Below are 107,623 nucleotides of genomic sequence, written 5' to 3' on the forward strand. Positions count from 1 at the left end.
CACTGAGGCCATATGTCATATATTTATACTTTTTTCCTCAAGTCAGACGAGAAGCACTCAAATCTCTTTACTTACAGTAATTTAAAGTAATAATATCATAACAAATAAGAAATACTCAATTAAAATACCTGTGTGTAAAATCCCTTTACATACAAATAGGAAATACTCACATTAATATTATTATTAAAACTTACTATATGTAAAAACATTTTACATACAGTAAGTTAAAGTAATAATACCAGAACAAATATTAAATTCTCCATTGGAAGGTTTTTAATTTTTGTTCATTGAGATCCTTCAAGATACATGATTTACACCCAACAGCAGTGATACTGTCTGATGTTAAATATCTATATTATTGTATTAATAAATTATTATTCTACTTACACCCCGTGGTGGAAGAACTATTCAGAGAAGCCTTTTACACACAGCAATTTAAAGTAATAATATCATAACAAATAAATAATATTCCATTGGAAGACATTACATTAAATTATACTATATTACATTATTATTATTTGTGTATTGCATTTTAGAATAAAGGCCTATAATACAGTGTATTACAATACTATTTTACATAAGCATAACATGTTGTATTGATTATATATTTACTGTATAACACTGTTATACTGTCATAGATTTGCACTGTATTCATTAGACATACATATATGTGTAGCAGCTATTTGTTTATTTATCAGTTGCATCATTGTACACTTTATTTTTGCAGGTATATATATGCGTAAATATTGGCACAGTATATTGATATAGTCAAATGTGATATACTGTATATAATGTATATATCTTACGTTTAAATATATTGTTTATTTCTTTTTGTTGTATTGTATTTATATGAGTCAATACGTTTTGTCTTGTCACTTGTCTTCTGCACTCAAATTTTTATTTAAAAGAAAAAACAACTTTGAGCAGGAAGGTTGATCTAAAAGTTAGTATTTGCAAAAAAACAAGTTAAAGCATTAATAATGAAATCCCCCAAAACTGGAGATACAAGGTTTTTCATTTTTGCTCATTGAGATCAGTGAAGATACATGATTTTTACCCGACATCAGTTAAATTTCTCTTGTGTTGAATATTTTTATTATCATACAGTTGTATTATTATTCATATATATATATTTTTTTATTCATAGTCCTTTTTTATTCATGCACACTTTTCTCAAGTAAAAGTATTAATACCATAATTCCAAAAGTAAAAGTTTTGCCATCAAAATCTTGAACAAAACAGAAGTATTATCAGCAAAATGTACTCAAAGTATCAAACGTAAAACTTCTTACTAGCTATGATGCTGTTGTATTATGTATACATTATAAATATGAGTTATTTTCATCAAAAGAGGTTTATATTAAATATTTTATATATTATTATATACTGTATTTATATTATATTACATTACATTACATTACATTACATTACATTATATTATATTATATTATATTATATCATTTGAGAGTGAGTGTCGATAGCTTGAAACAAGAAAGGAACAATAAAAAGAAAACAAGAATAATAAGGCAAGTGCTGCAGTACAATTATATAAAAAAAAAACATTATTGAAAATAAATGTAGTGGAGTAGTACAAAGGATAAAGTAGCACAAAATGTACACAAGTAAAGCTTAAATATTGTGCAGTACTTCAGCGAATGTACTTACCTACTCTCCACCACTGCCTATACCTACAAAGGTGGAAATACTGTCATGACTTATTGGAACACCTGAATACAACGAAGCCATCGTCAACATTATTAGTGACACCTGTTCTCTCATGACAAATCAAAATGCTGTCAGCTGTGAAAAAGCCCTGCAAGTGTACATACTGTGTGTAGGCTATTCACACACAAAATGTGTGGATACATATAGACCAATGTATTACAATGTATATAATGTTTAAAGCTTTTGTTACAATGCCATGTATTTATTTATTTATTTATTTATTTATTTATTTATTTATTTATTTATTTATTTTTGCTTTTTCTGTTTACCACTTTTGTGCTGCAGTAATTAATGTGAATTTCCGTGCTGAGGATAAATTTATCTTATATTATCTTTTAAAATATGGATCTGCAAGCTAAAGTAACTGCAGGTATCTACATCCATCGGATAAAAATGGTGGAGTAAAAAGAAAATGTGGAAATGTATTGAATGGAGGACAAAATAATCGCAAAAAATAGAAATATTGAAACCCCGCAGAAGAATAATATTTATAATATCTGTTTGTCCTGTAGAGATTTTCTTCACTGATCCAGTTGTCTGCTACTTCTTGGATGCGTTCCTGATTGTTTACTGCCTCATTGCCACGGTGCTCTTCTTCAGAGAGAAGGTGAGTTATATCATAAGGAAGTACCGGCCTCAGGGTCACCAGACTGGGCCGAGGTCACGATAATAATTAGTTCATTAATTGTTTAGTTGAGTGACAGAAAGCTACATGATGAGAGTTAAAAATACCTGAAAACTTCAGGCTTCTCAGATGTGCTAACAATTATTTTCTTTATCAATTAATATGACAATTATTTTTTGGATTGTTTGATTAATTGTCTATAAAATGTCATAAAATAGTAAAAAAAAACATAACAATTTCTCAGAGCACAGGAGGACATCTTCAAATTGTTTGCTTTGTCTGACCAAGAGTCCAAAACCCCAATTTATTCAATTTAGAATGATATAAAACAGAGAGAAGCGGCAAATCCTCACATTGACGAAGCTAAACTCCTGAGTCTATTTTACTTTTTTGCTCAATTAAAAGGATTTAAATGATAAATAATATTCTGAAAACATAACTTTGGGCTCTTGTGAACTTTTGCTAATTAATCATGATTAAAGGATTTAAAGAACTGAAAGATTCAGTAAGTAACAGACCCGTTATTCTATGTATTAATTTATAAAATGTTAATTATATTTTTTCTTCCTCCCTGTGTAGTTTGTCAACATGCCGAAAGCGGTTGATGGAGCGTCTGTAAGTCTACATGTTTTCCATTTCTCCACTATTTATTGATTGATATAAACTGTCTATTTATGTGAGTGAGCTTGAATATGTGCATTTCATTTATTTCTCATTGACCAAACAGGGAGATGGAGGCATTTACCAGGTAAGAAGGACTCTCACACCACTCGATGATGTTTAACTGCTGCTCTGCTGTTAAGTGTTTGTTTATAATTTCATATTTCCTCTCCAGGAGCTTGAGAGACCAAAGGATGCTGATCCTTACGAGGTGCTTGAACCATCAAAAGCAAAAGTAAGTAACTGAAGATTTTTTAAAGGTCACATTCTCGCCCGTTCTGGCACCTGAACTGTCAATCATTATGTTGTATTTCATCTCTTCTAGAAGAAGCCTGGCAGGAAAAAGAAATCTGAGGTAAAGTTATTTACTCACTCACACAGTCTCTTACAATCATACATTTTAAACAATATGAACTTCCTACAATTGTGGGATATGGTCAAAATAAAAGGAAAAATGTGAGTGAAACGGACTCTTTTTAGATACAAGGCTTTGTTCCACTCAGTATTTTATAAAAATGTGGTTATAGCTCTGCTCCTGGTGGCACGACCCGTTTATTTTAAGCAAGAGCTCCCTAGTGCCTCTCCAAATACACGCATAGAAAAATGCTAATAACGTCAAACAATTTAAATTGGAACTCATTATAAAACCCCTACAGGCCGTTTTCACAGCAGACGTTTTGTCATAAAATCACAGGTGTCACTAGTAACATTGAGGATGGCTCTGTTGTGATCACGTGTCCCAGTAAGTCGTGACAGTAGGCAGACAATAGGCTGCAGTGAAAATGGCCTATTCAAGGACCCGGAAACTGAAGCAGCTAAATGAAACTTGGTGCCTTCAAAAGAAATTCGTGAGCTCGTGTTTACAACATGGGAAGTCGTGTACACAATATGATTGCCTTTCAAGTGGTTAAATCGTGAGAACACTGCTGCTAAGCAACGGCAATATTAACGTTACTGTCGGTGTCTAGAAGCCACAGAGACTAACAATTTAGAAAGCTAGCAAGTGAGACCTATTATGAGATGACCAAGAAAACAATATAAAATTACAATATATTCACTTATTATGCACCGAAAAATTAACTTCCAAGGCCTCCTCCATTTCTCACAACGTCAACAAACACGTCACAACTCGTGAACTCTGAGCTTTCAGAAAGTTTCCACTTACGAGGTCGTGAATACCACAAGAGGGGGGCGTTCATACTCTTCTCATGAACACGGTAAACATGACCCCATTTGAAGGCACCATTTTTTTTTTACACCTGTGCTTTTCCTACTGTAACATGTCAAAATGTCTTCGGTGAAATGAGGTGCAGCGGGCCTATTAAAGGGAAACACTACAGTTCATTGGCCTGTAGTTATATCAATTTCCAGAAGATGTTATGGCTCGATTTTTTTGAGATTCTCCTGAAGCTGATCAGCAGAAACACAGACTGTAATGATGTTATTTAGAGACAAATCCTGAAGCTGCTGCACGGAGAGGGAATAACAGACCAAACGGTAGTATGCTATGACTGCACCAATGATGAATTTACAGGGATATGGAGAGGTATTTAGATGTAATATTCCAAAAATCAAAATATCCAAGTGAGATTTTCTTGTCTTTTATATTATAAAGCAGGGTTAAGTGATATATAAATACTGTTAAACTGTCAAAAAGCTCAATATACGGAGAAATACACACAGCACGTATTCAGAAATTGTGCGTTTGAAACAAGCCGTTTGGATTTCTGTCCATCTGTGATGTCACAAATATACAATATTTAGATCATTACAGTTTTAAACATAAACATTCTAAATGTGTCCCAGTTTATTTCCTGTTGCAGTGGATGTGAATAACATCAGCTGACAGGAAGTAAACATGGACCCAAACATAGCAACGCAATTCCATTGCAATTCCGTTGAAATGCACCAAAACGGAGCGTTTCATTCAGAAGATAAATACAGGTATATTCATGCTGACAGTATGAGGAAAATAAAGTTTTTTTTTAACATTACAGCATGTAAACATGTTCTAATAGAAACACAAAATACAAGTATGAACCTGAAAATGAGCACGATATGGGACCTTTAAAACATTTTTTTGGAGTGGGACAATATGATCATCTTTACAAATCCCTGTAAAAACAACAACATTGGTATCATTGTGCTTTTAAACTCAAAACACTCTTTAAAACGCTTGATAAAGTGTTACCACTTTGTGATCCACAATGGTCTAATGAACCTAAATTAAAGTGATAATGAGATATGTCTTTTGGCACGTTTTATAAACAGGATCTGGGTGGTTTATCACCTCTGCTTTAAAGTTTCCTCTGTGAAACTGATCAGTAGTCAGCGGGATAGAAAACACGCACTCTTTTCCCCCTGACGTCACCAGATAGAGAACTGTTGATCTAATCAATACAGATGTTTAATTTATTCTCTCTCCTCTACAGTCGACCCGTGAAGCTGAGGAGGGAAATAAAGAACCCAGTGAGTCTTTGATCCCCAACGGCTCCGATCCTACTCCTCCGGCTCCCCGTTGAAGTCCTGCATGGTCAAGACACAGTATTGCTGATTGCCATTTGTTTTTAGTTATAAATAAAAAACGTATGCTTTATAGTGGCACTTTAAGAAAAGCTTCTAGCACAGTTAACAATTGTGGCCTCTGGCTGCTGTATATTATCACACCATTATGCTTTATCGTGTAACTGAATGCCAATAAAAGACAAAGCACATGTCAAAACACTTGGAAAATGGTTTAATGATGTTTACAACAAAAGAGAACTGTACATTTACAGTAAAAGATTATCTTTATATGTGTATAAAAACAAAACAAAACAAAAATACAGCAGACAAATGCATCAAAATCTACTATGAATCCTGATTCACATACTTAAAACTCCTACACAACCTTTCAGTTCTACGCCGCCATGACTGGAGGCAGTTTTTTAGTTGTCTTTTTTCCTTGTAGTCAAATCGGAGCAGTGTCCCTCAGTGTTGTTGTCCGTGACAGAAACCAGGACTCTTTACGTTAAGAGTCCTGGAAAGACTATTATTATTATCAGAATGCAGAATAAGAAAAAGGGAAATAAATCGGGGACACCTTCCTTTAGATGAGCCCAAGCTTTCCACGCGATTAGTAAATGTTTTACAGAATGCAGTTCTTGAGATACACAGACATAATATGTACACGGTTGGCGATTTCTTTCTTTTTTTTGGTTTTGTTTTTCTCATTTTTCCTCTCTTGTTGAAAGCCATGGTCACTTGGGCTGTGAACTGATAATCACACACATGACACACCCAAAAACATACAAAAATACTATATCTTTAACCTACCAAGAGTAAGACAGTTCTGCAATTAGTTCCATGCTGTGACAGAAAAAAGAGATTACAACAAACAAACGAGAAACAGACGCTTTTCACGCAAGTTTTTCTCAGAAATATACCAAAATATACATCTAAGCTTTGGAATTACTGAGGCTAGGACTAAAGCCAGTGCTGGGTTTGTCTCTTAATACACATGCTGCAGGGTGGAAGGGAGAGAAAAAACAGAGAGAGAGACACAGGACAGAGAGATATCTTTGGTATCTGCATTTGTCAAAAGTTAAATATTTGGATTTTTGCTTTGGGATAGCGCTTGTGAGGTCCTACAACCTCACTTGGAGTAAAGCATTTAAACAAAGTGTCACTGAAGCCCGTCGAAGCCCAGAGGTCTGAGCCGGAGGGACACAGTCCATGCAGAGTGAAGGACCATGATGCATAGTGTCACAGCTGATCAGAGTCTGTAGTGAAGAGACGATGTCAAAGGAGAGAGCAGAAGAGGAAAGGGAAGAGGGAGGAGGAAGAGGAGGGACACAGCAGTGAGTTTTAGCGACCGCAGGATGTGTATTCCTGGAGACAACAGGGTAAAATGTCCTGGGACTATACAGTGTACAGATGATGAGGAAGAGACAGACGCACTGTGAGAGGCAGGAACAGCATTTTCACCACAGTCCTTGAGAGAGAGAAAGAGTGGAGGGGGGGGTGGAAACATCCTAGCAACAGCGCTCAAGACAGACAAAACATACAGAGTCCTGAGCATGTACAGTGTGCACAGGATTAACCCTCAGTGTGTATTAACAAACATCACCCAGCTACCACCAGATTGATTCGTGTCGGTCGGAGAAGCCCGCTCAGCCCCTGTTCAAACCCCCCCCTCCCCTTCGATCCCCGCCCACAGGCACTGAAACCGCCGCGCCGACAGGACGCCGGAGTGTCTCCGGGGCGGATACACATTCGCATGCAATAAAAAGCAAAACTACAGATGAATCGAGGGGAACTCGGATGAGAGCGTGCAGCGGGGATTTGATGCTGAGCAGTGAGGGCGGGGACGGGCCGAGGCGGGTGTCGTTCATATACAATCAAGTTAGAAGTCTTTGGTTAACGTTGGTACCGCGGGAAAGCGAGAGCGGGCTGTGTGTTTGCGCACCGTCATGTGGGGAAGACATGTACATACCTGAACTTTGTTATAGAGTGAAAATAAAAAATAAAAACAGGATTGTCAAACTTAAAGTGTTCAAACATGGAGGGGTCGTCTATTCATTTAACAAAGAGTAACTTGTAACTGACAGTAAAGGAATATACACTAAAATAAATCTCAAGTTACAACAAAATCATTTCCATCCAATGCTGAAAAAATACATCAGTGTGCAGCATAAATACACCAAATTGTGAAAGAAAAACAGCAGACATTCATAAGCACTGGTATGTACTCTGTCTCCCCCATGTGGTGGCGTTTTCCACAACCCTTCACTAAGTACAGGTCTGAACGGGCTTCTCCAATGACACAAGTTTGTGTATTTTTCATCTTTTTTTGTGTGATTTTTTTTATATTTTTTTATTTCTTAAGTAGATTAAAGCAGGTTTCACTCAGTCTTGAGTTAGAAATGAGGTATACAACAGCTCCTTTTGCCTTAACTGGTGCTCCACACTTCCTTTTGTCAATGTTCAAAACCAGCAAACCAGTGTAGGTGGGTCGACAAACTACAACTCGATGCACGGCTGATCCACAAGAGCATCTTGAAATCTCAGGATCACGTAATGAAACTAAAGCATTAAAGCAATGCCAGTGGCAAAAAGACTAATAAGATCATTAGTAGAGATTAAACAGTCAAACTATGACCACAAACTGTGGTTTAAACCATAACCTGGCTTTGCTTTAAGGCTTCAGTTAATCAGTAGAGACCCTCCTCTGGACAAAAACTAAAATAAGTACTCTCATGTCTCACCGTTTTTTTAAAAATCACTCTCAAACACCTGGTGGAAGATGGAAAAAATGCACCATAATGGTTTGCAGACTGCCCTCCCTATTCTCTCTTTGTAAGACGTTCACACACGCACACACACACACACACACAAACACACACATCCACCTGCTGGAATTATTAGTAAAGCTTTTCTCACAGGTATCCTCAACCTGTCGGAGTCGCACCTAAAAAACATAGGTAGCAACATAATCATCCCACGCTCCAAAATGCCCAAAGTACACCGTTTTGTTTCAGTGAAAAACAATGCACCAGGTGAGCTCCACGCTCAAGCTCTCTCTCACACACACACACTCACACACACAATGCTACAATGCTCATGTCTTCTACGTAACAATAAGGCATAAATGATAATGTTAATCTTTGTCAAACTAAGAAAGCCAGTGATCTTGCCCTCTCACACTATACAAAACAATTAAAGGCATAAAGTAATATTTCAAAAAAGAAAAAGAAAAAAATCAAATGATTGTTAAAGACAGCACAACAAATCAAGTCCACAACGACTCAACCAAAACAAAAACAAAAATATTAAAAGATTAAGATCAGATGCTTCAGTCAGGAGCGCCTGAACAAACACTTCCTGTTGAAAAGACCTTGCAGATGCACGACAGACGCAGGTGTCAGCGACTCACGCACCAACGAGGCGTGGTCTCACATTTCTTCTCTTATTTTTTGGTCTTGTCAGTTTTCAAAAAAAAAAAAAAATTTGCTATTTTGCAATAATAAAAAAAAGGAAGATTTAGGGGAGTTTTTTTTTTTTCGAGTAAGCATGATAAACACTACATTCAGTCTTGATAACATACTGGTTCAAATATAAAATATGAATATCTTACACGTGTTTATATATATATTTATATGTATAGAATTAAGAAGAGATCGTTTCTCTAATTCTTAAGTCTTTCCTCAGATAAATATTTCAGTAACATCCTATGGTGCCGATGGCAACGGGTTCATCTTGCTAGCACATGTTCAACTCTTTAGTAACTACAAACAGCACGGGAGCAGGACTGAGTCCTTTAGGCCCGCTGAGGCCTTAAAAGACGGGAGAACCAGCGACGTGAGCAGCCAGACACCCGCCTAGCTGCAAAGAGAAAGGCTTTTACTTTGGCAAGAAGGATCTCAAAATAATATTTAAACCTGGAAATACCCCATAAATAGTAGTACTAGAAAATAGCAGTAGTAGGTTGTCCTTTTTATGTATGGTTCATCAGTATAAACTTTGAATGGCGAGCCAGACAGTACTTATACATTCTACACTGTTCTATGCACAGAAATGCCTAAAGGTGAACCTTATGTTTAAGTGCTGCTGAGGTATATTCAGTCAAAATTATTCAACAACAGAAAAGAAGTACACAAGAGGATAACGTGGACAGACTTCACTGCTTTCAGTCTCAGTGATTTTGCTATTTGGAAGCAGCAGAACAACGCTACTGTTTAACGTGGGGTTTAGTTGAATGTGTAGCACATAACAGTACTTAGACCAACACTGTGTTGACTAAGATCATTTGGCAGCTTTTTAAAACTAGTCCACAGACAGATTTAGGGAGCAGCATGTTGTTTCGTAGCATGCTGGTTCAAAAATGGCGGTGCTGAGAGGAGGAGCGGTATGTTATCTGATGATCCGATCTATGCATTTACATAAGTGAGCCCTCCAGACGGGAGGGACTAAACCACAAAACCTGATTTTCACAGGTTGTAGTCATAAAGCTATAGGAAAGCATGCAGGCCTCTCAACAGCTCGACTCCACCGGGAGGTTCAGCAGCAAGTTGTTAAAGCTAGGTTTCTGTGATCTTTATCAGCAGCACCAAGTCAGGAATATATATACGGTATCTGCCGAGGTGGGAGAAGAGGGAAATAATTTGTCAGCAGTGTGGAGAGTAGCGATCGGCGTGAACGGCAACTTGCGTGCTCGGACAGGCACGGCAACTACTGAGGAAAACCACTTTGGTTCAAGCTGTTGTTTTATGGCTGAATATTAGTACAAAACCAAAAAACAGAACCTTTCCATTATGCTTCAGAAAAAGTCCAAAACTGCTACCAAAATGGCCAAAACAGATGAAAAGGAAAACAAAGCCATCAAATGGCTGAGAGATAACCAGGATCAGGCGTTAGAGGCGAGGCCCCGCTGATAAAAAAAAAAACTATTTTAAAAGAGTAAAAGGAAACTACTTTCTCGTGCCCCAACCCGCCAATCCCTCTCTTTTTGGTCAGTTGTGCTGCCAATTAAAAAATTGAGCGATGAGACACTTTATCAAATCAAAAAAAAAAAGTCATCTTTGGAAAATGATCATCAAAATATTGCATTTCTATAATCTGTTGACAATGAAGAGAGATTCTGTACTCATAAATATATTGACTAGACTAAGCTACACCGACTACACACAGCAATTATTTTAACAAATATTTTTGGTATATCTTAAAGTACGTAAGCCAGTCGAATGACTGCAGACAAAAAAAAAGAAAGACAGAATTTCATTCCTCCCAAAACAGGCAGACTGCAGCTCATCAATCCAGTTTTTTGGTACAGATACTGTGCACAAGTAGATACGACGGTACTACCATTAAAAAAATAAAACAAAAACACAATACAATAACCCCATCTAGCCGATGCCCCCATACATTTGGTATGACAACCATGCCCCCTGACTAGTCCCCCCCAAAACAGACCAGTCAGCCGCAGAGCCTTGTGGATCATGCAGTCACTGAACTCTCAGCATCTGCCTGAGCTGTAGACAACACATGCAGACTTCTATTTTCTACCTCTGAATCCAAACACAATGTACAGATTTCCAATGGACCACCATCCAAAACAAATCACCCTTAATCAGACATGGGACTGCATGTCTGCAGCTCTTTATAAAGCTCTCAACGCAACATCAGTCATTTTCTATCAGTGTCTATAATCCGCACCGAGACCGTCATTTACAAAAAGCTCGGGGGCTACTTCGCCACCGCGGCAAAATGTAAAACTCAGTGTTTCCAGAAAGAGAGACTCAGAGAGACACACCTTGTCCCTCTGACCCTTAAAGCAATGATAACCTTTATATCGGCCACTTATTACTTGTTTTTAAAGCCTTATAACCACGATTAAAAATTGATAGTTAATTCTTAACTTAATATTAGACTTACAAAGTTCTGAAAATGTTCAAAAAATAAAATAAAAATAGGCCGCAAAGATAAAGAAAAAGCAAATCTCTACAATATAACTTTGATATGATTTACGTCAAGGCCTGTCCAAAAAACCCAAAAGAGATAATTAAAGATGGGGTGACACACAAATCCCCATTAGTGAAGATGAATATTGTGAAATTAGTAGTAAATCAGTTTAGTTTGAATGTTAAAAGAGAAAAATCCTAAAGTTTTTGGTTAGAAGTGTTTCAGAGAAAATTCTGACCTGGAAATAGGAGGATATATACTGCATATATATATATATATATATATATATATACAAAATGTGAACAGCTTGATGGTGCCGAGGATATTTTTCATCTTGGACACTTTTCAAGGTTCATGAGGAGCGGCAGGCCAACAACAGTGTCCGTCTGGCTACTGTTTGTGAGAAAATAAACATCCAAGAATCATAAAAGGAAAAAACAGGAAACAAACTCAAAATAAAATAAAAAGTCAACCTCAACCTCATTTGAGGTTGTTTTCTTTTTGGTGGCAGCAAAAGGATTAAATAATGATAGATACAGTGGAAAGAATGTGGGGTGGTTAGTGAAGCGCAGAGCCTATATCAAACGACCTCCCTATTCCCTACATGGTGTGAAAGGAGTAGTGCACGACATAAGAAATAGGGCGTTAATTCAGGATGCAGCCTGACTGGCTTCACTGAGCCTTGGAGGCAGTGGTAATGGTCGAGGCTTGCACAGGCACGGCAGCCGTGGTGGCTTGATGATGAGCATCGGCAGTGACCTGCAGCCCCCCCGCCCCGGCCGACATCAGGCTGACGGGGTTGCTGGTGAGCAGCGACAGGTTCTGGGGGTTCAGGAAGAGCGGCGTGGTCACCAGGTTGTGCCCGTTGCCAGCAGAAGTGTTGGCGAACAGCAGGTTGCTGCCGTCCAGAGAAGTGATGGGGATGGCGCCGCTTGATGCCAGAGCTGTGGAGGAGATGGAAAAAAAGGTTGGTGTGTTTAGACAGATGGCGAGGGGACGAGATGGTTGAAAGTGAGGATCAGTTTTTAATGTGTGGAGGACCAAACCTGCCTTGAGTAAGAAAGGAGAATAATGAAAAGATTTAAATTGGTTTAACCCTTTAAAAACGGACGTCCCGCGGTCGGCCGTGGGAAATCGTTGTTTGCATGATCCTGTTTAAATCCATCTAAAATAAAAAACAATAGCTAGAGCATTCATTGCAGTGGAGAGCTAAGGCAAAACTATCAAAAGGCCTTTACACTCATCAAAATGAGCATATCTAAAAAAAAAATTTAAAAAATGTGCATGGTTCAATTAACTTATGGAGTGTTAAGAAATATTTTGTTCAAATTTCTACATTTAGAAATCTTTTGGATCCATATGTTTTGCGTGTTTATTCATGTTTATTTTATGAAAAAATGTCAGATTATTTAAATTTTTAATTTATGCCATAGTGTCAATACTTTTATCAATTATTATGGTTTATTGATTTACATAACCTTTTAGCTTAGGTTGTATAGATTTTAGGGATATGAAGCATTTTAAGATACTCCAAGAAATGACATCACAATAAGCAAAAACACCGATGTGGGCACTGACGGACCATTTCTATTGCAGTTAAAAATAATCTAATAGACTTTTTACTGTCACTGCAGGATTCCTTTTTCATCATCAAACTGTATTATCTCTCAGCAGGAAGACATTTCTTTTCACTGAAGTAATTTTCTCTCAGCACGATTAACCTTGTGGGCGTGGCCTGAATTACTTTGCTCTGAATATGCAAATGCATTGTTGCCTCATTACATTTTATGCTTTAATTATACGAACAATGTGTTATCTTCATAAACCCTTAACGAATTTTCTTTTTTACATCTTATACATATTCATTCATAAACTCAATTTCTTTGGCCATTTTATTTATTGGTTTATTAATTAATTTGTTTCCCAATGAGTCAGGTTTGTTCCTGCATACCAAAGGTTTCCAAACCCGGCCGCAGACCAGTAGGAAATTATATGATTTTTCAAAAAGAGCAAAATAATTACATATATATTTAGTGTTATTATCGGCTATTTTTGTGGTAAAGTGGTAAAAAAAAAAGGTTTTTAATGTTTAAATTAAAATACCCTTGAACTTGTTACAGTTTGTACTGCATTTTTCCTCATCACTGGCTGTCGCGCTACCAACAATTATACTGGTTTTCAATTAAAGTAGGTCATCAGTACATCATGTAGCCACCTTTCAGAATTCAGCGGTACATACCAGCTGATTTGAGGACGCTACCTGGGTGTTGCTGAGAGGACCATCTGCATTCTTTAATCTCAGTAAGTAACCATAAAGCCATAATCTGCAGTGCAAACAATGTTAGTTTGGGCTTCTAGTTCGTTTTTTATGCTTGCCCGCTCTCTCACTGTTGTCTTTTCTGTTTCTGTGAAGACAAACCACCCCAACCCCAGTCAGCCGACCTGCAACGCAACTGTTAATACAAAAAGGTTTGGGTCCAGGTACCAGGTCATGAAACTGCATTGGGTGTGAACCTTGGGTGTGTATTGTACGTGTTATGCATCGTCTCAGATGAGGAAATATTTGTAAGGGAAGAAATGAATATACATACATTGATACACACCTTGAATCGTAGCCAAGGTGTTATTGCTCATGAGAGCAGGACCAAGGCCACCAGAAGTCAGACTGAGCAGGGCCCCCCTGGACACACAGACAAGCACAACATCATTTTGATTAATAGAGACGACACCTGAACACTTGAGTAAACTCCACACAAGTAATAATCAGAGGCCTTTGAACATAACCTATACTAACCCTTGAGCAAACTGGGAGTTCATCAGTCCTGGGTTGAGCCCAGCAGCGGCAGCAGCCATAGCAGCAAAGCTGCTGGGTAACTGGGCATTCTGCAGCGCTGCCTGCAGCCCTGACGCCGACACCATCACCTGACCCGTCCCTAAAGCGGTGGCTAAGGATGTCGGGGCCTGGGTAACGATGGTGTGCGCCTTGCCCTCTGTGGTCGAGGAATGAATAGACGTTGGCGACGGGCTTAAAGATGGAGAGCTGACTGTAGTAAAAATAGGTGCAGTGGAGATGACGGATGCAGTGTTTGTGCCTTAAGGGAGGATGGGGAGAAAACATAAGTTAACCTTAAATTCTATCATTATTTGTGATCATTAAGGCAGATACACATGTCTATCACACCGGTACACACCTGTGAACAAACTGGAGACGCTGGTGCTGGTGAGAGGCATCACTGGGTTTACAGTCAGAGTGGTGGGTGTGTTAATAGTTGAACTGCTCACAAGGCTTGCTGTGCTGGCCACCTGGGCAACAGAATAGAAGAGAGGATTGAAGGAGCCATTATGTTAAGACTGTCATTTAGCAACAAACAAACATAATGAATCTTTTGGCATTGCAGCTAATTCCAGAGAACAAATAACAAAATCCACGTCATGATAAACCCCCAAATAAAAGTAGCTGATCCTCAAATTGATCCAGGGACAGAACAGAGACTCAGAAAATCTAGAAAACAGTCCTTGAAGAATCACGTCAATCTGCGTGTATCCTTACCAAAGGGCTACTGGGGGTAAAGATGGTTTTGATGGGGGTGCCGCATCCAAGGTTGCCGCTGCTGGGGGGGTTAATCCTCTTCTCTTTCTGCCGGCGATTGCAGAACCAGACCCGAATCACCTCCTTCTCCATGTTGAGCTGGTCAGCGATCATGGTGATCTCTTCAGAGGTAGGTTTTTGGTTCTGCTTGAAGGGGGCAAAAAAGCCAGAGAAGCCCTGTGAGCACTGAGGAGCCTATTGTCTTTATTTTAACGTGATCATTTTACATATTTTACTAATTAAACACTTAATGATTTTTCTGCTTAGATCAATATTGTCAACTTCAGGAATACGAGTTTCTAACCTCCAGAAAGCTCTTTTCTAAGGCCACTCGAATGTTGGTCTCAATACTGGTCCTCTTCTTCCGTCTGCGGTTGATCCCCTCGATGCCCATGCCCGGGGAGCCCAGGGCGCTGGGGCTGGACAGGGCCTGGTCAGATGTCAGATTCTCTGCACAGACAGCACCGACACAAAGGAAGAGAAGAGAGGTAAAGACGAGGCACGGGAAAGCTATACACAACCCACGCTGTCCTTTGCCCATTACAGATGTGAGGGCAACAAAGAATCCAAATTCAGAGCAATCGAAGCCCTTCGTTCAGGTGGGTTCAGGGACAAACCTGCATCGTTGAGCCACTTCTCCAGCAATGGCTTGAGTTTGCACATGTTCTTAAAGCTCAGATTCAAGGCCTCAAAGCGAGAGATGGTAGTTTGGCTGAAGTCGTTTCCGTACAGCTTCCCCATGGCCAGGCCAACATCCCCCTGGTGAGAAGGAGGCAGAGACAGGAAGACAAGAAAATGTAAGCATTTAGCAAAGACTCACCTATAACATGAGTTAATTATTACTATATCCACTATGGATTTGAGTATGAGAATATCCACAGGAAAAAATAACAATCACTGAACCTGTGAGGATCAACCAATCTATTCAGTCTAACACACACCTGTGTGAATCCCAGTTTGATGCGCCGCTGTTTGAAGGTCTTGGCAAACTGTTCCAGTTCCTCCAGATCGCTAGGCTCCTCCATAGTGGGGGTATCCAACCGTTTGGGTGGTGTCGGACTGTGGGGCAGGGACTGAATAGGTGTGGATGCTGTTGTGCGGGTTGGAGTGGCAGGCTGCAGCAAAATATTAAATGTGATTGTTATTGGGGTTAAGAAGAGTCTGCAAAGGGGAAATGTAGAAGAATACAAAAGTGCACCAAGCAAATATATAAACGTTGGCTTTGTGATGTAATTTTTAACACCTGGATTACAGCTGGAAAAGTGTAAGCACCGCTTAAGTATTAACTGAAACAGATTTTTTAGAGTTTGCATGCATCATTACCAACCTGAGGTGCGAGGGTGATGCTTGGTTGAGTCGGCAGGAGGTTAGCTTGGCATTGAGGTAGTTGAGTTAGAAGACTCTGGGCTTGCAATATGCCTAGAGAGTGAAAGACTTGGGAGTTAAGATGCCAAAAAAGAATGTTTCAATAACAATCAAATATGTGGAATATATGTCTTTTCTTAATTCTGCATGCAAATCAAACACTGAGAGTGTTTTACTCACCCTGTTGGGTATGCGGTGTCTGTGAGATGATGAACTGAGTGGGCTGCAGTTGTGTGGTGATCGGGTGGCCCGGCTGCAGCAGGACAAACTGAGGCATACTTAAATTCTGCGGCTGGAACTGCTGCGAGAAAAAAATTGAGTTGTCACTCCATTCATGTCAAGAAATTAGCCGTTTATAACACGGCATTGTGACCATGAACACACACATCCCAAGTCTTGCTGTGGCACCACAACAACTGGAAAACACGCATACTAATTTTGGTTTTTGTCAGACTATGCCATCAACTACAATATTGCCTTTCTTATCAATTTATTCTAATGAACACGTTATATCAATTAAGCAAATAAATTATATATACCAACCGAGGTTGAATTTGTCTTTAGTTATTTGCAGCTGCTGTTTACATTCATGTGGAGGAGTTCTTGAATTAAAAGCTACTCAGAGCCATTACCACAGATGGTCAGCACTATTATTGTTGTAATGGTTTGTCTAGTCTGAAACCAAACAAGGCTTATTTATTATTATTTTCATAATATCTACATTTCAGTTAGGGAACAACTGCCTCATTTGCTTCCAAAAACACGGTCATTCAAGTAATAATAATAATTAGGGCTGGACAATCGATTCAAATATTTATCCGCGATTAATCGCATTGATTTTCATGATTAATCGCAAAATAATCATAAAATTTTTTATGTGTTCAAAATGCACCTTAAAAGGGAGATTGGTCAAGTATTTAATACTCTTATCAACATGGGAGTGGGCAAATATGCTTGCTTTATGCACATGTATATATTTATTATTGGAAATCAATTAACACAAAACAATGACAAATACCGTCCAGAAACCCTCACAGGTACTACATTTAGCATTAAAAATATGCTCAAATCATAACATGGCAAACTGCAGCCCAACAGGCAACAACAGCTGTCAGTGTGTCAGTGTGCTGACTTGACTATGACTTGCCCCAAACTGTATGTGATTATCATAAAGTGGGCATGTCTGTAAAGGGGAGACTCGTGGGTACCCATAGAACCCATTTTCATTCACATATCTTGAGGTCAGAGGTCAAGGAACCCCTTTGAAAATGGCCATGACTGTTTTTCCTCACCAAAATTTTGTGTAATTTTGGGGCGTTATTTAGCCTCCTTCGCGACAAACTAGTATGCATCTTCCCTCTAGTTTTAAAACTGAGCCCGCTACAACATCCAAAAGATCGATTGGGTTAATGCGTTATTATCGCGTTAGCTTTGACAGCCTTACTATGAACATATGTATTCTCTGTTTGGAACATTTGTTCAAATAATATACAGTATGTTCATAAACACAGAAACTAACCTAACTCAGGAGGTTTGCTACACTGCAAATCATTTTCACAACATAAAATAAATACTAGTGGTGCAACGGTTCAACAAGCCCACAGTTCGGTTTGTATTGCAGTTTTTGGGTCACGGTTTCGGTTCGGTTTGTTTTACACATTAGGGAGAAGAAAAACATAACCATTTCCAAATTGTTTGAGATTGATTGATTAATAGTAATAAATAATATTTCGACATCATATGAAGCTATAACACTGATTTTACAGATGAAATAAGGCAGGGTACTTAATGGTTAAGTAAATGGTTCAGATAATTGTCTTTTTTATGTCACTGGCACCTCATCAAATAATTAGCAGGCCTGTATTTAGTAGTGTAGCAACGGTCTGGTTTTTACAGTCATTGAATGGTTCGGTTTTGTATCCCCAATAAATACTAATTCAAATCCCTTACTTGACATTTATACAGCCAGATGTAAACTGTCTCGATTTAGGTTTGAACACAGAGTGAAAACTTGGCAAAACCAAGCATTTATTTATTACTATAATACACAGTGTTTTCAGCTTTAATCTTCTCATGGGGCTTTTTAATCAAGTTGAAATTACATATACAGTAAGTCATGTAAACCATTCCACTGAAACAGAATGTAAGTATCTAAATTAGACAGTCAGCTTCATTCAAAACCTTTTAGGGCTGCAGAGTTCAGTTAAATATTCTTGTTATTTGCAGAAACAGAAATATTGGTGAGGGTGTCTTACAGAGGCGATCTGGATGGGCTGTGACATGGGCATCTGGGTGATGGGTGTGGCTGCGGAGGCCGAGATGCTGGCCCCGTTGGTGCCATTCTGCTGGTTGGCTGAATGCTGCACGGCTGCAGCCAGGAGTTGAGCTTGGGCCTGCTGGATCAACATCTGCTGCTGCGCTGGGGTCAGGGTCAACTGAAGAGCCAAGAGAGAGAGAGAGAGAGAGACATGGAGAGAGGTGGGCAGACAGACGGATGAGACAGAGGGATGCAGTAGTGATAGGAGGTCAAAGAGAAAGAGAGAGAGAGAGGGGAAACAGAAAGATGAGAGACAGTAAGTAGCGTTTAGGGCAAATCCGTTTGATGTTATATATCATAGAGATCGGATGAGTTAGTGTTGACACGATACTTGAGTTTTGGCTTTGATACCCATGAAAAGTTTAATATCTGAAGATAAGTACAATTCCACAGCAGGATATTACAAAAACGTGTGGTGTATAAAAGGTTTGTTACCCATTTTACACACTTGTCCTAAGATATTGGCTAGGAATCTGCTTCATTAAGGGCAGTAAGATATATTATTAATTTATCCCTGCAACAGTTGTTTAAATGGCTGCTCCAGTTCACTGTCACGAACTAAACTGCAGCTCTGTCTTATCCCATTTCTCCTTTATTTTTATTATTTTGTATGAACATACCGTTAAAGACGATACTGAAGTGGATTCATCATCATGCTATGACTGTTTAGTTACATTTTTCTTTTGAATTTAACTTTCCACAAAAGGTATCAAAGCAGTATTAAAACTGTTGTTATCGTGGCAACAATAATATGAGCCCAAATGGAGAGTCATGCAGCTGAGCAAAAGCACAAGTGCAAATGAGCATGTTGATGTCATGTTCAAACTCCACATGCACGGTAAACATTCACTCCCGCATAGCAGCCACATTCAACCCGGCCGGTCTTCTCAACTACAGTGCGGCCTCCAGGAGAACATGAATATGGATATGAAATGTGTCATGTGGTTGGCCTGACCGTGAGCGTACAGACACATCAAGGCTATGTCCAAACTCGTCCCTCCATTTTCTGTAATGGAAGAATTTGGACATAGCCCAACAACCACTGGGATGAACAGGCAGACGCAAAAGCCACACTATCAGGGCAAGCGATCTTTTCATCACCCGATCTTTCAGCCAGGGTTGATCATGTTGAGGTGTCGCCCCAGATGCATGGCTACGACTAGGTTTAAACTCAAAGCAATGAGGCAACAGGCCACTTACTCCTGCAATCTGTCCCCCGGCCAACATTAGCTGGGTTTGAGGCAATACGCTCTGCTGGACGGAGGTCGGAAGAGCACTCGAGTCTTCCGACTTAGACTAGTGGAGGTGAAGCAAAGAGGGAGGCTTAGAGGAAATCTTATTAAAAGGTGTAACTGAGCATTGTTGACAGCATGAGGTAGGCCTGGTCAAATAAGTATCTTAATTTCATGTCATGGTTGTTATCATAAAAACAACAAGATCCAAAATGTTAAGCAATTTGAAAGGATGTTTAATTCAGACTAAAAGGTACAGTCTAAATAAAATAAGCACAACACCAAAAAGACAATGAAACATGAAATCTCTGAGCTACCTGGGCGGCTTTCTGACAATGAGCTTTTAGTCTTTGAGCAGGGCGAGGAATTTGAATTAAAAAGGAAGTGAGAAAGTGGGTATTTAAATGTGCTGCAGCCTTCAGAGACAAGGAAAGTGAATGGGAAGGGAGGGGAGATAGTTGAGATGCTAATTAAAATAACTGTTATGCAGTGCATGTAAATTCTGCATAGATTTGCATATTCTTGGCCATCTGTTTCCGAGCAACCGCAGAGCAGCTAATTAGCATACAGGGTTGATTAATCTGCCGTGTTGCCAGGCGACACAAGGGGAGCCTTGCTCATTTAAATGAGCTCTTTCTGCTTGCGCATGTGTGAGTGCAGATGAGCATACCTCTGTTCAAACTTCAGACATTATTTCATTGCAAAACTACAATCAAGATGCGTCAAAAAATTATCTGTTAAACGTTATCTCCTTCCACTAAAACAGGACAAAAAAGTTACTCAAGGTAAAGTGTGTGATGGCGTGCGTCATGTTTTACCTGTTGGAGGAGGGCTTGTGCATGTGCATTAGTGAGTGCACTTGTGGTTGGCACCATCTGTCTCTGAAAGTCAAACCCATTGATTTGGATTCCTGAGAACAGAAATACAGTTAATGAAACGTGCTGTCAGAGGAAAAGGGAAGATGTTTTTTATTGTGGTTTAACCAGCAACACAATATATACTATTATTGGTTTAACACAAAAATGAGGAACACGGTACTAGAAACCCACAGTGAACCTGTAGAAACATACTTAAGGACAACAGGTGCAAGGAAAACATATTTTTTTTAAAGTGACAGCATATGTAACTGTGACAGTGATCAAAAGTTGTTACACAGCTGCATACATTTGTTTGAATGCAGGCTGGTGAATCATTACAGAATTAAATATTAACAACATTATGGGCATACACAAAAATGTTCACTCTGAGTCCGATAATTCGTATCACAGAATCACTGAGCAAATTAGTGTGATATCCAATAGAGCAAGTGAGGGAAGCTGCTCTGTGAGGTAAACACTTCATTTGACAAAGAGGACTGCTATCAAGGATTTGGGAAAGCTGCCATGTCTTTTTCTTTAATGAGTCAATAATACAAAAAGGTGGACAGTAGTGAGCTTTTTCTGCAAAAAATGTCAATTTTGGCCGTGAATTTGAAACCTGTTGAATGAGGGGGTAAAACTCTGCACAGCCTGATTTCAGTCCACTAAACAAAACAGCAAAAAAAACAAAAAAAACAAGCTGAAGGTCACTCACCGGTGTTCCCGTCACCACTTTCCATTGCACATTTAGTAGTTTCTGACTGATTATTCACTTTAGCATCTGGAAGAGCCAGACAGAGACAGATAGTGAGACAAACTCACACCCACTGCCGGTAAAAACACAACAACATTGTCTCAATGGTTTGAGGATCTCTCCCTTTTGAGTATATCCCATAATTGCATGATATTCCTATTCTGCAGCTACATTTCTGTCACATTCACCTCTCAAAGTGGCCAACTGAGCAAAATCACCAACACAAGCCAACTGCGTTTACAGTAAGAATGACATAATAACTGATAATACGATGAACTGACATTTTAATGCAAAGTGTCAACCTTTCCCCGTTTCACAGAAGGACACCAAGCAACAACAAAACCCAGCTGAGCTCCATCACAACCTGGTCGAAAGAACTCACCCGCTCTTGCGCCGCCTGTGTTTTCCAGCATGGTTGCAGAACCTATCATGGAAAATCGCCTCTGCCTGGGCAAACCCACCGACAGGGCGTCCGGCTCTCTGTTCCTCCTCCCACTCTTCACTCTCCACTGGTCAGCAGCGAGCAGAGTTCAATACAACCAGAGCTACACGCAGACACAGTGGCACTGTCCACCGCACGGTTCGCTGAGCAACACTGGGATACGCACACTGGGAAAGCCAACAGGGTTTAGGCAAACAGCTCTCCTTCCCTCTCTCTCTCTCTCTCTCTCTCTCTCTGCACTCTTTTCTTTTTTTATAGCTCTGCCCCTCTCTCTCTTACAGTGCCTACTTTGCTCTCACTCTCCCTCTCTCTCTTTCTCTCCTGTGTGCCAAGATTGTCTGTACTTCTGAAAAAGTTCAACCTCTCCCTCTCTTGCTGGAATGAAACAAACGACAAGTGCAGCTGGCGGCCTCCTCCAACTCCCCTCCCGCCCCCTCCTCTCCAACTCTATAATGAAGCATAATCAGTATTCAGCTGATTAAAGTCGTATGCAAATCTGCCCCTACCTCGTTAGCAATGCAAGGCTTTGAAGTCCTGCGAGCGACGCATTTCACACCGGGCTCTGAAAGCTTTCTGCATAATTTAAACCCCTATAAATATTTATCAGCTCATTAGCATATTAATTGGATGGCTTTTGGAGGACGATAAAAAACAGGGGAATAAGGACGACACAGAGAGAGAGGGGGGAAAAAAGTGCTCAAACTAGCACTTGGCGCAGCACAGGGAGGGGAGGCAGCAGCACAAGACCAATTATTGTGCGAGTGCACGGCTAAAAAGTAATTAGCTAAGAGCAGGTAAAGGGCTGAAGATATCCCAGAATGCAATGTGAGGCCTGTCGGCGGTGGTCTGGACATGTTAGCAAGGCGGACCGCATTAACAGAACGTCTCAGACTACTCGTTCGGAGTATCTCCAGGAGTCATGGAGACCGGGCCTAACTGCTAAAAAGGGGGGTCTGGGGTATGAGTGGGAGGGGGACGCGCTCAATCGGAAATAAATAACTCCACATTAATCCACCACAAGCCTGTCATTACTGCTAGACCCCCTGTGGCTAAAGCATTCCTCAGCGAGCGACTACAGAGAGTGGGTGGCGGGCTGTAGCTGTCTATGTTTATGAAGTGTTTGGGGATTAGCATATTTAGATTAGCTTTACATTCCATTAGTATTTCATTTTGGGGCTCTTTAAAATTCATTTCCAGCGTGCTCCAAGAGTTAATACAGCGGGGAGACGGCCCCGCTATGGTGCTGCACAGGTGTCCAGTGAATCAGAATGACTGGACAGGAATGCATAGCTGTATAGTGGTCTACAGGGGAAGGGGCTTACCAGCTAAATCCACAACAACTGCTCCTGCATTAAGCTCTAATCAACTTCTTCACTTATCCCGATGCCCGATGAAAGACATTTACATACTAGCTGACCAGATCAAACAATGCCAAGAGGGCACGGTAGCGTTAACACACACAGTACGTACTGAAGAACAAACAGACCTTTATCAGCGGTGTAAGGACATGAGGGGCAAGTCTTCAGTCACTAAGCAATGTTGGCAACTGTTCATAAACAGCAGCGTGCTTTTATGACAAACAACTAGAGACCTTAAACCAGTGGTTCCCAACCTTTTGTCCCTTATCTGCCTTATCAGATGAGTTCAAGTACCCCTTCACACTACTCATCATGTTCCAAACATGTTCATTTGGATCGATTATAAATTATTACTTCAACTAAAAGCTGTTTTCATTATCGAGTAGTCTGCCTGTCGCTCGGTCTATAAAATGTCCAAAAATAGTGAGAAATGCCTCTCACAATTTACTAAAGCTAAGTGGGGACATCTTAAAAATTGCTAGTTTTGTACGACAAACAAATCTAAAAGATAGTGAGTTTATAATTATATAAATCACAGAAAAGCAAAAAAATCCTCCCAATTGAGAGACTGGAATCAATGAATATTTCTGCTAGAAAAGAAATTACATAAATTAGTTGCCGATTAATCATTTCAGATCTATTAATTACTAGGGATGCACCAATACCAGATCAGATATCGGGCCGATACTGACTCAAATATCCGAATCGGATATCGGTGACAATGGGGCCAATCTATTCAATTCAATACTATGTTTATATACTACATACATTATAAACTGTAATTTTCCTGTTTCCTTTTTTCAGTTTAAGTTTTGACCAATTTGTTGCTGCATTAAAAAGGTTTAAACCTGAATTGTAATTCCTGTTGATTTTGAAGATTGCTGGTGTACAATTTATTATTTTTATGATGAATAACAATTCAGTAAATGTATATCTATGTATGTATTTGTTACATTTTGTATTACAAAGTTAGGAAAGCAATGTTTAAATTCAGCCTGATGTTGCCTTACACATAAAAGAATGATCCCAGTCACTTCCACACATTGAGGCATACAGCTTATTAATTAAACACTGGTATTGGATCGGTACTCGGTATTGGCCGGTACCCAAAGCCCAGGTATCGACTGACCCAGATTAGTGATGTTAAGGTGTTATAACTGTGCGATGGTTTTATTGTAGCTGGAAGTTTATTAATTATTATAACAACAAATATACTAAAGGTCCCCTAACACTAATTTGTAATCCTGTTTGTGTCTATATCCCTCCTAAACACAAATATGTGGATTAGGGCTGCAACTACCATTTTTAAAAATATCAATTAATCTTTTTTTTTTTACTATCCGTTAAGAGTATGAAATGCCCGCCAAAATCCAAGATGACCCTTCAAATGCCTTGTTTTGTCCGACCAAAGATATTATGTTTACTATTATGTCAAAGTAAAGCAGCCTAGTCCTCACATTTTAAGTTGTAACTAGAAAATGTTTAGCATTCTCTAGTCTCGGTAACTGCAGAAGTACTCCTGTTTAGAAATCACTGTTCTAAATAATAAATGAACACTAACTACATTATACTGTACTCCACACCCCTCTCCAATGTTGACCTCTTCAAACAACGCAGTGTTTGGTTCAAATCCAGCCCACTGTCACCAGGATGGCCACTGTAAGAGCCATACAGATGCCACATCAGTGTAAAGAGTTTGGACGGGGTCTGTCTTTCTGACCTCTTCAACAATCACATCATGCAAAACAAATGAAAATAAACAAAGAAGAGGTGAATGCAAAGGGAGTTATAAGCAGTGCGCTTCAACACATGTACAGTTACTTGGTTGAACGGTTTGCAAAACCCTGCTGTGGAACAATGCATTACACAAATATCCTGCGAAGAGAATTTTAAATAGATGTCTCATTAGCACTGTAATATGGGAAGGCTGGCTGAATACTGCAGAGCCGTTAATGTGAGCGGAGAGATTCGACATGAGACAGAGCAAAACTTAATTAGCACATCCACATTCTGCCCTGCCACCTATATTCTTCATCTTAAACGCAGAATACATCAAGACCACTTTTCCAATTCGGGACCAGTCTGAGCACTAAGCAGATTTTGGGACCGTTGGATGTATGGTCACGGCGGATAATCTTTCAATTTGAAGTAAGTAATAACCAGACAACTTAAATCAACATGAATATCCAATGTATATAAAACAGCTTTTAATACTACTATTAAACACAACCTGACAACAGAGAGTACGAAGCAACACTGGACTGAGGCCACAAATGAACAAAATACAGTGCAGTGTAATTTGATGAGGGGTAATGTTGCTAACACCACTGTAAGCTACTGTGGTATCTCTTGGGTGGTCATTAGCCAATTGTCTATAGGCGAGGTGGAAAATTCAATCCAACTGAATTAAAGTGAAGTTTCTAGGGAGTGGCAAGTACGAATATTCAACGAGTACTACAGTTTGATGGTGCAGGCAGCCTGTATTCACACACCACCTAGGAAGATGACATTAGCATTAACTGCTGGTTATTCATGTGGTAAATACTGCACTTTTCTCAGATGTTACCAGATACCCTGGCTGTTTACTGCAAAACTCTCCCACTTTGGCCTCATCTATTCAAAGAATGCAACTACAGAACAACATTTTTTGTCAGACTGAATATTTAAAGCATGTTCAAAACTGTTTGTAACATAAAAACTTAACATAAAAAAACATAAAAACTCTGGCAAATGTTTACTAGTGATCTCAATAGTGGCAGACACATGAGAGTCATTAGGGACAAGATGCCAATTGTTGTTTGGCAAATGCATCCACCAATCATAATAGGCTTCTTTGTGTCTACTTTTCCCAAAAGCCCCCAATTTTGTAGATAGATATAGCCTGATGTTATACCATCCCACAGGTTAGTATGCTGTTATTTGTCTTAAAGAAACCCTGTTTTTACAGATAAGGGCCAATCTTCAGCCAAATGTCTGCTTTACCTTACTATATTCATAATACAGCATTTTGATCACCAGAAACAAGTAGTTATCTGTTGAGCACACTAAGCAGCTCTGATTAGTTATGATTTTCTTCCTCCACAGTAAAAAAGCTTGTCTGACTGGAGCCTTCTCAGTACTTTGAGATGGCATGTCCTGAATTTATTACTGCGAATGATGCATTATTCATAACAACTGTGTTTACATCAATGAATATTCATGATGGAACTACAAGGCTGGAATGAGGGTGGAACTGAAAAACTGATTAAATGAGAAAAGTAGCCTAAGTGTGAGGATGACAGAATTATTTCTCGTCTGTTCTTTAAGTAGCCCAGTTTAATAAGTTAATTATATATTTTTTAAGAAAGTTAGCATATTTCCAGACAGTGGATATACTTTCACAATATGCTAACAAACTCCTTCTCTTGGCTTGGCTTAAAAAAAAGGATACAATTTAGTACTATCGTTACTGTGGGCAAAGTTACCCTGTGATTCTCAGGGTATGAATTTAGTGTGTTTGTTTCACAAGAATACAATCTAAATCACCAGTGAGACATAAAGCTGAATTTTATTATTAAAACTCACAAAGCAAAGAAACTGCAGTTCTATTCGATATCCTGTTTTGATTTTAAAAGCTAAGTAGTAGGTGTGTAAGAAAATGCAAGCTAGACTGAAATCATATGAAACTAGAAAATATAAGCAATCCATTGGTAGCAACCACTAGCTTGACACGAAGGAGACTAAATAACGTTCCAAATTTACAATATATTTTAGCCAGGAAAAATGGTGTCCTCTGACCTCAAGATATGTGAATGAAAATGGGTTCTATGGGTACCCACGAGTCTCCCCTTTACAGACATGCCCACTTTATGATAATCACATACAGTTTTGGGGGAAAAAACATGTAGTTTGCGTGCAGTATACATTTGTTGTTTTTGCCTATTCTAAAATTGTGTATTTATGGTGTGTTCTTTATACTATGACTTTTTTCCTAAAAATTAAATTCGATAAAATCTCAATATATTGTCATGCTTACAGTATTACAATACATTTGTTACCCCTGTATCATGATACGTATCGCCAGACTCTTACCAAAACACAGCCCTAACAACTATACTGCAAAGAATGCAACAATATTGTCTGAGCCAGTCATAACCATCTATTTACTTTTATGGCGAGCACACCTTTTTCAGGCGTCTTTTATGTCAAAACAACTTGAAGAAGAAAGAACTGTTTAGTAAAAATGTGAAGATTCTTGTAGGACAGATAATAAAACTCCTCCTCTGTAGAGATACAACAACAGACTGGCTCTATTAACAAACTAAATGGCAAACTGAACTACACAAAGTATGGGGAAAAAAAGTGCCATCAAGCTGTGTCTTGCCCATGAAACCGTGCAGAGTGAATAGTAAGAATGCCCTGCCTGTTATTATTGCTGCTTTCCGGAAGTGGGCCTCACTAACCCCTCCCTGTTGCCTTGGGGGGATTCACAGGTACACGCTTTGTATTCAGCACAGACACACTGGCTCAAAACATTCCTACAACAACAAAGGGCTTAATTCATATAAACCAAGTTTTCAAAACAGTCCAGAGTAATGAAAAGTTGTACAAATAAATGTAAATATTCTAATGAGATGGATTAACAGTTCTCCACCAATACTTTCACTAGTATGTAGTCATATTATTTCTTTATATTAATCTTGTCTCTAAAGGTGGAGGCTTCAGATAAGCCCAGTGTTTTTTTTGCCTCTTCCTGCACTGTATATTATTCATTTATTTTTTTATTATGTTATGTTTTTATAGTCTTAAATTGCGCAAAACAAACCAATAAACACAAAATAAACAAAACCAGCACCAAGCCGATGACTACTCCCACTTCAAGTCAAGGTTTTTTGCCTCTTCCTGCACTGTATATTATTCATTTGTTATTTTTTTGTTATGTTGTATAGTCTTAAATTGTGCAAAACATATAAACAAAACCAGCACCAAGCCCACTTCAAGTCAAAAAAGTGCAACTTCAAACTGTAGTTGTAACTGTAACTTTAAGAGAAACACCTCTAGCACTTAACTATTGGCATATTTTAACCATCTAACAATCGTGTTTTGTATTTTAATCTGAATTAAATAAACCCTAACCACAACCAGTTGGACCAAGTCAGAGGTTAGCCAGTCAAATGTGCACAAACGAGTCCAGATTCCTACAAACACTTCAGTCAGTAAGGACATGAAGTTGTTGTGTTGACATGCAGTTAGTGTGCCGCTGCAGGATGAGCAGCTCCAGCTCCTCGTCGGGTGGATGTGATATGCTGAACACCGCTCTCTGGTTGAGGCAGGCCCGCATGAATAACACAACAGGCTACTGCCTCTGCAACAAAAGACTGAGAGGATCTGCTCATAAAAGCAGCTCGAGCTTGAAGCACACACCCAGCTAACACCGTGTATCAAACTAAAAAACACTGCTCCGTTTCCATCCCCGCCAAACAGCAAAACAAACAGCCTGTACTCTCTGAATATGAATATGCAAACCTGCTCCATAAAGCTCCCCAGTGTGTGAGAGAGAGCATCAACACAAAGCCGTTAGCAGCAGAGCTAACGGCTAGCAGCCTCATTTCAATAGAGAAAGCGTAATATAGTCTAAATAAGATGTCCTATATGAAGCAGAGGCACGTCGCTGATTACTAATACAATATGCTAAACTGTGTTTGTGTGCTGCGGTATGAATATGTAGCGGCGTAGAGCCGTGTAATCACACAAAGGGGGGTTGACATGGAGGCATGTTTCTGTTAATGTTGAGCCGTCGCTCCGCTACAGCTCCTCTTCCTCCTCTCTGTGTTACTCTAGCTGTGTGTGGACACCACACTCAGCCTCATCTGCTGGGCAATCTGCCGTACCATCCTGTGTATTCCGTTTATCATAAAGGGTTCCGTTTGAATATGAGTATGAATATGTAAAATGCAGTAATCATTACCTGGTCCTGAACTCTCATCTTGACTCGCTGCTCCTCCGTCCGCCATTTTGAATATTTAACCCAAAATCATCCTGAAGCTCTGAGCGGCTAGCAGCGAGCACGGGCGCGAGCGCGGGCACGAGCGTCACTCAACAGTATGCTGAGTGTGTAGGGGTGTTGTTCTCTCTGTGTTTTACATACTTAAATAATCATCTAGTTTTTCTTACACCCGGGGATTAGGACTGGAAAAGGACATGGGCGGTACTGAAAGCTCTAGAGGCAGCACACAGGTACAACAACAATATATAACTGTTAACTTAGGTCAGGGGTCAGCAACCTTTACTATCTAAAGAGAGTTTTTAGGCAAACATTTGAGCGTTGTGATGAAGGTAACACAGTTTATAGTCTAAGTATATAGTATATAAATCTAATGCAGTGAGGGCCAAAGTGCAAATGTACTACGGAGTATTAGGGCCACATTGAGGGAAAAACATCTGAGATTACTAGAATAAAGTCATAACTTTATGAGAAATAAAGTCTTAATATTACAAGAATAAATTCATAATATTATGAGAATAAAGTCATAACTTTGCGAGAAAAAAGTCATAATATTATGAGGAAAAGTAGTAATTTTACGAGAATAAAGTCATAATATTATGAGAAAAAAGTCATAATTTTACGAGAATAAAGTTATAACTTTACGAGAAAAAAAGTCGGAATATTATGACAATAAAGTTATAATATTACGAAAAAAAAGTCGTAATGTTACGAGAATAAGGTCATAATATTATGAGAAAAAAGTAATAAGTTTACAACAAAAAAGTCGTAACTTTACAAGAAAAAAAGAAAATAACACGTTAAATTACTACTTTATATTATGACTTTATTCTCATAATATTACGACTTTTTTTCTCGTGAACCTATGACTTTATTCTCATAATATTTAACGCAAAATCCTGAGCCTACCAGTGCCACACACAGACGGGCACGGGCACGAGCACGAGCATCACTCAACAGTATGCTGAGTGTGTAGGGGTGTTGTTCTCTCTGTGTTTTACATACTTAAATAATCATCTAGCTTTTCTTACACCCGTGGATTAGGACTGGAAAAGGACATGGGCGGTGCCCGAAAGCTCTAGAGGCAGCACACAGGTACAACAACAATATATAACTGTTAACTTAGGTCAGGGGTCAGCAACCTTTACGCTGAGTAAAGAGAGTTTTTAGGCAAAAAAACATTTGAGCATTGTGATGAAGGTAACACAGTTTATAGTCTAAGTATATAGTATATAAGTCTAATGCAGTGAGGGCCAAAGTGCAAATGTACTACGGAGTATTGGGGCCACATTGAGGGAAAAAAATCTGAGATTTACAGAATAAAGTCATAACTTTACAAGAAAAAAAGTCTTAATATTATGAGAGTAAAGTCATAATATTACTAGAATAAAGTCGGAATGTTCCGAGAATAAAGTCATAACTTTACGAGAAAAAAGTCATAATATTATGAGAATAAAGTCATAACTTTACGAGAAAAAAGTCATAATATTATGAGAATCAAGTCATAATATTATGAGAATAAAGTCATAACTTTACGAGAAAAAAGTCATAATATTATGAGAATAAAGTCATAACTTTACGTGAAAAAAGTCATAATATGAGAATCAAGTCATAATATTATGAGAATAAAGTCATAACTTTATGAGAAAAAAGTCATAATATTATGAGAATAAAGTCAGAATATTATGAGGAAAAAATTCTGAAGTTTACGACAAAAAAGTTGTAACTTTAAGAGAAAAAAAGAGAAAAACACGTAAAATCAGTACTTTATATTATGATTTTATTCTCATAATATTACGACTTTTTTTATGGCTTATTTTACATACTTAAATAATCATCTAGCTTTTCTTACACCCGGGGATTAGGACTGGAAAAGGACATGGGCGGTGCCCGAAAGCTCTAGAGGCAGCGCACAGGTACAACAACAATATATAACTGTTAACTTAGGTCAGGGGTCAGCAACCTTTACTATCTAAAGAGCCTTTTTAGGCAAAAAAAACATTTGAGCATTGTGATAAAGGTAACATAGTTTATAGTCTAATATATAGTATATAAGTCTAATGCAGTGAGGGCCCAAGTGCAAATGTACTATGGAGTACTAGGGCCACATTGAGGGAAAAAATCGGAGATTTACCAAATAAAGTCATAACTTTACAAGAAAAAAAGTCTTAATATTACAAGAATAAAGTCTTAATATTATGAGAATAAAGTCATAACTTTGTGAGAAAAAAGTCATAATATTATGAGAAAAAAGTGGTATTTTTACGAGAATAAAGTCATAACTTTACAAGAAAAAAAGTCGGAATATTATGACAATAAAGTTATAATATTACGAAAAAAAAGTCGTAATGTTACGAGAATAAGGTCATAATATTATGAGAAAAAAGTAAGAAGTTTACAACAAAAAAGTCGTAACTTTACAAGAAAAAAAGAAAATAACTCGTAAAATTACTACTTTATATTACGACTTTATTCTCATAATATTACGACTTTTTTTTATCGTAAACCTATGACTTTATTCTCATAATATTACAAAGTTTTTTCTCGTAAACCTATGACTTTATTCTCATAATATTTAACCCAAAATCCTGAAGCGCTGAGCCTACCAGCGCCACACACAGGCACGGGCACGGACACGAGCACACTCAACAGGGCTGAGAGTTGAGTTGAGTGTGTGTTTAGGGGTGTTGTTCTCTCTGTGTGTGTGGCTTATTTTACATACTTAAATAATCATCTAGCATTTCTTACACCCGTGGATTTGGACTGAAAAAGGACATGGGCGGTACTGAAAGCTCTACAGGCAGCACACAGGTACAACAACAATATATAACTGTTAACTTATAGCACCTCTGATACCTCTGTATTTAAGTTACTCACCACTCAAAGTCAATTTAATTTATAAAGCCAGAAAAAAAAGCTTCTCAAAATGTGTTTCTGTACAACAATAACCCCTCAATATTATTATAATGTGTCATAATTACCCAAAAATATTGCAGTATTACTTGAGATGCCTATACAGGTGCAGCAACACTTTGCACACTTTTGGACAGATATTTTATTTAGATTTAAAGAAGTTTTGTCCCCAGAAAGTTTTTAAAAAGCACAAAGCATTGTAATATTCTGACTACAAATTAATATTATTTTTATTTAATTATGCAAGCTACATTTAATCCCTGTATTTTAACTTGTAATATTTGATGTCTTAGATTCTCATTTTGTTATTTACTTGTGTTAATTAGCAATGCTTTATTGCCAATCACTGCTTCTCTGAAATTGTTGTTTGTATGATAAATAACTTAAATCTTGAAAATTGACTTTTTGTATGGCATACTTTCTAGACTCTGTTTTTTCCAAACTACTTCTTTATAACATGCCGACAAAAAACTCCTAATATACTGTAGTATGTCGGAAAAACAGTCATAGTATCGTGTGTCTAAAAAAGTAATTGTATAGTATGTCGAAAAAGTCATAGTATAGTACCTTAAAAAAAACAACATAGTATGTTATAAACAGAATAATTGCTGTAGCCTGATGAAAGTTATGGTTTCTTTTTTTATGTTGTTTTATTGGAATTTGTAACGTTTGGTACTTCTAGTATTTGGAAAAAATATGCTTGCTGCATACTTGCACCCACTCTTATGTCTAGGCAGAAACTAATTAATATCCTTTAACATCCATCCTAAAAAAGAAAAAAAGAAATTTGACAAATTGTCGGTTGACCTTGCCTTGACCAGAGAAAGGAAATTTCACTTCTCTAATATGAAGGGATGTGAAGTGGGGGGAACGTTTCCTTTTATCCTAGCCACTTCCTGCATTTTGCTCATTATCTGCACTGCATATACCAAGATAACACATTACATTACATCCACATTCACCACCACCCCCCACCCTCACCCACGTGCAGATGAATAAACAGCTCAAATATGAACATTTGTTCAGAAGGACTGCACCAATGGTTTTGTATGTTTTAGCTCTTTTATTGCAAATCACAAATACTTTAGATGATCATTTTACTAACTGAAAGATCCAGAAAAAAATAGTAAGCAGACCTTGAGTTTTTTCTGAGGTGCAGAATGAATCTTCAAGCATTTATAAACTGTTTTAAACCTACCTTTGAATGAGCTGTACACATGTGTAAATACATGTTTTATGACACTATAAGGATTTGTTCATGTGATTACAGCTATGTTAAACTGTGTTTTCAATCATTCATTTTCTGCTTATACATCAGTTATAGATGCATCATAGGCAAGTTATAATTGTTGATAAATACAGATTGCATACGAAGTACCCCTCCGCTCAATCCTCTCTTTCCAAGACTGTGGTAACGTAAGCCGCCGAGTGCAAAACCGTGGTAACGCCGTCCGTCTCGCTCAGAGGTCATCCTTACCGTAATAACACTACTTTAGGAGCAACAGAAGTCAGACGGCGGCTGGGAGTACCACGGTTTAGCACTCTGCGGCTCACATTACCGCAGTTTCACAAGCATGTTGGAGAACTACGGTGGCCTTCAGGTAATGTAAAAACGCAAAAGGCTCTCTCTAGAGCCAGTATTTGGTTTGTCCGTTCTGGGCTACTGTAGAAACATGGCGCAGCAACATGGTGGACTCCGTTAAGAGGACCCGCTCCCTATGTAGATATGAAGGGCTCATTCTCAGCTAATGAAAACACAACCATTCTTAGTTTCAGATGATTAGACACCAATGAAAACATAGTTTTGAATATTATATTCCATTTCTGCTAATAGATCCCCCAAAAGTAACACACTGTTCCTTTAAAAACATAATGTAATAAATAGTAGTAGTTCAATGTTCTTTCATTTGCTTACAACTACATTTTAGTGTGTTATAAACCACTACAATGTGTTATAAACCAAACAGTATGTGTTTCTATACTGTCTGTAACTGCATGTGGGTTTAATGTGTTAATAAGTTGTGCACACATCACAGTGAACATCAAGTCTGCATTAATCTTTGTCAAAGTTAAAGTATTATTACAAGGTAATGCAATACAGTACTTTGAAATCAATCTGCACTTCAGCTGCACAACCAGCAACAGTGTAACATTGACCAAAATGAATGCAGACTTGATGTTTAATATTGATCACACAACTCCATAAGGCTTGATTACCAACCGGTTAATGGGGCAGGCCCACGTTCACTGCATGTCACGTGTTTTTGGTAATTTGACTTGCAAATTTGCACCACTAATGTACTATATCAATTACATTATTACCTAATGATGTAGCCCTGTCTTGTGGTGTGGCCCCTGTGTCCAAATTTAGTTCAATACCCTTGTTATTTTTTGTTGAAATTGTGCATTCAAGATATATTCATAAATACAAAAGTCAGAAACAAAAAATAAAATGACCATAAACCAGCACAGAAAAGCTGTTGCCAGTTATTAATATTCCAGTGTACGAGTATTAGTCGGTCTCTGGGTATATAGTGAAGTTGCCATATGTAGTCTGTACTTGATGGGAGGCAACAGGGTACACACGAGGGGTTAATAGAGGCACAACAGCTAATGTTTGCCCCGGGGCCCCTCAACAGGTTAATCTGGCTGCGCTCAGCTCCAGAAACGTCTGCTAATTCATTTTCACACTATACAGAATTGAATGGAAAGCAAGAGGCACCTGGAACAGTAGGAAAAATAGATTAAAAAAATAGATAAAATGGTACAACTGTAAATTATGATTAATGTTTAAATTCACTGGCGTGGTGCTTTGATTGACTGTACCAGTAAGTGGTTGCCTTTAGATTGGTTATAGTGGTTGCAATCATATTTATTAACAGCCAATAACAGTATGGAGGGAAAATACATCCTTTACCTGCTGCAGGCTTAGAGGAATAAGGCCTGTGTTATTTGTGATCAGGCTAATTTGATTATGTTGAAAGTTTTCATACTTTATTTAAATCACTTCACAGAATTCACAGAAACATTCACCTCATTACTTTACCTCCTATTTATTGAATCAAAGAAGGATTTAAAAACAGTGGTGGACAGTAACCAAGTACATTTACTCAAGAAGTACATTTTTGATCTACTTGTACTACTATTCATATTAAGATTTTACTTTAAAAAGCTTATAAAACACACATTGTTAAAGATTAAACCAGTGTGAAGTTGAGTCTCCTTGTCACATTTCTGATGTCTAGTTATTAGTATTTACACCAAAGAGACATTTCCCTCTAAACTTCTCACATGGTTTCATTTAAATAACTGTTTGAGGTCAATTTATCTAATAGTTCACAAAATAGCAAAGATTTGAGAAACATTTTTTAAAAAAAAGTATCATAAATGTATGCAGAACGCAGCAGAACTTAGTCTTTTCTTCTTTCCTTTGCATTAATCATCTCATGACCCCTCAGATTTATCTTGTGACCCTTTGGAGGGGGCCGACCCCTATGGGTTGGAAACCACTACCCGACCAGCTACAACAGTAAAATGCTGCTTACACATTGAAGCATCTGTATTAAAAGAACAGTGTGTCACATTTTGGGGGATCTATTAGCAGAAATGTAATATAATATTCATAACTATGTTTTCATTAGTGTATAATCACCTGAAACTACGAATGGTTGTGTTTTCATTAGCATAGAATGAGTCCTTCATATCTACATAGGGAGTGGGTCCTCTTAACGGAGTCCGCCATGTTGCTGCGCCATGTTTCTACAGTAGCCCAGAAGGACAAACCAAACACTGGCTCTAGAGAGAGCCTTCTGTGTTTTTACGTTACCTGAAGGCCACCGTAGTTCTCCAACATGCTTGTGAAACTGCGGTAACATGAGCCGCAGAGTGCTAAACCGTGATACCACCAGCCGCCGTCGGACTTCTGTTGCTCCTAAAGTAGTGTTATTATATTAAGGATGGCCTCTGAGCGAGACTAACGACGTTACCCCGGTTTTGCACTCGGCGGCTCACGTTACCGCAGTCCTGGAAAGGGAGGAGGTAGCGGAGGGGTACTCTGTTGGTTGCAATCTGCAACCACGCCACTAGATGCCACCAAATCCTACACACCGGTCCATTAACAATGTAATAATGTCATAAATAATAATATATCAGTCACAGAGGCCATTCTCTGCAGAATAATAAGCGTATTTTGCTGATAATACTTCTGTACTTTACTTAAAGTGGGATTATGAATGTAGGAGTTTCACTTGTAATGGAGTATTTCATATTGGTCCTGAAGTAAAGAATCTGAATCTCTTTCATCACTGTTTAAAATGAGCAATATTATTGTTGTTGTGTGGAGAAATTCATCACTTTTTTTTTTTAGTTTGGGTGCTTGTTATGAAAACACCTTTGGGTTTATCGTTTCAGGTCATTGTGTCCTCTTTTCCCCTTGTAGAGATGTAAGAGCTTAGTTCTCTCACACACACAACAAATGGTTAAACTGAAGTATTCAGTCTGTTATAGGCTCGACTGAATACTTAAACTCAGCTGACTTGTTGGCCCACGTAGGACTGCATCATTGTCCAGAGTTTGCAACCTCATGCCACCAAAGCCACTGAATGAGCGCACTGTCTTGTTGACCAAGGTCAAATCTCTCCTAATGCACTGCAAGTCATCATGTTTTAAAACCAAACCATCAGTTAAAGTGCCGCTTTCACTTCACTCCTTCTGCCTTTCACCTCAGATCAGACCACAGCAAGTTAAAGCAACAGGATCAAAAGTTCAGTCACATTTATGTTCTTTTCATATTGTTTGTCCTGCAATAGATTTACATATCAGTGATAATCTTTTTGTGTTGAACACATGCAGCGTCACTGTCAGTGCAATACTGCAGCCTGCAGGTTAAACTGTGTACAACACCACATGTGGATGCACAATATAACTTTCTAGGACGGTCAGAATCTATTCAGCTGTCGAGCAAGTTACTGACTGTGATCAGTTAAATGATTGATTTCTGATTGGCTTTATTATTTGCTTTCTATCCATCTATCTATCTATCCATCTATCTATCTATCTATCTACTTATCTCTCTGTCTGTCTGTCTATCTATCTATCTATCTATCTATCTATGTTTCCCTTTATCAGGGATCAATTAACAGTCTTATATTTCACTTTTTATTTATATATTTATCTTTTTTGTTGTATAGCCCCCCCACATTATCACATACATTTCTAATAGGCAGGTTTAATCAAAGGGATAGCAGGTCAATGATTGGCCCTCTGGTGACATGTGACCTATAGCCGTTGATTTATTACCTGGAAATGTTAACTTCTCCATACCTGGGAGTTCACCGTGAAGGTTAGGCGGGCTCTTGCTGTTGGACTGAGAACATCAGTTCAAAACGTTCTTCTTTCTGCTGGATATTTTTTATCCTCTTTCAGCGATGACGACAAAGAGGCAGTTTGGATGGCGAAAGCTATTTCTGATACTCACAGGTAGGCTTTATGCTTGTATTCTTTCTCTTTTCTATAAACCACTGCCACACCTTTGTGGTATTATCACCCGTGTTAATCATTAATCCAACTACTAAGCCGGAAGCAGGGTTGTGTTTAACTCACCTGCAGTTAAAACCATTTATTCAATCTGCCTTGAAAGAAACACACTGTATGTTATATTTAGTGGCACAAACATAATGTAGTTGAGGTTGTTCATATTAAATCATACCAATGTTTCTCCACCAATTTTGCAAAAATACCAAATAATTGACTCTGACTGGGAAAGAGATATATCTGTCACTATGTATTTGTTTTTATTTCAGTACTTCCCTGCTGCAGGAGTTTGCAGGTTTCTATTCCAGAGAAAGAATATGAGGTTGCAAGAGGAGGTGATATTATTTTGACCTGTTCCTTCATCCCAGCGAGACCAATCGCCAACGCACTCGTCCTCACATGGGAAGCTTCCCCTGACACTGTTGATGATCCAATGGTGAGAGAGTAAACTAGCTGCATGCACAATGTGTGCTTATAACATATTCTTAATATTCTTCTTATTCTTAGCATATTGTGGTTAGTTAAAGGGGAAAGATCAGTTTACTCGTCGTGGGGAGTGCTCCTCAGCATGTGAACACAGTTTGTCTTTATCTCGGCTTGGGCTCAGAGGCTACAAAATTAGAACAGAAAATAAAACTGGGGGCGTGGGGTGTGAAGGACGTGGGTGTTTACAAGACAGGGAGTGTCTGCATTTGAGCTGCATTATGGGAAGTGTAGGATCCAACATTTTTTCAAGGTCTCTGGTGCAATGTCATGGTAGTAGCATACTAAATTGCCAAGTACCACTTTACTGTAATAAACAACATCCCATCAGTAACATATCCATTTTATTTTCATATTATTGTGTACCTGAAAATCTATTAACATTCTCAGAAAACTGCCCACACTGCGTCAACTTTTAAATCAGTGATTTTAAGTGTGTAATAGTATACACTGTATTCACATCAAGACTGTGGCAATGTCCTTCTTAAAATGGACAATGATTCGCTGTGGTGAATAACAGTTTCTATAAGGAAGTGTAAATTTAGAGCATACGAGTTCCTCCCTGCTGTGTGTAGTGGTTATGACCTTTGTCCTTTGAATAAATAAAGAATAAAGCCTCTTGCACGTGACATAACTCACTGCTGCAGACATCAGTTGGTAACAAAACGGAGAATTAATGCTACAGTTTTAATTCAGCAAAACTTTACACGAAACAATTTATTTTATAATTTGATAAATAGTTACAATAAATTGTACACAAAATAATTAATCAAAGAAAAAGTATTGTAGCAACAATGAAGCTGATGACTGAAAATGAAACTGCAGAATGAGTGTAATAATCAATACTTCTTACACCGTAGCTGCATCGATTAATCTACAGATTATTTTCTCGATTCATCATTTTGTCCATAAAATGTCAGAAAATAGTAAAAGATACCCATGACTAGTTGTGTAAAGCCTAAAGTGGAATCATCAAATTGCTTGTTTTGTCTAATCAACAGGCCAGAATCTAAATATATTCAGTTTATTATCACATAAGACAGAAAAATGCAGCACTTGCATCTGCTTTTATTTCATCACAATAATAACTACAATAACATTTGTATTTCATGCCATGTCATATTTTATTTATTTAGCTTAACAAGGCTGCACATGATATCTACCTACCTAAAAGTGCCATTATAAAATAAAATAAAATATGAAATACAAGTGTTATTCGGAAAATGTCCTAATGAAACAAAACACTTTTGAAAAAAAGGCATTTTGAAATTAAAATGTCTATAATGAAATAAAAAATATTTAACTTGAGTTATTATGAAAATGAATAATGAGTTGAGTTTTAATAATTTCACAAATTCATTCAAACTCGTGTGTATATTATTTTCATTCATTTGAGTTATTTTGTAAAGTCTTTTTTATATATTTAATATTGAAAATTTGGGGGTTCCATACTGTACATCATATGATCCCTAAACATTATAATGTGACGGTGAAATGTGGCATCACATTGATTATACTAACATTATGATACTGTTGAATATTGAGTCAGCATTTATCGCTCTATATCTTTGTAAAATATGTTTGTGTTTATTTCTCTAGAACATAGTGGCCACCTACTTTATAAACAATCCGATTGACATTGCACCTAACTATGAGGGCAGAGCCTCTATGGAGGTTGACATCGACAGACAAGTGAGCACGCTGCGCTTAACCAAGGTGACCATGCAGGACAGCCGCAATTACCAATGCAGTGTCTTGATCCCCAATGATGATGAGGGAACAACAGCTGCCGCCACCTCCCTTTTGGTCCTGGGTGAGAATCAACCACTGACATGTTATTTGTCTATTGTGAATAATTATATTAATATGTTGTCTCCATGAATATGTCAAATAAATTCTGCTTACAAAGTGATTGTAACTTTTTAAGTTAAATTCTTTGTTTTTTTCCAGTGCCTCCCTCTGCACCGATCTGCAGCATTCAAGGAGCAGCAGAGTACTGGCACAACGTCACCCTCACCTGCATGTCTGAGGAGGGTTCCCCAAAACCCCTATATCAATGGAGGACCGACAATGTTGACAACACTCCCAGAGAATTACCACCCAGGACAACCGAAAGTATGCATTTCAACTATCCATGTGTTACCTTGAAGCACCCAGTTCCCATCATGAGTGTTGATGTAAACAATGGCCCATCATCTCAGCATTGTTTAGCCTAATTTGTGTTATTATGTTGCAGAGGAAGGAAGGCTATCTCTCGTCAATATTTCAAGAGAGACGTCTGGGTTCTTCATTTGCACGTCAACAAATCGAATTGGTTCTGCCAGCTGCAACTTGACTTTAGCTGTGACGCCCGGTGAGTGTTTTAAACATAGACTGTATATAAGAAGGGGACATAGTCACCATGACGTCACCCATTCGTTTGTGGACTGCCGTTTTGAAGCCTTGAGTTCGGCATTTTGGCCGTCACCATCTTGGTTTTTTGCAACTAGAAGTGACACAAGAGGGTCAATCAGACTTCTTTTTGCAACCAGAGGAGTCGCCCCCTGCTGGCTATTAGAAAGTGCAAGTTTAAGGCACTTCTGCATTTAACATGATTTAGCTGCTGCTCCCTGTAATAAGTGTAGTGTGAACACACCTTGCCTTTCCTCCTTTCTCCCCAGGCGGCATGAACGTTGGGTCCACTGCAGCTATAATTGGAGGAGTCCTCGCAGCTGTCGTGCTGCTGGGGATTCTCATCTACTGTTGCTGGAAGAAAAAAGGCAAAAAGGACAAGTATGCTGAAGGGTATGTGTGATATATCAGACATCAGATATATCAACATCAAAATTGAAGCCAAAGCATCTTGATTGCCCCCTGGTGGCTGGCTGCAGTATAGGTCATAAATCCTGCCTCCTCCATGTTAATGAATGGGACATGGGTTAAACTTAAAAGTTAAAGTAGACGTCAAGTCATTTTGTCACAAAGATGGTTTCTGTCATTTTAGGTAGTTCTTGTCACGTTGATGTATGTTCAAGTGTTCAAGTTTGGTTTTAATTAGTTATTTGATGCTATAAAAAGGAGGTGGGACGTCATGATTGACAGCTGCTCTGAGTGAAGTAGCATGTTGCTAACGTAGGTGGCTCACGCTAACAAGCCACTGCCGTGCTCGGCTTGTGATTGGCTCGGGCAGGTGTGTAGGCGGGACCAGGCCCCCGATCACTACTGAACAGACTCTGTATCCAAATGACGTCAAAATCTCAAGATGGCAGTTCCCGTATCTGGGATAATTTGGATTCACTTTTGTACAATGGGAGGAAGTGGAGACGCGTCGTCCTTCAACATATACAGTCTATGGTTTCTACTACTGTAAACCACCAACAAGAATTATGTTGGTGCTTTAATTGTTAGTATCTAAGTGGTGTTTACAGGTGCTTTAATTAGACCATCCAAAGACCAAGCCTCACCATTTTCTCTTTCTTTTGTGTATTTTTCCCGTTAGTTCCCCCGGTGAAGCAGAGTATTATGACAGAGATGCTCCTGAAGCTGGAGAGCAGTACCAGGATGACAAGTCAAACAGCGAGACGAAGCAGGTCAACCAGCATGAAGACAAAGACATTGTTCCTCAAAACAATTACGTAGAAGGATCCGCACACAAGTTTGAGGATGATCAGCAGAGTTATATTAGCGGTAAAGAAAAGCATGATGGCAAAGGCAGTGATGTTGACTCACAACGTTACCAGGACGACCAGCACGATCGCCATCGTGGAAGTCGCGATCGCCTTGACGATGAACGTGAACGTAGCGGTGGCAGTCGTGATCGTCTTGATGATAAACGTAACCATTACAGTGGAAGCCGTGACAGGCTGGACGATCAGCGTGATCGCCACGGAGGCAGTCGTGATCGCCTTGACGATCAGCGCGATCGCCACGGAGGCAGTCGTGATCGTCTTGACGATCAACGCGATCGTAACGGAGGCAGTCGTGATCGCCTTGACGATCAACGCGATCATAATGGAGGCAGTCGGGATCGACTTGACGATCAACGCGATCGTTACGGAGGCAGTCGGGATCGCCTTGATGACCGGCGCGATCGTTCTGGTGGAAGCCGCGATCGTCTTGATTACGCTGACGATCAATACAGAACCAAGTATTAATAACCTTGTGTTACTGAATGTATGAATATATATAATATATATATAATATATATTATATATGCACTAAAAACATTTTACTAGGTTTACGAATTGGCTTAAAGCCCTTTCAGACACAATGCGATTTGAGCTGACTAGAGGTTCAGCGAAGTCATGGAGGACAGACGCGCTGGTGATTTGCTCGACGCAGCAAAAAGCCGCCATGACCATTGGAAATAATGGGTTTCAGAGCGCAGTGGTGCCATTGTCGCGTTGTGTCTGAAAGAGCCTCAGTGCCTGGTCACGTCATAAAAAGACAGCAAACCTAATTTAATCCTCACAAATACTATAAATTGTCTTATTACACGGTTTTGTTGAATACTCTATTCTGAGACCCGCTAGCTGCACATTAACCCGCTTATTACACCGCTACTTACTTAAGAAATCAATAATTTGACACAAAAACGGTCCTCCAGAGTCCAACATCAGAACTGCTCCCATAGCAACAGACTAATATACATAGCAACGGACTGCTATAAAAAAATAACAGACCGTGGAACGTCGTGATTGACCAATCAGAATCGAGTATTCAACAACGATGTGTAATAACCAGTTTTAATGGACACCTGTGAGCCAATCAGGAACTATTCAGAACACAACTTTAGACCTTACAGATGGGACCTTACGCTCCAGCTTTTAATGGGACATTTTTAAATATCTACCAATCAGGACCTCCGTAAATAGGTCCCAGAGAGGGTTTTTTTACACCCAGAGGTCCCAGTCTTTAATTAAATCCTTTTTGGCGTTGATATTGTATGTTTATTTTTTCATAAAAACTTGCCCAGTGCCTAAATATAATGAAAATAATAATACAAATCTCAATGGGTCATAGAACACCCCCCAATCATCTACTGCAGCCATTTTGGCGTTGTTATTAAAACATTGTTTCAGGCAAAAAATATTATCCTTTTGTCACTCAACAATGTAAAATGTGTACATTATCTTTGATTTTAAGTCTCGATTTAAAGGGACTGTTTGTAACTTCTTACACGTGTAAATCAAACCGGGTCGGTGTCCCATGCGCGCTCGCGTGTGGCTACGCTGTTCAGACAAGACTCCAACACAAACTACACGGAAGCACCAAAACCGCAAAGTTATATCTAGTGAAGCCCGTCTGTTAAACAGTGTTGGCCGCGATTGGAGGACGCGGGGGAGACCGTAGCTTTGGTCTCCAGGACCGGAGTCTCTGCTGTACTCTGCTCCTCTGCTCCTCTCCCTCCCTTCCTTCACTCACACACCGCGCGCGTTCTCGCTCAGCTCGCTCCACCTCACGTTCATGCGTGCATACTACACACTGCAGAAGAGTTAGTTTAGCTCTGAGAATATCTAGTGGACGTTTGTGCAGAAATAAATGCTGCAGCTCCTCCAGACCAACAGAGGTTTCCCGTGTCTTGTAAAGTGACGGGGCTCCACAGCGAGAAAACAGTCCCTTTAACCTATAGTTTTTGATTAAAAGTAAAAAAGTGCCTCAACTACATCTGAGCTATCTATTTTTTAAAACTTATTTTTAACATGTGTGTGAAAACGTCTTTGTAGGTTATTGCATTTTAGCTTTTTTTAAATTGACTTTTAATTAAAGTGATCTTTGTGTTGCAACTTTTTTCTTTATGTTTTTTTTGTGTGTGTAGACTAAATGATTCCCCTTGAATGTAAAAACAGTTTTTTTATATGAAGCAATAAAGAATCAATCAAGAAAGTGGGTCAAATGTTGTTTGAGTGCAGTAAAATTCCTCAAAACTCACACAGCCAAGTCTGACCTGATTAAATCCTGGAGCTGCCCCCCCTCCCTCCACCTCCTCACCGGGCAGACCTCTCTACTCTCCCGGTAAGACTTCCTGCTACACCCGCTGCAGGAAAATAAAATTACACTCCATAAATATAAAGAAACTACTAGGCCTAACTCTTGTGCATCTATAAAGACATTATTACAGGAGGTGTCTGTCAGTATGTGAGTGTTGCGTCTGGACTCACCTCTGTGTGAAGTGGTACAGTCCCGTTATAGTCCTGTTTACTGCTGCAGTCAGCCGACAAACCACAACCACCAACATGCGGAGAAACGGCACTTTACCATAACACGGACTGTATAATGAACTTTTACCGACTGGCTCTTCTACTGGGAGCATCAGGTGAGTTATATCCCCTTCACTTAAATATGTCTTCTTTACTAAAAATGTGTTTTTCTTTGCTAAAATGTGTCATCTTTACGACGACAGCGCAACAGGTTGATCCGATGTAACGTTAAAGGCGCGTCGGTTATTAGGCTACTTATATCCCAGCAGCCTACATTATACACTCAGTAGGCTGAAGTGCTAATTTTATGGCTTTTATCTTATTTAGGTGCATTAAACGGGATGAATACGCCGTTATAGAGATGGTTTGCCCCATATTATTATATATATTGTGTTGATTTCTTCATAGTATACTTTATCTCCTCACATATGATAGCCTAATGATATTCCCTAGGGGCTTATAACTTTGCTGTAATAGGCCTATTTGTATTGTAGGCTAGATATGGTTTGCCCCATATTATTATATATATTGTGTTTCTTCATAGTATACTTTATGTCCTCACATATGATAGCCTTACAATGGGGCTTATAACTGTGCTGTAATAGGCCTATTTGTATTGTAGGCTGTACCACTACAGTTTACTATATAAAAAGCATGATTGTACATTTTGAAGTATAATGGTAGAGCTGTACTTTAAAGGAAGACTGTCGATCGACAGAAAATTAATTTGCAACTATTCTGATAAGTTGATTTAAACGCTTTAGTCAATTTTTAAGCAACAAATGTCAAACATTCCCAGGTTTCATGTTCTCAAATGGGATGATTTGATGCTTTTATTTGTCATTTATAACAGTAAACTGCATATTTTGGGGTTTTAGATTGACAAAAAATAGTTATTATTATAAATATATAATCATCTTGGGGTGTGGGAATGTACAACACTGTTTTCTGAGGTGATATAGACAACCTTAATAATCCCTCTGGGATTTATATTGTCTGGTATTAAATATTGTGTTCTTCATTTTATACTTTATCTCCTCACATAGGATAGCCTTATAATGGGGCTTATAACTTTGCTGTAATAGGCCTATTTGTATTGTAGGCTATACCACTACAGTTTACTATATAAAGAGCACGATTGTACATTTTGAAGTACAGTGTTTAATGGTAGAGCTGTACTTTAAAGGAAGACTACAATATACCATGTAGAGCTGCAATGATTACTCGATAAGGATTAGTCGATCGACACAAAAATGAATTTGCAACTATTCTGATGATTGTTGATTTCTATGCTTTAGTACATTTTTAAGCAAAAAAAAAAGTTTTTATTATAAATATATTATCATCTTGGGGTGTGGGAATGTACAACTGAGGTGTTATAGACAAGATTAATCGGTTAATCTGGAGTATGATTAATCATATGATTGAAGATGTATCAAAAATGAAAATAAACATTATAGCTGCAGCCCTATACTATCATTTATACCTCCAAATCTTCAACTGGGGACATAAAGTGCACACGAGGTCTCAAGAGGGAGTGTTGCTGTAAAGTTGCATTGAAATCCTTTTTCAAACATGGATACTATATTCAGCCTTATCAGTGTTTTTTTGTTGTTGGTCTAATGAGTCAATGTGAAGGAATGCTCGAGGCAGTACAAGCAGGAAATGTGACAGCTCTGGAGAGGAAAAAGTCTGACTGTGTTCAGGAAACCAGCAGCGACCAGCAGCAGAGCTCTGACCTGGATCACATGTGTGGCCGCTCACTGTTTTGAAGGGACGTCTAATGTTGAAATGAGGCCTTTAGTTTGTGTGCAGGTGGGGGGGGGGGAGACTGTCTGCTGTCTCTGTGACCTGTTCATTAACCTACAGTGAGTCACACCTGATGTCAACGTCATGAAAACAATAATTAACAGGACATCCTCTGATGGCATTCATGAAGTAACGGTTTGGTTTAAATCTCTAGCAGTCTATTGGTCGGTTCACACCCAGCTGGAGGAGGACAGATCCTCTCATTGGTTGGGAGTCTGTGACCTCCTCCCCCTCTCAGCTCCTCAAGTGGGACAGCGAGGGGGGGCAGCTCAGCCCTAACAATGGACTGGTCCGTGAAAAAAAGAAACAAAGGAGAAGACCAGAGCTCTCTCGTGGGAGGAATTTAGGACCTCGGTCACCCCTCCTCTTCTTCTCTTATCCTGTAAAAATCATCCGGCTCCATTACTGTACTTAGACATGTGCAGATAAAGTGTAGTTTCTTATCAGGGGGAGAGGAAACCTGATGATACTCATCTGACCGGACTCAGGATGTCGTTAAAATCACTTGATTTGTTTAGGTTTTAAGTCATGAAACATTAACACACTTGTTTGAAACTTGAGCTGAAACAATATAATAATAATTGGCAACAATTTTGATAAAACTGTTTTAGTTTCAGTCATTTTTCGAGCAGAAAAGAAAACCATTTTCAGGTTCCAGCTTCTCAAATGTGATGATTTGCTGCTTTACTCTGTTTTATTTAATTGTAAAGTGAAAATCTTTGTGATTGGACAGTTAGTCGGACAAAATACATCTGACGACGTCACCTTGGGCATTTCTTTCCACTACTTTCCAACATTTCTTAGACTAATGCAGTCCTAATGGCGGGCTGGATATAAGCAGACTTGAGCTCACATTAGAATGAAACTATAGGAAACGTGTCCATTTTAGATAAACGGTCCTAAGGAGAGTCAGGCTGCTGGACTTGTTTTGTTTTGATTTCCTGTCTTTCTGGGAAATGTTTAGAGTGAGTTCCTGCCCCACCTAGAGCTAATATGACTAGCAGAAAGCACCCACGAGTGTCCGACCTCTGCATCCACCTCCCTGTGTGATGACAACCCCCTGCCTCTCTGCAGGCCTCCCAGCCCCCCACACACACACTGGAATTTAACCCTCCTGACCCTGGTACCGAGCAACAGAGGAGCCCCCCTCCACACACACATAATCTCTGTTCCTGTTTTAATATGACGCTAAATATCTCCCAGGTGAATCAGCGAATTATCCACACAGACAAAGAAGAGGCGCAGCTGTTTCTCCTGTGACCAAGACGTCATCTGCATCCTCTTCCTGTCTTTAAGCTGTTTTTGTTTACACTCGGCCAAAACTAACGTAGTTTAATACAACAGACCTGCAATACTTTGTAGACCTCATTTATATCAATGTGAGTAGACTAAATATGACTAGAAACTAGAGCTGAAACTATTAGTTGATTAGTCAATCAACAGACAAATTGTCTACAACTACTGTATTTAGATTTTTAATCAAAATGTCCCCCAAAATCCATAATTCCAGCTTCTAAATTGTGAATATTTGCTGATATTCTTGGTCTTACTTGATAGTAATCTTTAGGAAATTATACTGAGCATTTTCTCTATTTTCTGACCTTTTATAGACCAGACCATTAATTTGTTAATTATGAAAATAATTGGCAGATAAATCAACCTTATTAGAAATTTCTCTTACAGTAATATAAAACAATTCAACATCACCCATGGATGGATTACTGAACGGGCCTACTGGGAACAGGCCCAAGGACACCCCTGGCCTTCACCTACTGGACAAAATGTCCCTCTTAAGGACCAAAAGGAAACATAAAAAGACTACTAATAAATGCAAGACAGCTGCAAAGCGTCACAAAGAGACCACAAAAACAACTTACAACAACTATGAAAAGGGGCAAAACAACCACAAAGAGACACAAAACAGCTGCAAAGAGACAGGGAAACTCACAACAACTATGATAAGGGGCAAAATAACCACCAACTAAAAATAACTAGACCAAAACAATTACAAAGAGATACAAAACGACCACAAAGAAACACAAAACAACCATAAAGTCTGTGTGTTTTACTCACCTGAGAGATGGTGGGGCCTTTTGCATGTCTGTGCCCAGGGGCACATTGTCTCATAATCCACCCATGACATCACCCCAATTTCATTTAAACCTCTCAAAACCAGCTTCAACAAAAACAGAACCTTATAACCTTCATGATTTACTGCAGTTGCTGTATTGGACTGCATTAGTTCATCAGGGGAGAAATCATGTCTTTAATTTATTCATTTAAAGAGGACTTATTATGATTTTTTTGTGCTTTTTCTCTTTCCTTTAGTGTGTTATATAGTTTTTTTATGTATGAAAAAGGTCTACAAAGTTACAAAGCCCAAAGTCCACACCAAAGGGAGTTACTGTCCCCCACAGAAACACTGCTCCTGAACTGCTTGAAGCCCCGCCTTTTCTTCCGTAACGTGGTGATGTCACCTAGTAACATATTTGCATAACACCTGCCAAGCAGCTAATTTGGCACGCCCCAAACAAAACTAGTTAGAGCGGAGCTGGAGCGCAGTCCGAAGAGTTAGGTTTGGTTGACCAATCACAACAGAGTGGGCCAGCTGACCAATCAGAACAGACTGGGCTTTTCAGGGGGGAAACCTGTGAAGTGTGCACCTGAAAATAAACATAATAGGTCCTCTTTAAGTAATTTATCAAACACAAATGCCAAACATTTGCTGATTGCAGCTTCTCAAATGTGAGGATTTGTTTCTTTTCTGTGTTTTATATCATTGTAAACTGAATATATTTGTGTTTTGGACTGTTGGTTGGACATAAAATGCAATTTGAAGATGTCACCTTGAGCTAAAGGAAATTCTATTTTCTATATGTATTTTCCACTGTTTTCTGGCATAATAGTCTATGCAATTAATCGATTTATGAAAAACATAATATAGAAATAAATGGATAGTGAAAACAATCACGAGTTGCAACCCTAAACTCTGTGTTTTTCCCTTCTAATGGTCATACTGGGGGAGAAACTCCTCTTTGGGGTGTAAAATGAGTGAATGAACTCAGTGAATGTGTCTGGTGTTGATTACTGCAGGTCGGGTAGATGAACTTGGTATTTCCCAATTCTGTGTTTGAACTTTGCGGCCCACATTTTTATCTTTTGAGCAACATTTGCATGACTATCTGAATAGTAAAATTGCATGTCCATTGGACAAAAGCTCTATATATATTGTCTCAACCACAGCCACTTACTCCCATTTTCTTTCTCTGTTCTGTTGTCAGTGTGTGTGTGCGATGGTGTGCACGTCACCGTGCGGGAGAAGCAGCGGTTTGCGATGCTCTTCCAGTCCGTGGTCCTCCCTTGTCAGTACCAAACGGCCTCCACTCAGACCCCGGTGGTGCAGTGGTGGTACAAGTCCTACTGTCGAGACCGCACACGGGAGTCCTTCACCATCCCCCAGAGCCTGGGCGTCCAGGCCTCCGAGCTGGGCACCACGTCCCACCTGGAGTGCTCCGACAGCAGCCGCACAGTCCGGGTTGTGGCCTCGGCGCAGGGAGCCTCCATGACGCTGGCTGAGCACTACAAAGGCAGAGACATCGCCATCGTCAACAGTAATGTCATCATTTTTTATCCTTAAGTTATGAATTAAGGAGAAAGAGTTGCTGCAGCTGTTTTGATGACTGCACTCAGGAGTCAGAGCTGACGGTGATTTTGTGTTTCCTGTTCTCGAAATAAACCTCTTTTGTCTTTGTCACACAATAGAGTAGGCACACACACACACACATGATCACGACCTCCTGCTCTCACTCCTATTCATGTATGACTCCTTGTAAAACCTCAAGCCTTATCAAGACAAAACACCCGTCTTCTATCCACGTCTCAGTGGGACACACCACGTTCAACAAAGCCCTCCTGTCGTCATTTGATACAGTAAAAAAAAAAACACAACATGGTACATTAATCTAAGCTGGTAATCACTTAATTATATTTTTAATTGAATTTTTTTTAGTTTTTCACATAAATGCTGTGTGTTTAGTTTTATCTTGGCTTCACAAAAACTGTGCAGATGCCAGAAACACTAACAACCAGAAGCGTAGATAAATGTTAACTGCTGTTACAGGTGTATTCAAACCTCAGTGCTTTTGTTACCGACATAAAAATGTCCATGGCACGGAGTATTGAAGTTTGTCAAGTACCGAAACCTGGCATCAACTCTGGTCAGATTTGTAATCTTGTTTGCTTATCTTTGATCAGTAGTTTCTGATTTAAATCAAAATGTTGCCAAATTTTGACTATTTAATTTCAACGTTTGAGACACTTGGCTTCTGTTTTTAAATTATGAAAAGGGTTATGTAGAAAAACATGTTAATACTTCTTAAAAAGTATCTGTTTTGGTGTCGGCACTGAACTCAAAACCCATCATTCAGGTGTCAGTGTGTCCTGCACCTGAAAAACTTTTTAACCAAGTAATTATAGTCAGTTTTTTGTCAGCGTCAATCAATTTTAATTCACAAATTAAACACTGACCTGCTTTGTGAACATGATCTGACCTCTGACCTCTCACCTCTTACAGCACATATAACCTTGTTTCTTGTCTTTGTGCAGGAGCAGACCTGCGTATTGGGGAGCTGCAGTGGGGCGACAGTGGAGTGTACTTCTGTAAAATCGTCATTGCTGATGATCTGGAGGGGAAGAATGAGGCCCAGCTTGAGTTACTGGTGCTCGGTATGCATACACTTAATTTGTTATCAGAGTACAGTGACATAAAGACTCAGACAGACTTTGAGCTTGATCAGGATCGACTGGGGAAAGTGAAGTTTCTCTCTATATGTTAGTTTTTGTGTCTTTGTTGCTCTGCGTTCCACAGTGTCTTTATAACAGTTTCCATGGAGACGGCCAGATGGCGTTTCCCTCTTTTTACAGGGTTGACATGGACCTGCATTGTCCAGAGGTGGAAGAAGTACTCCGATCTTTTACTTGAGTAAAAGTAGCAATACTACTGTGTAAAAATACTCCTGAATAGGTCATGCATTCAACATCTTACTTAAGTAAAAATACAAATGTATTTCAGAATAATATTATAAATATTGATGCATTATGTGCACATCACTTTAATGTTGCAGCTGGTAAAGGCACATTTTTGTTACCTAATACTACTGGGTAGCTTAACCTATAATGATACATCATGATTTATTAGTTGATGTATATTTTGTATTAATAATCTGACTCTGCAAAGAGTAGATTTATCAAATAAATGTAGTAGAGAAAAAATTACAATATTTGCCTCCAAAACGTAGTGGCATATAATAGAAAGTACACATGGTAAGCTACTAATACTCAAGTAAAATACCTCAAAATTGTACTTAACTACAGCACTTGAGTAAATGTACTCTCCACCGCTGGTACTGTCTGTACTGGACTATACTTTACCCTACAGCTTCAAAACCTGTATGGGATCATATGTTCGGCTGTTTATGTGTGATCAGTATTTGTATTTGTTGCTAATTAATGAATAACAGCTGACGTTTTGGCACTAAAGGTGCAGAGATTCACCGTCTCCTGTCAATGAAACCTGAAATAGCGTGTCCACTCAGCGAGAGAAACCGTGGAGACCATTGTAGCCGACGCCACTCCTTAAGCTGTTACCATGGCAACGTGCTTTTACAGAGGAGACTGGGGCATGTTGAGGGTCGCCGCTGGTGTCGACATGAAGAGAGAGAGAGAGAGAGACGTAGAAAACCATTACCCAAAATGAGTTTCCTGCTTTAACTTTGATGTAGCTTGTAGTGTTCGTATTAGTAGAGTCTGCTCATTCACACAGTCCTCCTCCTCCTCGAGCACTAATCTGATTATTATCAGCTCACAGGAGAGAAGAGGGGGTTTAAAGGTGTGAGAATAACGAGACTACACTGAGTTGGGGTTTTGCCATGTTGCAATGAAGAAACTGGATTTAGAGAGTGTGTAAAACCACCAGTGCCAGATTAGCATTTCCTAAAGTTTTGAGATCTCACACACTACCAATTTTATACACCAAAATTGAAAAATAATCATTAGCCATTTTGGGAAATATGTTCGCTTTGTTGCAGAGAATTAGATGAGGAGATTGGTAGCACTCTCATATCTATCGGCTCAATATCAAGCTGCTGACAGCAGCCGCTTAGCTTGGCTTAGTTTAGCAACGAAGATTGGAAACAGCTAGCTTGGCTCTGTTCGAAAGTGACAAAATACCAGCTTTCTGATTAACACATTATATATTGTTTGTCTAAACCGTAAATAGACGGCATATAACCTCCCATAAAACCACAAATTGTTGAGTCTTAGTCTTAGAAAAAGTAAGAGGTAAGCACAACTGCAAGCCAAGTATACCTTTCTGTAGGCCTATATGGCAAGAATACTTTTTTTAAGTATACAAGTAGGCCTATTAGCCAAGTATACTTAGACTTTTCTGTATACTTGTTAGTATAAGCTAAGTATACTTATGTATACTTTTGTTAAGTATATATCTGATAAAAGTAAACTGAAAGTATACTCTCTTATTTTACGTGTAAAAGAAGTATACTAATAGCACACTTGAGTAAACTTCTTTTCGTTAAGCTAATTAACCGGCTCCAGCTCCATATTTACCATACAGACATGTCAGTGGTGTCAATCTCGCCTAATTCTCAGCAAGAACTCAAATAAGCTATTTCCCAAAATGTCGGAAATGATAAACAATAAACCACGATGTTCTCCCACCATCTTCCTAATCTCTGATTTCATTTTTCTTTTGGATTAATTTTTCTTCACTCCCTCTGCTCTCCCTTTTTTCTTGCAAAACCTTGTCATGTGCTCCTCCATTACTCATTCCTGCATCTTTCACTGCCTCCCTCAACGTCGGGGCTGCATAGCTCCTCGGCTCTCTCAGGTTACTCAGTGTTACTGAGCTTCATGGTATGTAGATGAGTGTGCCAGGGAACCAAGATTACTTTTTTTTATTTGGTTGGAAGGGTATGCTGTTTTTTCTCCCTCCATAGTAACAGTCTACTCAGCACACTCTGGAGCCAGTGGGTGTTTAGTCTATCCCTGCAGTCAGACAGATCACACTGCTCTTTACTGTAATTATAGTCCTTTAACACCTCACGATAAACACATACTAAAAACGTGAACACCTGCAGTTGTGTCTCAATCTCAACACACCTGTTGCAGTCCCTTTATGTTTCTGTATTTTAACGTTTTCTAACGGCTTCTCTTTTTTGACCTGTTTATCTGACGCACAAAAGACACATTGTGTCACAACCAACTTGGTGACCTTTTTCTGATGAGCTGCCATGCTAAATTGTTGCCCTAGAATCGTTATGTGCCCCAGTTTCCAAAACCCCCTCTTTGTCCATCACACACGGCCTCTCTTGGCATCTCTCCATATATGTGTGTGTCATGTTGTATGCATGTAGATTCATGTGTGTGCAGTTTTAATGCCACCAGAGAGGCACATGTGTGCTGTCTGTGCACCTCTATACAGAAACATAGCACTGCTGGCCTCCTGCTAAAATTAGATTTAAAGTAAAGTGCATGTTGAACTCTGAACTCTGACTTATGTTCATGTTCACAGGTTAGTAGTTTTATTTTTAAACACTTCTAAGAAACTCTATGGCATCAACTTTTATAAGCATAAACTCTGGACACCAAAATAATATCAGTGTGATTCATGTGATAACAGCGTCTACGTCATGCTAACTGCTCTGTGAGGCTGTATCATAGACTGTAAGAAGTGGACATAGTCACTGTGACGTCACCCATTGGTTTGCGGACTGAAGCCTCGAGTTCGTCATTTTGGCTTGCGCCATCTTGGTTCTTGACTGTCTCCATGTTGTTTTTTTGCAACCAGAAGTGACAGGAGAGGGGGGAGCTATAAGTACAACCAAACTCTGAATAAGACGTTTTCAGGCGACCAAACAGGTTATAATTAACTTTCATGAACTGAAAATACACAGTGAAAGGGTTAAAGTTGTAAGATGAAAACACGGACAACTCCCAGCGTGGATAACGTCATGGTAGCGACCTGTCAATCACAAGTTAGCCACGCCCTAAAGCATACCCTGCTTTATGGTCTATTTGACTCTAAATGGGACAATAATTTACTAAATGAACATCATGTTGTATTGAAGAAGACTTGAAACTAGCGATTGAGACCACAAACTCATGTTTACAATATTTACTGAGGTAATAAATCAAGTGAGAAGTAGGCTCATTTTTCTCATAGACTTCTATACAATCAGACTTCTTTTTGCAACCAGAGGAGTCGCCCCCTGCTGGCTGTTAAGAAGAATGCGAGTTTAAGGCACTTTCGCAATTGGCTTCACTTTTCAGATCTGAAGGTTACACACTGGGCTGTACTTAGACACTTCTGTGTTTTGAGCTAAATGTTAATGTCAGCATGCTAATATGCTCACAATGACAACATGCTGATGTTTAGCAGGTATGATGTTTACCGTGTTCACCATTTTATGTTAGTGTGTTAGCATGCTAATTAGCACTAAACACAAAGTACAGCTGAGGCTGGAACGTCATTAGTTTTGTAGTTTTGCAGGTAGTTAATCAAACGTTGGGCAAACTAAAATTTTGACCTGATGATGCCACTAGATGAAAAATGATTATGTATTATTATTATTAAATTGTTTTAATTAATCATCAGGGATCATGAATGTGTGTACCAAATTTCATGGTGTACTAGTCAATAATTGTTTAGACATTTGCCTTAAAACTACAAATGTCAATCTCATGGTGGCACTTGAGGAAAAGACAGAGGATCACCAAAGTCAGTGGGCTAAATGTCTGAAGAGAATTTCATGGTAATCCATCCAATAGTTGTTGAGATATTCACAGACCAACCAACCTTACCATCCCTAGAGCCACCGCGCTAGCATGGCTAAAATATTTCCTCATTCGTCGTCATGACAGCATGTAAGATGAATAATTTGTGCAAAAAGTTTGTACCTTCAGATCCTCAATTAGTGCATGACCATAAATCATCCACTCTGCCGACCTTTTGACTCTTGCTTTCTGCTTCCTCTGCCGGCCTTCACCTGTGCTCTCCCTCTCTCTGCAGGCAGGACAGGTCCGCTGGACGATCTCCTACCTGAGTTTGATGTGGAGATTATGCCAGGTACGGCACCGCCCCTGCACTTTCGTCTCACTGCCTGGCATCTTCTAGCTTCCCTATCCATGTTTTAATTCTCCCTGACCAATCAAAACTCTCTTTGACTAACAGATGTATATTCATGAGCCCGTGTTGACACTGTTACGGTCAAAATGGGGAAAATGTACAGAAAGTAGCGTCTAACCCAACCTGAAATTACACACACTCAATTATTGAAGCTACATAAAGAAAAAACTATCTTTTATCTTTTATCCTTTATCCCTAGTCATGATTTATATTCCATAGGAGATGTGTGTTGACTTGTGTTCTGAGTGGATTTTACTTTTGGGCACACCCTGAGGAAGTGTGTTGTTAGGGTCTGGATGCTTTAGAGATGTGATGATGGATAAGAGTCACCCAGTTTCCTTTTTTTAGTGCTCTGTGGTCTCATTGAAGGGGAGCCAGAAACAGCAGCATGGTTTTAAAGGAAAATTCTGGTTTATTACAGCTTAGGTCTGATTATTGTGGTTTTAAACATTGTTTCTCCCAATTACTATTGTAACCACTAAAGTAATTGCTGAGATCTGGGGACGCAACAAGCCAGAAATACAAGTGGTCGGATGATCAGTTTAGATAGATTATCTAAACCACTTTATTTGGAGGTAAAACAAGAAGTGTGTGCACCCAAAATGTCTATAATAGTTCCTCAATGCACAAGAAAACGTTGTGCACAACTTCGGCTATTACAGCAAGTCAAAGTTGAACCAGGAAATCGATCCGTAAACTGGGATGGATGTTTCTTTCTTGCCCCGTTGGACTTTTAATCAAACTTTTTAGGGATGTTGCTGCATTAGCAGATCTTAGCAATCAACTTGGTGTTTGCAATATTTTATTATTACTAGGAATGATGGCAAATTATGAAAATACAACGAAAGTTGTAAAAAGAAAATGTTTATGACTTTGGAGGTTGTCGTGTAATGAGGGGAGCTAAGACACAGTATTTTGCTGTTTATCTTAATCTGTGCATGTCTTTGCATGTTGTTTTCACTATTTGTATTGATTTTCACCTCATACATAAATCTGCATTATTCTATATGTAGATATGTATGAGCCTAATGTATATCCATACAAACAGATGGATGAGATGTGAGATGTGATACGCCTCATATTAAGTGTGTCTCATGCATATCTGTAAATGCATGTGCAGAATATATATACATATATCCATTCTCTTTATCCATGTGTTGTGATATTTCCTGACCGATCCTTGCGATGTCTATCAAACTTTTTCCAGTTGAAGTAAAGATGTTTGAACTCTTGTATCCACACTGTAAAGGAAGAGGGTTTGTTGGTGTGTTATATAAAACAGAAAAGGAATCACATTTTAAGGAGCAAACGTTAACTAACGAAGGACTAAAACATATGACGAAGAGAAATCAAATTGTTACATCTAGGACATAAAGGACGGATACATTTTTGCTAAGTTATCATTTGAATAATGAAGTCTGTGTGAATCATACCGTGCCTAACACAAATGGTGAAGGAATAATGTGTGTCTTTATTTCAGAGTGGGCGTTTGTGGCATCTGTAGTCCTGGGCAGCATCTTGTTCCTCTTATTGATGGGGATCTGCTGGTGCCAGTGTTGTCCTCACTCCTGCTGCTGCTATGTCCGCTGCTGTTGCTGTCCTGAAACCTGCTGCTGTCCACGACACTGTGAGACACTTTCTTTATTCACCTTAACTTCCATGTTGCATTCTCAGTCCTATTAACCTGACAGCACATCACTGTGCATGGGAGGTTTATTGTTTTGTTGTTCTCCTGTGCTACTAGTATACGAGGCAGGGAAGATGGCAAAGAGTGGACCGCCTGCTCCGGTTCCTGTGTACCCCTACTACATTCCTGGTGTTCCTACTATGGTTCCTCTGGCCCCTTCATCCCATGTGGAGACAAAGATCGCCTCCATCCCCTCAGTGGAGAACAACCTGGCTGGAGGTGAGTGTTTATGAGACACTAGGAAGCGCTATCTTATTTACTTTTAGACACACTGACTTGACTAACCCTCATTTCATCTATCATCCCTCATCCTCCAGTTTGTCTCTAACCTACGTAGAAATAACTGAAATGTCTGTCAGCTACATGCATGTTTGCTATTTAAATCTAGTCTTAACATATTTGAGTCTGGTTGTTAGTTTTTGCTTTGAAAGAAGGTGCATTGGACTCTTACTGTACGTGTATCTGTGTGTGTGTCCTTGCATGGTTATGTCCCTGTGTGTGTACATACTGTGTGTGTGTCCACATCCACAGCACGCACTGGTTATCGACTGAAAGCCAGTCCAGACCAGGACTCAATGAAAGTTCTGTACTACATAGAGAAGGAGCTGGGTCAGTTTCCCTCTGCCAAGATGGCTGCACTCAAAAGTAAGCCTGCACAGATTAGGCCGGTGTCTGTGATCTGTGTGGCTGTGTGGCTGTGTGACGGCGTTTATGTGTTGTATGTGTGCATGGTTTGTGTAAATTAACTAGTGCTAGTTTTCATCTAATCCTTACATTCATTTCATAGCATGTAACTGTCCTTACTGAGATGAGAAAAACTGCTCACTGATTTGAAACATTGGTCTTATACACCAAAAGATACAGTCTTAAAAGGGATAGCCTCCGTCAACAGTAGAAACGGTAAAAAGTAGGTCTCATGGTACATATCATCATATCGCCCATTCCTAGTTGATAATGTTGTCAGGACATCTCAAAGTTTAATTATCGTGATTATGGCACGGTCGCTTACAAAAGAAAGTTTTAAAGTTTGTTAGATGTCACTTTAACTCTAGTTTAGGTTTATTTCACCAGTGAGACAACAGTTTCTGAAATTGGTCCAGTATCGAGGTAGAGCGCTGTAGACGGCTGCAATATGGTGCTGTTGGGGCAAGCGGGCACCGTCATTTACGTCCACTAAAAGTGCTTGTTTTTGCCATGACAGGCTCTGATTGTTATTATAAGTGTCTGACATTATGGAAAGAGTCTCGCTCAAGGAGAAGGGACATCTGGCGAGGTGACGTGATGACGGTGGAATAGTGGAATACATCAATGGTGGAAACGTGAGTGCCAGCCAGGCAGTTTGTTGTGTTGGAGTACAGAATGTGTAGCTTTGTGTTATCTAAAAGATTTTCAATGTCAAGGCTGAATATTTAGATGATTGCGACAATGTGGATGAGGTCTTTGAATTCGATGATATTTATTTGAGCCAGAGTATACGGATATTCAGATTTCACAACGAGACTTCTCCTTGAGCGGGACTTGGGCACAATAACAAACAGACAGGATCAAGAGAAAGGTAAGAAAATGTATTTATTGCTCTGTAGGTGCCTTTCCATAATGTTGTCAGACACTTATAATAACAATCTGAGCCTGTAAGTGGCAAAAACAAGCACTTCTACTGAATGCAACGTCACATTGACGCTACTCACTTGCCCTCGCAGCTCGTTTTGCAGCTGCTGGTTACAGCGTCCTCCCTCAATACTGGACCAATTTCAAGAACTGTTATCCCCATTAGTCACTTAGACACAAAACACTTGGGAAAATAGTGTGAAAATACCGAGGTTACCCTTTAATTTAAGTGCCTTGTCGCGTACACATTTAAAGGATAAAGCTGGGGATATTTGTTAGCGTCAACAATACTATACTATACTCTCTGACTTCCCCATCCTGTCTTCGGCCCTCAGCCCCAAGCCCACTGGTTCCTACTGAACATATAAAGTATCTAAAAACAGGCCACAAATGTAAAGTTTAATTTTTTTTAAAAAGCCTCAGTAATACTAATACAGATGGGCACGGTAACAAGTTTGTAGTTTGTTTGCTCCTCTCCTAGGATTTGTTGATAATATGGAGGGGAAAATAATGACACCAGATTTATCCTATAAATTGGTTGTGACAGTAGCTCGAGGTGGAACGTGAGACAGTTGTGCCCTCAGTAATTTGCAGCCAACTGTAATCAGTGCTCATGATTATATAGTCATGGCCACCTCAAACCACAAAGTAGGTGATGTACAGTATTTACCACGCTCTTATCCCAAACACCTACATAGCACTCCCAGCAGACTACGTCTTACTCTGAAATGTTCAACTGCATTATTTCACAGCTATAGTTGTGTATCCCACCAGGCTCATGTAAATAGCAAATGTCGCTATGTGCTGTTGCGTCTGTCCCAACAGCTAGTAGCCTCTCAGAGCTCAGCTCTCTTCACGATGGAGGGACTACAGACTTCAGACACACCTATCAGACGGTGCAGATGAGGGCGCTCCCGCCCATCGCGGACCTCGACGACCAGTCAGTGCAGAGAGCAGCTCCACCTGCACACAGTCGAAGGCCCAGACGGGACAGAGGGAACCACTCAGACGACGAGCTCGACAGAAGGTATGATCACGGTGTTATTTAGTCCCTGCATGTGTTTATGTGTTCAGAGGTTAAAGGTCCCCATGAAATGGTCGTATTACTTCTTTAATGTGACCTGTTGAAACAGGTCAGGGAGGATTGTTGAATATTTCTTATGATTTTATTGGTTGAATTTTTTGGTAAACCCACTTGTGGATCATGACATCACCACTAAGAATGAACAGGAAGTAGCAGCTTTCCAGGCAGTTCAAGGGCCCATTCATTTGTATTGTATTTTAGTTTTCAAGGTTATTTTTTACTGAGCAAAGATTCATGTAAAGTGTCTGAGTGTCTTGAAACGTGCTCTATAAATAAAATGTATTAATGTTATTATTAGGGCTGTCAAAGTTAACGCAATAATAACGCGTTAACGCAAAGAGAGTGAAGATGCTGATATCATGTGAAACTAGAAAACCCAAGGAATCCATTGGTGCCAACCATGTCATACTAGCTTGTCACGAAAGAGGTTAAATAACGCTCCAAATTTATGCTAAACTGGCATGGCCATTTTCAAAGCGGTCCCTTGATCTCTGACCTCAAGATATGTGAAAGAAAATGGGTTCTATGGGTACCCACAAGTCTCCCCTTTACAGACATGCCCACGTTATGATAATCACATGCAGTTTGGGGCAAGTCACAGTCAAGTCAGCACACTGACACACTGACAGTTGTTGTTGCCTGTTGGGCTGCAGTTTACCATGTTATGATTTGAGCATATTTTGTTATGCTAAATGCAGTACCTGTGAGGGTTTCTGGACAATATTTGTCATTGTTTTGTGTTGTTAATTGATTTCCAATAATAAATATATTCATACATTTGCATAAAGCAGCATATTTGCCCACTCCCATGTTGATAAGAGTATTAAATACTTGACAAATCTCCCTTTAAGGTATATCTTGAACAGATAAAAAATGTGCGATTAATTTGCGATTAACTATGGACAATCATGCGATTAATCACGATTAAATATTTTAATCCTTTGACAGCCCTGATTATTATACAACCTTGGTGTGTTCTTCCTTGCTGTAGGTGGAACATCAGCTCAGAGCACCTACAGAGGAAGACGTTGAGCAGAAGAGGGCGCACCGGCTCCCTGGACGAGCTGGAGGATTTCGCCCAGTCTTACAACCCCCGAGGTCATCACAACGGGCCTCCAGACCGGGTCTACAAGCGGGATCACAGCCCTCCCAGGCGTTTCTACAGAGATGAAGATGATGGCTGGGGCCGCCGCAGCCCCTCGCCTTTACCACAAAAGAGAAGGGACACGTGGGACAGCGATCGCCCCTGTCGACCGCCCCAGAGCAAAGGATACGACGACGCCTTCCTCAGCAGTGTGCTTGACAGCAAGGCGAGGGGGCGGGGAGGAGACAGGGGTGCTTGTAGACCGGACGAGGACAGTGACACTCCCTCTAAAGGCAGCTCCAGAGGAAAGGCTAGTGATAGCTACTACAGCCGGTCGCCTAGCAACCGTCCAGAAGAGGAGGACCCTTTGCCTCCGTACTCTGAGTGGGAGGCAGAGCGGTACCGCAGGGCTGACCAGACCACAGAGCGGTACCGCACTGTAGAGCCTCCCAGATCAGAGCGATACAGGACCACTGAACCAGCCATGAGGCCTTTCTGTTACACCCGCCCCCCCCAGGGGATGAACCATACACTTCAACAGGGGGGCCGAGAGGACAGGGACAGGAGCCGAAACCTGGTGAGTTACTTGTAGCAGGAACAAGGACTTCCTTCCTCTTCAGCTCTTCAGGAAAGAGCCTCTAAATCCTGTAAATAGTTACAGGAAAAGTCTGCATATTCTTCTTATTGTCAACAAATCCCATGAAGAGTCCAAAAACAAATGATTCACTAATTGTCTGTGTAGCCAAAGCCTGATGTAGCTGATTCCTCTTTGCCATAGAGCTCCATTACTGTCCATAAACTATTAGAAACACATCAGGGAGTCACACAGGTGCTATGAGTGTAATCTTGTTCTCCTCACTCCATCAGTGCAGGAAGATAAAGTTAAATAGGTGTCTCCCGTTCACATGCATGTTCACAGATCATGTAAGTTTTGGTTCAGACATCATCTCTCAATTTATCCTCCAACTACACAAATAAACGTCAATACTAAGTTAGAGAATGACAGCAACTAAAACTGAAACATAACTTTATTTGATCTGTATTTTATTGTGGATATTTACTAAATAATAAAAACAAATACACACTTAGAGGGTCCCCTCTAACTCATTTTGTGTACAAGAGAACAAAAGTAGTGATGACACACTAATGACCTCCTTTAGTTTAAATTGTATTCAGGAAGAAATAAAATACAAATGAAAATACAAAATATCTGTGCCTCTTGACATCTGTCAGTCTAGCGATCTTATGTCCTGACCCGTACTCGGGCTGTTGTGATGTGTACGGCACAGTGAGCCCCTCCAGCCTGGGCCCCCAGTGTGCACAGCCATCGTGTGACGTTCAAGTGTAGCCGGGCAGATGAAAAAGTGTGAGAAAGAGAGTTACATGGGTGAAAAGAGAAAATGAGGAAGAGCGCATTTTTATTTTTTACTTCTTCTTTTTTTTTTTTTTTTTTTTAGAGGACAACCAGCACCCTCCAGAAGGTGGCGCCCTAGGCGACCCTATATGACCTATGCCTTAAGCTGGACCTGAGTATATTGTTGTTGTTGTTGGGAGCGTGACAGGAAACAATAAGGAAATATAAGTTCAAAGGTAATAGCAAATACTCCAAGCCCTGGTGCAGGTCCACAGTCCAGGGTTTGGGGACTTCTGCCCTAGCACACCACATATGTATTAATCCGCAGCTGAAAATAGTCCCCAACAAATGCACTATTTTCTCCTGTTTGAGTTATGCTTGATATAAACTACAGTGCCCAGCTGTTTTAGGAGATTACAAACTAAATATTTGTGGCACAAGTTTCATGATTTTCATCTTCAGAAGGAACAAATTTGGGGCTGAGCACCACAGAGCGGTCAGTGAAGTCAGAGAGTACTGAGAGACGTTATTGGTTATGGGATTTGTTGACAATAAATAAAATAGAATAACGCCAGCTTTGTATTTAGACATTTGAAAATGTTTGACAGTATTATGTACATAATCTGTCTCTTGTGCAATCTAAATACAAGATTTGCGGTCTTAACACTGAAGCATTATCATTTTTAGTTCTGACATGATTTTATCTACGTAGCTGTAACATTTACAAAAGAAATTGCAAATGACTATTGTGATTTAACTCATATATGTACAATCTGTTCATGCTTGCAGCCAATCACAGTGTTACAAATGCTTACTAACTGGTTTACTAAATATCACAGTCTTTACTACTAACACGGCTTAAGCTGCATGATTTCTGTGAATAGTTTGAGGCACCAGGCCGGACTAACCTAGCATGAGCATGAATGCAACGTCTCTAACGTGTGGCTCTCGGTGTATTTCTTTAACAGAGCACCGCACTGAGCAGGGACTCTCTCATAGTGTGACGGGGTTTCCCATCCTCGACCCCACACAGCACTGCCAGACCGTTCCTTTAAACCGTCCTGTTGCTACGCAGGAGAGGCTAACTGTTCTGCCATCAGCCGCATGAAGTCTGGCTCGTCTCACTGAAAATAACTGCACCGAAAAAAACGGAGAAATTAATGTGCACTACTAGTACAGGACGTTTTTTACTCATGTGCATGAATTATATCTGGGTATTTCTGCATGTGTAGTTTACAGATGTTGTGTATGTGGTGTGTGCATCTGTTTTATTTGTTGAGTTGATTGTCTGGGTTTACTGAAACCAGTGCCAAGATGTTTTTTTATTATTATTGTTATTATTATTATTATCTGCCAATTTTTTTTACCTGCAGGACTCCACAGTCTTGTATTTTCACTACAGACTTCATACTCAGTACACTGCAACTCAGGTTCACTTTGTATTTGTGTGTTTGTCTGTTGTTGATATCGTACTGTATATGTGTACCTTGAATTTGTTCTGCAGATCTTTATTTGCACTGCTTAAAATACTTTTTCAATAAAGAAAACTCAAAGAAGACTCTGCTGTCTAAATTAATGGATGTTTATTATCTTGGTCGAGAGAGAAGATACACACAGCTAGGACTGCAGCTAATGACAGTGTTTATTATCAAATAATCGTTTGTTCTATAAAATGTCAGAGAATAGTAAGAAATGCCCGGCAAGCAACGTTTCCTAAAGCCCAACGTGACATTTTTCTCGCATTTATTTGCATTTCAATAGTTTTGACAACATTGATTTTGATATAAAATACTTTCTTTTCTGTCACATAATCTGGTGTTTGAGAAGTTATTGTGTTTAACAATACGTGTGATAAAGTGTGTGTACTGTATCTCAGATAAAGCCTGTGTTTTTTTTATCATAGCTTATCAAATACACACAACTGAATAAACACTAGAGCACACTTTATCGTGTGAAGCATGTGTGCAGCTTTAAAATGTTTATATAAAGTATTAAATGGCACATCTTTGTCTCAAAACATTTACAGAAGTACTACATCTTTTAATGGTTGTTTTGCTTCTCTTTGTAATCATTTTGCATCTATTTGTGGGTTGTTTTGTGACTCGTCGTAGTAGTTTTGTAACTCTTTGTGGTTTTGTGTTTCTGTAGTTGTTTTGCATCTATTTGTAAATTGCTTTGCGAGTCTTTGTAGTTGTTTTGTAACTCTTTGTAGTTGTTTTATGAGTCTTTGTAGTTGTTTTATGAGTCTTTGTAGTTGTTTTGCATCTATTTGTAAGTTGTTTTGTGACTTTTTGTAGTTGTTTTGTGAGTCTTTGTAGTTGTTTTGCATGTATTTGTAAGTTGTTTTGCGAGTCTTTGTAGTTGTTTTGCATCTATTTGTAAGTTGTTTTTTGAGTCTTTGTAGTTGTTTTGTAACTCTTTGTGGTCGTTTTGTGACTCTTTGAAGTTGTTTTGCATCTATTTATAAGTTGTTTTTTGAGTCTTTGTAGTTGTTTTGCATCTATTTATAAATTGCTTTGCGAGTCTTTGTAGTTGTTTTGTAACTCTTTGTAGTTGTTTTATGAGTCTTTGTAGTTGTTTTGCATCTATTTGTAAGTTGTTTTGTGACTTTTTGTAGTTGTTTTGTGAGTCTTTGTAGTTGTTTTGCATGTATTTGTAAGTTGTTTTGTGACTCTTTGTAGTTGTTTTGTTTCCCTTTGATTGACTTTCCAATCAGAAATGTTAACAGTCACTTCATACAGAAGCTCTGGCCCAGGTGCCACAGGGCCTGCACCCAGTAGGTCTGCTCAGTAATCCTTCCATGATACCAACAAGCCAACGCCCTGACAGGTTACCACTCTTTATTTCGAGCAAAATGAGACTAAATGTTGCTTTAAAAACAAAACAGAAGAACATTTGGTAACGTGTGAAAACAAAGCCCACAAATGACAAACGTGTTGTGCAGACTGGATACCAAGACACATGAGATGAAAGGTGCAGTTAGTTCGTCCTCCCCAGATAGTGACCAGGAAGGATTTAAAAAACTGGCATGTCTCGAGGTCCAGAGTGGAGCCAGACACAGATGCGATGGCAACGCTTTTTCATCCACGCAGCATTTTTCTCAGGTTTTCAATCACACTTCAGTGAGCTGAGAGCAGCACTTGAGTTCAGCCCAGGCGGGCTTGTTTTGTGTCAACAGCAAAGCTCGCTGGGGTCCACCTCCTTCTGGATAAGATACGTAAACATCCTCACACAAAGAACTCCTACGCTCGCTCAGTATGACTCATCCCGAGAGTGAACTTTACACTCGGGCTGTTTGCCACAAACGAATAATTGAAAACCATCGGACGAGCTGACCTGCTTCTACTTCATTCAGTGTATTCAGATTATGCAGGCTTCACTCCTTCTCACACCAAGGAGGGCAGGCATTATTGATGGACTGGATGTTGACATTTACATAAAGAATGCATTCATCTGCCATGTGAACAACAAACCAAAACACAGCAGAGAACTAATTCATAAATTGGTAATTTGCTAATGAAGTCTGTTTCTCCATTGCTACTTGTCTTTACCCTTGTCAGACTTTTAAAACTATGAAAGAGGAGACTGACTAAAAGAATGGAATTGTTTGGGGAAGACATATAATTATAAATTATGGCTCAAATTACTCTTTCTTATGTTCAACATATTTAAATTTGCCCACAGATTACCTGATTGATTAGTAAGTCTCATCAACATATGGATCCACGATATGAATTGTTTGATTTAGTTACAGTTATCAATACACAATATGTCCATTTTATTATGATCTTGGACTGAGATATGTGGAAATACTTTGGTAGTATAAAGGCGGATTTATTGGCTAATTCCATACTGTAGGCTATATATTTGACTTAATATTGACTTTGACAAGCTTTGACTAATTAATAAATAAACCTGCATTTTATTAAAGGCAGTGTGGAAAGCATTTTGAATCAGTCGGCTATGTCGACCTTATTGTCAGGAAAACAAAGTATAGGCCCACAGGCGATGTATGTGAACAGAAAATATATATTTGTTGTTATTGAGGTGGGGGTGGGGTAGGGCTGGTCCTCTGATCAGGAACTTTACTTTAAGAAACAAAAGTTTCTTAATTATAGTTCTGAAAAAAAAAAAATTCTCCATCGGAGGAAATAAAACACTTATGAATAATAATAAATGAATGTGACATGTTCTTTTTTTATCATGCAATTACAGACTGTTGATTTTAATTTTAATTTTAAAGTCTTTTTTTGCATTCTGAGGTGTTTTTCAACGATAATCCACAATATTTTTTCTTAATGTTAGTTTTTTTCAATGTCATTAAAAAGCTGACAGTTATATTTCATTGGCAGTCCAAGAAAATAAAGTTGATCACTTTCTTCAACAGTAGGCTAGAGAAGAGGAGCAACATTGATTTGAGAGGATTTAAATTGAAGGGTACAATAATGCCTTCACTCAGCTCGCTCCGCCTCACGTGCATGCGTGCTCACTCCACACTGCAGAAGAGTTAGTTTAGCTCTGAGAATATCTAGTGAAGGTACATTGGACGTTTGTGCAGAAATAACTGCTGCAGCTCCTCCAGACCAACAGAGGTTTTCCGTGTCTTGTGAAGTGATGGGGCTCCGCAGCGAGAAACGTTATCGTCTCCAACCGGGTGCCGGTGTCTTCCCTGTTCCCTCCGATCGCGGTCGGGAGATTGAAGCAGGAAAAGCCAACACTAGGATCATCAGTGATTCATGGAGAGACCTTCGTCTGGTCAGCTAACATTACGGCCAAGCAGGTGAAATATAGAGTGATATTGTGCTTTTAGCTGACGTGTGTCGTCTCACTGTTTTGAGCGATGCTCGTTCATGTCTATGTAGAGCGAGCACAAGCACGAGCCCGACGCTGAGTTTCGTTGACTTAACGGCAACAGGTGTCGCTGTTAACAAGCATTTCTGATTCTTACAAAAAGTCCCTTTAATGTTCTTTTTTTTAAATCATATTTTTATTTTTGTCTTTTTTTGCATTCTGAGGTGTTTTTCAACGATAATCCACATTTTTTCTTAATGTTTCTTAGAAAGCTGTTATATTTCATTTGTAATCTAAGAAAATAAGGTTTATCACTTTCTTCAACAGGCTAGAGAAGAGGAGCAACATTAATTTAGATTATAGGAAAGATTATTTAAATTGAAGGGTACAATAAGTAAATGTAATGTTTATAGATAAAATTGGTAACCTGAGAAAAGAGACAGTTTACAAATGAGTTGATAATTGGGGGAAACATCACCTCAGCTGTTTGCTCTTCCGGCTCCTCTTTTTCTGTCCTCCAGTTGCACCTGTCAGAGGGGGCGGAGTCATGATATCACCTGGAGCTGGAGGGGGGGAGGGTGATGAAGATCCGCCTCTCTCTCTTTCTCTCTTTGTGGGAAAGTTGTTCCTCAGTGCGGCTGTAAACAGTCGTCTGAACAAACACAGCCTCTCTAACATGTCGTCTTAAAGTAAAAACAGAAGAGTTACTATGCAGAGCAGCGGATACTGGACGTTTCTCTCCACATATTCAGGGTTTCTGGTGGATTTTGAGTCTCCTACAACCGGATAAAGAGAGAGAGACAGAAGCTTCCTTGGCGGACGGATAACAACCAGATGAGAAACATGATACTGATGATGGCGCTTCTGCTGGCTCAGCTGCCAACAGGTGAGTGAGGCTTTAAAGGTGCTCTATCAACACATGTTAGAACTCACATTTATACTTTATTCATCTGTTTTTTTAAGTGAATGTGCAGGAATTTAGGGTGAAGCCACTTTTAAGCAAACTAGTCGAAACTAGCAGTGATGTGTTCAGGTTAATTATCGACAGGTGTAAACAGGACAAGGCCACTGCTGTCACGTGACTGCATACTTGCTTACTAATAGGTTTTTATGAACATGTTGTCCAAACTGTAAAACAACCCAAACAGCTCACACAGACTGGTTTTGAGTAGCAAAAATGCAAAAAGATGGCCTCTGGACATGTGTATGTTCACAAAGATTCATTGAGCTGGCATCACACAGTGGAACAGCAATGTTTTTTTTCTCACCAATTCCTTTGATTTTTTTTACTTTGATTTTTTATATATTTTTATATGAAATTATGATTTCAGATCCAGAAATGCCATTATTCCACATTGAGGGGGTTATTTGTTTTTGTGTATTTGCATATATATATGTTTGTACACTGTAAACAATTGCTGTTAATTTACAGCAGGATTTCAACAGTATTAACCTGTTATTGCTGAAAAGCAGTGCTTTACTGTTAATACAAAAGAAAATCTGTTAAATTACGCTCATAGGCCGTTTTTTAACTGAACTATAATGCATTCTTAAAAAGCAGCACTTTACTGCTGATCAACTGTCTAAAGTATCATCAGTAACAGTTTCATGCAGTATTTTTTTCATTCTGGGACCTGATCTGCACATGTGAGGCTTGTACATTGTACATGATTGTAAAATCAGTGAATTAGCTCTGTTCTTCATTCACATGTTGTTCTGGTTTGCATTCTGTGCTTGTAGCCAGATAGAGACAGACATTTTGGGAAAAGTGTCAACAAGTCTATTATAGCCTTTTTCCTAACAAGTGCCTTTAATTGTATTTAGTGTGACTATTCCTATGTCTGTAACCTGCTAAGTCTATTCATCTAGGCAAAAAATAATGTTTATTAAAATGTATGTAAAAAATACAACCTAAATAGTGCATTAAAACAAATCAGTAAGATAATGTAAAAGAAAGGTGAAAAACATCTATATAATGTATCTTTAAACAGTAAATTAACTATAAAATACTGTGAAATTAATAAGAAAAACAAGTACAACAGTACAAAGCTTTAAATTTCAGCGACAGTATAATAATGTTAATTTTACAGTAACATAAAGGCAACCCTCCTGCCAGTTCTTTACTGTTATTTTACTGGGAAATTCTTAACAATGTATGTGTGCAGGCTACGCTATGTGTTTCCTAGTTGTTGTTTTTTAGAGACTCTTGTTACAGTTCAGATGTGAGTGCGAGGGAGACGTTTTGTGTTTTTAGCATTATTTATATGAAAAGAGGACTTACTGCCACATTTGGACAGTAGGAAACCAAGCACAGCTCACACTATGCTGTGTTGTTAAGCAAATCAAGATTATTATTGTTTAATCTGCTGTTGAGTTGAAATAATTAGTCAGTTATGGAGAGAAAGTTAACTGAATACATTTTTAAAGTCCTTTATCAAGCAAACATGTCTAAAGTGATCTTGTTCCAGCCTCTCAATGTGCTTTTTTCTACTCTATATCAACATAGGGCTGCAACTACAATTATTTCCATTATCAATTAATCTGCAGATTATATTCTGGATTCATCTATTAAACGTTTGGTTGATAAACCATCAGAAATAATTGGAAAAATGTCCACAATTCCCAAGAAGCCCAGGATGATGTCATTATTTTTTTTAACATATTCAGTTCATAAAAATCAGCAAATTCTCACGTTTGATTTGATCTATGTTTTGTTTTATGTTTATTTATTTTGTACAAACATAAAAAATATATATAATAATATACAGTGCAGGAAGAGTCAAAAAATGATTTGAAGCCTCCACCTAAATAGTGTTAACATTTCACAATGTTATAGAGAACACAAGCTTGATATACGGAAATAATAACCACGTAATAGTGATGACAAACAATTACAACAAGATATATATATAATAACAACAATAAAAATATCAGAAAAGACAAGAAATGTGTGTGATGTGCATGAGCGAATGTGCGTGTGTTTGTGAAGGGGTTATTGGTTTAAACATCTAAAAATCTATTAATGGATAATCAAAATAGTTGCAGATTAATTTCTGTTGATTGACTAATCATTGCAGCTCTATACTTAAATACCTTTTATTACACCTGTGTTTTGTTTGGTTAATACTACAGTTACAGCGGTTAATTCATCGGTGGTACGAGAGGTGAGCTAGTTGATGTATGTTTATGTGATATGAACATTATTATTACCAATGAAGAAGTATCTATTCAAAATGTTAGGAACAGACGTGAAAGAATATACGTTAAAACAGATTATATATATGTGTCTCCTCCAAGTTGTATGTTTTCTGTGTTGTGTGTTGAATGAATGAAAAATAAGTGCAAAAAACAAAATAATTAAATACCTTCCGTTTTGGACTGGAAGCAATTTCAAGACGTCCTTCTTCTGATATAGACTAAACTTTTAATCAATTCATTGAAAAAATTATAAATTGAATAATTACTAATGGAAATAGTAGTAGCCTTAATCTGCTTAATCCTTTGTCAATTAATCAATTCGTTGTTTGATCTATAAAGTCAAAATATCGGCCATGTTCCCAGAGCCCGAAGTGACGCCTTCAAATTACAGTTCTAATCAATTTACCATAAAAAAAAACCCGAAGAAAAGCACTAAAGTTGTTTCCCCTTGGAGATTGACTGAAACATTTAGCGATTATTAAAATTGTTGGAGATTAAGTCAACCGACAAATCAATGAATCAACTAATTGTCTCAGTTCTACATCACAACTTTAGTTTATGTCAGAATACTGATCACATCTTAGAGTTGTACTTTTATAAAGCTCGGACAGCTGTGGGAACAATTTTATAGCTTGTTTTTTTATGGTGTGGAGAAATATATAGTTTTGGCTGAAAACTATGAAACCCTGCAGGTCCGTCTTGTAAGATTTTGACATGTCTGTGTTGTTTGGACAGGATGGTTCATAGAATATGTTCCAGGTTCTGAGTTCAGTTTTATATTGTATTCTCACATAATAAAGGCAAAAAGAATAAAAGCAAAAACATGAATTAAAATATATATTTTTTTAACTGTCCTGCTACAAGTAGATAAAATACACCCTGCTGGGTTATAGATAACACCCTGATCATGATGTCCGGATATCATGTTGTGACTTAGAGACAAAGAAATAATCGGTGACATTAGATAATTGATGATGATGGGTACTCTTTAAATCAGAAATTCACAGGCTCCAGCTTTTCAAATGTCCACTATGATATTGTAGGACTGTACGGACAAAACAAGCAGTTTGAAGCTGGGTGTGAGCTCTGCCACATAGTGGTATAAACATTTTTCACTCTTTTCTGACTTTTAATGGATCAAACAATTCAGAGATTTCTAAAGAAAATAGCTGTCAGATTAATCGATAATGAAAATAAGTGTTATTTGCAGCCCTAATCTATCTGCTGTATATATTTTGAGACATAAATTATTTGAGAAAAACTGACGACACCTGCCGGACAGTTACTGACAAGCACTGTTTCAAAGAGAAAGTGTTTGAACTTTGACCTCGAACTTCCAACATACTTTTCTCACTTAGCAGAGGTCGCCTGTCATCAGCTTGTTTTCTCTAACTCTACAGTGCTTATTATGATTGACGACTGTTATTATCTCTAATGATATAGTACAATACACACACAAACACACACACACACACACACACACACACACACACACACACACACACTTAATGACTTCTATTGTAAACCGTTAACCAGTCTGGTCACATTCTTGTCAATCCAGTATTCAAGAGCCAAGCTGTAACACAAACACACGAGGAACACTTTACTGTCTAAAGTTACAGTAATTTTGATATTTTGTGTGTTGTTATTTGACATTTTATCATTATTCTTCTTCCTCCTGCTTGTATCAGAGCTGCTGTCCATCCAGGTGATTGTTCCAGAGACGGAGAGGAGTACGACTCTGTTTGCTTCTGTGATCATTCGCTGTGACTACTCGACTTCAGCGAACCCTCAGGACGTCCTGGTCACCTGGAGGTACAAGTCCTTCTGCAAAGACCCGGTGCTGGAATTCTACTCCACAGGTGAGGCTGCAGGTGGAAGGAGACACTGATGTGCAATATTGTAGCTGAACCAGATCATAAAAAAATAGTGTAGTACATGAACAGTTGGCAGACATGGTGACACGGTGACACACTTTTTCACAGTAGTTTTCATTCTTTGGAGCACTGAAGACTAGTTTAGTTTTTAGAAACCCCATGCTTGGCTTTACACGCTCAGAAGAGTCACCTAAACAATAAATACTGTGTTAATTTGCTGTTTAAGTGGATATTTACATTGAAGTGTTAACTAGAAGGCTTGAACTGTATGCGGCCAACCCTGTCTCCCAGTAATATTTAAATTATTAATCAAATAATGAGGAATAGTTTTAAAAAACATATCAATCACAAACTGATCACTGATAAGTTGTTTCATTTGTTTTTCCCATAATATCCGCTCTTGCAATACATTATCTCCTTGTAGCAACTTAAGCATGATTAGTGCTTTTTTATGTTTAATATGTTACTCTTGTAACGTTGTCGGACTCACGATGGACAGCTTACAAAAAAGTGTCAAAATGTATGCCGCAGAATGAGAGATATCGTCTTTTTATTCCATCCACTTAACCATTACCCACAATGCAACCCAACCAGCAACAGTTCAATCCGAGATTCAGGTGTGTTGTGTTAGTAGTGGCTAATGTAGCCTCGAGCCACTAGAACACGTTTACATGTTCAAAACACTTCCCACCTCTTTTCATCCTCTGTGTCATCCTCTCCTGAAAAGCCCAGTCAGCTCTGATTGGTCAGCTGGCCCACTCTGTTGTGATTGGTCAACCAAACCAACCTGTTTGGACTCTGCTCCAGCCAAGGCCTATTGAAGGAGCCTGGGACACGGGCGGACATGGGTCTTGGGGTATGGGGTATAACACATGCGCAGTGTAACTGAAGTTACGGTCGTGCGTTGCGATTGGCTCATTTTTGGTGAGCGCAGACCCGATTTTACTGCGCATGTGTTGTACCCCAAAAATATGACGTGTTAATGACGTGTGACCCAGCCTCTTTCAATCGGCCTTGGCTCCAGCTTCGCTCTAACCGGCTTTGTTTGAGTGCGTGCCAAACTAGCCGCTGGGCAGGTATTATGCAAATGTGTTACTTAGTCATATCACCAAACACAGAGACAAGGCGTGTTTACTTTAACATTTAACTGAAACTACAGTCTTTCTCTAACCTTAACCAATTTGCTGTTGTTGCCTTAAAAAGATCCCAACCACCTGTGGTGTGGTACACAAACTTAGCATTTCCATCACTCAAAAAAACTTTGCCACAGAACATAATCCTGGCATTACGTTTTCCACTACAACATACATATAGTCAGCATCGTGTCAGAGTTGGGGACGCGCGTGGCTTAGGACGGAGTCGCCGTGGGGGAAAACAATCCTTTCCCCTCACAAAAGTGTCATGTCTTATATAGAACCCTTATCCTCACTCGACAAAGATCGTTACATACAAAATTAGACAGAAACAGAGTAGATTACTGTCCATGTCTTATAAAAGACTGGACAAATGACCCAACTATGCTATCTGGTTGAATCACATGGTAAGTGACACTGTTACATTTACTGAATATATATAATGAATTTAACTTACCTTTATAATATCAATACCCTACAGCCATATACTGTTATGATGTAGACTTGAATATTTGAGTGAACTCCATGCAGTTTAAAGACAGTAGCAGCACTAATGTTACTCAATGCCAACGGCCTGTTTTATCACACAGGAATTTACACACAGTGCAACCTAACTACAGGTGCTTGGAAGCTCACAACTTCTTCACCAGTGGCTTTGTGGGGATTGTACTCCATCACAAAATGTCTAGGTCAAACACTTATCTGTTTCGTTGTGATGTGAAGCCATCCTGGAGGGTGACAGAAAAGCCTCATCAGACCTTGGTTTCTGTACAGGGGGATGGTACAATCCTGGCTGTCTCCTATCAGATTCTGTCTCTCTGCTGGGTAAAATATTAAACTTTAGGTGCAGATTTTTAAGTTTATTTGACGTGCAGAAAGCTTCACAGCAGCTTTTGAGCATGGTAGCGAATGCTTTATTTTCCTCCACGGCGTTAACCGGATGTGGCGTTTTGTGGGCGTTCCCATGAATGCCGAATGTATGTATATTCGTCAAAGCAAAGTAGTATATAAAGACATTTTCTAGAAGACAGGGTTGACCAAGGCAGCGTTGTCTAATCTACACAAACTGAACAAATAGTTTTCTCAGTTTGAAATGTAGTCAGATGTATTGTTGACAATCCTTTTTCACTGCAGACATTTTAACGTGTCATAGCCGGAAAAGAACAGGTGTTACTATTAACATTAACGATGTCCAGCGAGGTGTTCCAGCTGTATGGTGCTGCACGTCTGACTGGGACGTCTACATGAAACAGCAGTCAGATAACGTTGATTAATTACACCTGTGGTTGTGTGGTTGAAAAGTCACTGAGATAACTTTATGTGCTCAGGGGACAAACTTGCTGGAACTCTATTCAGGTTTCCTACCTGATGATTAAACTCACTGGTTGAATAAAGTGCATGTTCTCTCAGTGCTGAGTAATGTTTACATGTGATTGTATATTTCCAAACAGAGAGAGGCCCAGGGTCATCTATTGGCTTTTCATTTACTACAGCACAGCCACTGCAGTTGTTCATATTGAAAATATTTAATTTATAGAAATGATCTTGCTGAACTTACTGTTTCCTTTAGTACATTTTACACTCGTTACAAAAACGGATAGAAACTTCCTATTTTCCACACACACAAAAAAGACACTTCACTGTAACTTTCACAGCATATGAAATAATGTATTGTTCTGTATTGTTTGCAATATTATATGCAGAAAAATACAGATACATTTAATTCTGTTGTGTATCCTAAATACATGCATGGTTGCATCTCACTTGTAACCAGTGGCAAATATTCTCCAAACACGACGCCAAGAGATTATTCTCAGAGCCACGCTTTAATGACCGTTTGTCCCTAACGATATATAACTGATGGGTCACTTTGTTGGCTTGTTATTTTGTTTTAATCATTATTCAGTCTTTGAAAAGTTAAAACAAAAGTCTGTTTTCTCATAGATAATATGGTATTAGAGTAGCAGTATTTTGTAATATCATTATCAGTAATTCTGTCATTAAGCAAACACTAACTTTGAAGCAGCAGCAACAGTGTATTTTTGTACGGTTTACATTTTTTTCACTAATGGCTACCACATTATTATTCATTGACTTTAGCTTTACTAACCTACTGAACTGGTTGTTGTAGTTTTTCTCCTGGAGGAATTAGTTCCACAGTTATGATGGTTTGAGCAGCATGAGGTAGACTGATAAATTGAACATATTTCATTGTATTCTCCTGTGTTTCTGAAGGCTATCAGGCCGCTCTGCAGCTGGGTCAGGACCCCGCCAATGACTGCCCCGACCGCCAGCGCACGGTCCGCACCGTGATCCAGAAGAGGGGCATTAATGAGCCCATGCTGGGCGCAGAATACAGAGAACGTAAAATTACCATTCAAAACAGTAAGTTTGACACCATCATAATGGAGATACACTGCCGTTCAAAAGCTTGATTGTGTACAGGCAGATGGCGGAGAGGACTACTCTATATTCTTGAGTGATCTTTTATGCTTTTAGGTTGTAGAAAGTCCTCTTTACAAATATGCAGCGATGCTCACAAGTAATTTTTTGCAAGTTAAAGTCTCTTATGGTTGTAATGAACGTTCTCTGCTGCATGCCATCCGGCCTGCTGAGAACACGGCAGAGCTTTATCTAAGGAATTCAAAGCATGTACGGTATCATCACTCCTTTATCTATTAGCATACAGTATCAGCAATGCAATATGAAAAAAACACTATGAAAACTTTCCTTTTATGTAAACTGTATTTGCCGCTAAAAATGGACCAATAGACCAACGTTATTCAGGAGAACCTTAAACCTAAATATTCTTGTCTTATTGTATTTTGAAGTAATGTGACGTTGTCTGTGAACAGAGGCTGACCTGGTCATCACTGAGGTGATGTGGTGGGATAACGGCGTGTACTTCTGCAGCATCGACGCTGCCGGTGACACGACGGGTGACTCGGATCGTGAAGTCAAACTCATCGTATACCGTAAGTTTCCTCAGTTGTGGTTGTGGCTCTGAAAATACTTTTTTTTTAGCCTGAAATATCAGTAATCATGTGTCTTGTTACCTGTTCCAGACTGGCTGACCGTCCTGTTGATCATCATCGGCGCTCTCCTACTCATCATGCTCCTCTGCATATGTTGCTGTCAGTGCTGCCCGCAGAAGTGCTGCTGCTACGTCCGCTGCCCGTGTTGTCCTCAAACATGCTGCTGTCCGGAGAAAGGTACAACAGATGCATTTATGAAACAATACACTTTACAGATTATTTTACACAAATGTTTATGCAGAGATCTTTTTTATTATTTATTATTTATTATTATTTATTTTTTCAAGCCTATATATGAAAATCTGCTAAGTCACTACCGAGTCACTCAAACCTTTAACCCCGTCTTTGCTCTGATTTCAGCTGTGATGCAGCACAGGATGATTCGAGATGCTCAGAAGGCTATGGCTCCTTGGGTAACCGGTCAACCCATTTACGCTCCCATTAGCTCCAACCTCTCCTCCCAGGGCGTTCCCATACTGTATTCAGGTGAGTGACACAATAGAGCACACACAAGACTTCCCTTTGTTGCGTCATTCTCTTCCAGACTCAAGGGCTTATGTTTGGTTTGGTTAGGACACATTGTCCACACAATGTGAACACCACTTTTATGTCCATATTTTAGATCTTTTTTTATATTTATATTAAGCAAATGACACATTATGATGAAACTGTTTTTGGTGCTTTCAGTGATAATCCAACAAGTATTTGTTTTTTTACCTGAAAACATGCAGACAAAAGGTCAAAGTCCTTGGTTTTAGTATCTTTCAGCTCACTTTCAGTTCACTCTCACTGCTATGACACGGCGTTCAGCCACAGCAGGCAGCAGTTTTCAGGAAGAAAAAGCTCTTAAACCAACTGGATGCTACCTGCCCAACAACAAAACAGCAAACAAAGTTGTTGACTAGCTGGTGAACATAGTGCAGCATTTAGCAGCTAAAGAAAAGCCAGTTATTTCCCTCTGGAGTTGGTAGAGAGCAAAACAGAGCTATAAGAGAGAGAATATTGGACTCAAAAACAATTAAAAATGAATGATGTTGCTCTGAATCGGCTGGATGTGTAAATATTGAAACATTTGCGAACACCATACCAACTTTATAGGATGAAAATGTGACAATGTTGTGTTTACAGCTTGTTTCTGGTGCCCCCAAGTGGCCTGAGCTCTCTTGTCACTTTTGTTCCAGGCTCATACTCGGACTACCCCACCAAACAAAACTTTGCCATGGCTCCCATGCAGCTGCCCCCCATGGCCCTGCAGCATCAGCATCAGCATCAGCATCAGCATCAGCCTCCTCCTCTACACCACGTGAACGGCAGTGTGCACAGCAGCGCTCGTGGTGGCACTGGTCAGGTGTTGGACTACCTGGAGAACCAGGTGAGGGGGCTGGACGTGGCTCCATACACTCACCAAAATGTGCACCCATTACAGCCTCAACTTCAGCCTCAGCCGAGGGCTCCTCCGGCAGTCCCCTACACGCCGGGGCCCCCGAGCATGTTGTCAGCCCTGGGTGACATAGGAGTGAGAGGGGTGGAGAGAAGGGTGATCACCCTGCCTCCTATAATCCAGCGTGTGCCCAGCTTTTCCTCACGCAGGGGGCCTGGAGGCGGTCAGTCCAGTGGGAGTACAAACCGCTCCGGGGGAGGTCTCCCACGTGACAGCTACAGAGATGTCTCTCCTCCCAGACGGGGGATCCTGAGGGAAAACAGCGATGACTCCGAATGGGAGAACAGGCGACCTCAAAGGAGTTCGAGGAATGCGAGAGGAGACTCGGCCGGAAGGAGAGGAGGTGGATCCAGGCCGCGCGCTCGCAGTCGTGACGACCTGATGGAGGAGCTGCAGAGCAGAGCAGCTCGGAGGGAGAGGAGCTATTCACCTCCTCTGCGTCGCAAAGGATCCTGGAGCTCCGATGAGGAGGAGGACAGCAGGAGAAGGAAAGGAGGTAAAGGGAAGGATTGGCCAGAGAAGCCCCCCAGCTACTCCTCCATTGAGAGCCAGCCTGTACGCAGTAACGGCCGGAGGACCTACGACCGCCTCTCTGTAAGATCCTAATACTCTGAACCAATTGTCTGATGAGAGTTATTCTCTTTCTTTCATTGCCGTCTGTCTCCTGTTACTTTCCTTTTTTTCATTTTAGTCTTGACTTCTTTCCTTCACATCACTTTTAGCCATGCTAGTGGTCATTCAACCACTTTGGTCCACAGTGAAATATATCTCTTCTTGACATCTATTGGATGGATTGCCATTACATTTTGTGGAGACATTCATGTCCCCAGTCGATGAATTGTAATGACTTTTCTTTTAGCGCCACTATGAGGTCAGGTCAAAATTTGAAGTTGTCCAATATTCGCTTTATGAACTAATACCTGCAAAACTAAAGATATTCCCATCAGACTTAGTTGTAGTTTGTATTTAGTGCCAATTAGCAAATCTTGGCATTCTAACCTTCTAAACTCAGATGCTAAACAGGATAAACATTATACCTGCTAAACATCAGCATGTTAACATTGTCATTGTGAGCATGTTAGTATGCTGAGGTTATTATTTAGCTCAAAACATCACTGTGTGCCCAAGTACAGCCTCACAAACCGCTAGCATGGCTGTAGACTTCAGTCTTGTTTAGTCTTGACAAATTCCTTTCTTTCGTCACTTTTTTGTACTTTTGTTGGTCTTTTTTTTCTGCCTGTGTGTATTGAACAGTGGTGGAAAAGGTACTTAGATAATTCACTTAAGTAAAAGTAGAAATACTAGTCTAAAAATACTCGTATGACAAGTAAAAGTCCTGAATTCAAAATGTCAGTAAAAGTATAAAAGTATTATAAGCTAATGTACTAAAAGTATCAAAAGTAAACTTATTATGCAGAATGGCTCATTTCACAGTGTTATATTATTAAAGTGTATTCTTTTTTATTACTAACGAATACTAGGGCTGCACGATTTTGAGAAAATATCTAATTGCAATTATTTTTACTGATATTGCAACTGCGATATGATTTGTAATAGTAGAGGGAATGAAAATTTTTCCATCATTATTCTCATTTTCATTGAAAAACATATTAATGGTATAATGTTAATAATGATTTTTGCAGGGATCTGTACCAAACAAAGATGTTTTCTTAAGTCTGTAGAATAGGATGTGTAGGCCAAGACATCTCTGGAGCATGACAATATTTAATTTAAAATGGTATTTTGACACACATTTCACCTTTAACAAATATTCTGACTTTAACAAATACTGCGAAAATTCCAGTAGGCCATATTGCAATTTCGATAATTTTTTTATTAATTGTGCAGTCCTAACGAATACATGTGGAAACAATTTTAGATACTTTATAGTACTGGGTAGATTAGTAGTATAGTACTGCATCATATCACGTTTCTTTTAAGTAAAAAGTAACTTGTAACATAGCTGTCAAATATGTGTTGTGGAGTAAAAAGTACAATATTTCCCTCTGAAATGTAGTGGAGTAGAAGTATAAAGTTGCATAAAATGGGAATACATAAGTACAATTTGGACACACTTGTACTTTACTTAAGTACAGTACTTCAGTAAATGTACTTAGTTACATTCTACCACTGGTATTAAATAATAATATCTCCGTCTTTAACTTAACTCCACTTTTGTGACTTTTCTCTCTTAGGATAGAAGTTCCCATAGCGCCACCAGCTATATCATCTGAAGCATTTCCATCTTTTTTCTTCTTTTTTTTTTACTTTTTCCTGAATGTTTCCAGAACGGTGAAAATGAAGACAAACAGTACGTACCTTCATTTGTTCAATCAGCGTGCAAGAATATAGTTGTGAAATGTGATTGTGACTCCTGAAAAATGTACTGCATGGATATATTTCACTCTGTATGTGATTGCAATGAAGAATATAATTTATGCATGAAGAAAATCTGTTCCGTTGAGGCTTTAAATTGCAGATAATATGCAGTTATATTAAGCCTGTGTGTGATTATTGTCTTAGCTGTAATAAATGGTGTAACTTGTGTCTGGTGATGGATAAAAGTATCCTTCTTTAAGTGTTTGTGAAGTAAATGTTCATCAGTTTCAACTAGCAGATTGTTGGATACTGTGAGATCTTGTGGGTTATTTAGGTCCATTATCCTGAACACGTTATGTGAGACAGATACAGTGTCTATTTGTTTTGTTTTTTTAAATAATTTCTTATTTTTGCATAATTTCTTGTACTATTTAAAGTCTTTTTTTACCTTTCATCCATAATAACATTATTAGATAGCAATAAAAAATGTGTTGTATTTTATTACAAACATGAATAGAGATGTATTGTGATTTAAATAAGTGTTTTAAATAAACCTTTTTAGATACAGCAAGTGTGAAGTGGGTCATTTATGTGTGTGTGTATGTATATATATATATATTGATTGTTTATTTTTCATAAAAAGCAACATATTTTAACTTTTGTGTGTATGAAGAAAATTGGCATCTACGGTCAATCTAAATTTTTCATGGTGTAGAGAAAACCATGAAATCTCCTACTCATTTATTATTTTTGCACAAAGCTTGATGAAATTAATTTAAATGTCTTAAAATACTATAGAAATTAAAAAAGGAAAATGTATAAAATTAACATTATTGCAATGTTGCAGTAAAGACATTGTATCAGAACAAGTGATGAAAAACCTAAAAACAAACATGTTCCAGATTAAAATCTTTAACGACTATATGTAATTTTGTGTACCTGTTTATATGTATTACATTCTCTGCTGTTAAAAATCGAAATTTATAGAGGTTAATTTTTTTTTTTTGGGGGAGAGTCAAAAGTAACCTTAGTTGCAGAAACACCCATATATATATGTGTATATACTGTATATGTATATAATGAGATAAATCAACCTTCAAGAAAGTTATGTTCAATGTTTGGTTTGAATTATTTTAAAGATGTGTTGATGAACTTTTTTTAAAGGCTGTAGTTTATATGGTGCTGTTTAATTGTAAAGTGTTATACTAAGAGGCCATTTATCATGACAATATTGCTGTAATATTCCTGTGACTCTGGGCAATAAAATCAGTAAGGCTGCTTTTCTGACAGCAGGGGGAACCAGAGGTTGTTAATATGACCTGCAGACTGTACATACTGATCTGAGGTCAGTGGTGTTGGTCAGTGCATGACTAAAGAGTTGAAAAATGTCTGTTTTTCCATAGCTGTGTTTTTATAGATCAGAATTAAACCATGAAGAATAATATGAAAAATACCAATGCAGTAATCACCATAGTATAAGGACAAGTTCTTTGACATGATAAGATCCATTGAAAAATGTTGCATTTTGTGTACAGATGTTGAAGCAGTGTTTACTGGATCCCAGGCTGGAGGAGGTGGGGGGTTGGGCCGCCTCGGAGCCGCCTCTGAGCCGCCCTGCTGCGGTCTGATTGGTGGCTCCAGCAGGGGTAGTGAGAGATTGTCAAAGTCAAAGGATCCTGGATCAGCTGTTGGCTGTCTGTCCTGCACAACATCCACTGATAAATAACACATCGTTAAGGCGAGCACACTGTGGCAAAAGAAGAAGCGCCTCCTATGAAGATTGAAGTCGCAGCAGCAGCTTCACACCGTATCCAGGTAACTGAGGATTAGCCACCCGTTAGCTTAGCATTATTAGCGCACCGTGTTCCATAGAGAAAACACTGAATTATGGTAAAAGTAGCGGATAGCTAACAGTAGCTAGCTGAGCTGAATCAGCGGAAGACAGCAGGATGTTAATATGAAAACAATGAACACATCGGCTGTGTCATTTATAACATATCTCTCTATTTATATGATTTATTCACACTATGGCTGCATGTTTATCAGTGTGCGTCAGCTAATGGCTCACCGTTCTCATCTGGAAGCAGCGTGTTCCATAGAGAAAACACTGAATTAAGATAAAAGTAGCGGATAGCTAACAGTAGCTAGCTGAGCTGAAGCATCCACAGACATTAAGATGTTAATATATAAACAATGAACACATCGGCTGTGTCATTTATAACATATCTCTCTATTTATATGATTTATTCACACTAAATCACTACTGTGGCCCTTGTTTATCAGTGTGACTCAGCTTGTGTAGAGCTAGTCAATGGCTCAGACTCACTCCTCTTGAAGCAGCTTGTTTACGTTGCATGGAGAGATATTCCCGGTATGTGAGGCGTTTCTATGTCGGGCGTCCTGTTTCTGGAGGTGGAAGGTGACTTGTACCTCCAGCATGGTTTAGTCTGACCCTCAGTGTGTGTTTCTGTCTGCAGGCAGCATGAACTCCCTACCAGGAAGAGCAGCTCTGTCTCTGTGTAGACGCACCGCAGCAGCCGGCGGCGGGTTGAGGGTCTTGGCCGGTTCTCCGGGTCACCCCGCCGCTGCTGGTGGCATCATGCCCGCAGACAGGGCCTCTCTCCAGGCTGTGCGGGTCTGCCACTCCGGGGCGAGCTCCAAGGGCAGCGTCAGCACAAAGAAGAGGGGCTTCGACATCACCAGAAACCCATACCTCAACAAGGTGAGCCCACTGAGGGGTACCTTTTTATCATCCAGCATGATGTAACAAATAATGCAAACATTTTCCCAATTTTTCCTTTTATTCTACATGGACAGGTGTAAGCTCACCTGTAATGTAGGCTGTATTCATATGAACATAGCATTTATTTGCATGTATTTTATTGGGCTGCAACTAACAATTATTTTAATTATTGATTAATATATTATAATCAGCATAACTCTGTTAAAAGCAATAGTAGAGTTAAAAAAAAAAAAAGCCATAGAATAGTATGTCAAAAAAAAAGAAGTCATAGTATATTATTTCCAAAAAAAGTCATGTTATAGTATGTTGAATAAAAACCATAGTATAGTTTGTCGAATAAAAGTCATAGTATAGTATGTCGAAAAAAAAGTCATAGTATAGTATGTTGAATAAAAACCATAGTATAGTTTGTCGAATAAAAGTCATAGTATAGTATGTCGAAAAAAAAGTCATAGTATGTTGAATAAAAACCATAGTATAGTTTGTCGAATAAAAGTCATAGTATAGTATGTCGAAAAAAAAGTCATAGTATAGTATGTTGAATAAAAACCATAGTATAGTTTGTCGAATAAAAGTCATAGTATAGTATGTCGAAAAAAAAGTCATAGTATGTTGAATAAAAACCATAGTATAGTTTGTCGAATAAAAGTCATAGTATAGTATGTCGAAAAAAAAAATCATAGAATAGTATGTCAAAAGAATTAAAATTAGTCATAATATAGTTTGTCGAAAAAAAATTAAAATGTCATAGTATACTATGTTAATTGACTGATTAATCAAATAATCAATCGTCTTTTGGTCTAGCAAATGGTGAAAAAGTCCCTCACAAATGCCCAAATATCTTTTGTCTGACCAACTGTCCAAAACCCAAAAATATTCAGTTTATCATCTTAAAAGACCAAGAAAATGAGAAAGTATTTACATTTGAGAAGCTACGACCAGTGAATTGTTGGTACTATATTTAAAAAAAAAACTTTGATAATGATAAATCAATTATCAAAATTGTTTCAGATGAATTTTCTGTTTGTTTGAACATTCCTAGTAAGTGAATCATTGGGCATATTGTCCTCCGTGCATGTTATAAATGACTTATAGTTCACAGATGCTGTGTGAGGTATCGTCACAATATAGTAGCATCTCTGTAGGCCTGCTACATTTTCCTTATTACAAAGTTACATTGGACTGGACATACTGCAACAAAAAACACACATATGGTGTTTTTTAAAGATAAATTATATAAAAACACTGATAAGAAAAAACAAACCACACTTTAACAGAGTTATGCTGATTATATTGTCACCATAAGGAGGCTAATTCATGCATTCTTGAACAAATATAACACTAGATATTCTTGTTTTCACATTATTATGAACTGTGTCTTAAAGCAAATTCTGATGAACAGTTGCTTTTCCATGGCAATTTGCAGTGCTGCTTACTGACAAAAATCCCACTTTTCATTTAGCAATTAGTGTACAACTTTATGCACAGCTTGAAATGCAAAATGTACAACTTCATGCAGCAAAGTGCCTCAAAACCTGCGCTGACCCTGTGTTCACGCAACTGTGTCTACAGACAACATTATGTCCCGCATAGCATGTTGTATGGTGGTGGAAAATATACATGTTTCTAAACAGAGAATACCATGTCAGTACCACATGGTACAGCACAGCAGCATAGCTCCTATAAGTGAGATAGTTTAGTGCTAAACGCCCACATCTGGAGCTGTGAATGGTCTCCCTGTCGACTCTGTCTGCTTTCTGTCTGTCTTAATAAAACATTAAAAAAATAATACATATCACTTTTTAAGATAATCTAAACCTATTTTATATTTTGTGTCCCTAAAACATATCAATTTCAGTGTGACAGTAACACTGCATAAGCATATGATAATATCAATGCTTTTACAGTCACAGTGTGGAGTTACTAGGGTATTTTACAGAGTTAGATATAAAAAAAAAAAAGTTATTTCCAAAGGTGCTGCATTTGCAGAACTGGTCTAAAACAAACATCCACCAAGTGACTCATCGTAGGTTTTACTGCATTTTTTCTCCCCAAACTCAACAGTCAGGGAATACTTTTTTCCTGCCTTGCTCGCACTAGGAGGACAGCAGATAGATACCGACACTTTAGCTGAGTTTATTGCTGTGATTTAGGTTGATATGAGGTCGGTCACAGTTCCTGATGCTCAGTCAGCAGTTTCTGTTCAGTACACGCTGACTCACAGGGTCAATTCAGAGGAAATGGTCTTTTTAATAAAAAGTAAATAGTTCATGCTGGGGGTTTGCTCAAACATTTTCAATGATCAGATACTTGATTATTATTATTATTATTATTATACCACTTTTAGACGTTACTGTCCAGTTAAAAATGGAGTAACTGCTTACTCGTTTTATTATTCATCTTTTGTGTAATGCTAGTTGACACTGAGCAGTTCCACTGGATATATTAACTTTACTTATAATGGAAGGCCACATTTCTGACCCCTATTCAATAACCTAACCTCTTTCCCTTCTGCAAACCTGCTCAACTGATTCCAGTGACCTCTCAAATGTCAAACAAAATCAGTTCATAACCATATAAATGCAACACGTGGCACCATTATGTTGTAACTTCAGAGTAATCCATGATAAGGTTATGATTGGAGCCATTAATGAGGTTAAGGAGTTTATACTTTTTTAGTTTCACTCTCTCCTTCTTTCACATTTTAATTACAGCTATTTGTTAGGAGTGTCACCTTAATGGGTTTACTTTACCTGCTCGCTCAAATGTGTTTAGCTTAAAGGGATAGTTTGGGTGTGTTGAAGTGGGGTTGTATGAGGTACTTATTCATAGTCAGTGTATTACCTAAAGTAGATGACGGTCGGCACGCCTCCAGTTTGGAGAAGCAGACAGGAGTTACCACATGGAAGCAAAGCAATGTACTGCTGTAGACGGGGCCGGCAGCAAAACGTATTTTAGCCACTTAAAAGAATCAATATCACTTTAAGTGTAGGCTATATTTAGAATATTTTCGCCGGTTTACCTTGCCGCCAGACAGCTATGCATTTGACTTGGCAGAACACAGGAGTTGCTAGTCTACTGCTGCTGGTTTAGTTTGTTTGTGTTATTGGGTGACTTTGGTTAGTTTGGGTTCACCAACCAGCAATCCCTGTTTTCTGCAATGTAAAATTACAGTTTTTTTTCAATGGAGTCTGGTGGCTTTGGCAAGAGCATAGATTAATACAACGGCTTCAGTTTCCCATCGAAAACGTCTGTCAGACGGCAAGGTAGAGCAGTGAAAATATTTTAAATATAGCGTACACTTAAACTGATTTTTTTTTAGGTGAACCTTTCTTTTAGGTGGCTAAAATAGATTTGCTGCCGACCTCGTCCACAGCAGTACATTACTTTGCTCCTGTGTCGATACTCCTGTCTGTTTCTCCAAACTGGGGGCGTGCCGGCCGTCATCTACTGCAAGTAATACACTGACTATGGATAAGTACCTCATTCAGCCCCACTTCAAAACACCGGAACTAACCCTTTGACTTTCTCTTTGACCATATTCACAGTTACTTAGATGCATTTGTTTTACATCGTTTTCCATCCACATTTGTGATATTAGATTTGTTAGAAAGTTTGCTGTGCACACTGACATTCTCTCTCCTTGTTTAATGTTAATCTGGTTTGGTATTAAAGGCATCGGTGTATCAGAGTATCTCCTTCTTAATGACCTCTGGCAGGCAGGAAGATCTTTTGTTGCAGCAGACAGTATAGCGTTGTTCAGTTGTTGAGCTCGTATCATCAAAATACTTCTCAAGGGAAAGCACGCAGCTTGTGGAAACAACTCTCGACGTAATGATTGTAAGCTGAGGGAACTATTAGCAACCAAATATATTGTCCATTATCACATTTCACACTCCAGCAACATGAGAATTTACCAGGACAAGTGTGTGTTCAGTAGACAAACACAAACTGACCGTAGAAGGCCAGTTTGTTCCTCATGTAGGTCAGTGTTTCCTCTGCCGTGCAAGAATCAAAAGGAAACGGAGAGAGCGACAAAGCAGAGACGAGGGAAGAGAAGTGGAGCTGACAGGGGAGTGAGTTCAGGCCCCCACCCTATTGGACAGAATAAATAGATTAAACCGGTCTGCCAATGCCGAGACAGAGGGCCAAGGTGTACAAGGCTGCCTACCAGAATAAAAGCCTGGCCTCGTGTTGTTTACTGCTCTAAATTATCACAAAATGTGTTGCCTTATGATCAGCGTCTCCATACAAAAATGGCTGCGCAGAGAAAACATCAAAAAGACCACTGTATTCGGGCGCGTTGTATGAGTCATAACTGTGATGACTAACACATGAGTCACTGTGGTCTCTGGGTTGCCTGATTTCTTATTTAGATTGGTAGACTTCACCCTGTGCGAACTCTTTCAAGGATCACAGTGTTGTATAACCGCTCCTCTCTCTTCCACTGTGCAGGGCATGGCGTTCACTCTGGAGGAGCGCTTACAACTGGGCATCCACGGCCTGCTGCCCCCCTGCTTCCTCTCGCAGGACGTGCAAGTGCTGCGTGTCATGAAGAGCTATGAAACGCGCATCAATCCTCTGGACAAGTGAGAGACGGTTACAATAAAGCATGCTGTTCAAGAATACAGCTGCAGATGTTGAATGAGCTTAAACCAATCAGGGGCTGTCCCACTTGTTTATGCAAATCTTCTTTAGCATGTCACATCTGTTTCCAGGGCACCATCGGATGCTGTTCTCGCCAGTCGTCATATGATTATAAGTTTATTTAGAGTCACATCAAAGACTTGTAAAGCAGCCTAGTAGTTTCGTCCTAGGGCATTTATTGCATGTCTCTCTCTCTCTCTCTCTCTCTCTCTCGCTCTCTCTCTCTCTCTCTCTCTCTCTCTCACTATATTTTATGCTGAAATAGTTTTAGCGTAGTTACAACTAGGGCTGCAAATAACGACTATTTTCATTGTCGATTATGTTCTTGATTAATCAATTAGTTGTTTGGTCTATAAAATGTCAGATAATGGTGAAAAATGTCGATCATTGTTTCCCAAAGCACAAGATGACGTCAGTTTACTGTCATAGAGGAGTATAGAAACCAGAAAATATTCACATTTAAAGGGACTATTTGTAACTTTGTACGCGCATAAATGTAGCGGGTCGTCACACATGCACGTTCGCGTGTAGCCGCTGTACCCTCCTCTTCTGCCTGCTCTCCTTCACTCAGACAGCTCAGCTCGCTCCACCTCTAGACGTGAACGCGCGCTCACTCCACACTGCAGAAGAGTTAGTTTAGCTCTGAGAATATCTAGTGAATGCACAGGGGACGTTTGTGCAGAAATAACTGCTGCAGCTCCTCCAGACCAACAGAGGTTTTCCGTGTCTTGTGAAGTGACGGAGCTTTACGTTGTCTTCTCGTTACCGACCGGGTGCCTGTGTCTCCCCTGCTCTCTCCGGCTGCGGGCGGAGAGAGCAGGGAGAGAGCAGGGAGACATGCTGCAGAGCCCCGCTGCCTCAGCCTGCACTTAGGCAGGAAAAGCCAACACTAGGATCAGATCTAAATCATGTTCATGGAGAGACCTTCGTCTGGTCAGCTAACATTACTGTGAGTGATATTGTGGTTTTAGCTGACGTGTGTCGCCTCACTGTTTTGAGCGATGCTCGTTCAGGTATATTGAGAGCGAGCAAGCGCGAGCCCGACGCTGACTTTCGTTGATTTCACGGCCACAGGTGTCGCTGTTAAGAAGCATTTCTGAAAGTTACAAATAGTCCCTTTAAGAAGCTGAAATCAGAGAATTTTGACTTTTTATGCCCCCTCGCTAGCAACAGCCGTAGCAGGAGTCATTATGTTTTCGGGCGTTTGTACATACGTACGTCTGTCCGTCCGGTCCACTCGAGAACGTGATGTCTCAGAAATGCCTGGAGGGAATTTCACAATTGCCAACTTGGACTCAAGGATGAACTGATTAGATTTTGGTGGTTAAAGGTCACTGTGACCTCACAAAACATGTATTTGGCCATAACTCAAGAATTCATATGCTAATTATGACAACAGGATAAAATGATGAAGTGATGACATTTTGGACAGACATGAATGTAAACTGCAACTTGAGTGGTTGGCGGAGGCATACAACCGTGAGGCGATTAATTCTAGTTTTTCTTTAAAAAATTACTCAAACCGATTAATCGATTATCAAAATAGTTGCCGATTAATTTAATAGGTGAAAACTAATTGATTATTCGTTGCTGCCCTAGTTGCAATTAACTTAAATCAGAGAAAATGTTGCAGCTTTCTAAATCAAAAATCATGATGTCAGATTTTGATATCCCTTTCTGTCTCAGGTACATCCTGCTGATGACGCTGCAGGACAGGAATGAGAAGCTGTTCTACCGTTTGCTGACCTCTGACATCGAGGAGTTCATGCCCATCGTGTACACTCCCACCGTCGGCCTGGCCTGCCAACAGTATGGACTCGCCTTCAGGAGACCACGGTGAGATTAATCACATCTACGCTGTAGCTGCACAGCAGTACCATTTGTCAGCTATTGTTTCAATCTAGAAAAAAAATCATCAGGTTAATTGATAATGAAAATAATTATTAGTTGCAGTTGTAGATACAGGGAAAAACAAAATAATAAAAGCAATAATAAATCCATGGAAAAACTGTTTTTGCTTGTTATTTATAGAGTTTACAAATTACAGTTCGTCAGTAATGTTTCAAAATCACAGATTGACGTCTGTCACTGCGTGGTCTTAGATCATTTCCATTTAGCACAAAATAGACACAAAAAAAAAATACATAAAATTCTTATATTATACTTTTAAATTAGTTTATATACTTTTAGCTTGTGTTTTAATAACTTATGAGCAGGAAACTGATCTAAAAACTTGCTTCATCAAATCAATACTGCTGCCTTATAATTGAAACCTACGTGTTTACAGAGGACTCTTCATCACGATCCATGATAGAGGCCACATCGCCACCATGCTCAACTCCTGGCCCGAGGAAGACATAAAGGTACCCTAAACACACACACACACACATACACACAGCTACTTATGTACAATACATATTACTGATATGTGTTCTCCTGTAGGCCGTTGTGGTGACCGACGGGGAGCGTATCCTCGGCCTGGGTGACCTGGGATGCTACGGTATGGGTATTCCTGTTGGGAAGCTGGCGCTCTACACGGCCTGCGGAGGTGTCCGGCCGCAGCAGTGTCTCCCTGTGCTGCTGGACGTCGGCACTGACAACCAGGTGTGTTTGATCACGTCGCTGCAGGACGGCTGTAGTGAGGTTTTATGAGCAGGTGCATATCTGACTCTTATCAGACGGTACTTGATAGCGTCCGTATCAGATGAGGCTATGTCGAGTTGTTTCTTCTCGATTGACTGATTGAGTTTTGGTCCAGGCGCTGCTCGATGACCCTCTGTACATCGGACTGAAGCACAAGAGAATCAGAGGAAAGGAGTACGACGACCTGGTCGACGAGTTCATGCAGGCAGTGACAGACAAGTGAGTAGAAACACAAATGACCAAAGAATGTGGGAACGATCCTGATGTCTGATTCTGTCGCTTTGTCGTTCTGCAGGTACGGGATGAGCTGTCTGATACAGTTTGAGGATTTCGCCAACAGCAACGCCTTCCGCATCCTCCACAAATACAGGAATCGATACTGCAGCTTCAACGACGACATCCAGGGTACTTAAACACTCACAGGACTCTGTTATAGAGATGCACAATCCACTTTTTTTCAATTCCGATCTGATTCCAATACCTGAATTTGGATATATACCGATACCGATAGAATTCTGATATCAGAGCTCTTTTTACATAATTTTTGCGTTGCATTACAATTTTGCAAGAAAATTTAAGTCCAAAGCTATTTATTGAACTGTAGGTTAGCCGGAGGATCGTTACTGTGAAAATACAAACAATGGTAATGTGATGTTTATCATGTTTATCTCCTGTTCTGGGCTTAGAGCTGCCTCTCAACCTCTAAGCTAAAGACGCCAGCGTAGATAACTAGCTTTTTTGCAGCCGTAACACAGCCGGAGCGTCATTCTTCATATTTATATGGATCGGTTAGTGGTAACCTCAGTCCGATATCCGATACGTGAATTACATCATATCGGAGCCCGATACCGATAGTGGATCAGATCGGTCCCATCTCTACTCTGTTGTGCCAATGTGTTCAACCATATTACTCCATCAGGCAGCCGATGCCATAACTGCAGCTTTTTACACACTATATTTATGCTTTTTTTGTGTTAAAAATAGAACAAAAATAGACACGTTTTACCATCTAATGACCTACAGTGACCTTACATGACCTACAGCATTCCACAATACCACATTCTCAGAAGGAAGAGAAAAAGATTAAGATTTTAATCTCAATCTGTTCATCCTATTTCCCGTTTCTAGCCGGAGCCATAAATGACTCTCACTTAGATACAAGTGACCCTTAACCTTGAAATAACATCACCAGTAGCACCAACATGTGCCTGATCATAAATACTGACAGTTCATTCTGTTATGATCTATTTTGAAAAAAGAAAGGGAGCTTTTATCTTTACTAACTAACTTATCAGGTTACATAGTAGAATTTGGTTAATGATGCTTAAATGCTGCTGGAGCAGACTGAACATCAGCAAGATCACCTCCTTCCTGGCTTTGTACGTGCTTGTTGCATTTTGTGGGGCATGCCACGTCGCAATGTAGTAAAAACATGGCGGAAGTCGAGTCAGTCACTCACTTTTCAAGATTTCAGTTCATCACAGAGATTCACTTGTAGATTTCTAAAAAATCTGTTGATTTAAAAGCCCTGAATAGGGGGAGTATTTGCATGAAAGACTCACTGACTCAAACTTTCCTACGATCATGTGTGTAATGAGTGCAGGGAGGGAGCCAGGTGTCCATGCTCCCCCTGCTGGAGCCCTCTGGTAACTACCCCAACTCCCTCTACTGCTGGTGTTAGTGCAACATTGTAGACATAAAACATTAAAATATTGTACTACAACTGCTGCAACTAAACATTATAACCATAACATATGATATAACATGAAAATGCTCAATATGCTCAAATATTAGAATAAATACTAAATATGAGGCCATTAAAAGTTACTGGTAATGCACATAAGTTCATCCGTTACACTGGCAGACTAAATAAATGATGATATGAGCATGTTTTATATTTCTAAATGATCTATTTTATCTTCTTAAATTACCTGTATGGTGCACTTTATACACGTGCCGTTCAGTCTCATTTTAAAGACCCTCATAAGGGGTCTCAGGATAAATTAGGGCTCCCTAGATGATTAACAAAATAGGGAAGCAGGAGAAATGTTGCTACACAAAATTATATTTATTTATTCAGACTACCGTTACTTTTTGTCTGAGTGATTTTATGTCTTCAGGCCTCCAAAATGTATTCAAATAAAACAAGAAAAAACTGGTCACAACTGGTGCAGCCAGTGACGAGTGGTCACAAGAAGATAATTTCTTTACCTTAAAATATCACAAGCCAAACAATTGAAAACTACTCATTTTAGTGAATCATTCTCACAGGTGTTTTCTTTTTCTTTTCAGGCACGGCCTCAGTAGCTGTTGCTGGGATCTTAGCCGCTCTGAAGATCACAAAGAACACGCTCTTAGACCACACTGTTGTTTTCCAGGGGGCGGGCGAGGTGAGAAGATTTCTCACTAGGATTCTATTCTGTTCTGAAATAAAAATAACTGTCCATAATCCCTAAGAGATAAGACTCAACTCGGATGACACATTTAAAACCAGCCAAGGTCCATGGAGAATTATCCTCTTTTTTTTTTCTTCTTTCTTGCCAGGCCGCTCTGGGTATCGCTCACCTGCTCATGATGGCCATGGCCAAAGAGGGAGTAAGCAGAGAAGAAGCTGCCAAGAGAATCTGGATGGTGGACTCAAGAGGTCTCATTGTAAAGGTAACGTGTGAGTCTGTTGCTCGCTCAGCCTTCCCAGATATCCTCTGTGTGTAAATCACTAAAGACATTTTCTTCAAATGTAGGGAAGAGGTAATATTAACCACGAGAAGGAAGAGTTCGCTCACGACCACCCGCACATAAAGACCCTGGAGGAGGTGGTGCACACCGTCAAACCCACCGCCATCATCGGTGAGTCGACCTGGAAGGTCACATTGTGGTTTTTAATGATGTTAAAATAAAACCCCTTTATAACTCTTATTGTTTGTTTCACCCATTTATGGTCATTCCTGATCAGTTGTGGAAAAACAGAGAAACCTATTAAAGGTGAATGTTGTCCCTCCAGCTTCGCTCAGCGAAATAACAACTTGATAATTTGCTACAAATCAACTAATTCACTCAAAGACTTTAGATGTCTATGTTAGTATTCAATTCAAACGCTGCATGTGTGATGAACTAGATGAAGATATTCTCAGACTTTTAATCGAAACTGACATGACATGACAGCATTGTTTCATGCTAACATCTTCTGTGTTTTAAGATTAAGGAAGAATTAATTATAAAATAATTAAAAGGAGAAACGGATCCATAATTTTTTGCTTGACAATAATTGACCCACGTGGTCTGAATCCTTTTATTCACCTTGTCTCATTGGAGCTGGTTAAATTGAAGTATTTTTTGTTGATTCTCCTTCTGTCCTGTTTCTTGAACACGAAGGAGTGGCTGCTATCGCAGGAGCGTTTACTGAGAACATTATCAAAGACATGGCGTCCTTCAATGAGAGGCCGATCATCTTTGCCCTGAGTAATCCCACCAGCAAAGCTGAGTGCACAGCAGAGCAGTGCTACACTCTCACAGAGGTAACTATCAGCCTCGCTGTACATTATAGGTGCTGCATTTAGAAATGTTTCTAATTGATCAAAATTATTAACACTTATTATTTTGTTTACATTAAGTGTTTCTCACACAAATATGCTTTTGTGTGTATGCTTGAGACCTAACAAAACCTCTAAATGCATATCCTACCCACCTCATACAACATTTTAAAATCCACATTTTTTAAATGAAATCTGCGTTATTTTGCTAGTGGTCTTCTTTTTCGCGCTTTTATTGATACATTGCTCTTTTTCACGGCACATTACTGCCCCAGCACTGTGGAATACTATTTATATGGTTATATGCCAGCACATCAGTAAATGTGAGACCAAGGCCTAGTCAAACCCTAACTAACAAGACATCATTTTTGAGGCTCTGCAAGAATTTCCCAAAAACTAGGGCTGTCAATCAATTAAAATACTAAATTGCAATTAATCGCACATTTTTTAATTTGTTCAAAATGTACCTTAATGGGAGATTTGTCAAGTATTTAAAACTCTTATCAACATGGGAGTGGGCATGGGGTTTCTTTATGCAAATGTATGTATATATTTATTATTGGAAATCAATTAACAACACAAAACAATGACAATTATTGTCCAGAAACCCTCACAGGTACTGTGTTTTGCATAAAAAATATGCTCAAATCATAACATGGCAAACTGCAGCCCAACAGGCAGCAACAGCTGTCAGTGTGTCAGTGTGCTGACTTGACTATGACTTGACCCAAACTGCATGTGATTATCATAAAGTGGGCATGTTTGTGAAGGGGAGACTCGTGGGTACCCATAGAACCTATTTTCTTTCACATATCTTGAGGTCAGAGGTCAAGGGACCCCTTTGAAACCCTTTAGGGACAAGCTAGTATGACCTGGTTGGTACAAGTGGGTTCCTGGGGTTTATTAGTTTCATATGATGCCAGTATCGTCACTCTGGCTTTAGAACTGAGCCCGCTACAACCTAAAAGTCACAAAACTCAGCATGGACACATGGTTAGTGTAGTGCCGCCACCTCATATAAAAAAGGCAGAGATGGTTTAGCACTGGAAAACTTCAAAAGGGGATGGTGAAAAAGGGATGCAAAAAAGTGGCATTTATTAACAAAAAAAGGTTACTGAAACAAAGGGCAAAAATTAAACACGGGAATTTGAATAAAACTAAATTAAACTGAAGAACCACCAAACTAAAAAAATGCTGCAGCCTCACAACAAGCTGCCATCTCCCTTTCCTCCCTCCCCTTACTCCAGCGAACGGGATTTTACCCTCTCAGTCCCACCTAACTGGAACCTACCACCTGACCGGGTAAATATAGGGTGAGCTAAACCAAACCATCATCCAAATTCACACAGACTAATGAAAAGTCCATTAATACAAGATCTCTAAGTTACTGCCGACATCTCAATCCATCTATGGGCACCCACACATACCAGTAAGCCCACCAAATATTACAGAATGTCATTTACTGCAGAACTATCTCACCACAGCGGGCAGCTCCTCCCTGCTAAGAGGACATAATGAGGCAAACCTGTTTGCACTTTGCTTGATTGAGCTGCTGGCGTTCTACCAACATCGCAGGCAGAACAACAAATCCTATGAACCCAGAAAACCGTTTCACAGTTTTCATGTTCATGCTGTAGCCATTATATTCATAATACCAGTGCTTGTCAGTGTAATCGTTGTGTAAATGCACCCTCTTTCTGTTGACATCTACAGTACGTCCAGTACTCTGTTACATTACTGCCCCCTGCAGTCACAGAAATGTTCCTCCTCAGCACCCCACTGATAAAAAACATAAACAAACTCCAGTTTATCTTTAATCAAACAAACATCTTTCTGTTAGCTCTAGAGAAGTGACTCTCAGTTTCTGTTTTCTCTCATCCTCCTCTTCCTCTCTGCTCTTCTTCAGGGCCGGGGCATTTTCGCCAGTGGAAGTCCGTTCAACAAGGTGACGCTGGCTGACGGCCGCACCTTCTACCCCGGCCAGGGAAACAACGCCTACGTCTTCCCTGGAGTCGCTTTGGGTGTCATAGCCTGCGGAGTACGCCACATATCTGACAACATCTTCCTCACCACAGCGGAGGTATCGTCTTCACATATCTACCACATATTCATGATGCATTAACATATCTTAATGAGGATGTGATTTCTGACTGGAATATGACACCTGAACTTCAACCAATAAGGATTTTCCTCCCTTTTGCATCTTTATAGTATTTTAAGGCCTCTCTTTCTGCACTTTTCCTTCGACTTCAAATCCACTTTATTGTTTCAGGCGATAGCTGACATGGTAACAGAGGAGCACCTGGCTGAGGGAAGACTCTATCCTCCTCTCAACTCCATAAGAGAGGTGTCCTTCAAGATCGCAGTGAAGGTGGGTGATCTGTCTGTGTGGTCGGCCCTCATTCCTCACAATGGAAAATGTGACTTTAGTCATGTTTCAAATATCATGGGGGTATATTGTGGAGCTAAAAATGGGATCAACTCAATCTTATTATTAGTTATGTCTCTTCACGTAGTTAGTTAGTTAGTTGTTTGTGTTTAACGCTCATAAACCCAGCTAATCTTCTTCATCAGGACTGTGTGGATGTGGTTTGATCAGATTTGATTGACATTAGGATGTGATTCAGTTGTTGCCAAATCTTGATTGGTGCACAGAAGTACATGACATCACCTTTTTCTTAATGAGCCCCGCCCACTTTAAAACAGTGAGCTGAACAGAAAAACAGAAATCTCTCCTGTGAAAGAACCAAAAACTGTTTTAACTTTAGCAGAAAATCGTGTTTGATCCCATCGTATATTTATAGTAAGAAGCTGATAAATTTTGCGTATCAAAGTGTATGAAACTATGATATTTTGATCCAGATGTGTATCCTTTACCACTTTTCCTTCTGTGTCTTTCTCTGCCAGATTGTCAACTATGCATACAAACACAACATGGCTTCGCTGTACCCGGAGCCTAAAGACAAGGAGGCGTTTGTGCTGTCTCACATCTACAGTCCAGATTACGACTCCTTCACTCTGGACACATACAGCTGGCCAGAAGAGGCCATGAACGTCCAGGACGTGTGATCCTGACTCTCAACTCAATATGCTGCCGTGGTGTCACGTACAATTTCTGCATTGCCTCCGTTCAGAAACGTAGCCAATGATTCTAGCCTTTTAGCTTTTTCTTCTTTGTTTCTGTCTTTCATTTATAAATGTTAGACGGTCTCTGTCCTCCTCTTACAGACGGACAGTGGTCAATATAATTTAGATGCCAAACAAAGTCTCTATTATTCTGCTATTCTATGAAATGTCAAGTACCAGTTGTATTTTCCTCTTTCAGTGCTGTACTTTTGATTAGTTCTCTGTACCTGATTGAAGGTCTGAGTGAAATATTTTTTTAGCCGCACACACAAATATCGCATATCAAATATCATGAGCAACTTTACAACTTAAACTACACTCCTTTCACTAGGTTTACCAGCTAAGATGTTGTCGTATTCAGCGCTCGCAGTGACTCAAAATCTGTATTTGAGAGACAAATCAGAGCTAGTGCATAAAATAAGAAAGCAGTGGCTCACAGTAACGCACAATGCTTCCTCTTGTCTTCAACAGAGGACTCGTTTTGAAGCTAAAGATAAAAATTGAACAGAAACTCTCTGTGCCTCTTCCTGTGTGACCTCAGGACATCACTGCTTCATATTCAGAGTTAAAACCTCAATTTTTCCGGTGGGTTGCAAAGAAGCCACATTTGGCAAACCCCTGAAGCTGCTCCTTCATATTTTACACTCCTGTCTGTCAGCGCACGTTTTAACCTGCACACAACAAGACTAAAGACACTCCAGAGTCTGTTTCTCCGTCTCTGCCTCCCAGTGAGAACCAGTTATTCTTGATGGGAGGCACTTCTGTTGTCTTGGAGGTGTTCAGAGGAGGCATTGTTAGGGTGTATAGTGTCACCAATCAGGATGTTTTTTGTATACAATAATGGTGTGTTTTTCCTTTAGTTTTGTACAGAGCTCTCTGCCTGTTGTGGTGTTTTTGCCAAAGTTACTGATGAACTGTATCTTATCTTTTACTCCTAGAGAACATGATGCTCTGCTAGCTTTAGTACTGAATTATATGCTTGAAGTTTTTAAAGGGAACATGAAACTTTTTAAATAAAATTGTCAACAAAAGATGAGTCTTTTTAGGTATTTCTTTGACTTCATTTTGCTTCTTGATAGCTGCAAAAATACTATAATTTCTTGAAGGATAGTTTGGATGTTTTGAAGTGGGGTTGTATGAGGTGCTTATCCATAGTCAGTGTTATCAGCTACAGTAGATGATGAGAAGCAGACAGGGGCACCAGCACGGAAGCAAAGCAATGTACTGATGTGGACGGGGCCGGCAGTAAAACTTATTTTAGCCACCTAAAAGAAAACAATCAGTTTAAGTGTACGCTACATTTAGAATATTTTTGCTAGTTTACCTTGCTGTGAGACGGCAATACAGTCTATGTTTCTGACAAAACTAAAACCGTTATCAATGCTCTCGCCAAAGCCACAAGTCTCCATTGGGGAAAAAACTGTAATTTTACCTTGCAGACCACGGGAGTTGCTGGTCTACCGCTGCCTCGATCGGTTAGTTTGTTTGTGATATGCTTTGACTTTGGCTAGTTCAGATTCACCAAAGTCACACAATAACACAAACAAACTAACCGATCGAGGCAGCGGTAGATCAGCAACTCCCGTGGTCTTGCTTCTTTTTTTTTTTTCAATGGAGTCTGGTGGCTTTGGTATGAGCATTGATGGATTCATCTTATACTTATACTTCAGTTTCCCATCGGAAAGGGCTGTCTGACGGCAATGTAGAGCGGTGAAAATATTCTAAATGCACCATACACTTGAAATTGATGTTTTTTAGGTGGCTAAAATACGTTTTGCTGCCGGCCCCGTCCACAGCAGTACATTGCTTTGCTTCCATGCTGTAACTCCTGTCTGCTTCTCCAAGCCGGGGGCGTGCCGACCGTCATCTACTGTAGGTAATACACTGACTATGGATAAGTACCTCATACAACCCCACTTCAAAACACCCAAACTATCCCTTTAAGGCCACATAAGCAGTGTTGTATTACTGAACCTTTCGTGTCTCATCATGTCTTACCTGGTTTGCTTTGGATGTAGTGCTCCCTGCTCGTGGAGCCATTGCCTCTTTAACTTGTAAACTAAAAACAAAATGTGCCAGCCTCTTTTTCCTACACATGGTCTGGCAGGAAGAGAGGAAGGGAGCAGCTGTAATAACTGTTTTCTTGGGGATTCAACTAGCATTCAGCAAGAAGCATAATAGGCACTTTAGTTAAGCCTCAATTCTCTAGTTTTTTTCTTTGAGGGGACGGCTTTCCAAAGCATCTGGAAAATCACTTATCTCTTTAGTAGTGAGTGATAGTTGTTTTAGCCTGTTTATGATGTTTGCATTTACTGTTGTAACTGTTTTAATGCAGCCCTCTTGTTCATATCTCTTCTGAAAAAGAGATTTTATTCTCTAGGAGGACCTATTATGCTTTTGTGCTTGTCCCCTTTCCTTTAGTGTTTTATAATTTGTTTTGTTCATGTAAAAGGTCTCCAAAGTTACAAAGTCCACACCAAAGAGAGTTACTCTCCCCCACAGAAACACTGCTCCTGAACTGCCTGATACGCCTTGATTGAAGTCCCGCCTTTTCTTCTGTAACGTGGTGATGTCACCAAGTAATACATTTGCATAATACTTTTTTGCACGCCCTCAAACAAAGCTAGTTAGAGTGGAGCTGGAGCGGAGTCTGAAGAGTTTGGTTTGGTTGACCAATAAACAATAGAGTGGGCCAGCTGACCAATCACAGCAGACTGGGCTTTTTTTTTGCAAGCATGCACCTGAAAATAAGCATAATAGGTCCTCTTCAATAAGACCCTTCCCTGTTAAATACAGAAAAAAATGAAAATGAAACTGAACACACATGAGAAACCGGAGCTGCTGAGACCGATCAGTGACTCTGAATGCTGCCATTGAAACAGTTTGGTTTATTGTACTGTACGGCTCCATCTCAAACCTCCTTTTACGGTTTGATCTAAACAAAGTTTGTGTAAGCAAATGACAAAATACAGTCATGAACTGCTCGTATTCACAGTTAGAAAAGCACACATTTGACTAGCAAATACTGGCAAACATGACAGCAACTCTGCTCTTATAAGTTATGACACAAAGTCGGATCAATAAAGGTCATCGTCAGGTACAAACAGGATTAGACAAAAAATATACTGTAAATAAAACACTTTGGTAACAAAAGCAGATGGGAAATAACAATCACTGTGCCAAAGTCTTTGGCATTTTCAGAATAAAATGAGTTTTGTGGGATTCAAAATGAAATATAACAGGCGAGTAAACAGAGACCAGTACTAGAATTCAGGCAAGTCTCTCAGTAAAGACAGTATTTAAAGGGTGTGTAGCTTTGGAGAACACGTAAACTGTTGGAAATTGAAGAACTGGTTGATGGATTCACAAAGTAAACTCCTCTGATCCACTATCGTCACTCTTCTTCTAAATCAGTTGGCTCTTTTTCTTCTCTGGGCAAACGTAAGACAAAAGTGTGTCTATCATGTTCTTGACGATGACTGGAGGTGGGTGGAGGGCGTGAGGAAGGTGGTGTGCTAAACTCATTTGCCAGGCGTCCACCAGCAGCACGTTCAGTCCCTTGAACATGGACTTGAGCACCTCGTCGAGCTGCAGGGAGTACCAGTCGCTGTTGTACAGGCTCACCTCTTGGTCCAGGGCTTGGAGGTTGCCCGAGCGGATCACAACGATCGTCCCCGGCGCTCGGTCCAGAAGTCTCACCAGCGACCGCCTAATGTGCCGAAGCCGCCTTATGTACACCTCCACGGGGAAAGTGCTGAAATGAGCCCAAATGCTGAGCACCACGACGGTGTTGGGGCCCCCAGAGAGGCCGTCCAGCTCGTTTGAAACGTACCGCAACTCACTGGACATGACGGTGGAGAAGCGGATGGGCGGGCCATGGCAGCGGTACTTCAAGAGAATGTTATGGCCGCTGTCCACCGCCATGAAAGGCCCGACGTTTTTAGGACTGTGCAGGTTGAACTCCTTTAATCCTGGGGAAAGTGGAATAAAGGGAAGTTGCAGAGGGAAAATGCAGAGTGTGAAAATAAAAGATGAGACGCAAAGACATCACTCACCTGGTACTAAAGCAATGAGGTACTCAAACCACTGCCTGACAGTGGAGTCCCCGTACATGTTGATCACCTTGTTCCTCAGACACTGAGTGATGGCAGACGATTCACTGAACCGGCGCATTGTGACGCCATTTAATGGCCTCCAGGAGTCCTCGTAGTAATATCCCGACGGTGCTAGCTTAACAGGTTCTGGTTTTGTGCTGCTGCTTTCTACCTCGACTTCTGATACAAAGCGAGAAATGTTGCAGAGAAAATTAAATCAATGGAATAAAATCAAAGCATGTAACATGACGCACAAACGTTTCTGTACCTTTCCTGGGAGGCAGCACGTTGATTCTGTCGGGTCCTGAAGCGTGTACGCGAACTTTAATGTTTACACCACTAAGATAAAAGGAACAGAATTGATCAGTGATTCCATAAAACACAATGTTAAAGTCTGGTGATATTCTATATTTCTGTTACTGTCAACAAATCCCAGGAAAACAACACCAAAACCAACAGTGTGTTAGTCCGCCTCTCAATACTTCCCAACTTACCCAGTTCCTACTGAAAACGTAATTCTTTAAAAAGAGGTCATTAAAGGAACAGTGTGTAACATTTAGGGGGATCTATTTGCAGAAATTGAATATAATATATATACTATAATTAATAAGTATGTTTTCTTTAGTGTTTAATCACCTGAAAATAAGAATAGTTGTGTTTTTGTTACCTTAGAATGAGCCGTTTATATCTACATACGGAGCGGGTCCTCTCTTCTCTGAGCCGGCCGTCATGTTTCTACAGTAGCCCAATACTGACAAACCAAACACTGGCTCTAGAAAGGGCTATTTGCGTTTTCACGTTTTTGCGTCGGCTTCCGCAGTTTTCAGTAATTTCATTTGGTTGCAATCTGCAACCTCACTGCTAGATGCCTCCAGATCCTACACACTGCACCTTTAATGATTTGTTTAATTTTTTATTTTTTTTAAAAAAACGACTCAAAATAAACTACAGTGTCCATGTTCATCGTGATAAAGGAAAATGTTACCCAGTGCTACACTGTGGCTCAGTTATGTGTTTATAGTTTAGTTTTTGGTCAACACTGGAGGTCTATGGCACAGAGGGAATAGATATATTAGGCTTTTGCTAAACAGGCAACACTTGTTAGTAAAATTTATTAATTTTTGGTTTTGGTGTAGAGGATAATGCCTGCTTTTGCCTTTACCACAACACAAATATATGTCATGTAATAGTACAAACCTCTGGAAGAGCAATGCTTCTTTGTTGGTGATGAGGTGTTTCAGATAGCCTCCTTTGGCGTGGTTGATTCTGGTGTCACAGCTGAGCATCTTAGGCTTGTAGCAGTACCAGGGCTCCCCTGTGTAAAGGTCAGTGTAGTTGCACAGAGGCTGTTGGTCAGGAGGGAGGCACATGTTGCACACAGTCGTTTCAGACAGGAAGCCAAGGCGGAACAAGCTCTTGAAAAACACTCGATCGGGCCGTTCCTCCCTCAAACGTCGCAGCACAGAAACTGCCTCGCTGGAGTGCACCAGCGTGATCTCAACCTGTGCGGACCCCTCCCAGAGGAGCGGGAACATAGCGGAATAAAAACCATTCCTGTGGTCCAGCACTTTACCTGCTACACCTGCTCCAAGCTCCGGGGTGTGCAGTCGGGCCAAGAGGAAATCCCCACCGTAGTGCTTGGGACGGCCCTGGAAGTCGTGCATTTGGACGAGGGCCTCCAGCTGGTCGCCCACGTGCCACTCCCTCCCTCCCTTAGTGGGAAGGATGGCGAACAGGCTGTGCACGGGGTCGCTCGTCTGGCGAAGGGTGGTCGGCGTAGTGCGAGGCGGAGGCCCGGGCCAGGTGATAGAATCCAATAGGTAGCGCTCCTCCAGCTCATCTTCGGGGAAGGGTTTCTGGCCCAGATGGGCACAGAAGGTGCGGTTGGGATGGAAAGTGGGGAGATTCACTGGGATGAAGGACGACTGGATCCTGCTCTGGAGCTGGTAGAGGGCTGAAATAGTGTGGCAGTTCCAGTTCTGAAGATAAAGAGAGGAAAGGTGCTGCAGGAGATGGGAACATCAACATATGACGGGCAGAAAAAAATAAATAAAAGTGCTAAATGTTGTTGCATGTTCTCAGGTTTAGACCTATAATAGAGGACTGTGTCTCCATATACTGTATTAGAGAATAATATCCTGTGGTGAAAATGACTTCTAGCAACAGTGGAGTTCTTAATATCACATTTCCACTACATTCTGTCCTATAACTGTCCTCATAAGCTACAGTATTATATAAAATATACACAACATGCTGGTAAAAGATAAAAAAGTAAATCCATTTCCCTTTCAAGGAAGCCCACGTTTAGCCCACTTCCCTCCTCACCTCCACAGTGTGGATGTTGCACAGCAGGAAGATGAGGCCAGACAGGGCTAGGACGAGGAAGATGAGGGCATATTTGGACAGATTTCGGCACATGGTGACCTCCTTCTGTCTCCCATCATCAGGCCCTGTTTCGCTCTCTGCTGTCACACCGGCGATGATGGCATAATTTCGTCCGCAGCGACTGATTCTGGCGAATGAACTCTGTCAACGAGAAGGATGAGGAAACAGAAAACTAGTTCTTCTTCGATTCATGTTTATAAAGAAACGTTATCATATTGTCTTTATGCCTCTGTGTTGTCTGTCTTGGTGATGCTTTATTCTGTTGCGGTGTCCATAGCTCTGTTTACATATTGTTGGTCATTGTTGTGTGATTGTTTTCCCCTCTAGCAAGGCTAAACAGGAAAGAGGTTTTATATGTATAATTGATGATCAGTTGAATGTACAGGCTGCAAACATCCATCTATGGAAAATGAATTTATTGTTGGTTTGGACATAAGGGTTATGTTGTTCCACTAGTGCATACATTAACACATTAATGCAGTGTAAAAATACTCCATTACAAGTAAATGTTTTGCAAATTTACGTAAGAAAAAGTACATAAGTGTAATTATAAATGATAAAAGTGTTAATACTGATGCATAAATGTGTGAGCAGTCTTTTACTGTTGTATCTGGTTGAGAGGGAGCTAAAAAAACGACACTATACTTTCCACCACCGCAGGTCAGAGACACACCAGTAGACTTGGCTTGTGTGAAAAATATTTACAGCTTCCTGATGAAAAATTGTTTCAAGCTGTTCACTTATTGCTGCATCAATCAACTGCATACTGGTGGCCACTTCAATCTGATATGTACTTTGGTCCAGTAGAGCAACAACAATTGTTTTGCCTCACTTGACTCCTCACATTTGACTCCTCCCGCCCCCCTTTCAATCATGCCTTTGAAGAGACTGCTATGACACACACACACACACACACACAGCCTGTAACTACTCTACTACTCTAACACTAAGTGGATGCTTGTCCTGCCTGCATCAGACCCATATCACACTTCGCTTCAACAATTCACACCGGCTCCAGAGCCACATTGTTCCCCTCCTTTAGAGCTGGCAGTCGTTATGAGAGTTGCACATGTTGGTTTGGTTCATTCCTTGTCACCCCCATAGCTCAGTTAGAAAGAATGAATTGCACAATTCCCCTCCTTTAGAGCTGGCAGTCGTTATGAGAGTTGCACATGTTGGTTTGGTTCATTCCTTGTCACCCACAAAGCTCAGTTAGAGAGAATGAATTGCACAATTAATAAAAAAGCTACAAAGAAACTTTGCAAACAACAGGCTTGAAGTGGCCAGATGCCCTGCACCCCCTTGGTGCCCCCATGTTTGAAAGAAACGCAGCAAAAATACCCCTCTTGGATGCCTCTATGGTAGATAAAAGATGATGAAGTGCCCTCTAGGGTGCCATTCTAGTGGAGAAAATGAGATAGAGTGCACTCTAAGATGCCCTCAGTGGAAAAAAACTAGATAAAGTGGCATCTAGGACGCCGTTCCAGAAGAGGAAACGTTTTAATGTGTCTTCTAGGATGCTCATCCTGTAAAGAAAACATAATAAGGTTGCCTCTACGGTGCCCTTCCAGTGGTACAACATGATTAAATGTCCTCGAGGGTGCTCTTTCTAGAAGAGAAAATGTTTTAATGTGCCCTCTAGGGTGCCCATCCAGAAAGGAAAACATGATAAGGTTGCCTCTACGGTGCCCTAACAGTGATGAAAACATGATTAAGTGCCCACTAGGGTGCTCTTCCAGTGGAGAAATTGTGATGTAGTGCCATGTAAGGCTGACCTACATGCTAGAAAACTTTCTGTGCACTGGTGCCCCTTTTATCATTTTCGCCTCCTGTCCCTCAGACAACCTGAGTCCGCCTGATCAGAAGTAGACCTAATACAACGACATGGTGAAATACAAATGAAGTGTTAATGGGGAGAACTAATTCTATCCACAGGTGCAAGCCTGTGCAAGTCAGGAGACTTTGTGTTTATGAAATCACGAGATGAAGTCAGAGTCTCTGTCTCTTAGAAGGACCATAGCAAATGCTGTTGACTGCAAGAAGGGAAACCAGAGTGGACAAGAGAACAAGAGAGCAAAGGGTCATTTGGTCCGAAAATAGTGTTTTTTTATTTTTAGCCATTTTTCTTTTTTTTTTAAATTGCAGATACATTTTCTGTCGTTTCACCTATCAACAGAAAATCAATCTGCAATTTTTCTTAAAAAGAAAAATGGCTAAAAATCACTGGTTCCAGCTTGTCAAATATGAATATTTACTGTTTAAAACATCAAATAAGGTTTTTTTGACAGACAATACAAGTGGTTTAAATATATCAACTTTCGGTAATTGTGATGTCATTTTTTGACATCACAATAATTTAATTTAAACAGTAAATATTAATATTTGAAAAGCTTGAACCAGTGATTTTTAGCCATTTTTCTTTTTAAAACAATTGCAGATTCATTTTCTGGCGTTCGACCTATCGATTAATCGACTACCCTTTGCAGTTCAAACCCTATTTATCCACTAATGCTAGTCCAAATCAAGGTTATTGTGCCTGCTGTTTAGCTTATACACGTTTAGACATGTCTACAGGTTAGAACAGGCAGATTTAACAGCTCTATATATACATTTAGGGCCTATTATTGCGCCATTTTCAAGTTACTTTTACAAATGGCACTGATCTTGACTGTAAACATCTTCCATCTTGAGACATCAGTAGATGGATGCAGGTGCTTCTATCACATGCACGGCTGCAACACGACAAAGACAACAGAGGGATGATACTAATAATAGATAATAGCAATACAGAGATTCCAGCACATATGTAATGTCATTAATACAACCATGTTAGCTACCGTGATGCAGCCCTATAATGCTCCTCTACTACTCACACATTACGTCGACTGATGAGCTCGATGTTGCACCGTCAGACAGCCGGAGGAGGGTGATGAGTCTGGCCGGAGGAGAGGAGCCAGCAGCGGTCTGGGTGGCACCATCAGAGGCGGTGTAGTAGACAGGAGGAGCGTCCTGGTACCCGGAGCTCCCACTGATCATGACGGGGGGAGGAGGACGGACTGGCAGGGTGGGGGTGGTGGGTTATGGGTGGATCAGGATTGCTTGCTGCACCCTCTGGTGGTCAGTAATGTAAACGTTTCTCCACATGGAAAAATACATTTTAAAAAAATAGAATAATTAAAAGTAATAATAGTAGTACAGGCAGGGAATGAAATTAGCACAGGTGAAAATTTCAGGTCACCTGCCACCATGGCAGACAGGGTTTCCTCATATTAAAGGTCCCATATGATGCTCATTTTCAGGTTCATACTTGTATTTTGTGTTTCTACTAGAACATGTTTACATGCTGTAATGTTCAAAAAACACTTTTATTTTCGTCATACTGTCAGCCTGAATATACCTGTATTTACCCTCTGTCTGAAACGCTCCGTTTTAGCACATTTTGACGGCATTGCAACAGAATTGCGTTGCTAGGCAACAGCTTGGGTCCATGTGTACTTCCTGTCAGCTGATGACATTCACATACACTGCAACAGGAAATAAACTGGGACACATTTAGAATGTTTACGTTTAAATCTGTGTAAAGGGTCTAAATATTGTATATTTGTGACATCACGAATGAGCAGAAATCCTGACAGCTTGTTTCAAATGCAGAGTTTCTGAATACTGGCTGTGTGTATTTCCCTGTGGATTGAGTTTTTCGATACTTTCACGGTATTTATATAGGATTTAAACCTGCTTTATAATAAAAAAACATGAAAATCTCACTTTTTTATAATATGGGACCTTTAAGAAATATTGTTTAAAAAAAGCAATTCTAAAGCCTAAATTAAATATAAGGTAACACTTAATTTTACAGGTCCACAAATTTCATGGTAATTAGGTAATAATTAGCAAGTTAATTTTTTGAAATTACTTTGGAATAACTGCCAAATTACCCCAATATTTACCAATAAATTTATTGAAAATTATTATATTTTAAACATTATTTTATAATTATATTCCGCTATTTCTCAATAGCTGGTAATTTATTTAATACATTTCCAGCAAAAGAATACAAAGTGAATTTATATGCTTTATTTCCATGTCTACTGGTAAATGATAATTAGCAAATAACTTCTTTGAAATTTCTTTTAAAAACTCCCTGAATCATGACATTAGCTACCAGGTTGCATTTGTTTAGACAATAAGTCACACAATGGTGAGATTTGTGCTGATCAGAAGTGTTTTCTATTAGTTTTGGTTTTCCACCTCCGATGAAGAGCAGCGCCTAAGGGCCCTGTTTTAACGATTATATACTATTTAAGAATATAATTATTAAATCATGTTTATAATAAAGTAATTTTCGATACATTTTGAGGTAAATATTGGGGTAATTTGGCA

At 39.5% G+C, this 107,623-nt stretch overlaps 6 protein-coding genes across 24 annotated transcripts; 4 read left to right on the plus strand and 2 right to left on the minus strand.

Moving 5' to 3' along the window:
• Positions 1-5,726: 5,726 nt before the first annotated feature.
• pou2f1b (POU class 2 homeobox 1b) lies at positions 5,727-29,444 on the minus strand. 14 transcript variants are annotated; one of them, XM_074658927.1, is made up of 16 exons: positions 29,311-29,383; positions 21,525-21,590; positions 20,771-20,862; positions 20,270-20,368; positions 19,921-20,016; positions 18,659-18,838; positions 16,584-16,704; positions 16,366-16,457; positions 15,980-16,153; positions 15,656-15,797; positions 15,343-15,488; positions 15,000-15,185; positions 14,641-14,752; positions 14,244-14,541; positions 14,041-14,129; positions 5,727-12,393 (listed from the first exon to the last, which is right to left on the minus strand). In XM_074658927.1, the coding sequence occupies exons 1-16, from the start codon at positions 29,354-29,356 to the stop codon at positions 12,122-12,124; spliced, it is 2,211 nt and encodes a 736-aa protein (XP_074515028.1). In that variant the 5' UTR covers positions 29,357-29,383; the 3' UTR covers positions 5,727-12,121. The 14 variants fall into 14 exon arrangements, with proteins under 14 accessions (XP_074515028.1, XP_074515029.1, XP_074515031.1 ...); XM_074658928.1 differs by lacking the exon at positions 29,311-29,383 and adding an exon at positions 21,946-29,262 and having other exon boundaries at positions 15,000-15,182; XM_074658930.1 differs by lacking the exon at positions 29,311-29,383 and adding an exon at positions 21,946-29,260 and having other exon boundaries at positions 14,053-14,129; positions 15,000-15,182.
• Positions 29,445-37,555: 8,111 nt separating this feature from the next.
• On the plus strand, positions 37,556-42,819 carry LOC141782491 (cell surface A33 antigen-like). Its single transcript, XM_074658911.1, has 7 exons — positions 37,556-37,737; positions 38,061-38,227; positions 39,874-40,087; positions 40,225-40,389; positions 40,511-40,627; positions 40,935-41,058; positions 41,753-42,819. Exons 1-7 carry the CDS (start codon positions 37,686-37,688, stop codon positions 42,405-42,407), a joined length of 1,494 nt encoding a protein of 497 aa, XP_074515012.1. The 5' UTR covers positions 37,556-37,685; the 3' UTR covers positions 42,408-42,819.
• Positions 42,820-44,246: 1,427 nt separating this feature from the next.
• LOC141782492 (immunoglobulin-like domain-containing receptor 2) lies at positions 44,247-63,839 on the plus strand. Of its 3 annotated transcripts, XM_074658912.1 has the most exons (10): positions 44,247-44,569; positions 49,544-49,873; positions 50,868-50,987; positions 55,348-55,404; positions 56,945-57,091; positions 57,209-57,370; positions 57,683-57,796; positions 59,585-59,786; positions 60,835-61,504; positions 63,250-63,839. In XM_074658912.1, exons 1-10 carry the CDS (start codon positions 44,530-44,532, stop codon positions 63,283-63,285), a joined length of 1,878 nt encoding a protein of 625 aa, XP_074515013.1. In that variant the 5' UTR covers positions 44,247-44,529; the 3' UTR covers positions 63,286-63,839. The 3 variants fall into 3 exon arrangements, with proteins under 3 accessions (XP_074515013.1, XP_074515014.1, XP_074515015.1); XM_074658913.1 differs by lacking the exon at positions 55,348-55,404 and having other exon boundaries at positions 44,248-44,569; XM_074658914.1 differs by lacking the exon at positions 57,683-57,796 and having other exon boundaries at positions 44,249-44,569.
• A 3,841-nt stretch (positions 63,840-67,680) lies between these two features.
• LOC141782503 (immunoglobulin-like domain-containing receptor 1) lies at positions 67,681-80,640 on the plus strand. The gene is made up of 8 exons (XM_074658944.1): positions 67,681-67,958; positions 71,962-72,132; positions 75,516-75,665; positions 76,136-76,255; positions 76,346-76,492; positions 76,676-76,801; positions 77,497-78,350; positions 79,952-80,640. The coding sequence occupies exons 1-8, from the start codon at positions 67,907-67,909 to the stop codon at positions 79,988-79,990; spliced, it is 1,659 nt and encodes a 552-aa protein (XP_074515045.1). The 5' UTR covers positions 67,681-67,906; the 3' UTR covers positions 79,991-80,640.
• A 1,078-nt stretch (positions 80,641-81,718) lies between these two features.
• Positions 81,719-97,795, plus strand: me3 (malic enzyme 3, NADP(+)-dependent, mitochondrial). The gene is made up of 15 exons (XM_074658943.1): positions 81,719-81,890; positions 82,553-82,797; positions 87,274-87,407; positions 89,152-89,301; positions 89,753-89,828; positions 89,908-90,069; positions 90,224-90,327; positions 90,404-90,513; positions 92,401-92,498; positions 92,653-92,766; positions 92,850-92,955; positions 93,481-93,623; positions 95,545-95,718; positions 95,911-96,009; positions 96,546-97,795. Exons 2-15 carry the CDS (start codon positions 82,558-82,560, stop codon positions 96,705-96,707), a joined length of 1,872 nt encoding a protein of 623 aa, XP_074515044.1. The 5' UTR covers positions 81,719-81,890; positions 82,553-82,557; the 3' UTR covers positions 96,708-97,795.
• Positions 97,796-99,618: 1,823 nt separating this feature from the next.
• nxpe3 (neurexophilin and PC-esterase domain family, member 3) lies at positions 99,619-106,305 on the minus strand. Of its 4 annotated transcripts, none has more exons than XM_074658946.1 (6): positions 106,117-106,305; positions 103,184-103,384; positions 102,056-102,861; positions 101,127-101,197; positions 100,820-101,035; positions 99,619-100,735 (listed from the first exon to the last, which is right to left on the minus strand). In XM_074658946.1, exons 2-6 carry the CDS (start codon positions 103,274-103,276, stop codon positions 100,170-100,172), a joined length of 1,752 nt encoding a protein of 583 aa, XP_074515047.1. In that variant the 5' UTR covers positions 103,277-103,384; positions 106,117-106,305; the 3' UTR covers positions 99,619-100,169. The 4 variants fall into 4 exon arrangements, with proteins under 4 accessions (XP_074515047.1, XP_074515049.1, XP_074515048.1 ...); XM_074658948.1 differs by having other exon boundaries at positions 102,056-102,837; positions 106,117-106,304; XM_074658947.1 differs by having other exon boundaries at positions 100,820-101,038; positions 102,056-102,837; positions 106,117-106,304.
• Between the last annotated feature and the right edge of the window lie 1,318 nt (positions 106,306-107,623).

This window comes from Sebastes fasciatus, chromosome 14, assembly GCF_043250625.1.
Source record: "Sebastes fasciatus isolate fSebFas1 chromosome 14, fSebFas1.pri, whole genome shotgun sequence".
Lineage (NCBI taxonomy): Eukaryota > Metazoa > Chordata > Actinopteri > Perciformes > Sebastidae > Sebastes > Sebastes fasciatus.

Coding starts and splice junctions, on each gene's coding strand:
- pou2f1b (XM_074658925.1), bottom strand. CDS start 21,994: ATGATAGGTTCTGCAACCATGCTGGAAAACACAGGCGGCGCAAGAGCG. Junction 16,705..18,658: donor AGCCCATCCAGATCGCCTCT/GTAAGACACCCT, acceptor TTTTTCTCGCAG/CAGTTCCAGCCGCAGAATTT. Junction 16,154..16,365: donor GCATCACCCTCGCACCTCAG/GTTGGTAATGAT, acceptor ATTTTGCTGCAG/CCTGCCACTCCAACCCGCAC.
- LOC141782491 (XM_074658911.1), top strand. CDS start 37,686: ATGACGACAAAGAGGCAGTTTGGATGGCGAAAGCTATTTCTGATACTC. Junction 40,088..40,224: donor CACCTCCCTTTTGGTCCTGG/GTGAGAATCAAC, acceptor GTTTTTTTCCAG/TGCCTCCCTCTGCACCGATC. Junction 41,059..41,752: donor AAGGACAAGTATGCTGAAGG/GTATGTGTGATA, acceptor TTTTCCCGTTAG/TTCCCCCGGTGAAGCAGAGT.
- LOC141782492 (XM_074658912.1), top strand. CDS start 44,530: ATGAACTTTTACCGACTGGCTCTTCTACTGGGAGCATCAG. Junction 57,092..57,208: donor CTGCTGCTGTCCACGACACT/GTGAGACACTTT, acceptor CTGTGCTACTAG/TATACGAGGCAGGGAAGATG. Junction 61,505..63,249: donor GGGACAGGAGCCGAAACCTG/GTGAGTTACTTG, acceptor TTTCTTTAACAG/AGCACCGCACTGAGCAGGGA.
- LOC141782503 (XM_074658944.1), top strand. CDS start 67,907: ATGAGAAACATGATACTGATGATGGCGCTTCTGCTGGCTCAGCTGCCA. Junction 67,959..71,961: donor GCTGGCTCAGCTGCCAACAG/GTGAGTGAGGCT, acceptor TGCTTGTATCAG/AGCTGCTGTCCATCCAGGTG. Junction 78,351..79,951: donor GGACCTACGACCGCCTCTCT/GTAAGATCCTAA, acceptor TTTCTCTCTTAG/GATAGAAGTTCCCATAGCGC.
- me3 (XM_074658943.1), top strand. CDS start 82,558: ATGAACTCCCTACCAGGAAGAGCAGCTCTGTCTCTGTGTAGACGCACC. Junction 87,408..89,151: donor CGCATCAATCCTCTGGACAA/GTGAGAGACGGT, acceptor TTTCTGTCTCAG/GTACATCCTGCTGATGACGC. Junction 89,829..89,907: donor GGCCCGAGGAAGACATAAAG/GTACCCTAAACA, acceptor GTTCTCCTGTAG/GCCGTTGTGGTGACCGACGG.
- nxpe3 (XM_074658945.1), bottom strand. CDS start 103,276: ATGTGCCGAAATCTGTCCAAATATGCCCTCATCTTCCTCGTCCTAGCC. Junction 102,862..103,183: donor GCAACATCCACACTGTGGAG/GTGAGGAGGGAA, acceptor CATCTCCTGCAG/CACCTTTCCTCTCTTTATCT. Junction 101,198..102,055: donor GAAGCATTGCTCTTCCAGAG/GTTTGTACTATT, acceptor CTTTTATCTTAG/TGGTGTAAACATTAAAGTTC.